The sequence below is a fragment of the Mercenaria mercenaria genome, chromosome 9 (genome assembly GCF_021730395.1).
Source record: "Mercenaria mercenaria strain notata chromosome 9, MADL_Memer_1, whole genome shotgun sequence".
NCBI classification, from domain to species: Eukaryota; Metazoa; Mollusca; class Bivalvia; order Venerida; family Veneridae; genus Mercenaria; species Mercenaria mercenaria.
Window position 1 is genome coordinate 49,395,966 of NC_069369.1, and position 106,935 is coordinate 49,502,900.

Below are 106,935 nucleotides of genomic sequence, written 5' to 3' on the forward strand. Positions count from 1 at the left end.
ATTTCATGCCTATCAAATTAAATGATTGTACAATATGTTCACATAAGGCACAGCCGCAAGACGAGGAATGGGGATTTCTATTGCAATAGGTGGCACAGGGGCAACAATACATGAAACATTTCGAGTCTTCAGGGTCCTTTCTGTATTACATTCTTCCTTCTCTGTATCTCTTTAATAACCAAAAGCTTTTCCAACTTTGTCCGGTATGCATTTTATACCAAATCTTACAAGTCATTCAGATCCACATCCAACTTTGTCCGGTATGCATTTTATAACAAATCTTAGCCATAAGTTCTTCAGATCGACATCAAACTTTGCCAAGTATGCATTTTATACTAAACCTCAGCTAAAAAAGTTCTTCAGATCCACATCATACTTTGTCTGGTATGCATTTTGTACTAAACCTCAGCTGAAAGTTCTCCACATCAAACTATGTGTAAATGAAGATACATGTATTTCAAATATTTCACCCGGGGAATGAGGAGCATTAAAGAAAAGTGGAATATAAAACTGTTATGCCCAGTTGTTAGAATGGACATTGATGCAGAGGCAGAGCTTGCAACTCCTAATCCACAGGTCAAGGGTTCAAATTCTGGCCAGAGCAGGATTTGACCACAAACTCCACAATCAACTGTTATACTCTATGCTTAGAATGGACAGTGGTGCAGAGGTTAAGTGTCAGACACCTGATTCAAAGGTTGTGGGGTCAAATCCTCCCAAGTGCAAAATTTGTCTGCAGTCTCTGTAATCCTTTATCAATGTGCCATTCTCACATACCAGAGATCTACAATGGTACCCAGGTTGAGTTCATTTCGGGATTTTGATGAACCTCTGATAAATGAGAATGTGCATGAGTATTTTATTTTCAAAAATCAACTGTTAAAACTATTGGTAGTGTCGTACTTCTGACCTAGAGGTCACTGAATTGAATCCCGGCAAGACCAGTCACCAGAATTTGACTGCAGTCCCCACATGCCTTACCAAGGCACATAGATTTGGCAGGAGTCCAGGAAGACAGTTAATACAAGTTTAAACTACGAGTACATAATGCTGTAACTAGGTGAACACATTTGACTAAGACGTTACCTTGTCCTACATTGATTCGTGTCAGCGTAACGATATAAATGTGATGATGCTATTACATAAGTATTGATAGAAAATTTCAACAAGCAGAATAATGTGCCCTTGGAATCATAAAATAAGTGCAGCTTAAAATCGCCTTTGCTCAAAAATAGCTTAAATGTCATAATCCCCAGGGTGGATGAGCAGTCATAATTCCTTTGGCAAAAATGATGTTATGGAATGGTTCTTATACTTTTCAATACACATTTGACTAAGATTTACCCTTCAGTTTAAACTTTGACTTTTCTGTTATGAAGCTCACTCCAAATGTTAAAGCTTCATGAAATCAACAAAATCTTATTTCACACATAACTCTTTCTACCTAAATTACAGAGGGTAATCTGTCATGATCTCATCCAATTTTCACATGTATTACAAAAAGGTACATTTAGTGCACTCAGGTCAAGGAAACATTTTGTTTATCAAGCTGGAGATTTAAGATATCAAGGTCTTAGATCTCCATGGTTTTTTTTTCGTTTTTTTTTATGTGTATGGTATCAAGAGCAGCAAAATTCCTTGTATCTGTACAGGTTACAGTCACAATCAGGTACACTACGAGGGTGAGCAATAAACTGGACTTTAACTTATCTGTGGTGATATCACTTTAGACAACAGCTTATCAAGATAAGACATTTTATCCCCCTATAAAAATGTGTTTTCTACATTTTCTTTTTGTTTCCCTTGTAGTTGTCCAGTTTAACCTAATTATGAGCTAGAGCACTGCCACTGATTCTGTATGCAAATTAAATGTTATACTGACCCTGAACCTGACCCTACCTTCAATCCCAGTCTTGGTTCTTCTTTAAGCTACTTATATGCCAAGTTTAACTTCGATCCATCAATCATAACTTGATCAATGTGCCATTCTCACATACCAGAGATCTACAATGGTACCCAGGTTGAGTTCATTTCGGGATTTTGATGAACCTCTGATAAATGAGAATGTGCATGAGTATTTTATTTTCAAAAATCAACTGTTAAAACTATTGGTAGTGTCGTACTTCTGACCTAGAGGTCACTGAATTGAATCCCGGCAAGACCAGTCACCAGAATTTGACTGCAGTCCCCACATGCCTTACCAAGGCACATAGATTTGGCAGGAGTGCAGGAAGACAGTTAATACAAGTTTAAACTACGAGTACATAATGCTGTAACTAGGTGAAAAGACGTTACCTTGTCCTACATTGATTCGTGTCAGTGTAACGATATAAATGTGATGATGCTATTACATTAGTATTGATAGAAAATTTCAACAAGCAGAATAATGTGCCCTTGGAATCATAAAATAAGGGCAGCTTAAAATCGCCTTTGCTCAAAAATAGCTTAAATGTCATAATCCCCAGGGTGGATGAGCAGTCATAATTCCTTTGGCAAAAATGATGTTATGGAATGGTTCCAAAACTTTTCAATACACATTTGACTAAGATTTACCCTTCAGTTTAAACTTTGACTTTTCTGTTATGAAGCTCACTCCAAATGTTAAAGCTTCATGAAATCAACAAAATCTTACTTCACACATAACTCTTTCTACCTAAATTACAGAGGGTAATCTGTCATGATCTCATCCAATTTTCACATGTATTACAAAAAAGTACATTTAGTGCACTCAGGTCAAGGAAACATTTTGTTTATCAAGCTGGAGATTTAAGATATCAAGGTCTTAGATCTCCATGTTTTTTTTTTTTTTTTTTTCGTTTTTTTTTTATGTGTATGGTATCAAGAGCAGCAAAATTCCCTATATCTGTACAGGTTACAGTCACAATCAGGTACACTATGAGGGTGAGCAATAAACTGGACTTTAACTTATCTATGGTGATATCACTTTAGACAACAGCTTATCAAGATAAGACATTTTATCCCCCTATAAAAATGTGTTTTCTACATTTTCTTTTTGTTTCCCTTGTAGTTGTCCAGTTTAACCTCACTATGAGCTAGAGCACTGCCACTGATTCTGTATGCAAATTAAATGTTATACTGACCCTGAACCTGACCCCACCTTCAATCCCAGTCTTGGTTTTTCTTTAAGCTACTGATATGCCAAGTTTAATTTCGATACATCAATCATAACTTGACTTTTCTATTTTTAGTAACAGTGACCTTGATCTTGACCTTGACTCCACTGAGCTAAAATTCAACCACAATCTTGGTCTTACTATAAGCTACCAGCAGTCCATGTTTCATTTCAATATCTCAACCCAAACTAAAGTTCTTGGACGGAAACCAAATCTGGATGCCAACCATCCACCCAACGACATCGCCAATTCAATTATCTGATTTTCAACTTTCGAAAACCTGGTTAAAAATTTATTCTGCACGGAAACCTAAATAAAATTTCACTTTGATAACTGTTTGAAGTTTAAAATAAAATTCAGCTGCAATGTTTATTTTGACGTTTGGGTCTTCATCAACAATTAATTGTAATGTTTCAAACATTCATCACTGCTTTACTTGTAAAATTATCTGAGCTGTTTTCTTGCCTTAACACTCCAACTAAAACACTCCCATCTTCAACAAATACATTAACATGCCTTTATAACCATTCTGTCAAGAAAAATGGCTATCCTATATTGATTCCTGTTAATGTAACAGTATAACTGTTATGATGCTATTATTGAACAATTAATGGACTAACACCGATAAAAAAATCTCAACAAGCAGATATGTCCTTGGAATCATCAGATTTGTTGTTTTGTTTCGGTTTAAGTTACACTAGCATAATTTTATGACACATGGCTATTTCAGCTTTAGATGGCCCAGGTGGTCGTCTACTCGGTAATCACCTTAGAAATGGGCATTCACCCAAAAGTAGAACAACTGACCTTCCATAAGCCAGCTGGATAATTCCTCACATAACTGAGTTGTACAAGGTTGCTGGCAGCTAGATATATTGCAAGTAATCCAAGTAACCAAAGGTATAAAGAAGGTCACAAATGGACACTCTTATGTAAGAGGTGCACATTTTCCACCATATATATGGGAGCAGCAAGTGATTAAAAATCAGCAACCTTAACCGACTGGTCACAGAAGCCCCTTTGACTGGTCACAGAAGCCCCTTTGGAAACATTATCGTTTTTCAAAATCCAACAGGTCAAAATCCCTTTCTATTTTCAAACTTGCAACATCAAAGTTACTCCTTTTCTCTCAACCTGTAATTTTACTGACTGATTTCACTTTGACCTTCACTAGGAGTAACTGTGAACCAAAAGAATACGTTAATTGTTAGGACTGCAAGTATGTAAATCTCTTACTGAACCTTGACCCTGCTAAATTTCTATAATGAACTGGTCCATCATTCATTTTGGGCAACACCATTTATTATTCTAAGAGATGTTCACTGAAAATTTATTAACTGAATAGCGAACAGTGCAAACCATGATCAGGCTGATCTTGGTCTGCACTGGTCGCAAATCATAATCACTTGCCGGCAGCAGGCTAAAGGTTAATGCATTCCTGTCATTCATTGGAATATGTTTATCTTCTCAGATTTTAATAATTTCCAATAGATACATGTTTTGAATTAGATTGGCTTTAGTTTAAATTTCAACTTTCTTTGACAAAACATATCCAAAATTTTGTAACAGTAATAAACCTTGATGTTTAACAAGATTATATTTAATGCACTTCTCACTCTGCACAAAATACAGATAAAAGTATGTCACCTCTACACAGATTTATGCATGCAATACAAGTGCACTGTAATGATGAAGTGCATTTAGGTCAGATAACATTTTTGCCTACCTAGCAAGAAATGAGCCGTGCCATGGGAAAACCAACATAGTGGATGCGCAGTCTGGTCAGGCTCCATGCTGTTCGCTTTTAAAGCCTATTGGAATTGGAGAAACTGTTAGCGAACAGCATGGATCCTGACCAGACTGCGCGGATACGCAGGCTGGTCTGGATCCATGCTGGTCGCATACCCACTATGTTGGTTTTCCCATGGCATGGCTCAAATTAAGTTATCCATAGGCCATAAATTTTAGATCAAACTATCAAAATGTGTCCAGATTAAAAACATAAATCAGTTTTATTTAAGAGTAGATAATTTATGTGTATGACATTAAGAGCATTCCACTGTCTCATCAGGGGAACATTTCTGCTAAGTAATACTAACTGTCCAAGAACATAAAGACAAGAGGGCCATGAACCGGAACCGGCTACCTAGCCACTGCCTTTTGGTAAGGATAAATACTTATTGATGCATGTCACTTATCTGTTTTCTGTTTTTTCCTGTCCAAATGATCAGCATTTGTATACGAAAGTTGGTGGGGTAAGGATAGATAGATAGATATATCTTTTATTCCACCATAAGATGAGAAGCATACAATTCACATCATAATAAAGAAATTATATGAACATATAATACATAGACAAAACATATCTATTGAACACAAAAGAAATGAGAAATGATAAGGTGTAAAAACAATTTACATTGAGATAAATGACAATTTATAATGTCTAATAATGAATGTTTAAGAGCTAGTCCATGATATTATTTTAAGTGTACATAAACAATAATAGTGTAAAACATACGGCATGTAAATATTTATCAATATGCAGTTGTTTAGTTTCATAATTATGCTCGACTTTCCTAAATCAGAGCTTTGCCAGTAAAGGGGCATAATAAGTCAGAAGCTATTAAAGTACAGAGCTATTGGTCATTATATAAAACTTAATTAAAAATATTCTATGTTAAAAAGGGGCATAACTCTGTCTAGATTCAGACTTAAGAGTATTGTTTCTCCTGGTGTAGACTTTGACAGTAAATAACTGTTCTAAGTTTCAAATCAGAAGCTTTAATAGATCTAGCAACACTCACATAGATATTTGATGTATCAAAAACTTTGTAAAGTCAGCTAAGAATGCTACATTTTCATAGCAGTAAAAATATTCGATTCGATATTTGATTATAGTGTACTGTATGACAATGTTATTACCTTTTTTCACGTGTTTGTTTTGTTGTGCGTCTGCGGGTTAGATTTTCTCAATCCCTGGGGACTTACTTTTTAATTTAAAAGGGCTATACATTCTATTTTAAGGTTTTTATTAGTCAGTCGATAGCCAAATGAAGACAAATATATTTCTTCGCTCTTCGCTCGCTCCTGATTTTCTCAAAAACCAAAAAAAATATTTAAATCATTTTTTCGCTCGCCGCCTCAAATTTTTCAGAAAAAAATCCGATGAACAACTTATCAATTTGGTGTGGCCTTAGCTTTATCTATTTATTTACTTTCATCATGGAAGAATTTCGCAAGTTAATTTACTATTTTGTATTTTCTTCTTTACGTGCAAGTGAACGCGTAATATTTCTTTCGCGTTATAGATGTATTCCTTTTGTCTATTTAGGATGGTTACTGGCACCTTTTGAACTTTTTATTTTTTCACTGATCATGACGAATTCTTCAGAAACACAAAACAAGTTCTGAACGAAATAGGCGTCACAAATTACACTTCAGAAGACTGTAAATGTCAAGTATATCTGCACTCTTGTGTCTGCGCGCGCCGCTTTCTTGTCGTCTGCGGGACTTGCGACACTCATTAATCGTCTGAATAAACCGGATATGACGATTGCGGTAGACGGGTCACTTTACAGATTCCGTTCTAGATTTCATAACTTAATGACCTAAAAAATACAGCAGCTCGTTAAAAAGGGATTAAAGGTAGGATTGGGACGCCATTATAAAAAGAAACAAAGATATATCTATAGATAGTCAGAATAATAGCAATCTTATAAGAAACAAGAGGGCCATGAGGGCCCTGTATCGCTCACCTGACCTACTGACCTAAAGATCATAAAGATTAACATTCTGACCAAGTTTCATTAAGATAAGGTCATAAATGTGGCCGCTAAAGTGTAAACTAGCTTTTCCTTTGATTTGACCTGGTGATCTAGTTTTTGACCCGACATGACCCAGTTTCAAACTTGACATTGAGATCATCAAGATTACCATTCTGACCAAGTTTCATGAAGATACAGACATAAATGTGGCCTCTACAGTGTTAACAAGCTTTTCCTTTGATTTGGCGCGGTGACCTAGTTTTTGACCCGACAAGACCCAGGTTTGAACTTGACCTAAAGATCACCAAGATTAACATTCTGACTAAGTTTCATGTAGATACAGTCATAAATGTGCCCTCTAGAGTGTAAACAAGCTTTTCCTTTGATTTGGCCTAGTGACCTAGTTTTTGATTCCACCTGACCGAGATTTAAACTTGACCTATAAAGCCTCAAGATTAACATTCTAACCAAGTTTCATTAAGATATTATCATAAATGTGGCCTCTACAGTGTAAACTAGCCTTTCCTTTGATTTGACCTGGTGACCTAGTTTTTGATCCTACATAATCCAGATTCAAACTTGACCTTGAGATCATCAAGATTACCATTCTGACCAAGTTTCTTGAAGATACAGTCATAAATGTGGCTTCTACAGTGTTAACCATTTTTTCCTTTAATTTGACCCGGTGACCTAGTTTTTGATCCAAGATGACCCAACATCAAACTCGTCCAAGACTTTATTGAGGGTAACATTCTGATCAAGTTTCATCAAGATTGGGCCCAAATTGTGACCTCTAGAATGTTAACAAGCTTTTCCTTTGATTTGACCTGGTGACCTAGTTTTTAACCCCAGATGACCCAATGTTGCACATGTCTAAGATTTTATTGAGGATTACCTTCTGACCAAGTTTCATTAAGATTGGTCCACAAATGGTGACCTAGTTTTTTACCCCATATGACCCGATATCAAACTCATCCAAGATTTTATTAAGGGTAACATTCTGACCAAGTTTCATTAAGATTGGGCCAAAATTGTGACCTATAGAGTGTTAACAAGCTTTTCCTTTGATTTGATCTGGTGACCTAGTTTTTGACCCCAAATGACCAAATATCAAACTCGTCCAAGATTTTATTGAGGGTAACATTCTGACTAAGTTTCATTAAGATTGGCTCAAAATTGTGACCTCTAGAGTATTAACAGTCAAATTGTTGACGACGGACAACGGACACAGGGCGACCACAAAAGCTCACCTTTGAGGTAAGCTAAAAAGTGTGTTTTATGAACCCTTAATGCAAACCCCAGCAGAACCATTTAGACCTTTAGTATAGGGTATAGTTATTATTTCAATCGTTTGTAAAAGAGAGCAATGCGTCATCGAATGCCTTACTTTTAAAGTGTATGAAAGTGTTTCTGTGTAATGGTTAAACTTTTTGATTTAGAAATATGGGACTATGTTTTCCTATACACATTCAATCCTTTTATTTCAGTTCAAGTTACAACTGTCGCATGACGGAAGTGGAAAGGGAGCCGCTTTGGTTGCTGCAGTCGCAATGAAATTAAGGGGCATCAAACAAAACCAGTGCCCCGCTTGAAACAAAACTGTGGAATGTGGTAAAGCTTCTCCGTTACACTTATAATGAAATCACATTGATTCCCCCGTGCATCGGACGTGATACAAAAACTATAAAAGAAACTATGTTTTCCGATCCGTTCTATGGAATTACAATGTACTCCAAGTGGCTTCCCTTCAAAGAACACGAAAAGCATAGCTTCCAGTAAACAGGAAGTGCTTTTTATTTAACTGCGCATGCTACAGCTTCAACAAACCTTTTAACTGGAAGAATTTCATTTTATCTCAAAGTAAGACTGAAGCTATTCCTTTTTTCAGCCATTCAAAGACAAACGCATTGCGAGGGTCACTGTTATCAGCAGGATCGTACCTGAAATGAGTGCATTGTTTTCATCAAAGGAAATTCTTCTGAGTTTTTTTAATGCTTCCAGGGAGCAACTCCTGGGTTAGCATTAATTCTTCTACATTGAGTGTACACATGCATTAAATGTACACTGTTGAACCAATATTAAACCAAACACTAGCCTTTAGTCAATATATTGTACACTCAATACGTGCGTACATCCAATAGGTGCGGCCTGTTGGTTCCTATTGTCTGCTACTATATATATATATACATCATAACTTTTAATCAATGAGGTAAATGAAGGTTGAAATTTCGTACTTGTACCGTACACGTACTTTAGGATTTTATTATATTTTACAGTAAACACATTCTTTAAAAAAAAAAAGACATTTGTTAAACCAACATTTGCATGTAAAACTGTACATTTTCGTGTAGAAAGCCATAATTATGCACTCGTCAGTTATATTGTGCATTATTGTAGCAGATACTCCCGGTTTTAAATGTATGCAAACATCTGCACACATAAAACCCCAACCTCTCTTTCCGCTCATGCATTTTCTTCAAATTTTGACTATGAAACTCTTGTTTCTAATTGCATTTTACATGCTAAAATTACATTCACTAGCATCATTATTCGTTTTGATAATTCATTTTCAGTTGATTAGTTTGCCATAAAATTGATTTAATAGAAATGTGACTGCTTTATTGCATGCATACTTTGAAAGGTTTTATTGCAGTTTTTTTTTTTGTTTTCACAAGAAAACTTTTCGATATTACAATAATTTATGAGCTTTGAAAGTATGACTTTTTTTTGTCTTACAGTATCAGTTGTTCCAGCCCATATTTACATAAGTATTCTAAGACACACAGGAGTGAAAACTAGAGTTGTGAGTTGTGAAAGATTTCCACTTTTTCATTATGTCGATAAGTTGTGTTTTTATTTTTCAGCTTCTAAGCGACTGTAATAGGGTCATTTGATTTCAGTGAGAAATAATGTGCGAGTGTGAATTTACTTTATTTACTCAGATGTTATATAAATCCTCAGCACTTTTGTAAGGAAATGTTACGAAACAAAATTTAATCTAGTATAGATTAAAACTGAATAGAATATAATAAATGATGACGAAAGTTTGTGTATACATAAAGATTTTTTTCTGTTATGCAAACTTGGTCCAAAGCTAGTCAAACGAAAGGAAATATTCAGATAATTTTTCATATGGGCAAATGTATATTCTCCACTCGCCCCGTCACAAATATAAAACAATATAAACGTGGAATTATTTTGACTAGGTCCAAAGCTTAAGTTTTTTTCGCCAAAGTATAGCTACGTTTTTTATGAACTAGAAATTTGTATAAATATAGTTCTTCAGAAATGATAGGTCCTAGCTCACATTTTTGAACAGTTTATCTGTTCGATCAGTTATATTGATACAACCGGCAATTTGGACAGATACTGCATGTTATCACGTTTTTTAAATATGCCAAGTTGAGTCAAACCTTCTAAAACTGAGATCAGAATGAAAACTTTTCACTGACCAGTATCTAATCTTTATAACCTTGCAATCAGGATATTTAGTAATTTATGTGTTCTGTGTTATAAAACATTAGTGAATCCGAGAATAACATATTTAACACCTGTTTAACTTGGCATTGGTGTGATTTGCAACTTTTTAACAGATATTCTGTAGTTTGTTCTGTCATTAATTCAGATGCTGTGACATTCAGTTCCTTCAAATTATTATTACGCTGGTATCTGTATAACCACACAAAGTTATGTAAATTGCCTGTGTGAACTACATTTTGGATAATTCTTCCTGTTGCAGTTACACAGCGCTCAATAACACATTTGAAAGCTTATCTAGTTTGTGAGTGAGTAATATTTTCATGCTGGGTTTACTGTATTGTATTTCCTTGTGCTTCTCAGTTTGAATTCATTAAGATGTCATTACATTGTATTGACTTGTGTTGAGGTTTACCATAAGGAGGTAGAAGCATTGTAAAAGCTATGGTCACGCCTAGTAAAAGCCATGATTCAGCTATGGCCACGCCTAGTAAAAGCCATGATTCAGCCATGGCCACGCCTAGTAAAAGCCATGATTCAGCTATGGCCACGCCTAGTAAATAGAAAAAGTGGAAACTTCACAGGTCGCTCAGCCATGATTCAGCTGTGGCCACGCCTAGTAAAAGCCATGATTCAGCTATGGCTACGCCTAGTAAAAGCTATGATTCAGCTATGGCCACGCCTAGTAAATTGTTTTTATGCAAAAATTACCAAAGGCATTATATATAATGTTCAGAATATGTCGAGATTTTAATGTTTATGTTCCATAGTAAAGAATTATTGTTCTGTTTGTGCAGTATATACTTGAATCTCAATGCTAAATCTATTATCAATTAAAACAAGAGCTGTCGGAGGACAGCAACGCTCGACTATTCAACAGCCTTGTCAATTGAATTAATACGAAAGTCGAAAAAAGGGCATAATTTTGTGAAAATGGGAAAAAAGGGTTATGGAACCTTCACAGTGCTTATCAGCTCATAAAGTGAACAAGTGCGTGAAGTTTCAATCCTTTCCCATAGGTGGATACTGAAATACCAGTTTACATACAAAAACTTAACCAAAAACTGCTAAGTCGAAAAAGGGGCATAATTTTGAAAAAAATGCAAAGTAGAGTTATCGGACCTAAACAGTATATGTCAGATCATGATAGTGAACAAGTGTGTGAAGTTTCAATCCATTCCCATTAGTGGGTACTGAGATACCAGCTTACATACAAAACCTTAACCAAGAATTTCTAAGTCGAAAAAGGGGCATAATTTTGTAAAAAAGCAAAATAGAGTTATGGAACCTGTGCAGTGAAGGTCAGTTTATCACAGTGAATAAGTGTGTGAAGTTTCAATCCATTCCCACAAGTGGTTACTGAGATACCAGCTTACATACAAAACCTTAACCAAGAATTTCTAAGTCGAAAAAGGGGCATAATTTTGTAAAAAAGCAAAATAGAGTTCTGGAACCTTTGCAATGTAGGTCAGTTTATCACATTGAATAAGTGTATGAAGTTTCAATCCATTCCCACAAGTGGTTACTGAGATATCAGCTTACATACAAAACCTTAACCAAATCGGGACGCCGACGCGGACGCGGACGTGGACGCGGACGCGGACACCGACACATGGGTGAGTCCAATAGCTCTACTATTCTTTGAATAGTTGAGCTAAAAACGCTTCTCAGATTACAGTTTGAAAATAACTTTATATTACGACACATACCTGTATTATTCCATACATTCTGAGGGTTAATTGCCAAAATTGTTTATGCATTTAAATAGGGGAGATGAAAATGTTAACCCTTATCATGCTGGACACGACTGATTCTGCCTTTGCGACCAGTGTAGATCATGATCAGCCTGCATATTCTTGCAGTCTGATCATGATCTGCACTGTTTGCCATTCAGTCAGTATCTTTTTTGGTAAACACCCCTTTTCACAGTTAATAGTACTGTCCAAATTGAAAGATGGACAAGTTCATTATAGAAATTTAGCAGGGTAAGGGTTAAATGATCAATCCTTATTTGTAATATTTACTGGAAAAACTTGACATAAACATGGGTGAAGATCATTTTATCATAGTTTGTTAAATACAAAATGGAAAGCTGTGTTCAAGCAAATGGGAAACTTGACATTTCAAGTATTCATAACATTTGTCAGCAATCTTATAACAGTTTCAAATGGTTTACATTTTTCACGAAATCTTCAAACAGTTATTGTTTTACATTTTAAAAGAAAACTAAAGCAGTTTCGATTCATTGCAGAAACCATTCACTTCGGGTGTAACTTCAGATATCAAATCAAATTGTTAAAAAAATAGCTAGATATTTAGTTTCAATATTTTCTTTAACCTTTAACCTGCTGGCGGCTTGTGATTCTGCCTTTGCGACATGCAGTGCAGACCAAGATCAGCCTGCACATCACGGTCTGCTATTCAGACATGAACATCCCTCTGAATAATACGTGGTACCGCCCAAATTGAACGATGGATCAGTCCATTTTAGAAATCTAGCAGGGTAAAGGTGAAGTGATAAAGTTTAAAATATCAATGATTACACAGTGTGCAGATATTTTTTGCTTTTCAGTTTTACAATCTTTGTTTTTGTTGATGCACATAACAGTGTAAATATATGATCTTGTTAAAATAGCACATGTTAAAGTGGAATAAAAAAAATGAAAATAAATGCTTTTTTTTTATTCATTTTGTGATGCTGTCTGCTTGAAGATCTCCACTTCCACTGCCAGATAAATTTGAAAGATATTTGTTTCCATGAAATGAAAATATTTTCCATTTAGTCAACAGATAATTATGCGAAATCATCACTTTTCATGCAGTACAAATTTCAGCGGATGTGTTATGAACAAATTAAACTACCTGTATTTCATACTTAACATTAGAAATACACAGATCATGTAACCAAAAGCCATTTTGACTGAAACCACTAAATTTCATGCCTATCAAATTAAATGATTGCACAATATGTTCACATAAGGCACAGCCACAAGACAAAGAATGGGGATTTCTATTGCAATAGGTGGCACAGGGGCAACAATACATGAAACATTTCGAGTCTTCAGGTACCTTTCTATATTACATTCTTCCTTCTCTGTATCTCTTTAATAACCAAAAGCTTTTCAGATCCACATCCAACTTTGTCCGGTATGCATTTTATATCAAATCTTACAAGTCATTCAGATCCACATCCAACTTTGTCCGGTATGCATTTTATAACAAATCTTAGCCATAAGTTCTTCAGATCGACATCAAACTTTGCCAAGTATGCATTTTATACTAAACCTCAGCTAAAAGTTCTTCAGATCCACATCATACTTTGTCTGGTATGCATTTTGTACTAAACCTCAGCTAAAAGTTCTCCACATGTGTAAATGAAGATGTGTAAATGAAGATACATGTATTTCAAATATTTCACCTGGGGAGTGAGGAGCATTAAAGAAAAGTTGAATATAAAACTGTTATACCCAGTTGTTAGAATGGACATTGATGCAGAAGTAGAGTGTGTGACTCCTAATCCACAGGTCAATGGTTCAAATTCCGGCCAGAGCAGGATTTGACCACAAACTCCACAATCCTCTGTTATACTCTATTCCTAGAATGGACAGTGGTGCAGAGGTAAAGTGTCAGACACCTGATTCAAAGGTTGTGCGGTCAAATCCTCCCAAGTGCAAAATTTGTCTGCAGTCTCACCAGAGATCTACCATGGTACCCAGGTTGAGTTCATTTTGGGATTTTAATGAACCTCTGATAAATGAGAATGTGCATGAGTACTTTTTTTTCCAAAATCAACTGTTATAACTATTGGTAGTGCCTTACTTCTGACCTAGAGGTCACAGAATTGAACCCGGCAAGACCAGAATTTGACTGCCGTCTCCACGTGCCTTACCAAGGCACATAGATTTGGCAGGAGTCCAGGAATGCAGTTAATACAAGTTGTGATAACTTTCTCTACAATCAATGTGAAATAGACAGATTTAAACTATGAGCGCATATGCTGCAACTAGGTGAAAAGACATTACCTTGTCCTATATTGATTTGTGTCAGTGTACCGATATAAATGTGTTGATGCTATTACATTACTATTGATAGAAAATTTCAACAAGCAGAATAATGTGCCCTCGGAATCATAAATTAAGTGCAGCTTAAAACCCCTTTCGCTCAAAAATACAATGTAGCTTAAATGTCATAATCCCCAGGGAGGATGAGAAGTCATAATTCCCTTGGCAAAAATGATGTTATGGTGAAAATCCCCTTGATGAATGGTTCTAATACTTTTCAATACACATTTGACAAAGATTTACCCTTCAGTTTTGAACTTTGACTTTTCTTTTATGAAGCTCACTCCAAATGTTAAAGCTTCATGAAATCAACAAAATCTTACTTCACACATAACTCTTCATTCCTAAATTACAGAGGGTAATCTGTCATGATCTCATCCAATTTTCACATGTATTACAAAAAAGGTACATTTAGTGCACTCAGGTCAAGGAAACATCTTGTTTATCTAGCAGGAGATTCAAGATATCAAGGTCTTAGATCTCCATATTTTGGGGGGTTTTTTTTTATTAAAGTTGATAATCTATGTGTATGATATCAAGAACAGCAAAATTCCATCTATTTGTATATGTTACAGTCAGAATCAGGTAGCACTATGAGGGTGATGATTCAGGTAACATGCTCAAAAAACAAGAGTGCCAGAATGTCACAACATACGCCCGTCACAGCAAATTTCTTTAAATCAGCACATGTATTTGCAAATGGAATTTTAATTTTGTGGTTGTTTAGTCATTATTGTAATTCTTTTGTTTTTCTAAGTTCACAAAAAAAAACTCCTTTTACCAGGTAGAGATACCTTAAAATATACCTAAAATTTGAAAGTAAAATCTATGTTGTACCGCAGAAAAGTTGTCTTGGTTATTCGCTACGGTCAGATATAAAAAAAGTTACAATATAAGTTAATCTTAAAAAAAAAAAAATAAATAAATAAATAAACAGATATGTGTTCATAGGACAAGGTGCCCCCCTCCTGCCACTGTAACATGGTTTTATGACTCAGGTTAAATAATTTTTAAGATGTTTGCAACACAAACTTTTAAGAACTGTATGTGTATTTTTCACTAAGTTAGCCATAACTCTGGCCTAGCTGAGTAAAATCCTAAAGAGAACACTTCACAGGCTATAAAACAATCAAAAACAAGGTCAAATATTCTTAAAGCTACACGTGACACAACATTAAAATGACCAATGTTTTACTAAGTCAGGGGCCATAACTCCTACACGACTGAATGAATCCTGACAAGAAACCCCAGGTGCACAACTACACATGCTGACCAACATCCCTGTAAAGTTTTGTGATGCTACGTCAAATACTTTGGAGCTAGGCGCGACATCATTCTCGGAAGGACGGACGGACAAGAGCAAATCTATATGCCCCCACCACTCATGGGGGGCACAAAAATCAAAAAAAAAAATTGTTAATCCTTACAAAAATCCTTACCAGGCAGAGATAGGTCAAAATACACCTCAAAATTGGATGTAAAATGCATGTTGTACTACAGAAAAGTGGTCTCGATTTTTCCCTACAACTAGAAATGAAAAAGTTACAATATATTAAGCTATTTATAGTAACAACAAAGGGAAGTAATTCTAAAGGGACCTGCGCATGACACTCCGTCTCATGATGGTGTACAATTGTGCCAAGTTACATCAAAATCCCTCCATGCAAGCTCCGGACAAAGTCATTCTTGTATCTGAGCTTTGACCTGTAAGTGTGACCTTGACCTTGGACCTGGTTCTTGCGCATGCCACTCCGTCTCATGGTAGTGAACATCTGTGCCAAAGTTTCATCAAAATCCCTTCATGCATGAAGAAGATATGCTGCGAACAAAGTCATTCTTGAATTTGACCTTTGACCTCTAAGTGTGACCTTGACCATAGAACCTTGCACAGGACACTCCGTCTCATGATGGTGAACAATTGCGCCAAGTTTTGTCAAAATTCCTCCATGCATGAAGAAGATATGCTCTGGACAAAGTCTGTAGCTGCTGCCTGCCCATCTGCCCACCAGGGGCGTCCTGTTTTTCAAACAGGTGTATAATTAGGGTAGGTAGGTCAGAAATTTTTTTTTTATTGTGAGACTTTTCAGAAATTATTTATGTGTCAAAAAATGAATACAAACAAGTGAATGAAGTATTGCCATGCAACACAAAGTCCCCTACTGGAAGGCAACTAATTTTCTCTACTGCAGTATAACATAATGAACTGATATCTATCAATAATGTATAAAAAATATTGTACATATATACAATATGTTATAACTTATAACATTACATGGATTAAAATTTGCATGTATAAAAACCTATAGTTGTTTTCATATAGCATTTTTTGGCAAATTATTGAAAAGGTATCATATAAGTTATTTATAGTAAAAAAAAAACAAACAAAAAAACAAAAGTGCCAGAATGTCCAAATATATGCCCATCATAGCAAATTTCTTTACACTAGCACCTGTATTTGCAAATGGAATTTAAATTCTGTGGTTGTGTAGTAATTATTGTAATTCTTTTGTTTTTCTAAATCCACAAAAAAAAACTCCTTACCAGGCAGAGATACCTTGAAATACACCTAAAACTTGAAAGTAACATCTGTGTTGTCCCACAGAAAAGTTTGTTTGTTTTGGGTTTAACGCCGTCTTTCAACAGTATTTCAGTCATGTAACGGCGGGCAGTTAACCTAACCAGTATTCCTGGATTCTGTAACAGTACAAACCTGTTCTCCGCAAGTAACTGCCAACTTCCCCACATGAATCAGAGGTGGAGGACTAATGATTTTAGACACAATGTCGTTTATCAAATAGTCATGGAGAACATACGCCCTGCCCGAGGATCGAACTCGCGACCCCGAGATCCGTAGACCAACGCTCTTACCTACTGAGCTAAGTGGGAGGGCTATCCCACAGAAAAGAGGTCTTGGTTTTTCCCTATGGTCAATTACAAAAAAAGTTACAATATAAGTTATTTATAGTAACAACAAAGGGAAGTAATTCTAAAGGGACCTGCACATGACACTTCGTCTCATGGTGTACAATTGTGACAAGTTACATGTACATCAAAATCCCTCTATGCATGAAGAAGAAATGCTCCGGACAAAGTCATTCTTGAATTTGGCATTTGACCTCTTAAGCGTGACCTTGACTTTAGACGTAGGGACCTGGTTCTTGAACATTTATGCCAAGTTACATTAAAATCCCTCTATGAATTAAGAAGGAATGTTCCAGACAAAGTCATTCTTGTATCTGACTTTTGGCCTCTATATGTGACCTTGACCTTCGATCTAGGGAACAGGTTCTTGTGCATGACACTCCGTCTCATAGTGGTGAACATTTGTGCCAAGTAATATTCAAATCCTGTTTTGCATGACAAAGTTATACACCGGACAGGAAAAATGTCCCATTGACCTTTGATCTCCAACTGTGACCTTGACCTTTAAGCTAGGGTTCTGGGTTTTGTACATGACACGTCCTCTCATCATGGAGAACATTTACCCCAAGTAATATTAAAATCCCTTGATGAATGACAGAGTTCTGGACTGGACAGGAAAAAAACCCTATTGACTTTTGACCTCCAATTGTGACCTTGACTTTTGAGCTAGGGGTCCGGGTTTTGCGCATGACACATTGCCTCATCATGGGGAACATTTGTGTCAAGTAATATTAAAATCCCTTCATGGATGGTAGAGTTATGGTCCGGATAGGAAAAAAGCCCTGTTGAACTTTACCTCCAATTGTGACCTTGACCTTTGTGCCAGGGGTCCGTGATCTCTGCAGGACACGTCGTCTCATCATGGGGAATATTTGTGCCAAGTGATATTAAAATCCCTTAATGAATGACAGAATTATGGACTGGACACAAAACAGACCCTGTTCATGCCATGTTAACATCTGACAGTCAAGTGTGACCTTGACCTTTGAGCTAGGGGTCTGAAAGTCATGCATGACACAGCGTCTTATTATGAGGTACATTTGTGCTAAATAATATTAAAATCCCTTCATGGATGGCAGAGTTATGGACCGTACAGGAAAAAAGCCCTGCTGACATTTGACCTCCAATTGTGACCTTGATCTTTAAGCTAAGGGTCCGGGGTTTGCGCATGACAGGTCATCTCATCAAGGGGAACATTTGTGCCAAGTAATAATAAAATCCCTTCATCGATGACAGTTATGGACCGGACACGAAATTGTGGACGGATGGAAGGACGGACGGAAAAGCGCATTTCTATAGTCCCCGAAACTGGTTCTCAACCAATAGATGACTAATTAGGGGGTTATGCCTTTAGAGCATCAGTAAGTTGATTTCTAACATCACTGACTATGTTTAAAGCATAAGAACTGCAGTTTTGCATCTTTTTGGTAAAAAGTTGAAAAAAATATTCTCTAAGGCCATACCAAAAATGTAGGTTAGGTCAGGATACCGGAAACAAACAATTTTTTTAAGCCTGAGCAATAAACTGGACTATAACTTATCTCTCGTAATATCACTTTAGGCAACAGCTTATCTGTATGCAAATTAAATGTTATACTGACCCTGAACCTGACCCACATGCAATCCCAGTCTCGGTTTTTCTTTAAGCTACTTATTATGCCAAGTTTAATCTCAATCCATCAATCATAACTTTATTTTTCTATTTTTAGTAACAGTGAGTTTGATCTTGACTCCACTGAGCCAAAATTCAACCCCAATCTTGGTCTTACTATAAGCTACCAGCAGTCCAAGTTTCATTTCAATATCTCAACCCAAACTACAGTTCTTGAACAGAAACCAAATCTTGACGCCACCAATCCACCCAATGACATCGCCAATTCAATAACCTGATTTTCAACTTTGAAAAACCTGGTTAAAAATCTATTCTACAAAATTTCACTTTGATAACTGTTTGAAGTTGAAAATAAAATTCAGCTGCCATGTTTATTTTGACATTTGGGTCTTCATCAACAATTAAATGTAATGTTTCAAACATTCATCACTGCTTTACTTGTAAAATTATCTGCCTTAACACTCCAAATAAAACACTCCCATCTTCAACAAATACATTAACATGCCATTATAACCTGTCAAGAAAATAGCTCTTGTTAATGTAATAGAAAAAATGTTATGACGCTATTACTGAACAATTAATGGACTAACACTGATAAAAAAAAATCTCAACAAGCAGATATGTCCTTGGAATCATCCGATTTGTTGTTTTGTTTAAGTTTCGGTTTAAGTTTTTATGTCACATGGCTACTTCAGCTTTAGATGGTGAAAAAGCCCATGTGGTAATCATCTCAGAAATGGGCATTCACCCAAAGTATAACAACAGACCTTCCAGCTGGATAATTCCTCACATAACTGAATTGTACAAGGTTGCTGGCAGCTAGATATATTGCAAGTACTTCAAGTAACCAAAGGTATATTGTAGGTCGCAAATGGACACACTTATGTAAGAGGTGCACATTTTCGACCATATATGTTAGCAGCAAGTGATTCAAAATCAGTAACCTTAACCGACTGGTCACAGAAGCCCCACTGGGAACATTATTGTTCTTCAAAATCCAAAAGGTCAAAATCCCCATATATTTTTAAACTTGCATCATCAAAGTTGTCACTAGGAGCAATTGTGTTGATCTTTGAACCAATGAATAAGTTAACTGTTCGAACTGCAAGTATGTAAATCTCTTACACCTAAATTTCACCTAAGCGGATGGGCGCTTATTGGAATAAATACGGTAGATTTCATGCATTCTCACTCTGCACAAAATTTAGATAAAAGTATGTCACCACCACACATAATGCAAGGAAAGCCGATTTATGCAGGCAATACAAGTGCATTTATACTGATTTAAGTGCATTTAGGTCAGATAACATTTTTGCCTACCTAGCAGGAGATTAAGTTATCCATAGGCCATAAATTTGTGATCATACTATCAAAATAATGAGTCCAGATCAAAATCATAAATCAGTTTTGTTTAAAAGTAGACAATTTATGTGTATGACATTAGGAACATTGCGCACAGTCTCATGGGGGAACTTTTCTGCTATTAAAGTAATACAATAACTGTCCCAAGAACTAACAAACAAAAATATATATGACCGAGTTAAATCCTAAACAGAACACCAGGTGCACAACTCTGTATGTTATATAACAATCCTCTGTTTTATGACTCTAAATCAAATACACAAACTTGCATAACTTTTATGCATGTTTTTGATTTAATCTTACTATTTTTGAACACCCAGGAACTAATGTTAAACTAGAAAATGCTTTTGTAAAAAAGCGCATGTCTCCCCCAATGCAAAGTCCTATAGGCAAGAAGTCAATAGGGGTCAGGAGCGAAAGTCAAAGAGACACTGATGGTTGGCTGCAATAGGGATCATCTACTTGGCATGTCCAGTCATCCCGCTAAATTTCAACACTCGTGGCCTAGTGGTTCTCAAGTCACTGTTCAGGCTCCTGTGACCCTGACCTTTGATCAAGTGACCTCAAAATAAATAGGGGTCATGTACTCTGCATGTCCAATCATCCTATTAAGTTTCAACATTGTAGGTCAAGTGGTTCTCAAGTTATTTCCAAAAAATGATTTTACATGAACAGGCCACTGTGACCTTGACCTTTAATAGACTGACCCCAAAATCAATAGGGGTCATCTTCTCTGCATGTTCAATCCTCCTATGAAGTTTCAACATTCTGGGTCAAGTGGTTCTCAAGTTATTGATCGAAACTGGTTATCAATGTTCAGGCCCCTGTGACCTTGACCTTTAACGGAGTGACCCCAAAAACAAAAAGGGTCATTTACTCTGCATGAACAATCATCCTATGAAGTTTCAACATTCTGGGTTGAGAGGTTCTCAAGTTATTGATTGGAAATGGTTTTCCATGTTCAGGCCCCTGTGGCCTTGACCTTTAACAGAGTGACCCTAAAATCGTTAGGGTTCATCTACTCTGCATGACCAATCATCCTACGAAGTTTCATCATTCTGGGTCAAGTGGTTCTCAAGTTACTGACTGGAAATGGTTTTCAATGTGTGGGCCCCTGTGACCTTGACCTTTCACAGAGTGACCCCAAAATCGTTAGGGTCATCTACTCTTTATGACCAATCATCCTATTAAGTTTCAACATTCTGGGTCAAGTGGTTCTCTAGTTATTGATCAGAAATGGTTTTCAATGTTCAGGCCCCTGTGACCTTGACCTTTGACAGAGTGATCCCATAATCAATAAGGGTCATCTACTCTTTATGACCAATCATCCTATCAAGTTTCAACATTCTGGGTCAGGTGGTTCTCTAGTTATTGATCGGAAATGGTTTTCCATGTTCAGGCCCCTGTGGCCTTGACCTTTGACGGAGTGACCCCAAAATCAATAGGGGTCATCTACTCTTCATGACCAATCATCCTATGAAGTTTCAACATTCTGGGTCAAGTGGTTCTCTAGTTATTGATCGGAAATGGTTTTCAATGTTCAGGCCCCTGTGACCTTGACCTTTGACGGAGTGACCCCAAAATCAATAGGGGTCATCTACTCTTCATGACCAATCATCCTATGAAGTTTCAACATTCTGGGTCAAGTGGTTCTCTAGTTATTGATCGGAATGGTTTTCAATGTTCAGGCCCCTGTGACCTTGACCTTTGACGGAGTGACCCCAAAATCAATAGGGGTCATCTACTCTTCATGACCAATCATCCTATGAAGTTTCAACATTCTGGGTCAAGTGGTTCTCTAGTTATTGATCGGAAATGGTTTTCAATGTTCAGGCCCCTGTGACCTTGACCTTTGATGGAGTGACCCCAAAAACAATAGGGGTCGTCTACTCCAGCAGCCCTACAACCCTATGAAGTTTGAAGGTTCTAGGTCAAATGGTTCTCCAGTTATTGCTCGGAAATGAAGTGTGACGTACGTACGGACGGACGGACAGAAGGATGGACAGACAGGGCAAAAACAATATGTCTCCTGGGGGAGACATAATTACTTGACTGTATTTGGTATTGCCTAAGTAGACAAAATGTCAGCTTTTCATGACAATATACTTTCCATAAGTTAGGAAACAAGTAATAAAACAACTCCTATAACATATGCATATATTTTAAAACAAAATCTTCTAGAAAACAGTAAACTTGAATATCGACTATGTTACAGGTACTGTTTTTAACTTTTAGCCAGCTGGCAGCAAATGATCATGCCTTTGCGAATCAGTGCAGACCAAGATCAGCCTGCACGTCCTTTCATGGTTTGGTCTGGTCACTATTTAGTCAGTAAATTTTCAGTAAAACCCCTTCGAATAATTAATGGTACTACCCAAATTGATAAACCAGTCCATTTTAGAAATTTAGCAGGGTAAAGGCTATCCATTTTCTTTTTCGAATATAGCTAGGTTACAGATTACATGCCATTCTATGTTGATTTATTTCTTGGCAAGCTTTAGCCGATTTACTTATTTAATAGCTCCCTTCTCCAGATACAGGTCAGGTAAAAAGTTGTCAAAGTTTTTCTTTAATAAATCAGAAAATCAAGAATGTAAAAGTTTGAGAAGTATAACAATATTTCATAAGAATATTTATTTTCCATTTTTTTTTTTTTTATTAGGTTTAACGTCCCACTGACACAATTATAGGTCATATCGCGACTTTCTAGTTTTGGTGGTGGATGAGACCCCAGGTGCCCCTCCATGCACTATTATCATCACGAGTGGGCACCTGGGAAGAACCATCTACCCACCATAAGCCAGCTGAATGGCTTTCTCTCATGATGAATTCAACCCCACACTGGTGAGGGGCTAGTGATTTGAAGTCAGCAACACTAACCACTCTGCCACGGAGGCCCCTATTTTTGTTCCCCCAAAACTGATGTCTGACTGCTATAGGGGTAGTAGTTAAGAAAATAAACTGAAAATGAGAAGCTTACAATACAACATGAACCAGCTCTGTTAGAATTTTTGACCCCTGTGACACTGACTTATAGCATACCTGATCAGATCAAGACCAACCCCTTCTGTGAAGTCTGACAATAACAGGGGCTGTAGCTAAGAAAACACAGTGAAATTGAGAAGCTTGCCACATACCGGTAACTTTAATCTTTACCCTGCTAAATTTCAAAAATGGACTGGTCTATCATTCAATTTGGGTGATACCACTTATTATTCACAGGGGTGTTCACTGAAAATTTACAGACTGAGTAGCAAACAGTGCAGACCACGATCCGTGCAGGCTGATTTTGGTCTGCACTGGTCAAAAAGGCAGAATCACTTGCCGCCAGCAGGCTAAAGGTTAATCTGAAAGCAACACCAATGGCGATGACGAGATAAGGATAACAGCCCCTCTTACTCTTTGAAAAGTCAAGCTGATAAAAGAACAAAAACAGACAAAAAATTGTTACAGATTTGTAAAATAATCACAAAATGTATCATCAAAACTGATATAAAAACTTACTAATAACAATCATGTGTGTAAATGCTTCAATAGAATTACTTATGTTTCAAAGATAAAAACATATTATTAAGTAACTAAATAAGAAATAATAGGTTAACTTCATATATAACTAGAACTGTCACAGGAGTGACTCATACCCCCACCATACGGTCTTGTCACAGAAGAATGGCAACCATAAGGAATCTTAAAAATACTTTGGAGTACTTCATCCTGGGCTTCCACATATAAGTAATACTAGTATAATACTAGTAAAGTAATACTAGTAAATATATTAAATCTCTAATATTAGAGATACACTAAAAGTGAATACAAACAAGAGATCACAGAGTGATCTTGGCGCCCACCAATGTGCCATTTTTGAGTGTTCCAAATTTCAAGACTTATTGACTAGCTCAAGGTCAAATTTCATTTCCGTACACAACACAAATCTATGCATGTGGTCCAAATTTGAAGCCTGTACCTTCAAAAATGTGAAAGTAGGTCACTAGGTCAATGTCAAGGTCAAAGTTTGTTTCGGTATACAAAACTATGCATGTGGTCCTAAATTTGAAGCCTGTAGCTACAGAAATGTGAAAGTAGGTCACTAGGTCAATCTTAAGGTCAAAGTTCCTTTCGGTACATAAAACTATGCAAGTGGTCCAAATTTGAAGGTTGAGTTTGAGAAATGTAAAAGTAGGTCACTAGGTCAAAATCCAGGTCAAATTTTACTTCGGAATACAAAACTATGCAAGTGGTCCAAATTTGAAGCCTGTACCTTCAAAAATGTGAAAGTAGGTCACTAGGTCAATGTAAAGGTCAAAGTTTGTTTCAGTACACAAAACTATGCATGTGGTCCAAATTTGAAGGCTGTACCTTAAAAATGTAAAACGTAGGTCACTAGGTCAATGTAAAGGTCAAAGGTCATTTCAGTACACAAAACTATGCAAGTGGTCCAAATTTGAAGGCTGTAGCTTGAGAAATGTAAAAGTAGGTCACTAGGTCAAAATCAAGGTCAAATTTTATTTCAGAATACAAAACTATGCAAGTGGTCCAAATTTGAGGCCTGTACCTTCAAAAATGTGAAAGTAGGTCACTAGGTCAATGTCAAGGTCAAAGTTTTTTTCGGTACACAAAACTATGCATGTAGTCCAAATCTGAAGGTTGTAGCTTGAGAAATGTGAAAGTAGGTCACTAGGTCAAAATCAATGTCAAATTTCATTTTGAAACACGAAACTATGCATATGGTCCAAATTTGAAGCCTGTACCTTCAAAAATGTGAAAGTAGGTCACTAGGTCAAAATAAAGGTCAAAGTTTTTTCCAATGCATAAAATTATGCATGTGGTCCAAATTTGAAGGCTGTAGCTACAGAAATGTGAAAGTAGGTCACTAGGTCAAAATCAAGGTCAACTCAAGTCAAGGTTCATCTTGCCACTCAAAAATATACATGTGGTCCAAGTTTGAATGTTGTAGTTACTGACAAGAACATTTTAAAAGCTTTTCCCTATATAAGTCTATATGAACCATGTGACCCCCGGGGCGGGGCCATATTTAACCCTAGGAGGATAATTTGAACAAACTTGGTAGAGAACCACTAGATGATGCTACATTACAAGTATCTAAGCCCTAGGTTTTGTGGTTTGGACAAGAAGATTTTCAAAGTTTTTCCCTATATAAGTCTATGTAAACCATATGACCCCCAGGGCGGGGCCATATCTGACCCTAGGGGTATAATTTGAACAATCTTAGTTGAAGACCACCAGATGATGTCACATACAAAATATCAAAGCCCTAGGCCCTGTGGTTTTGGACAAGAGGTTATTCAAAGTTTTTCCCTATATAAGTCTATATAAACCATGTGACCCCCAGGGCGGGGCCATATTTGACCCCAGAGAAATAATTTGAATCATCCTGGTAGAGGACCACTAGATGATGCTTCATACCAAATATCAAAGCCCTAGGCTCTGTGGTTTTGGACAAGAAGGTTTTCAAAGTTTTTCCCTATATAAATCTATATAAATTATAAAAATAAACAAAGGGCCATAACTCACTCATAAATTGTTGAACCAGTCTGATTTTCAGGGGGACACAACTAGGGTACCAATACATCATTCTGACAAAGTTTGGTCAAAATCCCCCCAGTAGTTTCTGAGGAGATGCGATAACGAGAAATTGTTATCGGACGGACGGACGGACGGAATGACGGACGGACGGACCACGGACGCAGAGTGATTTTAATAGCCCACCATCTGATGATGGTGGGCTAAAAAGTGTCTTACCGACCCATGTTACCACAGAAAAATGTTTTTACTTTTTGCATAGGACTTATAATAAAAAAGTTAGAAAAATACCTAAAATATTGAAAATCTTAACATAGGATTTCTAAAAATAGACTAATTCCTGGAATTTAAGGGGAAGAAACTCAGTACAAAGGTTAAAAAAAGGTTACTTCCCTTTGGCTCTAAGCCAATCAGAATGAGATATAGTGAAAATACATCAAAATTAACCTTAAGTTCTAGGTAAAAGGGGACACAATTCAAGAACAAGAGCTGTCGGAGGACAGCAACGCTCAACTATTTAACAGCCTTGTCGCTTGAATGAATAAGAGTCGAAAAAGGGGCATAATTCAGTAAAAAAGTAAAATAGGGTTATGGAACCTGCATAGTGCTTATCAGCTCATGACAGTGGACTGTGAGTGTATGAAGTTTCAATCCATTCCCATTAGTGGGTACTGAGATACCAGCTTACATGTAAGAATTTAACCCAAAAACTCCTAAGTTGAAAAAGGGGCATAATTTTGTAAAATGCAAAGTTGAGTTATTGACCCTTTGCACTGCATGTCATATCATGACAGTGAACTAGTGTGTGAAGTTTCAATCCTTTCCCATTAGTGGATACTGAGATACCAGCTTACATACAAAAACTTAACCAAAAATTTCTATGTTGAAAAAGGGGCATAATTTTGTAAAAAAGCAAAATAAAGTTATGGGACCTGCTTTGTGCATGTCAGATCATGACAGTGAACAAGTGTGTGAAGTTTCAATCCATTCCCATTAGTGAGTACTGAGATACCAGCTTACATACAAAACCTTAACCAAAAAATTCTAAGTCGAAAAAGGGGCATGATTTTGTAAAAAAGCAAAATAGAGTTATGGAACCTGTGCAATGTAAGTCAGTTTATCACAGTAAATAAGTGTGTGAAGTTTCAATCCATTCCCACAAGTGGTTACTGAGATACCAGCTTACATACAAAACCTTAACCAAAAATTTCTAAGTCAAAAAAGGGGCATAATTTTGTAAAAAAGCAAAACAGAGTTATGGAACCTGTGCAATGTAAGTCAGTTTATCACAGTGAATAAGTGTGTGAAGTTTCAATCCATTCCCACAAGTGGTTGCTGAGATACCAGCTTACATACAAAAACTTAACCAAATCGGGACGCGGACGCGGACGCCGACGCATGGGCGAGTCCAATAGCTCTACTATTCTATGAATAGTCGAGCTAAAAATAGTGTCAGAGTTATGCACCTTGTGTCACATGATGTGAGTGATGAGGTGGAACATCTATTTTAAGTCTGAATCAAATCCATTCAGTAGTAATTGAGATATAGTGAAATACATCAAAATTGACCTTAAATTCTAAGTAAAAAGGGGCATAATTCATGAAAAATTGGTGTCAGAGTTATGCACCTTGTGTCACATGATGTGGGTGATGAGGTGGAACATCTATTTTAAGTTTGAATCAAATCCATTTTGTAATAATTGAGATATAGTGAAAATACATCAAAATCAACCTTAAATTTAAAGTAAAAGGGGACATAATTCATAAAAAATTTATGTCAGAGTTAAGCACCTTATGTCACATCATCTGGGTGATGAGGTGGAACAACTATTTTAAGTTTGAATCAAATCCATTTAGTAATAACTGAGATATAGTGAAAATACAACAAAATTAACCTTAAATTCTAAGTAAAAGGGGACATAATTCATGAAAACTTGGTGTCAGAGTTATGCACCTTGTGTCACATGATGTGGGCACATGATGTGGGTGATGAGGTGGAACATCTTTTTTAAGTTTGAATCAAATCCATTCAGTAGTAACTGAGATAAAGTGAAAATACATCAAAATCAACCTTAAATTCTAAGTAAAAAGGGGCATAATTCATAAAAAAAAATGGTGTCAGAGTTATGCACCTTATGTCACATGATGTAGGTGATGAGGTGGAACATCTATTTTAAGTTTGAATCAAATCCATTTAGTAATAACTGAGATAGAGTGAAAATACAACAAAATTAACCTTAAATTCTAAGTAAAAGGGGACATAATTCATGAAAACTTGGGTGTCAAGAGTTATGCACCTTGTGTCACATGATGTGGGTGATAAGGTGGAACATGTATTTTAAGTTTGAATCAAATCCATTTGGTAATAACTGAGATAATAGATTTCGGGACGCGACGGGACGGGACGCGACAAAACTGACTCCTATATACCCCCCTCAAACATGTTTGGTGGGGGTATAATTATCATCATGTAGTAAAATGCACATTCACAAACAGCCGTAGGGTATTATAATATTTATGTAATCTACGACATATAACAAATGAAACAAGGGAAATAACTGAGTACAGATTTTTCTGTTTAAATGATGTAGATTTAACACCATTTTTCCACAGTATTTAAGCCTGTGATCTTCACTTTTGTAGCAGATATAACAAAGAAGCCCACATGAATTACATCTGGAGGACAATTACTTTCTATCAAATTATGTAGAACATTCATCTTGCTCCAAGACAGCACTCACAACATCTGGAGAGGAACTCTTTGTTTGGAAAATGATTAGATAAATCTCAAGCTTATCTCCTTTAAACCAATTCTATTTTGTTTCTAAACTGTTTGGCACATCATTTCCTTTCTCAACTGTTTGGCACATCATCCTTTTTCATCTGGAATCAATGTTCAATTTGTGACAGCTCAATCCATATTAAAATCTTCCTATCACCAGTTAAGATTTAGATTTTTTCCCAACAGTTCTTTTTGCAGCAAGTTTTGTCTTCTTTTTCACTGGCTCATCCACTGGATCAGGAACGTTGGCCGCAGCTGGCTCGTTTTCCTGATCACTTTCCCCTGAATTCTCCTCTATAGTTTGCTGAAATAAGAAAAGTTCTTATATAGTAGTTTGACAAAGTTTTTCCTTGACTGTCACCTGACCTGACCTTGACTGTATGTATAAAATACTTAATCATGAATAGTAACATATGTGTTTAGTAAACCTAGTGGGCCCTAAAAGGGACAAAGTCCCATAATCTCTATAATTTTGGGAGATGATCTAACAATGATGCTACAGACCAAGTTTCATGAAGAAGTTTAAGAGAAGAAGTTGATTAAAAGTCTTTCTATTTTAAACCGACCTCAAAAGGAGCCAGGGGCCCCACTTGAACAATCTTGTGAAAGGACCTTATAAAGATGTTTACAGACCCTGTGAAGATATTGTTTTAAAGGTATTACTATTTTTAGCTCTAGTGACCCTTTAAATTGAACACATCTGGAAGAGGACCTTACACTGATGCTACAGACCAAGTCCGATGATGATCCATCCAGTGGGACATGAAATGGAGGTAAAGGTATTTCTACTTTAAGCTATAGCAGCCCCCAAAAAGGGCCCCCAAATGCCCCCATTTAATTAAACCATTAAATATCAGGCCCATTCAATTAAATGAGTGGACAGTACCTCATTTCTGACAGTCGTATTATCACCAACAGTGCTCTCATCGTTCTCTCCGTCACTGTCATCTACGTCAGAACTGCTCTGGTTGTCAAGACTCTCTGCCAGTACAGCGGTATTTATCCTGAAATCTCTAGATGTGCTGTGCTTCATGTGTTCCATTAGGTTTATCTGGAATATAAATGTGGAAAGTTTACAACTATATTTGTCCAATTTACTCGCAGTAGTTTAGCAATGTAACAATAGTGAGTGAACTGACTCAATGTTTCTGAAATCCATTTCATTACACACTTGTTTTCTACAAGCAACTTAAAATTTCCCTAACTGAAACTGCAGTACAGGATGAAGGTCTCCAAATTCACTGTCTTCTGTCAAATAAAATTCAATGATATCGCTTGTTCATCAAACTTATCTTTAAGACAGGGTTTAGCCTCTCCCTGTGACATCATAGGAAAACTTTTTTTCTGACTTCCAGCACTGGAGTGCACAAAACTAGCTCCGATCTCAGAAATGACAAAAGATCTGTAATAATTATCTGACTCAAACATGTCTACCTCTGATTTATGTGAGGAAGATGTCAGAGTGAAGAAGATGCTGGTACTGGTATGAACCTAAGGATCACTAACTTAACCCTTACCATGCTGGACATGATTGGTTCTGCCTTTGCGACCAGTGTAGATCATGATCAGCCTGCACATCCATGCAGTCTGATCATGATCTGCACTGTTCGCTATTCAGTTAATATCTTTTTGGTAAGTACTCCTTTTAACAGTGAATGGTACTGTCCAAATTGGAACATGGCCAAGTCCATTACAGAAATTTAGCAGGGTAAGGGTTAACCATTATATATAAACTTCCTTAAAATTCTCAAAGTTAGAAAGACATAATAAAAAGCTTAGAATTTTGTTTTCCAAATCCTTCGAATTACCGAGAAACATTTTTTTACAAACATAATAGCTGTTTATCATAAGAGTGAAGATCATTGGCATCCACATATTTTTATTCCTTAATTAGATATCATTATCTTTGTTTTGATATATTAATACACTTATATCCGTGATTAATGACAACATACCTTAGATTTCTTGGACAGCTGTATGAGGTAACGTTCATACTGTTCTATAGCAAATATCAAGTTTGGTATGGTTCTTGTTTGTTTCATTACATTTGCCTGTAAAAATATGAAAAACTCACTAAAACCTGTCCAACAATCTCCTTTGAGCTCTGTCTATGTGTAGGACTTTCAATCTGATTATATCTAACACTGACAGTTGCAAGGTTTATCTTAGTTCTCCAAAACTTACAATGATTATCTATCTGTCAATAAAACTGCAAATTATAATATCATTTCTCAAAGGATATATGGTTTTAGGAATCAGTTATACAAACATACAAATTAGGTCAAAATTATTTTGTAAGTTGTTTTTGTTGGATTTCAAGCCAAATAGCTACATTCCAAATTCAATGAAAGAAGGAAGAATCTAGATGCCCCTCCTGGTAGTATTAGGCATGGGTATTAACCTAGGTTGAACTGCTGCATGCATTTCTTTCTATAGCTCTGGTCTGGCTGAATGAATCCCTAACAAAACCTCTCGTGCAATAATTTTGATGCTGATAGCATATTCTGTATTTGATGAAGGTAGAACACTAAATGAGATAAATACGACTCAAATTTGGAGTTCCAGCCTGGTCCCTTTAAAACTGGAAAATGAGTTATCTGGACAAGCCTCATGTATTATGTAATTTGCTACAGTGTAAAATTTCAAAAAGCCGTAACTTGTAAACCGGGCAAGTTACATTCATGTCCTGATAATATGTGTATGTTCATAGTGATATACTAAGTAAGTTTGGGACAAATCCTGAGAAAGCTGTACAAGTTATCCAGTCAAGGCACAATATTCATCTTCCTGTAAAACTTAAAACAGCTTTAACTCCTAAACCGTGCATCGTACATTTATGTGCTGACAAATGTTCAAGTTTACTTCATAGTGATACATTTCTGTAACTTTGGGCCAAAGATTTTGGTAAGGACGGAGAGAAAGACAGACGGATGAATGGGCAAGGTGGCAATTATTACTTTTTTTTTGTTTTTTTTTTTAAAAACCTTTCTTCCTTGTCATACCTTTCCAGACTGAGCTGTATTTGTCTTCTTTTTATCATCTTTCTTCTTCTTGCCTTTATCTGGTGCTGCATGTGTTATATTCTCACTCTCTGACGTCTGTTATAAACATGTAACAAATAACTTTCTGTCATAATATCTGAAAGACTACATGGTTATAAAAGTAACCATCATTCCTTGAAACATTTCAATAATACAGGTTTCCATATGACTAAAGAGAAAGTGTACAGCTGCCTTTGGTTTTGGCCTAATCAATCAGTTGCAGACACCACAGACAAGTAGAACAACCCATTATCCAGTGTGTTCAAGGACAACAGGAGAGGCATCAATACATTTACTAATGACTGTTAAGTACAGTAAGTTCCATTACTATATTGTATTATTTCCCAACTACTGCCTGTTCAATTGTTAAACGTCACACTGACACAATTAAGGCCTTTTTGACTTTTGACGTAAAGGCAGGGAGGTGTTCCTCCTGACCTTGTTTCAGGTATAGACAAGCACCAGGTTTGAACCAATTACCTCCTACAAGCTAGCTGCATAATTTCCTCAACATTCTAAATTCATATGACAAAGGACTTTGAACCCACAATGAAGCTGGGCAAGAAAACTGAAGTCTGTGTCCTTAACCATTAAGCAACAGAGGTCTAATACTGCCATAGAAGACAATAAAGGCAAACTGATATAATGTACAAGTGATTATGTTAATATTTCTTACATCAATTCTTAACCAGTAACACTAGAAGCAGATGTTAATTTAATCATTATTTAAGGAAAGCTCTATAATTTTTGCTTACTAGAACTCTGTATTGTTATTCTAAACAACAGTTTAAAAGGCATGTTGTCTGTTGGATACAAGAAATTTGTTCTTCGCCAGTCAATCAACAGTATAACGATATACCTTTAAAGATTCGTAATTAGAACCAAGCAATAAAACATCAGCCTTCAACAACTTCATAGTATGCTTACCTGTATATAGGTGATCAATCCATAACAATAGTGTGTCAGGTGAGTTCCTGATAATTTCACAAGCTTCTCAAATCTGGCACTTAAGTGACCTGACCGACTTGCATACAAGGACAAATACTGAAATACCAAACAATCAATGACATATTTAATCTTCTATCTTATGATTTTACCTGCCTAGAATTCTGTGTTAATCAGAGCTCCAGATAAGCTGCGTATTTGCGTATTTACGCAATTAAAATTGCAGAAAACCCAATTGAATTCATACAGTGTGCGTACTGAAACGCAAGTAAAATTCCTAATACCCAATTCGTAAAAAATTGCTTGCGTATCCCATTTTCCTTATAACTAGAACGGGTACGAGACTTTAACACTAGATTTGACCTACTGGTTATACGTTACCGCAGAATAGGTTGCAATTTATCGGAAAAATTACAGGACCATTCAGTCGGCTGATCTGTGTTATTTGGACGCTTTGTTAACAATTTCTTTACGCCAATAAAATGTAAAAGAGGTTGCAGAACAAAACATTGTTGCAGCACAAACAAACGAATAAGTGGGATATTTTGCTGTTCAACAATGACAGTTATTTGTTTGTGACGATGTAGTGTCACCAATAGTGGATGACATCTTTTAGAAGAATGCATATTGCGGTAATCGTTCGGGATATTGTGGATGAACTGATCTCTGACTGCATTAAAAGTGAAAAAGAAAACAACAGTATGAAACATTCATTACAATTTTAAATATGTTTTTGTATTAAACATTGAAGAGCGCCATTAAAATACTTAGTCAGTCCTGTTTGATGATATATAACATGTATACTGTAAGCAAAAAATACTCATTGTTAGTGCGAGATTGGTAAAATACCCAATTGGTTTTAGAAAATACCCAATTACTTTTGAAAAGGCTGGGTAATGATATTATTTTTACCCATTTCAAATTTCCAATACCCAATTCAGCCAAAAAGTGATGGGTAAATACCCAATTGCACCAAAAGCTTATCTGGAGCTCTGGTGTTAATAATTTGATAGAATTATAATTATAAATACAATAGGAATCATGTTTGTTCATTGGTGCTTTTATAAATATCAAATTTAGACATCAACTGCAAAATTTTGATTTCACTGCATTTAATGAGCAAGACAGAACTGAACTTAGCTAATATTACACTGTACTGTAAAATTTACTTGCTGAAGCCATGCAAGTCTTTTAATTCATATTCGACATTTTTAAGATCTGAACTGTGACTCAGACTCAAAATAAATTAACTTCTACTTGCAAAAGTTTACAAGGGAAAAACATATTTTAAGTGAAATTTAGCATGCATAAATGTGGTCATACTACCACTAAAACTTCGCAAGTTGTAACAAATAATTGTCAAGCATATATACAAATGTCTTAATTCCTGACTAAAAATGTATGCAGAATCTGGGCCTTCAATTGATTAAATAAAGACTTAATAAAACATTCAAGAATAAAACTGCTATTCTTGTCAGGGGTGTTCTAACAGGACAGTAAATGTGTGTTAACAGAGAGATTCTCACACTCTATTGCTGTTTAAACACCTTTACATATATGCGCGTTGAATGGCAAAGCATGAATGTCTTACGGCTCAAAAACGGATAATTTAAAAGACAAGAGCTGTCCATAAGACAGCCAAGCTCGACTATTCGAAATATTGTCACAGAAGCTGGAAATTATTACCCAAAATGTTAAATATCAAAAGAGTTTTAAGTTCAAAAGGGGACATATCAGAGTTATGGGACTTGATGCTATCAACTAGTTTTATAACCCCGAAGAAACATGTTAAGTTTCAATTCAATATCTGCATTAGTTTTGGGGATAGTAACTTGCATGTAAAACTTTAACCAGAATTTTCTAAGTCCAAAAGGGGGCATAATTTGCTCAAAATACATGTTAAGAGTTATGGAACTTGACCCAGTGAGGTAGGTAATTGATCTAGAAAAAGAATAAATAAGTTCCAAATCTATATGCCTTTTAGTAATAGCTGTATGTACTTGCACGCAAAACTAACCAGAATTTTCTAAGTCCAAAAGGGGGCATAATTTGGCCAAAATACATGCCAGAGTTATGGGACTTGACCCAGTGAGGTAGGTAATTGATCTAGAAAAAGAAAAAATAAGTTTCAAATCTATATGCCTTTTAGTAATAGCTGTATGTACTTGCACGCAAAACTTGAACCAGAATTTTCTAAGTCCAAAAGGGGGCATAATTTGGCCAAAATACATGCCAGAGTTATGGGACTTGACCCAGTGAGGTAGGTAATTGATCTAGAAAAAGAAAAAATAAGTTTCAAATCTATATGCCTTTTAGTAATAGCTGTATGTACTTGCACGCAAAACTTTAACCAGAATTTTCTAAGTCCAAAAGGGGGCATAATTTGGCCAAAATGAAGGTCAGAGTTATGGGACTTGGTGCTATCAACTAGTTTTTATAACCCCGAAGACACATGTGAAGTTTCAATTCAATATCTGCATTAGTTTTGGAGATAGTAACTTGCATGTAAAACTTTAACCAGAATTTTCTAAGTCCAAAAGGGGGCATAATTTGCTCAAAATACATGTTAGAGTTATGGAACTTGACCCAGTGAGGTTGGTAATTGACCTAGAAAAAGAATAAATAAGTTTCAAAGCTATATGCCTTTAAATGATAGCTGTATGTACTTGCATGCAAAAACTTAACCAAGGTGTGACGCCGACGCCGACGCCGACGCCAGGGTGAGTAGAATAGCTAGACTATTCTTCGAATAGTCGAGCTAAAAATGACGTCAATGTGATAACAGTAACACCAACATTCCCACGTATTTTATGGAAATTTAATGATGTTGAGGGACAATATATTCATTTATTAGTTTCTATACCTTTTATGCTAGAATAGCGCTCGCACATGTTCATTTCCTGTTATAACATCTTCAGAATCCCCCTGGATACGTTAGTGCCCTCGCCCTACCGGGCTCGGTCACTAACCAATCCCATGGGTTTCTGCATACGTTATACCACAAATAAACATTCATTATCCCTACAGGATCAACCAGGATAATATAGACATACAACAAGCAAATTCGATGAATTGGTATCCCCCGCCGAAAGGGTTTGTGGTGAGGAATGGCAAAAAGATATATCCGGCAAAATGTTAAGGATGTTAATAAGAAGCAAATAATTTCATTAGTCAAAATCAATTTAACAGAAAACAAATGTTTAATTAAAGAGTACATAATAAATGTATGATACTTTGATCCTGACAAAAGAATTTATTTTGAATGGGATATGCTTACTGTAATAAGCTTAGCTTTTAAAATTAAATGCAGTTAATTGAAATGTGAGCTTGAAGTTTAACTGGAATGAAATATTGTCTTTGAGTGGTTTGGCACCTGGTGTTGCTGTTTTACATGTACATTTGAACTTAAAAGATCAATGTCCTTAAGAAACACAGGTAAGATATCTTGAACATGGCTGAGGGCAAGGTTTGTGCAGTCACAACTTAACATGTTGAAGGTTTGAACATTTAAAAAAAAAAAAAAAAAAAGGGAATGGAAATATATAATCTATATATAGATATATGTAATATTTATTTTTTTAGGGGTGGGTGCAAGGAACGGAGAGGAAACAAAATTTCACATGTTGATTACAAATATTGATTAAAAATTAAAAATGAAAAAAAAAAAAAAAAAAGAAAAAAAAAGGTAAAAGGGTGGAGGGGGGCAGAGGATGCATGATCAGTGGTGGGCTAACTGGGTGGAGAATGAGTGGGGGAATGGTACAACTTGGAAGGTTTGAAAAAAATCTAAAATAAGAAATGAAAAAAAAAAATTGGGGGAGTGGGGTTGGGAGGGGGAGGGGTGTGACCAAGGCAAGAGGGTGACCAGGTGTGGGTGCGCAACTTCACATGTTTATAATAAATGTTCACAGAAAAGAATGAAAGAAATTTAATGAAATTCTGCCAAATGGTAAGTTTGTTATGTACAAATGTGGATTTTTAGACAATTAAAGGGCAATAACTCCTGAAGTTACAAGAAAAAATCCGTACAAAATTGTCTGTGCCAAAAACCAAAATTATAGGGCCCAATTCTGTTAAAGTTTCATATTCAGAAAAACAAAATTTTGATGCAAAATTGGCATACATATACCCCAATAAGTTAACACAAAAAATTCTAAGGGCCATAACTCGGTTTATTGGGAATCTGTCGAAAATTTATGGGGCCCCCTAACCTCAGTGGGAACATTATATAAGTTTTTTTTAAAAAAAAAAAAAATTTTTTTTTTTTTTTTTGGGGGGGGGGGGGGGGGGGGGGGGGGGGGGGGGGGGGGGGGGGGGGGGGGGGGGGGGGGGGGGGGGGGGGGGGGGGGGGGGGGGGGGGGGGGGGGGGGGGGGGGGGGGGGGGGGGGGGGGGGGGGGGGGGGGGGGGGGGGGGGGGGGGGGGGGGGGGGGGGGGGGGGGGGGGGGGGGGGGGGGGGGGGGGGGGGGGGGGGGGGGGGGGGGGGGGGGGGGGGGGGGGGGGGGGGGGGGGGGGGGGGGGGGGGGGGGGGGGGGGGGGGGGGGGGGGGGGGGGGGGGGGGGGGGGGGGGGGGGGGGGGGGGGGGGGGGGGGGGGGGGGGGGGGGGGGGGGGGGGGGGGGGGGGGGGGGTGGGTGTGGGGGGAGGATGGGGGGGGGGGGGGGGGGGATGGGGGGGTGAAATGGGTTGGGGGGGGGGAAGGGGGGGGGGGGGGGGGGGGGGAGTGCGGGGATAGGTGGGGAGGTGTGTGATCAAGGTAGGGGTGACCAGGTGTGGGTACACAACTTCACATGTTTACAATAAATGTTCATGGAAAAAAACGAAAGAAATTTAATGAAATTCTACCAAATGGTAAGTTTGTTATGTACAAATATGTGGATTTTTATACAATTAAAGGGCAATAAATCTTAATTTACAAATAAATCCAAATGAAATTGTGTGTACACAACCACATTATGGTGATCTAAATTCTGTTTAAATTTCATAGTTCTAGGTCAAATATATCAAAAGTTATGATGCAGAAATTGCCATATTTATAGTACCCTATATACTTAACACTAGAAACTTCTAAGGGCCATAACACTGGTGTTACTTGGGCAATCTGACTGAAACTTGACGGGCCGCAAGAACTCATTGTGGTGAACATGTATATGAAGCTTTAAATAAATATTCCCAACCATTTCCTAGATATGGCTCCGGACGGACGGACCGAAAGACGGAAGGACGGACGGACGGAAAGACGGACGGACGGACAGACAACGCCAAAACTATATCCCTCCGACTTTTGTCGGGGGATAACAACTCAAACAGGATAGTCCTTATGCTACTTACATATTTGACTAACATGGTCAATGTTCCATATATTCTTGTAAGAACCTTCAACAACTGTTCAGTACAAGGCCCTATAGGTAATGCTGATTGCACAAGCTCGTGAAAGGCAGTGACTATGACACCAAGTCTTGTGCAGATAGACTTCTCATGTCCTTCACGCTGTGTTAACTGTGGTGATTCCCCTCCTGTAACACAGTAACATAAACATTTGTTATACTTTATTCTTATAGAATCGTGGTGAGAAAACACTACTATTCTAAATGTTTCATCAAATCTTCCCCCCCTTCTGCATAATGTTAAATCATTTTCAAAGATACTAATCACATAAAATCAGATACAATGAACGTAGAGTACTAGTGACATATTAAAGAGTAAGATTTCTTCAGTCAGCCCTATGGCCTGTTACATAAAACAATCCAAAAAAGCTGTTATTTAACATACTAAAACAGTGAGTGGGTGAGGGGGTTAAGTGGGGATGATATCTCCCCCACATATGAGGAAACACAATATTGCAGGGCAGCGCAAATATTATAAAACTGAGAACCAGTCAGACAATCTTTTACATCCGATTGGTTGATTCTGAGCTCGGCCTTCAAATCACCAATGGCAATGCTGCTTTTTGAGACTGGTTCCCAAACATAAATTCAATAACCTATAGTGATACATACCTGTACTGGAGGCGAGCTCAGCTGTAGCATCAGCCCTCACACGTGTGACTACCCAGTCTGTATTGTCTAACTCGCGTTCTCCTTGATTTACCACAATCTGTAGTACAGTCGGTGCTGCAGCACGCTGTGTAACAACCGCAAAGTTTGTCCTTCCATCAAGCTCTATCTCCTTCACAATATACATTAAACTATATTGAATTTCATTATTACATTGCTCATTATTGTCAATCTTTGTTATTCTATTTTGTTATGCTGAAACTCAAGTACGAAACAAGAGCACCACCGTGCATTAAAATTAACCTGAAATTCTATGTAAAAAGGGGGCACAATTCATGAAATATTGGTGTGGGAGTCATGGCCCTTAGATCATATGATGTGAGTGATGATGTGGAATAACTATTTGAAGTTTAAATCCAATCCATTCAGTAATAACAGGGACTGTGAAAGTGCATCAAAACATGAAATTCTAAATAAAGAGTGGACATAATGCATGAAATATTGCTGCCAGAGTTATGGACCTTGTGTCATATGATGTGGAACAAATTAGAAATATCATAAGTCTGAATCAAATCCATTCTGAAATAACAAAAATATAGTGAAAGCCATCAAACTTAACCAAAATTCCAAGAGGGCCCTAAAGGTTCTAAAACTGCTCACCTCCCCTTGTTCTTACCCCAGATAACCTAGTATCTAAATATTTGGCTACGTTTCAAAGAGACAAACATTTTGACCATGTTTTACGTAAATCAGGTAGATCATTAGCTACATTTTTAATTGATTTAACGTAGTGATATAGTTTTTGACCACCACCACCCCATTTTCCAACTTGACTTCATAGAGAAAAACAGTCCCACAAAGATTTATGATGTTCAAGTAGAAAATGTGGCCTCTAGTGTGTAAACAAGGGTCTTTCTATGATTTGACCTAGTGACCTTGTTGAAGACATCAAGTATCCCACTTTTGAACTTGACCTAGATTTCATACAGACAAACATTCTAAGACTTATGATGATCGATTTTAAAAAGTGGCCTCTAAAGTAATAAAGTTTTTCTATAACTTGACCTAATGACCTAGTTTTCCCCCCAAGTGACCCAGTTACAAATTCTTCTTAAATTTTAAAGTGTAACCCACTTTAAAGTTGGACTGCAATTCATAGAGACATTCTAACAGTTTTTAAAAGATCAAACAAAAAAATGTGGTCTCTAGAGAGTTAACAAGGTTCTATGATCTGATCTAGTGACCTAGTTTTGACCATCAATCATGTAACCCAATTTAAATTTTTTCCTAGAATTTCATAGAGACAATTCTGGTAGCTTCATTAAGATGAGGTAGAAAATGTGGCCTCAAGAGTGTTAACAAGGTTTTCCCATTACTTGAGCTAGTGACATACTTTTTGAACTCTGAAAACCCGTACATGAACTAGTCAGAGCCCTGTAGAGAGTCAATAGTCAAATTGTTGAAGACGTACAACAATCTGAAAGTAATGTTCAGACAATTTCAATTCGGACACCAATCTTAAGAGTTGTATTTAATCTTACCTGATCAATGTCCCCTATTTGTGTATGTATGTCTTGAGAGAGCTCCCGCAGTAATATTGGCGATGTTTTCCATTTCTGTCCCATGGTGAGAAGGTATGTCAGCATAGATTTACACAATGACAGATCATCTGAAGATAACACAATCAAAACTTTTTATTTATATTCAGAGATTATCCATTTTCATTATCAGGAAGCAAATTCAGTGAATTTATATCCCCTGCCAAATAGGTTGTTTTGTGAATGAGGGGACTTTATTTTGAAAGATATTTAATTTCCAGATATACACAAGTTATGTACAACAGGACTGGGCCATTTTTTTGTTGGTTCCTCCCATTTTAACCGAAAAGGGGAAAAAACTCTGCCAAAAATGTACATTTTGTATTAAGTTTCATGAAGATCCTCAATGGGTTTTTTTTTTTGTGAAATTTTATGATTTTAAAAAAACAATTTTAAGACATTTTTTGCAGAACTACAACCCTAAATAAAAGATGGCATCCACCCCCCACCTCAATGATCATTTTAAGGAAACGCCACAGTCACAACTCAGCATTCATTTTTTCAGACAATTTTTTTCTCTTGAAAATTCACAAAAGCCTTAACACTGTCAAATTATCATAAACTAAGAGCATAGTTTTTTATAGTACAATGCCGCTTGTAAAATTTGAGTTCTTTGCAGAAAATTTCCCCCCAAAATTTGAAATTTTATGTGCAGTAAACCCCAAATAAAAAAATTTTACAAAAAAAAATTTTTAATTTCTAGTACAATATGTATACTGCAAACTCCTAGGGATTTTTGTCGAAATTGTTCCTGGTTATTGCATTAACAAAAAAAGACAACCCCTTTAAAATTTAATTAAAATGTTTTTGTACTGCATTACGACCACGGGGTACCCGTAAACCTATACATAATCCTATATAACACCTGTTTATTACATGTAAATTATGTGTAACAATGAAAAAAATTTGGGAAAAATTTAAATGGTGTTGGATTTTTGTTATAATTCAGTAATCAGAAAAATTTCAAAAAATAATTTCTAAACTTTTCTTCACGTCTGTTTACAATTGCTTAATTATTTTTGAAATGTTTTGAATAATTCGAGTTTGACTGCAAAAAAATTGCAAAATTTTTCATAAAAAATATCGAAAAAAGGGCTATACGGGTATGAAATGCACACCTTCACTTGCTATTTCACATAGATTTTAAAACAAAATTATGACAAATTTATTGCTTTATAGTTTACCACTTAGTCTCTTTTTTTTTTTATGAAAATTTGCAGAAAATTTTAGTAAAAATGGCTCCACTGTAGGCGATGCCTTTTTGTGTTAAAATTTCATGAATTACTTTGTTAGTGGGTTTTCATAGATTGTTAAAAATTTAAAAGGGGCAATAACGAAGGACAAGTTTCATGCACCCCCGCTCACAAATCTACATTTTGTATTTTCATGAAGACCCGCAATGGTTTACTTACAAAAAATCCCACTTCACCAAATCAAAGGTAAACCCCCTTTTTACTTTCTTCGTAATACAAAGTAGTCAAATAAAAATTTTATTTTACCATCTTTTGTTTTCAATTTTTCCCAAACATTTTTTCTCAAACACTTTTGTCCACCGGGCCATGTTTTTTTGGGGCCCGGAAAACCTGGAGCATGACTGACTCGGGTGAATATAATTCAACAACAACCCAATATCCTTCATATTCTAGGGTCCTCCCGCCAGAATATTCACACAAACCTTGCAACATATTCCATTTTTAAGTATATACCTTAACCAATGTATTTCATGCTAAAAAAAACATTATCATATATTAATTTAATTTCACAGTTTTCAGTTTTCAGGCTGTCCAGCACCTTCTGACAAAAATTTAGGGCAAATTTTAAACAAAAATTAGGGCTAAAATTAGGAATTTGTTACAATTTTCTTAGATATTTTTGGGCTAAACTTAAGAATTTTTAATAAAACTAGAGGTTTTTTGAAAAAGCGCATGTCACCACAATGCCCTAGAACAAGCTGTCGATGCCGCGCGCTCGACTATTCGAAAATTGATTGAAGAGGGGTAAAATATTAACATAGATTTTCAAACAAAAAAAAAAATAGTTAGAAAACAATGTTCCATATTTGTGGATTTCAAAAATCTTCACTAATGAACTTGAACCAATTAAAAAGTCCAAAAGGCCATAATTCAGCCAAAAATTTTGTCAGAGTTAGACTCTTGCCTACAAGGAAATCTAAATAAACAAGTGTTCAAATTTTAAAACTATTTTTCAAATTTTTGAAAAAACATGACTTGTACAAAACAAACAGTTTTCCCCAAAAAGGGGCCTTTTCCCAAAAATAGATATAGATTTTATGTACTTTTTCCCTACAAAAAAGACATTAAAATAAAAAAAGTGAAAAAATTTTTCAAAGCCTATGTCAAACCTTTACACAAATAGAAGGTACAAAAATTTAACCCAAAGATTTCTAAGTAAAAAAGGGCCCCATAATTCAGCCAAAACCTTGAGGATTATGTACTTTTTGCCTATAACTGTCATGTGATGGTAAACAAGTGTTAAAGTTTCAAAGCTTTACTCAAAGACTTTCCCAAAATCTGAACGGGTACAAAAACTTAACCAAGATTTCTGAGTAAAAAAGGCCATTTTTCACCAAAATTTTTGACAGAGTTATGTGCTTTTCCCTATAACGGGACAGGGGTATGGTAAAAAAGTTTTTGAAAGTTTCAACGCTTTATCCAAAAGACTTTGTCAAAATTGAACGGGTACGAAAAATTTAACAAGATTAAAAGTCAAAAGGGCCATATTTAACCAAAACCCTGAGGAGTTATGTACTCTTCCTAAATAGACACAGTATGATAAAAAATTGTTAAATTTTCAAAAACTTTTCAAAAAACCTCCCCAAAATATGAACGGGTAGGAACTTAACCATGTTTTCTAAGTCAAAAGGGGCCAAAATTTCAGCCCAAAATCCTTGAAAGTTAGTTCTCTTGCCAAAAACCGGCCAAGGTGATGGAAAAAGTTTAAAAGTTTCGAACTTTACTAAAAAGTTTTTGTCAAAATGGACTGGTAAAAAAACAAACCAAAGGTGTAGCCCACCCGTGGGGATAGGGTAGCTCACTTTTTTTCGAAAGTGAGCTAAAAAAGTTATTTCCCTAGATGTTTTAGACGATGGGTCCCCAATTAGAGGGCGGGGTGAGTGGATCCAATTAGTAATTCAATGGCCCAAAAACAAAAGTGCCTGGCGGGTTTGCTAGTAAACGAAAATTGGGTAAGGGGTACAGCCAAACAATTTTTGTTCAAGTTTGGTGAAAATCGGATGAGAAATGTTCGACTTAAAGCGGACAAAAGTAAACAGACGGATTTTTTCGTAATTTAAGGGCGTAAAAATTTAAAAAGCCCGGACCGATTTTGGGAGTTATCGAACTTTTCTAGGCTCATGGTCAAACACATTTTTTTTTCCAGTTTGGTGAAGATCGGATGAAAAAATTTTTTACTTAAGTGCGGACAAAGAAAAACCCATTTTCAATAATTCAAAAACCGTAACTCCAAATGCCCGGAACCCATTTTTGGGTTTTTCCCCAACTGGCCCCAGGGCTCATGGGCAAAAACATTTTGTTCAAGTTTGGGGAAGACGTGGGAAAAGTTTATTAAGAGTGCACGAGTAAAAAAGGGCCCAAATTTTTCGATAATTCAAGGCCAAACTCCAAGACCGATTTGGTTTGTTATCGAACTTGGCCCCGGCTTATGGGCAAAAACATTTTTTTCAGTTTGGTGAAAATTTGGGTAGAATGTTTTTTCTTAGAGTGCGGACAACTTTTTTGACAGACACCACACACCAACTGGAGAAATCAAAATTTTCCCCCCACCACTGGGGTGGAGACAAATAAAAACCATCAAAATTTAAACCCTGTCATCCAGCAAGACAAAACCACGAAAAACCTGGGAAACCCCAGTCAGTTGTCTAAGCGGATAAAACTGCTTTCACGAATAAGAAGACCCGAAAAAAACCTTAAAAATACTTAGCATGAATACAAACTCCCAAATTTTTTATTTAAAAACCCAAATTTAAAAGGGAAAAAAATAAAGGGATTTTTAGGAATTCCCTTAGATTTTTTTTCGGGAATTTTTTGCCAAACGAAAACAAGAGGTCATTGGGGAAACCCTTGGGTCGCTCACCCCGAGTAAAAAGAGCTACAGTTTCAAAGTCAAACTGATGATTTTAGAAATTTTTTTAAAATTTTCGATGACAAACAAGAACCCCTGGGTGGGGCCAAATTTTTCCCCGGGGGGCTGATTTGAAAAAATTTTTAGAAGTCTACTAGCAATGTCACATACAAATACTAAGATCTAGGGGCCCTTTTGGTTTATTTTTACAAATTTATAAGATTTCCCTATGTACAATCAAGCAAAACCCCCGGGGGCCCGGGCAAATTTACCCTGGAGGTCAAAATTTTAACAAATTTTTTAGAGGTCCACTGGGCAATCTACATGTCAAATATTAAACTCTAGGGGCCTTTTTTTTATTTTTAGAAAATTTTAAAGATTTTTCTACTCAATCAATAACCCCATGGGTGGTGTCAAATTTTACCTCAGGGGCATGATTTGAACAAAATTTTTTAGAAGTCTACTAGGGGAATACTACAAGCAAATATCAAGTCTAGCTTCTGGGTTTTTTTTTTAAAAAAATTTTTAAATTTTTTTTGTAAAATGAAGTGACCCCGGGGCGGGGTCAATTTTTTGGGTCCCCGGGGGTCAATTTAACAAATTTTTTTTTAGAGGCCACTAGGGGATTGCTACATGGAAATATTAAGCTCTAGGGGCCCTTTTGGTTTATTTTTAGAAAAAATTTTTAATTTTCCTTGTAAAATCAAGTACCCTGGGGGGGGTCTTTTTGACCCGGGGGTCAAAAATTTTTAACAAATTTTGTGAGATCCACTAGGCAATACTACTTTCAAATACTAAGCCTGGCCTTTTTGGTTATTTTAAAAAAAAATTTTAAAATTTTCCTAAAAATGTATGTAAAATCAAATGACTCCCGGGTGGGGGCAATTTTGACCCCGGGGCAGATTTGAACAACTTTGTTAGGGCCACTAGGCAAGCTACATTCAAATATTAAGCTCTACATTCTGGGTTTTTTGAAAAATTTTGGGGGTGGGGCAATTTTTTCCTGGGGGCATGTTTGAAAAATTTGGAAAAGGCCCTAGGCTATGCTTTACACCAAATTCTAAACTCAGGGTTCTGGTTTTTGAGAAAAAATTTTTAAAGTTTTTTTTTTTTTGGTTTCCATGGAACCAAGATCTGCTGGAATTTTTCTTTGAACAACTTTTTAGAATTCACCAAAGGAAAATTCCTGTGAAGTTTGGATAAATTGGCCACGTTTTTGAGGGGAAAGATTTTAAAATAAAAGTTTACGAGGGGCGGACGACTATGCCGGGCGGGGAATGACCAAAAAGCTCACCCTGAGCTTTTGGTCTGGGAGCTAAAAAAAAAAAAAGGGCCATGAGGCCAACCTCACCTCTTCCCCTGATCAGTTTTGAGATGCCTTTTTTTTCTATTATTTTCATATGACCTATTTTTGACCATGTACCCATTTTTTAACTTACCAGATATTTTCAGATAAAAATTTTTTTACCAATTTTCATGAAGACCTTGAAAATATGGTCCAAAAAGGTCACAAGGTTTTTCAATTATTTGACCATTGACCCAGTTTTTTTTAAAGGGCCCTACCCAGTTTAAAAAAATTACCTAGAACATCAAGGTGAACATTTTGACCATTTTCTGAAACCTTTAAAAGGGGAGGCCCTAAAGGTCACAAGGTTTTTTCTATTTTAAGACCTACTACCTAGTTTTTTATCGCATTGACCCGTTTCAAACTGACCTGTATCATCAAAAAAACATTCGACCAAATTTCAACAGACCCATGAAAAATATCCTCTAAGAGGGCAAAACGTTTTTCTTATTTTGACCACTGACCTTCTTTTGGGGCATGTGACCCACTTTCGAACTTGACCTAGAATCTCAAGAGAACATTCTGACCAAATTTTTTTGAAAACCTTCACAAATATGGCCTCTAAGAGGTCCAAGGTTTTTTTATTTTAGACCTACTGACCTAGTTTTTGACCGCCAGCCCTTTTTTAACCTGACCTAGATATCATCAAGATAACATTCAACCAACTTTCATGAAGACCATTGAAAAAATTGGCCTTTGAGAGGCAAAGGTTTTTTTTATTATTTGACCTACTGACCTAGTTTTTGATGGCACGTGACCCACTTTCAAGCTTGACCTAGATATCATCAAGATGAACATTCAGACCAACTTTCATACAGATCCCATGGAAAATGTGGCCTCTACAGAGGTCACAAGGTTTTTCTATTATTTGCCCTACTGACCTAGTTTTTGACGGCACGTGACCCACTTTCAAACTTGATTTAGATATCATCAAGGTGAACATTCTGACCAATTTTCATGAAGATTTCATGAAATATATGGCCTCTAGATTGGTCACAAGGTTTTTCTATTTTTAGACCTACTGACCTAGTTTTTGACCGCACATGACTCAGTTTTGAACATGACCGAGATATCATCAAGATGAACATTCAGACCAACTTTCATACAGATCCAATGAAAAATATGGCCTTTAGAGAGGTCACAAGGTTTTTCTATTATTTGACCTACTGACCTAGTTTTTAAACACACGGGACCCACTTTCAAACTTGAACTAGATATTATCAAGATGAACATTCTGACCAATTTTCATGAAGATCTTGTGAAATATATGGCCTCTAGAAAGGTCACAAGGTTTTTCTATTTTTAGACCTACTGACCTAGTTTTTGACCGCACGTGACCCAGTTTCGAACTTGACCGAGATATCATCAAGATGAACATTCAGACCAACTTTCATACAGATCCCATGAAAAATATGGCCTTTAGAGAGGTCACAAGGTTTTTCTATTATTTGACCTAATGACCTAGTTTTTGACCGCACGTGACCCAGTTTCGAACCTGACCGAGATATCATCAAGGTGAACGTTCTGACCAACTTTCATGCAGATCTTGTGAAATATATGGCCTCTAGAGAGGTCACAAGGTTTTTCTATTTTTAGACCTACTGACCTAGTTTTTGAAGGCACGTGACCCAGTTTCGAACTTGACCTAGATATCATCCAGGTGAACATTCTGACCAACTTTCATGAAGATCCATTGAAAAATATGGCCTCTAGAGAGGTCACAAGGTTTTTCTATTTTTAGACCTACTGACCTAGTTTTTGACGGCACGTGACCCAGTTTCGAACTTGACCTAGAATTTACCAAGATGAACATTCTGACCAACTTTCATAAAGATCCCATGAAAAATGTGACCTCTAGAGTGGTCACAAGCAAAAGTTTACGCACGCACGCACGCAGGACGGACGCTGCGCGATCACAAAAGCTCACCTTGTCACTATGTGACAGGTGAACTAAAAAAAAAAAGAGTAGGAAAAAGTAGGAATTTCAGGGACACTGGTCTGCCTTCAGTTTTCTATAAATGATTTTATTTTGTCTTCTACTCGATCATATTATTTATCCAGTGTTGTGTAGTTATCAATTTCTTAAACCCCAAAATGTAATGTGGTGTGGACTTGTCAGCAGCCTTTCCTACTTGACCATGGAGGCCCCTAGATTTATAGAAGAAAACATAGTTTGTTGTAAAATCATATTTTCTATTGCCAAACATTATCCATCAGATAAGATGTTTAACAGTGAAAATCAAATGCAATTCTGCATTTCTCCATTTAACTCACTGTAAGGTAGTGGACCTATAAATGACTATAGGCAATTTCCTTTTGATCATGTCTTCTCTGTATGAGATTTCAACATTTCTCAGCTGGTAAAGGAAAACCGTGTGTTTGTTTGAGCTATATTAACCACCCAAGAATGTCAGAGTATTTCTCAGCTGGTAAGGAAAACCGTGTGTTTGTTTGAGCTACATTAACCACCCAAAAATGTCAGAGTATTTCTCAGCTGGTAAGGAAAACCGTGTGTTTGTTTGAGCTATATTAACCACCCAAGAATGCCAGAGTATTTCTCAGCTGGTAAGGAAAATCGTGTGTTTGTTTGAGCCACATTAACCACCCAAGAATGCCAGTATTTCTCTGCTGGTAAGGAAAACCGTGTGTTTGTTTGAGCCATATTAACCACCTAAGAATGCCAGTATTTCTTGGCTGGTAAGGAAAAACGTGTGTTTGTTTGAGCCATATTAACCACCCAAGAATGCCAGAGTATTTCTCGGCTGGTAAGGAGAACCGTGTGTTTGTTTGAGCCATATTAACCACCCATGAATGCCAGTATTTCTCGGCTGGTAAGGAAAACCGTGTGTTTGTTTGAGCCATATTAACCAACCAAAAATGCCCGAGTATTTCTCAGCTGGTAAGGAAACTGCCAAGCATCATTACAGGTCCAATACCTTAAGACTTTAATTTTGTCTTCCAGCAATGTAAGACATTTGAACATACCTGTAATTTCTTTATATCTTGATAAATTTGTTCATCTATGTTCTCATTATCTTTTGTCTCTGCTGAAATATAATAGTAATACATGCACTGATGTCATATGAACAAGAGCACCACCTGCTGGTGCCATTGCTTGTCTGCAAGTGTTGGATTGTGTTAAATTCAGGTTTGAGTTATGGTTCTTGGCCTACATAGTCATCTAATGATGATAAACAAGTGTGCAAAGTTTCAAAGCTGTAGTTCTAAATTACAGTTTTTGAGAAAAGGTGGACCTAAACAAAAATTTTAACGAAGAAACTAAAATTTTCTATTAAAGAACAAAAAGGGCCATTATTCTGACAAAATGCATATCAGAGTTATGGTTGTTTCCTTACAAAAGATGAATAAGTTTGCAAAGTTTCAAAGCTGTAGCTGTTATAGTTTTTGAGAAGAGGCGGACCTAAACAAATATTTTAACAAACACCGATGCAGACGACAACACCTCGTAGATTTTTTTCAAAATGTTCTTTATATCAAACATATACATGTACATCCAAATATTTGAAGGGCAGCTGGTCTAACATACTGCAGAAACATTAATATTCATGGGGTACAAATGCACATGGTAAAATCAATCAATGAAATTAAATCCAAACAAATAAATTACATTCTCCACTTTGTCAAGAACATATCAAACATAAAATAGCCATTTTTGACAGAATGTGAAATTAAATTATTTCCCAGCACAAAACTGCCTAAAGAATGCTATCACTGAGACTAATATTTATTCCTGAACCCTTTTATTTTTTACAGAAATCACTGTTTCAGGGAAAGAAGCATGTAAGGAAACAAGAGGACCATGATGGTCCTGAATCGCTCACCTCTTCCCACATGACCCAGTTTTGAGTATGACGTCGTTTTTTCTATTATTTGACATAGTGACCTAGTTTTTGAGCTCATGTGACCCAGTTTTGAACTTGACCTAGATATTATCAAGATAAAGATTCTGACCAATTTTCATGAAGATCCATTGAAAAATATGGTCTCTAGAGAGGTCACAAGGTTTTTCTATTATTTGACCTATTGACCTAGTTTTCGAAGGTACGTGACCCTGTTTTGAACTTTACCTGGATATCATCAAGGTGAACATTCTCACTAATTTTCATGAAGATCTCATGAAAAATATGGCCTCTATAGAGGTCAAAAGATTTTTCTAATTTTAGATCTACTGACCTAGTTTTTGACCGCAGTTGACCCAGTTTCAAATCTGACCTAGATATCATCAAGATGAACATTCAAATCAAATTTCATACAGATCCCATGAAAAGTATGGCCTCTAGAGAGATCACAAGGTTTTTTTTATTATTTGACCTACTGACCTAGTTTTTTAAGGCTCTTGACCCAGTTTCAAACTTGACCTAGATATCATCAAGGTGAACATTCTGACCAATTTTCATGAAGATCTATTCAAGGGTATGGCCTTTAGAGAGGTCACAAGTTTTTTCTATTTCAAGACCTACTGACCTAGTTTCTGATCGCAGTTGACCCAGTTTCAAACTTGACCTATATATCATCAAGATAAACATTCAAACCAACTTTCATACAGATCCCATGAAAAATATGGCCTCTAGAGAGGTCACGTTTTTTCATTATTTGACCTACTGACGTACTTTTTGAAGGCACGTGACCCACTTTTGAACTTGACCTAGATATCATCAAGATGAACATTCTGACCAATTTTTATGGAGATATATTCACAAGTATGACCTCTAGAGAGGTCACAAGGTTTTTCTATTTTTAGACCTACTGACCTAGTTTTTGACCGCACATGACCCTGTTTCGAACTTGACCTAGATATCATCAAGATGAACATTCAGACCAACTTTCATACAGATCCCATGAAAAATATGGCCTTTAGAGAGGTCACAAGGTTTTTCTATTATTTGACCTACTGACCTAGTTTTTGATGGCACGTGACCCACTTTCAAACTTGATCTAGATATCATCAAGATGAACATTCTGACCAATATTTATGGAGATATATTCACAAGTATGACCTCTAGAGAGGTCACAAGGTTTTTCTATTTTTAGACCTACTGACCTAGTTTTTGACCGCACATGACCCTGTTTCGAACTTGACCTAGATATCATCAAGATGAACATTCAGACCAACTTTCATACAGATCCCATGAAAAATATGGCCTTTAGAGAGGTCACAAGGTTTTTCTATTATTTGACCTAATGACCTAGTTTTTAAACACACGGGACCCACTTTCAAACTTGACCTAGACATTATCAAGGTGAACATTCTGACCAATTTTCATGAAGATCTCATGAAATATATGGCCTCTAGAGAGGTCACAAGGTTTTTCTATTTTTAGACCTACTGACCTAGTTTTTGACCACACATGACCCAGTTTCACACTTGTCCTAAATATCATCAAGATGAACATTCAGACCAATTTTCATACAGATCCCATGAAAAATATGGTCTCTAGAGAGGTCACAAGGTTTTTCTATTTTTAGACCTACTGACCTAGTTTTTGACCACACGTGACCCAGTTTCGAACTTGACCTAGACATCATCAAGGTAAACATTCTGACCAATTTTCATGAAGATCTTGTGAAATATATGGCCTCTAGAGAGGTCACAAGGTTTTTCTATTTTTAGACCTACTGACCTAGTTTTTGAAGACACGTGACCCAGTTTCGAACTTGACCTAGAATCATCAAGATGAACATTCTGACCAACTTTCATAAAGATCCCACAAAAAATGTGACCTCTAGAGTGGTCACAAGCAAAAGTTTACGGACGCACGACGGACACCACGCAATCACAAAAGCTCACCTTGTCACTTTGTGACAGGTGAGCTAAAAAGGGTTACACAGGGCAATTTTAAATTTTATTTACCTAGACTTGATAGAAACTTGTCTAAGTCACTGATATATTGCTGCGTTACTATGGTAACCACACTACATAGACATTCCAAAGTCAAGGTCAGGATCTGTTTTTCAGTCACTCTCTGGCTGCCTTCACCTGTCTGGTTCTTTTTATAGTACTTCAACAACAATCTACAAAAAGATGATGAATAAGTTAAACAACAGCTGTCTGAAGAGGAAGCATGCTTGACTATTTCGGAGCTGGACAGTGAAATATTGCACATCTGAGGTAGCTAGAGCTATCACTGAAGTGTTTAATGACTCCAATGCGTATGACTGTACTTGAGAATAGTTTAAGTCCAAGTCTAATGTATTCATTAATAACAGAGATAGTGTGAAAGAATATTGAAACATTAACCAAGTAACATTAACTAAGCTGTTAATTTTTGCTTGAGAGAGCTTACCTAGCCAGATTTTATCAGCGTGCGAGACACTAAACCACTGACTGACTCTGCCTTTGCCACCATTGCAGATCATAATAGCCTGCACATCCATGCAGTCTGATCAAGATCTGCTGCACTGTTCTTCGTTCAGTAAGTTATTGGTATTGTTCAAATTGAAAGATGGACAAGTTCATTTTAGAAATTTAGCAGGGTAAGGGTTAACTGTTCTGCCTACAGCAGTCAGATATGGCGATTTTTTTCCAGTATTTTGGGAAGATGATCTATATACCCCTGGCTATGGGAATTTCAGTGGTGTATTGGTCAAAATTGGGAAAACATTCGAACTATTTATTAAATATCAGTAACAACAGTATAAAATAAAACTATCTGACAGATGCTCACCTCTACACAATGCTGTATATTTTAGATGATCTTTGTTATCAACTTTACTCTATATATGTCTCAAATTCAGACAAAAAAAAACTTTTAGAATTGGGAATATGATCTACTAGCAGCCAAACAGGAGCTGTTGGAGGACAGCAAAACTCGACTTTTCAACAGCCTTGTCAATGAATAAATACAGGTCGAAAAACAAGCACAGTTTTGCAAAACTGCAAAACAGTTTTTTGGAACCTGTAAAATGCATGTCCGATCATCACTGTGGACAAGTGTGTGAAGTTTCGATTAATTCCCATTACTGGGTACTGAGATACCAGCTTACAGAAACTTAACTGAAAATTGTTAACTTGAGAAATGGGCATAATTTTGTAAATATGCAAAGTAGAGTTATGGAACCTGTGCAATGCATGTCCAATCATCACTGTAAACAAGTGTGTGAAGTTTCCATACATTCCCATTAGTGGGTACTGAGATACCAGCTTACATTACAAAACCTTAACCAAATTTAGATGCGGATGCCGACGCACGCGAGAGTCCAATATTTATATCTATTCTTCCAAAAGTCGAGCAAAAAAAACAGTTCCAAAAACTAAACTCTGCAACCTCAAGTTTAGTTACAGTAGACCTCCTTCAAAATTTTGATTTCAGCATTACAAAACTGGCTATGGAAAAGAAAATCTCCAAAATACTGACTAGGACTTACCCAGCCAATTCACAGCAGTAATTAAATATCTTTGTTTTCTGTTTCCCCTCCGATCCGTCACACTGACCCTTGTCCTGGATCTGATGCAGCTTTTGCTGTGTTACGGTGAGGACATACTTGAAGAAGTCTGTATTCTCACCAAGTGTATCTACCAGATCTCTGTCATAATCTTCATTTTCACTGTAACAAATAAAAGTTTCTATAAGCAATATATAAATCAATCTCTGCCTTTTTCTTGATGGGGAAAACAAATTTTGTATCCATCAACAGTTTCATTTTTTAACTGTGGATTCAAGCCCTGCTCGTGTTGTAATGTGAGAAAGCAGGGTACCAGTTAATTTTTGAAAGAGGGTAATTAGTCCCAGTTTTGAAAGCATAGGATTATATTGGAAAATAGAAAAAAGTCTAGGATAACTGAGATGTTTAAACTATGTACTGGTCAATGGCAGAGTTTTGAATGATAAGGGACACCTGGACACACTATCAAGAAACTGTACTGAAAGTAAACACAATGGACATCATTGCCAGGACTGGCTTACCTGACCATGACTGTTTGACCCTGAATATATGTCTTGATGACCAACTTCTGTTCTATTCCTAGATTCCATATTTTATATATTGTGTATTTCATATATTGTCAACTAAAGTTCAGCTTATTAAAGCAAAACATATTTTGACAAGACTTTGTTGCTTTGTGAATTTACATTACCATAAATTCCATAAAGACAAATTCTGACCAGGTTTCATCTACATCATGTAGAAAATATAGCCTCTAGAATATCAGTATGTTTTGTTTTTTTTATAAATTGACCTAGTGACATACATTTGACCCCAGATGACCCAATCTGGAACCTCAACTAGACTTCATAAAGACAAACATCCTGGCTAGGATTCACATAGAGCACCTGTATGTAGAAACCATTTGCCTTAAGCAGCCAGTCAGCTACTTGACACTTTGTTTTAATTTTTAACTTGTCTTAGGCAGGAAGGAAGCCATACTGTTTTATGTTTTATTTGGATTTAGCATAATTTTTCAACAGTATTTCTGTTGTGTTATGGCAGGCAGTTAACCTAACCAGTGTTCCTGGATTTTGTACCATTACAAAGCTGTCCTTCACAAGTAACTGCCAACTTCTCCACATGATTCATGGGTGGAGGATAAAATGACTCCTGACATAATGTCTTGATCAAGTTGTCATAAAGAACATATATCTCGTCAAGGATCCAACTAAGGACTCTGTGATCCATATATCTGCAAAATCCCAATCCAGCTAAGTGGACAGGCAGCCAGATTATGTCATTCATATGGTGGGTGGCTGAACTTGACTGTATTACAAAATATAATGTTTTATTGACAAATTTTCAGAAGTCTACAATTCACAGACCTAGAGAAAAAATATTTTCCCTGATATTTCAAGACTGTTGGCAACCCTGTTATGAAACAGAAAATGTAGACTCTTTCTTTTCCAAAATGGACATAAACAAGAGATGTTTGTAAAACATGTATGCCCTCCCCCTGTGATGGGTTGTCCCTTTTTTTCAGTCCTATGATCATCATGACATTGACCTTTGACCTACTTAACCCCCCCCCCCACCCCCAAACCAAAACAAGAGCTGTCTCCATAGGATGACACATGCCTCCGCTGGCACTTTGAATAAATAGTTATGGCCAATGTTAGAGTTTAGGACCTTTGACCTACGGACCTGGGTCTTGCGCGCGACACGTCGTCTTACTGTGGTACACATCCATGCCCAATATTTTTAAAATCCAAGCATGAATGACAAAGATATGGACCGGACACGCCCATCAATGCACTATGTTGAAATATGACCTTTAACGTCTAAGTGTGACCTTGACCTTTGAGCTACGGACCTGGGTCTTGCGCATGACACGTCGTCTTACTGTGGTACACATTTATGCCAAGTTATTTGAAAATCCATCCATGGATGACAAAGATATGGACCGGACACGAATGCACTATCATGAAAAATGACCTTTAACGTCTAAGTGTGACCTTGACCTTTGAGCTACAGACCTGGGTCTTGCACGCGACACGTCGTCTTACTGTGGTACACATTCATGCCAAGTTATTTGAAAATCCATCCATGGATGACAAAGATATGGACCTGACACACCCAACTATCATGAAAAATGACCTTTAACGTCTAAGTGTGACCTTGACCTTTGAGCTACGGACCTGGATCTTTCGCGCGACACGTCGTCTTACTGTGGTACACATTCATGCCAAGTTATTTGAAAATCCATCCATCGATGACAAAGATATGGACCGGACACAAAAATTGCGGACAGACCGACAGACTGACAGACGGTTCAAAAACTATATGCCTCCCTTCGGGGGCATAAAAAAATAAGGGTCATCAACTAATCATGCTATCAAGTCTGAAGATCCTTGGTGGTGGTTCTCATGTTATCGTGTGAAAACAGTTTTCAAGGTCCAGGTCCCTGAGACCCACTACTTTGACCGAACAGCCAAAAAATCATTTGGGGTCATCTATTTCATCAGCCTAATCATACCATAAACTTTGAACGTTCTGGGTCGAGTGGTGCTCAAGTTATTGGGTGGAAACTGTTTTCAAGGATCAGGCTTCTGTGATCTTGACCTTTGACTTACTGACCCCAAAAACGATAGGGGCCATCTACTTTATAAACACAATCAAGTTACCAAGTTTGAAGGTTCTGGACCGAATGGTTCTCACGTTACCGAGCAGAAACTATTTTCAAGGTTCAAGACAAGGTGACCTTGACATTTGACCTACTGATCCCAAAAACAATACTGCTTGTCTACTTTATAGCCCAATCATGCTACATAATAATCAAATTTGAAGGTTCTTTGTCTCTTGGTTCAAGGTTGAGGTTCTCAAGTTATTTGGTGAAAACAGTTTTCAATGTTCAGGCCCCTCTGACCTTGACATTTAATTTCAATAACAAAAGGGGCCATCTACTTCATAAGCCCAATCAAGCTAACAAGTTTAAAGGTTCTGGGTCAATGGTTCTCAAGTTATTGGGCAGAAACTATTTTCAAGATTCAGAACCCTATGACCTTGACCTTTGGTTTACTGACAACAAAAACACTAGTGGTCATCTTTATAAGCCCAACCATTCTATTAAATTTGAAGGTCCCATGTCTAGTGGTTCTCAAGATACTGGGTGGAAGCTGTTTTCAAGGTTCCCCTGTGACCTTGACCTCTGTCCCCTAAAACAACAGGGGTCATCTACTTCACAAGCCGAATCATGCTACTAAGTTTGAAGGTCCTGGGTCAAGTGATTCTCAAGATATTGAGCTGAAACTGTTTTAAGATTCAGCCCTCATAATACCAGTGATGCTCCAAGTTAGTTGGTACTGAGTCAAGTGGTTTTCAAGTTATTAGGTGGAATCTGTTTTCAAGGTTTGGGCCTGTGACCTTTGACTCCTGTGACCTTTGACTCCAAAAACTATCTTCGGCGATATATGGCTTTTTTGTGTCGGTTCGCCGTAAAATCTAACTCACTCACCCCCAAAAACTATCTGGTTTCACTCTACAAAGCGATCAGTGCCACTAAAAGGTGCAAAGCAATATATCCCCGCTTCTTCGAAAGAGGGCATGAAAATTTGCATGTAGAAAAAATGCAAATCTTTAAACCAAGTGCCATTCAAAGCAACACATTATCAAAATACATACCTAATTACAAAATCCATGACCTGTGTGACAAACTTGAGAGACAGCAGACTGATGGGAGACTTTGCCTGCGTCTTCCCTTTCTTACCCGCAGCAGCTCCAGCTTTTTCCCGTAAAACACCACTCAATTTTTTCTGATTCTCAAACAACTGCAGCATTTGGCGAACTTTTGACTCACTGAAATAAGGCATAATGTAAATAAACTGAAGTCAATGAAACATTTCAATTTTAGCAAGAAACTAGAGATTGTTTGTTTTCACGAAAAATGTCTGTCTCCCACTACATATCATGCAGACATTGTACAATGCCACAAATCACTGGCCTTAACTCAAGTGAAAATCATTGAACTGTAACATTGCAAAGACATACACAATCAGGTTTGACACTGATCACTCCTCTTTTAAGTTTGATGGAATATAGGTGAAGTAGCATAGATATCATAGATTTGACAAATCAAGGGTCATAACTCTACTGAAAATCACTAAAAAGGAGCATGCCAATAACATCAATAACTAGGCTTGGCATTGATCACACCTGTAAAGTTTGGTGGAGAAGTTGCCAAAACATCGTCAAATTTGACAAATCAAGGGCCATAAATCCGCTGAAAAGCACCGAATTGAAACATGCTTCAGGCTGTCTAGCATACCCTGACAAAAAATTAGGGCTAATTTTAGGGCAATTTGTACAAAAAAATAGGGCTAAAATTAGGAATTTGGTACAATTTTAAGGAAATTTTAGGGCTAAATTTAGGAATTTTCAAATTAAAATATGGACTTTAAAGACCATGTAATGTGCTTACCTTTATGTGATTGACATAAAAGTAACTCACAAATAGTGCTTTATTTACAGAAAAGATGTCTACCACTGGTAAACTGCTTTGAACTGTGCTAAACTGTTTTTTTCTGAATAAGAAGAACTTTTAAACAACATTTAAAACATTTTCTCTTTTTGATCATTGCAAAAAAGTTAAAAAATTAGGAATTTTTGTGACAAAATAGGGCCTTTTTAGGAATTTCCTTTGATTTTTTTTTAAAAAATAGGAATTTTAGCCGAATTGAAAAAAAATAGGAAAAAGTAGGAATTTTAGGGACGCTAGACAGCCTGATGCTTTTATTAAGATTCAAGCGGTACATGAGAAGAAGTCAATTAAAGGTTTTTCTATTATTAGCTCTGGTGGCCCCTAAAAGGTGCCTACTGCTCCATTTGAACAAATTTGGGCGAGGACTGATAATTTTGCTGCAGACCAAGTTTGATGGAGATCCATCTAGTGATTCATGAGAAGAAGTTGTTCAAAGGTTTTTCTACTTTTAGCTCTGACAGACCCTAAAAGGGAACCATTTGAACAAACCTGATAGAGTTCCTTGACAGAGGATGCTACTGACCAAGTTTGGTGTAAATCTGACTAGCAGTTTCAGAAAAGAAGATTTTAGTTTCTGGGGAGAAGATGTTTAAGTAAAAATGTTGCTGCATGACAATGGACGACGGAAGCCAGACCATCCACCTATACCAATAGCTCACCCAACTCAACGCTTGAACTTACCTTAAAAAATACAGGACCTGTGTCTAAAGGGCATAGATGCCACGGCTATGTGATGTTAAGACATGAAAGTGTGTGTCCACTGAGAATTGGTACTTAATCAATACCCGGTAGACGCCAAGAAAAATTCTGCAAGACACACGTCACTTTGTTGAAGTGGATGAGGACAGGTCAAGAAACTAGAATTGTGTCCATTGGACACGGATGACCCTACAAACTGTGCCATCCTCTAAATAGAAAAGTTTTCAGTTCAGACCATATTAACATGAAGGATGTTTGACTAAAAGTTTGAAGCAAATTGTATACAGATAAGGTTGAGCATCTGAGCAACTTTGAATCTATTCCTTCAAAATGTGTATGAGCACACCAAATTTCTTCACTATGGCCTATTTTGTGAAATGAAGGCATACAGAGTAATTTCCAGCTTTTAATGATGAAGAATTTTTTTTGTTGGATTTAACATCTCACTGACACAATTTAGGTCATATGGCGACTTTCCAGCTTCAATGGTGGAGGAAAACCCAAGGTGCCCCTCCATGCATTATTTCATCACAGGTGGGTACCGGAGTAGAACCACCAAATGGATGGCTTCCTCACATGAGGAATTCAACTCCTGGAGTGAAGCTCGAACCCACATGGTGAGGGGCAAGTGATTCGAAGTCAGCAACCTTAACCACTCAGCCACAAAGGCCCCTTGATGGCCGAGGAAGACCCCTGGCAATATTCCATCTATGGGTGGGCATCTGGGTAAGAACAACACCAGACGAGCCACCTATACTAATAGCTAGCCCTGAACCTTTGAGCTCTCACATGTACATAAAATAAATATTGTACTATAAGAGCTGTACATTTTTTGAAAGTATAAAAGAAACACTGGATTCTTACTTTAATGTTCCAGTCATAAATGTGTACTCAATGAGAGCTTCATACGTTCCTAGAATAAGTATAGCAAAGATGTTGTTCCTAACACCCACACTGTTTGCAAGAGAGTAATCTGCCGACTTATCCTGAAATTATACAATCAATCTTATAATGTATTGGTGACAACCTGTGCGAGTTTTAAAATAACAAGAGCTGTCCGTAAGACAGCGCGCTCGACTTTCTCAGTGCTTGACTCTGAATTACAGCTTTGCCAGTAAAAAAAAATCCAAGTTAAAAAGGGACATAATTCTGTCAAAATTCAAATCAGAGTTATGGGAATTGTGTCGACTGATGTAGACTTTGATAGAAAATAACTATTTTGAGTTTCAAGTCAAAAACTTTAATAGTAACAGAGATATTTGACTTAATCAATTTTTTTTAAAAACAAGAGCTGTCTCCATAGGATGACACATGCCCCCGATGGCACTTTGAATGAATAGTTATGGCCCATGTTAGAGTTTAGGACCTTTGACCTACGGACCTGGGTCATGCGCGCGACACGTTGTCTTACTGTGCCACACATTCATGTGTATTTATTTTAAAATCCATGCATGAATGACAAAGATATGGACGGGACACGCCCATCATTGCACTATCATGAAATATGACCTTTAACGTCTAAGTGTGACCTTGACTTTTGAGCTACGTACCTGTGTCTTGCGCGCGACACGTCGTCTTACTGTGGTACACATTCATGCCCAATAATTTTAAAATCCATGCATGAATGACAAAGATATGGACTGGACATACCCATCAATGCACTATCATGAAATATGACCTTTAACGTCTAAGTGTGACCTTGACCTTTGAGCTACAACCTGGTCTTGGGCTACACCCTCATCTTACTGTGCAACACATTCAATGCAGTTACTTGAAAATCCATCATGGATGACAAAGTATGGACCAGACACGAAATTGCACAGACTGAAAAATGACGTTAAACTCTAATGCCTACCTTTGGAGCATAACATTCTTGTGTAAAACGCTATTACTGTCAAAATTCAATCAAGTTATTGAAAATGTCATCCTGGTGAAAGATTGAAGAAATAACTATTTGAGTCAAGCCAACAGACGTTAAATAACATATATTGCTATCCATTTGGGGCAAAAAATTCTAAGTTAAGAAGGGGCATAATTCTGTCAAAATTCAAATCAGAGTTATGGAAATTGTGTCTCCTGGTGTAGACTTTGATAGTAAATAATATTTTGAGTTTCAAGTCAAAAGTTTAATAGTAACAGAGATATTTGACTTTATCAAAAATTTTAACAAAAAATTCTAAGTTAAAAAGGGGCATAATTCTGTCAAAATTCAAATCAGAGTTATGGGGATTGTTTCTTCTGGTGTAAACTTTGATGGTAAATAAGTATTTTAAGTTTCAAGTCAAAAGATTTGATAGTAACAGAGATATTTGACTTAATCAAAAATTTTAACAAAAAATTCTAAGTTAAAAAGGGGCATAATTCTGTCAAAATTCAATCAGAGATATGGGGATTGTTTCTTCTGGTGTAGATTTTGATGGTAAATAAGTATTTTAAGTTTCAAGTCAATAGCTTTGACAGTAACAGAGATATTTGACTTTATCAAAAACTTTAACCAAAAATTCTAAGTTAAAAAGGGGCATAATTCTGTCAAAACTCAAACCAGAGTTATGGGGATTGTTTCTCCTGGTGAAGACTTTGATAGTAAATACCTATTTTAAGTTTCAAGTCAATAGCTTTGATAGTAACAGGGATATTTGACATTATCAAAAACTTTAACCAACGCCGATGCCGACGCCGGGGCGAGTGCAATAGCTCTACATTTTCTTCGAAAAGTCGAGCTAATAATAACCAACAATTTTCAGATAATAAAATAAATGGAAGTTAGACAGCTGTCCTAAAAGCATGTATAAAATGCTGTAAATTGGATAAAATTTGTAATGGTTTTAATTTTGCAAAACACAACATGAAAAGAACGATGGAGTAAGCCTATTGCATAATTTATGTGAATTGTATTAGTTCCATAAGGCTTTATATTTTTTTAGAATATAGAAAAATTGTGTCTTAACACTATTAAGCTGTACTTGGACTCAGTGTTGTTATATTTCCTGGTCCTTTGAGATCATGAAGTACACTCATTTTTACTGTAATAGAGTTCCACTTAAGCCGGTGCTAAAGGGCCTGAGGTGTGATGCACATTTCATAACCTCTTATGAACAGACTCGATCAAACTGAGTCTGCTATTATGTTGCTTGGTTGCGTTCTATGCTTCCAAAGGATCTTTTCACAGATTTTTTTAACAGAAACAAAGTACTACTTTCAATATTGAAACTTGTACAGTTACAGCAATAAAGGGAAATATTAAAAACAATGCATTCTGTAATATTTTCAACTAGGATGATTAATATTCAAACCTTTATCAAAAATATTAGAAAACCAGTATCAAAAAAGTGGCAGCCACATTGTAAACAAAGGCACTATGAGCCTTTAAATTACCAGTGTCAATCTTTAAATGCTTGTGTCTTGTTGCAGATATCAACTTTCTCATTTCTTGTTATCTGTGCAGATGAACAATTTTAACAATCTACTAGAACAAGTTTCAACCATGTTCCTGAGACAAAGTAAGTCAACTTAGTATCACAAAACTGTGATCTGGCAAGAAAAGCTAACAAAATCTTCAATAGGTTTTAAAAGACTGCTATCCACCCTTTTGTCTAATACTGCCTCATAGAATGCCGGATTTTATTCAATGCTAGTTTTTTTAAAATCTTTTTATATTTACCAATTCAAAATCTTCCATCTCTGATGTAATCATCCTGTTGATGAGAGATTTCATCATCTGCTCAAGTTCTGATTGCACTGCTGACTCATCATCATCATCGTCATCATCATCATCACTAGCCCCGGACTGCTGCTTCTTCTTTATCTCATCACTTTTGATCAGACACAGCTGTATGCAGCCTAACAAATGAGCCTGGAATTATATAATTATTAAATTGAAACATTTTAGTTCCTGATGTTATAAAGCTGAGTTTCAAAACCCTTCTAAGAAATCACTGGCCAATTTCAAGACTGAGCTCAAAATCAACCAATCAAATGCTGCCGTTCAAAATCAACCAATCAAATGCTGCCATTCTAAGACTGAATTCCAGACTCTGGACTCTGATTGGTTGTTTATCAACACAATCATGAATGTTCACTATTTGAGAACCAAATCTCTAAGCAGTTGTGTGACTCAACTTCTGGTCTGGCTCTAAATTCACCTTATGCTCTGACTTTTGGTGCCCAATTATCTTTACAAGAGTTCCTAGATTCTGTATGAATACTAATTTGTTCTCCAACTGCCAACTTCTCAACATGAATTAAAGACAGAGCATGCACGATTCCAGACACAATGTCGTCTATTAAATTGTCATGGAGAACACAAACCTTGCCAAAAGACTGAGCTTACAACCCCACAATATGAACCCCTATGCTCTCCCTATTCAGCTAAGTGGGTCAACTTATGTCACAGTAAGGAGTAAGCACCTTGATAGCTCAGTCAGTTGAGACATTGAAACAGAAACCATGTACAGGTTGCATTATTTTTCATCTTGACTTCTGACAAAATAATAAACCATACAATCAATAGCATCATCAATTTTTTCAACCTAAATTTCAAAGGATTCTAAATTTTTCAGTCAGTACATTTTTGGTAGGCACCCCTTTTAACAGTTAATGGTACTGTCTGAACTGAAAGATGGACAAGTCAATTATAGAAATTTAGCAGGGTAAGGGTTAACTTACAAGAGGTTCTGCCAAATACACCTGGTCTCCCTGGGCAAGTATACAGGGCTCTAACTTCAACGGTGGGTTCATTTCTTCATTCTTCTCATAGTAACATTTCAACTGTGACATCAACATTGACAGTATGGGATCCCGGAGCTGTGTATTCCTGTCCAGCACATCAACCAGTCCCTGCAGCAAAATTCAGGATCTAGTTTTTCAAAAATAATATATGTCTCTGTAAAATGACATCATATAATGTAATTTTAGTTTCAAAATATCTCATTTTACATTCTACTACTCTGTAGTAACTAGATTTTTCAAGAAATGGATATGTTTGGCTAAGTTTGGTTTATTTTTGCTCGCATTTGTCAGATCAGAAAAAATCTACCATACAACTATAGACTGCATAGCAACAGATAAGCTTTCAGAGTGAATTGGGTATTACCCCATCATTTTGATTTTAAGGCTTTTCAAGTTCTGTGTAAACCCTCGTTAGATTACCTGATAGAGCAGAAGTCTAACATCAGCCTGCTGTGATAAACATCTCCGTAAGTTGCCCAAAATCTCCAAACACAATGCTTCATTACTGGAGGCATTATGTGGAATATGTACATCTACTGAAATCTGGAAAAACAAAAAAATATTCAAAGCACAAATAAATTTCCTTCGATATACATATAAAACTACAGATTACATGTATTTCAATTGCTTTTAGTTATTTTGACCTTGTATAAAAAGGCTTTTTCAAGAACACTCAATTGGTGGTGTATGATTACATGTCACCCTGTCAAAGGAGTTAAATGCCTGTTACTGGAAAATGCCTATGGAAAGAATCCACTGATTTAAAATGCAAACATGCATATACAGAACAGTCATTTTTAAGGATTATGTAGAATTCCAAGCAAGTGGACACAACAAAGTTATGGTACATGACAACACAAAACTAACAAGAGCTCTGCCTAACAGGCATAATATGCTCATCCACATGTAGAATGGACCAGAGCAGTATAAACAGGCATTAAATAAGAGCTGTCATCAATTACTTTTGTCGTGCTATTGGTTACTGGTTGTGGGGAGCGTCTCCAGGTCACTGAGAAATTGACTTTTGACCTGAAGTACAACAGAGATCCTCAAGACAGTGATGCTCAATTTCCTGTAAAGTTTGAAAGCTGTATCTATTATACTTCCTAACTGAATGTCCAGAAACAAAAAATGCAGACCAACAGACAGACAATGCCATTCCATAATACGTCCCATTTTTACAAAACTGCCACATCATAAACATACAATACAATAATAACCTGACTAGATGAGAATGAAGGTTGACTGGACTGACTGGATCTTATACCACCTAGCACTCTAAAATGCTTCAGTATCATGAGGAAGCCGCTTGCTCCTATCTTACGTGCATCAAGTTGTCTGAAATTTCAGATGATACATCTCATGATATTTAATAAGCAATTTTCAGCTATATATTAAAGCAGTGATATTGCATGCTTTATCCTACTTTGAACTTTTTACTTTGTGAATTGGAAAAAGTATTCAAAATATCAGATTATTCAATTATTTCTTTTCAAAAACAGTGATTAATTTTACCAGCATGTCAGACCAATGTAGGCCATCTTATGCTGATTTTTTTCTTCAAATCAGTGTTCATAATATATATATATTATGAAAATTTGGCTAAAGTTTAAAACCTGACATAGAGACAATGTTGTTTTGTAAATACACGTTGATAAATTTACGTGAAAGACACAAAGTATATTTTTCAAAGGTACAGCACGAGTGAAAATAACAACTTTTGGTGTTCACGAGTGAAATTACCGTAACATTACATCAATACCAACAATTTTTCTGTTTATTTTATATCTTAAACTCTACTTTTGTTGTGTTTATTTCAAAAAAATGTCGAAATTTGCGGGAAATTTTATCAGGAAGCATCGCAAAGATGACGTCATTTTAACGACGTCATCGTCATATTGTTTCCGGCTTTCAGTATGCTCGGTAAACTTTTTGACGTTAATCCGGGTATCAGATTTGATAATTTTCACTGAGTGGCCAGTGAGTTTATCAGGATATAATTCACCGTTATATTTCGATAAACCACCGAAAAACATAAAATAAAAGCTATTAATACTTATAAATTAACAGCTGAAACATATTTTGTTGAAAAATGCAACACAAATTCAATTTTTCAATAAGGCTTTACAACTTGATAGCATGGCTTTACATTGAAAACATAGCCTTACCTTGAGGAGAACGTAGTGTTACCTTGAGAATGCAACTTTACTGGAGAACATGGCTTTACCTTGAGAAAATAGCTTTACAAAGAGAACACAGCTTTACCTCAAGAACAAGAGTTTACTCCGACCCAATGGTTTACCGCAGGAACATTACTTTATCATGAGAACATGGTTTTACCTTGAGAACATGGCTTTTCTTAAGACCAAGATCAGAGAATCTTTCAGGTTCATGCTCAGTTTCAGGAGGGGCTGTATGGCCCTCAGGAGCCCCTCAGCTGAGGTGGGACACAGGAAGGACAGATAGTCAAACATTTCCCGAACTTTGGTTGTTGAATCCAGCAGCAACTGTGGTGAAGCAAACACTATGTCTCCCAGTAATTCTGTAAAATTGAAATTTTGGTCAATACACAGATTTACTTTGGATAACTTAGAATATCAATAGCCTAAGAATTACCTATTTGAATGTCTTCATCATGTTTTACTGATTAAATTCCTAAAAATTTCATTTATTCTGTATTTCATAGCTTTATTCAACATACTTTTTTGTGATTTTTCAACATAAATTATTGGTTAAAGTTTCGTATCAATGTCACTATTATCATTTCTTTCATATCATATCAATATATGTTATAAGTCCAAGGAAGGCTTAAAAAGCTCCAATATTGGTTTAGTAGAACATATTCTTTCTCAAGTTTTGACTACATTCAATCAATTTACATATAATTAGATTACCTAGGAAATGAGAGACCGGTGATGTGGCTTTTGTTATCACTCTGTTGAATATCTGTTCTAAAATCTCACTTCTGACCATCTCATGTGCCTATAAAACAGGAAACATATAGCACCTATTACTAGGGCTTTCATTGACTGTTAATTATGTATCAATCTGTCTGATGTCAAATACCGTCAATGCATTATCATATCAACTTACTCTTATGCAAGTTTTTGCAGGCAGAAAATGAACAATTAATGTCAAAATGTATGAACTTTTTTGTTTCTGAAATGTAAGGAGCACAGTATGCATGATCATAAGGTCTAGGTTTTTAGATATTTTCTTTTCTTTTTAAGTACTCAGGGAAACTTCCTGCTCTATCTTACAAATTAATCTTTGCTAATTTTCTTTCAATTTTCTTTCTTTTTTTAAATGTAATGGTATCTCCAAACTCTGTATCAGTGTATCATCAATCTGACCATATCAATATATCAATACTGCCATATGCAATGACAGTCCTACATGCTACTAAAAATTTCGTCAACATTTAGAAACAACTAGACGTGTGTCCATAGTACATAGGTGCCCTCCACTCCTGTCAATGCATATGGTTTCATGACTTTTAAGCACTTCATGTGTATTTTCACTAAGTGAAGGACCATAACTCTGGTATAGCTGAGTGAAATCCTAAAGAGAACACCAGATGCACAACTTCACATAATATATATTAATCCTCTTATGTTTTATGACTCTTGGTCAAGTACATATTTATAAACATGGTACACAAACTTTTTTTTGACTAAGTGAAGGGCCATAACTTCAGTCTTGCAAAGTGAAATATAAAAAACTCAGGTGCACAAATTCACATGCTAGGTAATATTTCTACCTGGTTTCAAGACTCTAGGTGAAATACTTTGCAACACAAACTTTTAAGCACTTTCATGTGTAAATTTTATTGTCAAGGACCATAACTCTGGTCTGATTGTGTAAAATCCCAACCAGAACATCAGGTGGGCAACTTCACATGTTATATAACAATCCCCTAATGTTTTAAGACTCTAAGTCAAATACTCTTTGAGATACATGTAACACAAACTTGTATACTCTTCATACATATCTCTAACAAAACCCCAAATGCACAACTTCACATGCTGAATATTATTCCTGGAATATTGCATAATACTGGGTCAAATACTTTTTTGACATACATGCGACAAAGACATAGGCCCTTTTTGTGCAAATTATTGACTAAGTCAAGGGCCATAACTCTAGTCTGGCTGTGTAAGATCCCAATTATAACCCCTGGTGCAAAACTTCCTGTGCTGAACAATCCTGAGAGGTTTGATGACTCTAGGTCATATTCTTTTTGAGATATGCACAACACAAATTCTGACGTTTGGACAGACGGACAAGGGCAAGACTAAAATTTTAAGGGAAACAAAAACAAACAGATTCGCATTTTTGTTGCATTTATTTTTCATCAGCTATATTATTACACCTATAGCAAGCCAGATGAGTAGAGTCCTCACATAAAAGAATTCCACACTCAAGGTGTGCTTCTGAACCAGAGTTAAGGGGCAACTGATTTGGGGCCTCTGAAAAACAAATGAAATACCTTGAATGTTTTCAGCAGTATCTTTGCTCCAAGTTGACAAGTCTGATGTGTAGGTCCTGTCTGTATACTGGGCAGTATGTCAATGCGTCCAAATACTGCTTTTGGTCCAAACGAATCCATCAAAATAAACCCTAATTGGACTAGACCCTGTACAACATGATCCCATCCATATGTACTGTAAAAAAATATGTTTGTGTTTTCATATGGTTTTAGTGACATTCTCCTACAGTAGCATGGCTGTCAATTTAAACAGTGCTCCTAGATTTTGCATCAGTCACTGACAATTTCACCATTTATATCAGATGTGAAGAGTGAATTACTTCAGACATATTATCTACCATATCATCAAGGAGCACTTTCACCTCACCAAGAGATCAAACTTGCCACCTACTGACTGATTTTGTTGTGGTATCCCCATTAATAAATATAGTGGGCAACAACAAAACACACACACACGTCAGATCAAAGACTATCGGGAAAAACATCAACAAATTTTCTTTAGTAAATACAGCATTTACATAATTTAACTATTTTTGACTACTTTTGAATTTTCCATTTAGTTGTGCATTTCTTACAACAAAAAAATAATCTTTTGCGATAAATGCATTTGAAAAACATTTATCAAAACTGCATTTAATCTACATCAGTCAGCTCCATTCAGCAATAACAGAATGCACTGATAGGCTGACTTATCTGTACTCAGCAGATGCAATTCTATCTTTCTGAACCGAAACAGCTAGTTTTACCATATAGATATTATTGATTTCTGTGTATTAGGCAACATGTCTATACAGGAAAAGTATTTATTAAAGCTTCACTTTTGATCTATGAATAATGCCTCTAGCTTGTTTTTATAAAGTCAAGATTTAAAATATATTGATAAACATACTACACTCGAAACCCGTTATAACGCTACTCGATATACCGCGGTCCTCGGTATAACGCTGTATGGCCTTGGTGCCCAAATTTTAGAGGGTTAAAAAAAAAAAAAAAAAAAAAAAAAAAAAACATCCGTGGATGTTACTTAATTTGATCATAACCTGCGTTAAAACTACAAGTACCTGTGTACTTTAACACCTTTCCATGACAACTGTCACAAAAATCAATAATCGTCTGCTAGCTTACTTGTTTGCGTATCGCCTTTGTTAAAGTTTCAATACATGTTGACATGTGACAATTAGGCAATCAGTACCATGTCAAAATTAGATTGTTTGCATAACAAGCCTTTAACATTGGTCAGTCAACTATCAAACTGTTAAGCACCAATTAAATAGATGACATGATCACTTGAGTGAATAAAAAATCGAATTTTGTAATAAACTACAGCCGTTTTTCGTAATCATCACACTCAATTCATCGGAAATAACTAAGATTCGACACACTGAAAGCCTTACTGAGAATGTGCTCCCTTTTAATATCGAATATCAATGACGGTGATTTAAAAATTTTCTATCTTATTTATCGATTTCCTTTATGTAGATCTATTCAAAATTAATTTTTTAAGACTGTCCGCGTTTTTTCTCTTTTAGTTACATAAACCCCCAGTGCAATTGCAGTGCATATGTATTTCTCACCACCGCACACTCCTCACACAGCGTTATAAATGTTTACTTCCGGGATACACAAATCTAATTTTCTTTTATAATCACGACAAAATGAGATGACACAGCGTTATAATTCTTTTAATGTATTTTTCAGTAGCATTTAAGGTAAATAAATGTCCCGTTTATACGATTCTTATTTCTTATTAACATAACACAGCGTCCAAAATATGTTACCGGTGGGTGGGGTATTGCGTATACCGCTGATATGATCAACCCCAAATTTAATCGCGCTAGAGCCGCGGGTCTCTAACCTTTGACCCCCGAAGACAGCGTTATAACGGGGTCCCAGTGTATTTTCTTTTTATAGAATAACTGATTTTGAACATGCTGTCAATATACAAATATTGCGATGAACAAATATAGCCCAAACGTTTACCTGTTTTGCACGGTCTGTATGACATACTCCTCCACTGAAACCATATCTGACACAACTTCCTGTATCCAACACGACTGTGACTGCTTCTCATGATCTTTGTAACTTTTCAAAAATGTTGTTTTCAGAAAGTCAAAAATCTGCAAGGTAAAACAGCCTTTCTTGCATTTTTTTTCCAATTCCAGTTTGATAATGACACGCGAGGTACAATTTTTTCTATAATAATCAATGGAATTAAATCCAGTTTATCCTGTACAAATAAATCTCCAATTCATTCTCTCTCAATAAATTATCTCCCCTCAAAATAGCTCTTTTTGCCATTTCTATGACATTTTATGCCTACAAACTGAAATGACATCACAGAAAGATACTCAGTTATCGTGCTCCTGGTTGGGTAAGAAATCAGTCCACCTGGAAACTAGAGCTATCATTAAAGCTGATGAATGTACCCCTCCCCCCACATGCACTGACATAGCACATTGCAATCTGACGCACACAAGATTGCATAATTATGTGGACTGTATGTATATAGACTATGTATATAGTATAGTAACAAAAAAACAAGCAAATTCGATGAATTGGTATCCCCCGCCGAAAGGGTCAGTGGTGAGGAACGGCAAAAAAATATATCCAGCAAAAAGTTAAGAATGTTAAAATGAAGCAAATAATTTCATTAGTCAAAATCAAATTAACAGAAAATGAATGTTTTTTGGGGGGTTGGGGGTGGGGGTGAGGGTACAAAAGTTTACATGTTGATTATAAATATTGATGGAAAATTAACAAGAGCTGTCACAGGAGACAGCGCGCTCGACTATTTCGATGCTGGATAGTGAAACTGGGCACATCTGAGGAAACTAGAGCTGTCACTGGAGTGTTTAATGACTCCAATTGTGGATGAACATATTGCACAATAGCCTGAGTCTATGTCAAAAATATCAACTTAAAGTAATAAGAGAGGTAAAGATAGAATGAATCAAAACACTATATCAGTATATCCTAAGCAAAACGGGGCATAATTCATTAAATATTGGTGCCAGAGTTATGCAGCTTGTGTCATATAGTGTGGGTGATGATGTTGAACAACTATTTTAAGTTTGAATCAAATCCATTCAGTAATAACAGAGACTGAGTGAAAGTGCATCAAAACTTTAACCTAAAATTCTAAATAAAAAGGGGGAATAATTACTGAAAAATTGGTGCCAGAGTTATGCACCTTGCGTCATATGGTGTGGGTGATGATGTTGAACAACTATTTTAAGTTTAAATCAAATCCATTCAGTAGTAACAGAGACAGAGTGAAAGTGCATCAAAACTTTAACCTAAAATTCTAAGTAAAAAGGTGAAATAATTCATAAAAAATTGGTCCCAGAGTTATGCACCTTGTGTCATATGATAAGGGTTATGATGCTGAACAATTGTTTAAGTTTGAATCAGATCCATTCAGTAATAACAGCGGTAGAGTGAAAGTGCACCAAAACTTTAACCTGAAATTTTAAGTAAAAAGGGGGAATAATTCATGAAAAAATGGTGCCAGAGTTATGCACCTTGTGTCATATGATGTGGGTGATGATGTTGAACAACTATTTTAAGTTTGAATCAAATCCATTCAGTAATCACAGAGATAGAATGAAAGTGCATCAAAACTTAAACCTGAAAATCTAAGTGAAAAAGGGGGATAATTCATGAAATATTGTGCCAGAGTTATGGCCCTTATGTCAGATGATGTGGATGATGATGAGGAATAAGTATTTCAAGTTTGAATCAAATCCATCAAGTAATTACAGAGATAAGTTGAAAAAAGAGAAAGTGCACCAAAACTTTAACCAAGGTGGGGACGCGGAAAGACGCCGATGCCGGGGCGAGTAGGATAGCTCTTCTTATACTTCGTATAGTCGAGCTAAAAATGAAAATAAAAAAAAAAGGTGTGGGTACACAACTTCACATATTTATAATAAATGTTCATGGAAAAGAATGAAAGAAGTTTAATGAAATTCTTCCAATTGGTTGGTTCGTTATGTAAAAATCTGTGGATTTTTAAACAATTAAAGGGCAATAACTATATGGAAAATTGACCAATAAAAAAAGAAAATGACGGGCATCATCAAAGTATGTTGGTTCATATTTATTTCAAGTTTGATGAAATTCTACCTGCTAGTAACTGTGAAATGGCTGCGGACGGACATTTTTGTGCATTTTTCATTAAATCAAGGGTAATAACTCTAAAGGAAATTGACCAGTCCAAAAAAACAAACTTGAAGGGCATCACTGCAGTATCTTGGTTCATGTCTATTTCAAGTTTGACGAAATTCTACCTGCTAGTTACTGAGAAATGGCTGCGGATGGACATTTTTCATTAAATCAAGGGCAGTAACTCTAAGGGAAATTGACCAATCAATAAAAACACTTGACGGGCATCATCGCAGTATATTGGTTCATGTTTATTTCAAGTTTCATGAAACTCTACCAGGTAGTTACTGAGAAATGGCTGCAGACGGACGGACGGACTAACAACGCCATTTCAATAAACGCCTCCCGATTTCATCGGCGGGGGATAACAAAAGTCCCATTACTGTGCAGAATTTTGTTCTGAAAGAACCTAACATGCACCATGCACAACTAGGGTTACTACTGATCACTTGTGTTAAGTTTCATTAAATTGTGTGCATGGGTTCAGGAGATTAAGCACGCATAAAATTGCAATAGCAGACTCTATGTATATAGTAGAGTAACAAAATCAAAGTCCTGTAACTGCAAATTTCTACTCTGAGAGAACCTAACATGCGCTATGCACAACTACTGTTGTTACTGATCACTTGTGTGAAGTTTCATTAAATTGTGTTAAGGGGATGAGGAGAATTGGTTTGCACAAGATTGTCTCCATGGACAGAAGGGCGGACAATTTGAAGCCAATATACCGCCCCTAACCACTTGGTTGTTTGGGGGGTACAATACACATCTGTCTTTGCAGGGAAATGTCTGCTCTTCTGAGGTGTAACACAGGTAATACTGAACAGATGTAAGAAAACAACAAACCTGATCTTCAAATCTGTTTATTCTGGCCAGTGAGAGCGCCATGGCAAGTGAGAAAGGCGACAGAGTCTTTGTAGCACTACAGTTTTGGTATCCCTGAGGTAATAAAAAGTGAATAGAGTCATATATAGTTGAACATTTTTATCAAAACTATTTATACAAATTAAATAAACTTATAACCAGTTTTATGTCATACGACTATCTTTGAAAAAAAAAAGTATTTTTTAAGGCTCATTGTTTGAGAAAAGATCTGAATTACAGCTGTCCTGTAAAGCTCAACAGTCGTGCTAAATTATGTGACCTAGTATTTTTACTTCCTGTACTTTACCTGGGAGTCCTGTCAACTTACTTTTACATATTAAAATTGGGTAGGTTTTTAGCATTTTAAACAACAGCATAATTCTAATAACTGACAATTCTGCAAAAAAAAGAACAAACATGTTCTATGAACTATAGTCTTTTATTACTGTATACCTTAAGACATTTGAAGAATTCTCAACCTAGATTCTGCTGTTAACCTAAGTTGTGAAAAATTCTCAACCTAGATCCTGATGTTACCGCAAGATATTTCAACTTTTGTCAGAGATTCTGATGTTACCTTCAGACATTTGATAAATTCTCATGCCAGATCCTGATGTTATCTTAAGACATGACAAAGTCTGAACCTAGATCCAAATGATATCTTGAGATATTTGATAAACTTTTGTCCTAGATCCTATGTTACCTAAAGGACATTTGATAAATTCTCTTCCTAGATTCTGATATTACTTTAAGACATTTGATAAATTCCTGCCCCAAATCCTGATGTTACCTTTAGACATTTAATAACCTTTCATCCTAGACCTGATATTACCTTAAGATAATTGATAAATTCTTGTCCTTTCTCAAAATATTTCACAAATTATCTTCCCGGATCCTGCAGTCATTTTAAAACATTTGAGATTTTTGTCCAAGATCCTAATGTTACCTTAACACATTTGAGAAATTTTCTTCCCAAAACCTGATGTTACACTGACATTAGAGAAATTCTCTTCCCAGATCCTGATGATACATTCAGACATTTGACAAATTCTCATCCCTGACCCTGATGTTAAATTCAGACATAAGATGCATTCAAGACCCTGTTCCTGATGTTACCTTAAGACATTTTAGGAATTCTCTTCCCAGATCCTGATGTTTCATTCAGACATTTGATAAATTTTCTTCCCAAAACCTGATGTTACATTCAGACATGATACATTCACGACCCAGATTCAGATGTTACCTTAAGACATCTGACAAATTTTCATTCCTGATTCTGATGTTACATTTAGACATATGATACATTCTTGACCCAGATCCAGATGTTACCTTAAGACATTTGAGAAATTCTCTTCCTAGATCCTGATGTTACATTCAGACATATGATACATTCTTGACCCAGATCCAGATGTTACCTTAACACATTTGAGAAATTCTCTTCCTAGATCCTGATGTTACATTTAGACATATGATACATTCTTGACCCAGATCCAGATGTTACCTTAACACATTTGAGAAATTCTCTTCCTAGATCCTGATGTTACATTTAGACATACGATACATTCTTGACCCAGATCCAGATGTTACCTTAAGACATTTGAGAAATTCTCTTCCTAGATCCTGATGTTGTTTTACAGCAAAACTGATATGAAGTATAACAGTGCCCTCTGTGTGTCTCAGACTTTCTGTATTGTTTATACTATCATCCAATAGATCCTCACTGAAATGTTTACAACAACTGCCAATAATACCAAAATACGTACCAGCATGAAGGTATAACCCTAGTGAAAGTGAACTTTGGTTGAGTTTCTAAAAAATATGTTAAAGCCAAAAGACTTTACTTGGAAGAAGTTGTGTTGTTACATTAATATATAGCAATTTAGCAATTTATTTTTTATTTCTGTACCATTACCCAAGAACAACATCACATTGCTCATATATACATTCAACAAGAGCTGTCCGTAAGACAGCCAAGCTCGACTATTCGAAATATTGACCCAGAAGCAGGAAAATATTACCCAAAAAAGTTAAATATCAAAAGAGTTTTAAGTTCAAAAGGGGGAATAATTTGACCAAAATGCATATCAGTTATGGGACTTGCTGCTATCAACTAGTTTTATAACCCCGAAGGCACATGAGAAGTTTCAATTCAATATCTGCATTAGTTTTGGAGATAGTAACTTGCATGTAAAACTTTAACCAGAATTTTCAAAGTCCAAAAGGGGGCATAATTTGCCCAAAATACATGCCAGAGTTTTGGGACTTGATCCAGTGAGGTTAGTAATTGATCTAGAAAAAGAAAAAATAAGTTTCAAATCTATATGCCTTTTAGTAATAGCTGTATGTACTTGCACGCAAAACTTCAACCAGAATTTTCTAAGTCCAAAAGGGGGCATAATTTGGCCAAAATGAAAGTCAGAGTTATGGGACTTGATCCTATCAACTAGTTTTATAACCCCGAAGACACATGTGAAGTTTCAAATCAATATCTGCATTATTTTTGGAGATAATAACTTGCATGTAAAACTTTAACCAAAATTTTCTAAGTCTAAAAGGGGGCATAATTTGCTCAAAAAACATGTCAGAGTTATGGGACTTGACCCAGTGAGGTTGGTAATTGATCTAGAAAAAGAAAAAATAAGTTTTAAATCTATATGCCTTTTAGAAATAGTTGTATGTACTTGCACGCAAAACTTTAACCAGAATTTTCTAAGTCCAAAAGGGGGCATAATTTGGCCAAAATGAAAGTCAGAGTTATGGGACTTGCTGCTATCAACTAGTTTTATAACCCCGAAGACACATGTGAAGTTTCAAATCAATATCTGCATTAGTTTTGGAGATAGTAACTTGCATGTAAAACTTTAACCAAAATTTTCTAAGTCTAAAAGGGGGCATAATTTGCTCAAATAACATGTCAGAGTTATGGGACTTGACCCAGTGAGGTTGGTAATTGATCTAGAAAAAGAAAAAATAAGTTTTAAATCTATATGCCTTTTAGAAATAGTTGTATGTACTTGCACGCAAAACTTTAACCAGAATTTTCTAAGTCCAAAAGGGGGCATAATTTGGCCAAAATGAAAGTCAGAGTTATGGGACTTGCTGCTATCAACTAGTTTTATAACCCCGAAGACACATGTGAAGTTTCAAATCAATATCTGCATTAGTTTTGGAGATAGTAACTTGCATGTAAAACTTTAACCAAAATTTTCTAAGTCCAAAAGGGGGCATAATTTGCTCAAAATACATGTCAGAGTTATGGGACTTGACCCAGAGAGGTTGGTAATTGACCTAGAAAAAGAAGAAATAAGTTTCAAAGCTATATGCCTTTCACTGATGGCTGTATGTACTTGCATGCAAAAACTTAACCAAGGTGTGACGCCGACGCCGACGCCGACGCCGACGCCGACGCCGACGCCAGGGTGAGTAGAATAGCTAGACTATTCTTCGAATAGTCGAGCTAAAAACAATATGTTTTTGTTATAACATTTTCAAAGTAAGTAAGCTTTTGATATTCTCAACTCAGTATGATAATATGCGATATTTAACTATATAATTATCACTTTCCCTCTATAATCAATGAGGAAAATGTTGAAACATTATCAATAAAGAACCAACAAAACTTTGTCACCTACCTGAATTCCTGGTTATCTACAGGTTTCTGGTGGCTGTCTTGTTCAGTGAAAAAGTTTATAATTCCCTCTAGCACAAGTTTTTTATGTCCCTACAATAAAAGAAATAGTCATAAATGTTTATTCTCCATGACTCATAGCTATTTAATGCTTACAAAAATATGCCTTGAAAAGTTTTATTTATAACTGGGTATAAACAAGAGGACCAAGATGGTCCTGAATCGCTCACCTATCTCCACATGACCCAGTGTTCAACTGAGTATGACATCGTTATTTCTATTATTTGACATAGTGACCTAGTTTTTGAGCACATGTGACCTAGATATCATCAAGATAAAAAATTCTGACCAATTTTCATGAAGATCCATTGAAAAATATGGCCTCTAGAGAGGTCACAAGGTTTTTCTATTATTTGACCTAATGACCTAGTTTTTGAAGGCACGTGACCCACTTTTAAACTTGACCTAGATATCATCAAGGTGAACATTCTCACCAATTTTCATGAAGATCTCGTGAAAAATATGGCCTCTAGAGAGGTCACAAGGTTTTTCTATTTTTCGACCTACTGACCTAGTTTTTGACCGCACATGACCCAGTTACGAACCTGACCTAGATATCATCAAGCTGAACATTCTCACCAATTTTCATGAAGATCCATTGAGAAATATGGCCTCTAGAGAGGTCACAAGGTTTTTTCTATTTTTTAGACCTACTGACCTAGTTTTTGACCCCACGTGACCCAGTTTCGAATCTGACTTAGATATCATCAAGATGAACATTCTGACCAATATTCATGAAGATCTCATGAAAAATATGGCCTCTAGAGAGGTCACAAGGTTTTTCTATTTTTAGATCTACTGACCTAGTTTTTAACCCCACGTGACCCAGTTTCGAATTTGACCTAGATATCTTCAAGGTAAACATTCTGACCAATTTTCATGAAGATCCATTGAAAAATATCGCCTCTAGAGAGGTCACAAGGTTTTCCTATTTTTAGACCTACTGACCTAGTTTTTGACCACACATGACCCAGTTTAAAACTTGACCTAGATATCATCAAGGTGAACATTCTGACCAATTTTCATGAAGATCCATTGAGAAATATGGCTACTAGAGAGGTCACAAGGTTTTTTCTATTTTTAGATCTACTGACCTAGTTTTTGACCCCACATGACCCAGTTTCGAACTTGACCTAGATATCATCAAGGTGAACATTCTGACCAATATTCATGAAGATCTCATGAAAAATATGGCCTCTAGAGAGGTCACAAGGTTTTTCTATTTTTAGATCTACTGACCTAGTTTTTAACTCCACGTGACCCAGTTTCGAACTTGACCTAGATATCATCAAGATGAACATTCTGACCAATTTTCATGAAGATGCATTGAGAAATATGGCCTCTAGAGAGGTCACAAGGTTTTTCTATTTTTAGATCTAATGACCTAGTTTTTGACCCTATGTGACCCAGTTTCAAACTTGACCTAGATATCATCAAGATAAACATTCTGACCAATATTCATGAAGATCTCATGAAAAATATGGCCTCTAGAGAGGTCACAAGGTTTTTCTATTTTTAGACCTACTGACCTAGTTTTTGACCCCATGTGACCCAGTTTCGAACTTGACCTAGATATCATCAAGGTGAACGTTCTGACCAATTTTCATGAAGATCTTGTGAAATATATGGCCTCTAGAGAGGTCACAAGGTTTTTCTATTTTTAGACCTACTGACCTAGTTTTTGATGGCACGTGACCCAGTTTCGAACTTGACCTAGATATCATCAAGATGAACATTCTGACCAACTTTCATAAAGATCCCATGAAAAATGTGACCTCTAGAGTGGTCTCAAGCAAAAGTTTAGGGACGCACGGACGCACGACGGACGACGCGCGATCACAAAAGCTCACCTTGTCACTTTGTGACAGGTGAGCTAAAAATAGTTTCTACACAAGACGGCCCTGTATCGCTCACCTGACCTAGTTCTTACCCGTGGGAACCTAGCATCTTGTCTGGCCTAGATTTCATAGAGACAAACATTTTGACTATGTTTTATGTTTTTTAGATCATTAACCAATACACAAAACAAGAGGACCATGATGGTCCTGAATCGCTCACCTCTTCCCACATGACCCAGTTTTGAGTATGACGTCGTTTTTTCTATTATTTGACATAGTGACCTAGTTTTTGAGCTCATGAGACCCAGTTTTAAACATGACCTAGATATTATCAAGATAAAAATTCTGACCAATTTTCATGAAGATCCATTGAACAGGAGCTGTCCATAAGACAGCCAAGCTCGACTATTCAAAATATTGTCACAGAAGCAGGAAATTATTACCCAAAATGTTAAATATCAAAAGAGTTTTAAGTTCGAAACGGGACATAATTTGACCAAAATGCATATCAGAGTTATGGGACTTGATGCTATCAACTAGTTTAATAACTCCGAAGAAACATGTTAAGTTTCAATTCCATATCTGCATTAGTTTTGGAGATAGTAACTTGCATGTAAAACTTAAACCAGAATTTTCTTAGTCCAAAATGGGGCATAATTTGCTCAAAATACATGTTAAGAGTTATGGAACTTGACCCAGTGAGGTTGATAACTAACCTAGAAAAAGAATAAATAAGTTTCAAAGCTATATGCCTTTTGGTAATAGCTGTATGTACTTGCACACAAAACTTTAACCAGGATTTTTTAACTCCAAAAAGAGGCATAATTTGCCCAAAATACATGTCAGAGTTAAGGGACTTGATTCTATCAACTAGTTTTTTAACCCCTAAGACACATGTGAAGTTTCAATTTAATATCTGCATTAGTTTTGGAGATAGTAACTTGCATGTAAAACTTTAACCAGGATTTTCTAAGTCCAAAAGGGGGCATAATTTGCTCAAAATACATGTCAGAGTTATGGGACTTGACCCAGTGATGTAGGTAATTGATCTAAAAAAAGAAAAAATAAGTTTCAAACAAGAGCCATGTTAGACATGGCCAATCCCCCCGCCAGTCATATTATAATTGAAGGCTAAAGTTCCTGGCAAGTTAGTGTCTGAAAGTATTCATTTTGGGAAAAGCTTTGAAGAACCGTTTAGTTGTGGTCCACATCAGGGATTTTAAAGATGTGGAAGAAAGAATTATTCAGTGGTGAGGTGGCTTCCTGCTAAATTTGATTAATTTTCATGAACAGTATAGCTATGACGTTTTTCTATATGGCTACTGTAAAAAGAAGGAATGGAAAGCTAACAGGGAACAAGAGTGCCAGAATGTCACAATATATGCCAGTCACAGCAAATTTCTTTTTTCTAGCAGCTGTATTTGCAAAATTAATGGAATTTTAGTTTTGTGGTTGTTTAGTAATCATTGTAAGTCTTTAGCTTTTCTAAGTCCACAAAAAACTCCTTACCAGGTAGAGTTATCTTAAAATACACCTCAAATTGGAAAGTAGCATCCATGTTGTACCACAGAAAAGTGGTCTTGTTTTTTCCCTATGGTCAATTATAAAAATGTTACAACATAAGATATTTATAGTAACAACAAAGGGAAGTTAATCTTTATTAAAAAAAAAAAAAAAAATTGTAAGTCCACACAAAAGTCTTTACTAGGTAAAGATTGGTCCAAATACACCTCAAAATTGGATGTAGCATGCATGTTGTACTACAGAAAAGTGGTCTCGATTTTTCCCTACGACTAGAAATGAAAAAGTTACAATAAAAGCTATTTAAAGTAACAACAAAGGGAAGTAATTCTAAAGAAGGGAACTGCGCAGGACACTTCGTCTCATGCTGATGTATAATTGTGCCAAGTTACATCAAAATCCCTCCATGCATGAAAAAGAAATGCTTCAGACAAAGTCATTCTTGTATCTGACCTTTGGCCTCTATGTGTGACCTTGACCTTAGACCTAGCAACCTGGATCTTGCGCATGACACTGTCTCGTGGTGGTGAACATTTGTGCCAAGTTATATCAAAATCCTTCTATGCATGAAAAAGTGCTCCAGACAAGGTTTTCATTCTTGTATCCTTTGACCTCTAAGTGTGACCTTGACCTTAGAACTAGGGACCTGGATCTTGCGCATGACACTTCACCTCGTGGTGGTGAATATTTGTGCCAAGATATATCAAAATCCCTCCATGCATGAAAAAGATATGCTCCGGATAAATTTTTTAAAGAAAATATGATAAAGGGGAATAACTCTAAAAAATAGGCAAGGTAGAGTTATTGTTTTTGCATACTGCACTTCCTCGCAATGTGTTCTATCATTGTATGAAGTTTGAAGAAAATCCCTCCAGTACTTGAGTTATGCTCTGGACAAATTTTTTTAAGAAAATATGATAAAGGGGAATAGCTCTAAAAAATAGGCAAGGTAGAGTTATTGTTCTTGCACACTGCACTTCCTTCCAATGTGTTCTATCAGTGTATGAAGTTTGAAGAAAATCCCTCTAATACTTTTGGAGTTATGCTCCGGACAAACTTTTTTTAAGAAAATATGATAAAGGGGAATAACTCAAAAAATAGGCAAGGTAGAGTTATTGTTCTTGCACATTGCACTTCCCCCCAATGTGTTCTATCAATGTATGAAGTTTGAAGAAAATCCCTCCAGTACTTTTGGAGTTATGCTCCGGACAAATTTTTTTAAGAAAATATGATAAAGGGGAATAACTCAAAAAATAGGCAAGGTAGAGTTATTGTTCTTGCACACTGCACTTCCTCCCAATGTCTTCTATCAGTTATGAAGTTTGAAGAAAATCCCTCCAGTACTTTTTGAGTTATGCTCCGGACAAAGATCGTTGCGGACGAACGCACACACGGACGGAGAGCATTTCTAATATCCCCTTCGCGTTTTTTCCCTACGACTAGAAATGAAAAAGTAACAATAAAAGCTATTTAGAGTAACAACAAAGGGAAGTAATTCTAAAGAAGGGAACTGCGCAGGACACTTCGTCTCATGCTGATGTATAATTGTGCCAAGTTACATCAAAATCCCTCCATGCATGAAAAAGAAATGCTTCAGACAAAGTCATTCTTGTATCTGACCTTTGGCCTCTATGTGTGACCTTGACCTTAGACCTAGCAACCTGGATCTTGCGCATGACACTGTCTCGTGGTGGTGAACATTTGTGCCAAGTTATATCAAAATCCTTCTATGCATGAAGAAGAAGTGCTCCAGACAAGGTTTTCATTCTTGTTATCTTTGACCTCTAAGTGTGACCTGACCTATAGAACTAGGACCTGGTTCTTGCGCATGACACTTCACTCGTGGTGGTGAATATATGTGCAAGATATATCAAAAATCCCTCCATGCATGAAAAAGATATGCTTCAGATAAATTTTTTAAAGAAAATATGATAAAGGGGAATAACTCTAAAAAATAGGCAAGGTAGATTTATTGTTCTTGCATACTGCACTTCCTCGCAATGTGTTCTATCAGTGTATGAAGTTTGAAGAAAATCCCTCCAGTACTTGAGTTATGCTCTGGACAAATTTTTTTAAGAAAATATGATAAAGGGGAATCACTCTAAAAAATAGGCAAGGTAGAGTTACTGTTCTTGCACACTGCACTTCCTCCCAATGTGTTCTATCAGTGTATGAAGTTTGAAGAAAATCCCTCCAGTACTTTTGGAGTTATGCTCCGGACAAAGATCGTTGCGGACGAACGCACGCACGGACGGAGAGCATTTCTAATATCCCCTTCGCGTTTTTTCCCTACGACTAGAAATGAAAAAGTTACAATAAAAGCTATTTAAAGTAACAACAAAGGGAAGTAATTCTAAAGAAGGGAACTGCGCAGGACACTTCGTCTCATGCTGATGTATAATTGTGCCAAGTTACATCAAAATCCCTCCATGCATGAAAAAGAAATGCTTCTGACAAAGTCATTCTTGTATCTGACCTTTGGCCTCTATGTGTGACCTTGACCTTAGACCTAGCAACCTGGATCTTGCGCATGACACTGTCTCGTGGTGGTGAACATTTGTGCCAAGTTATATCAAATCCTTCTATGCATGAAGAAAAGTGCTCCAGACAAGGTTTTCATTCTTGTATCCTTTGACTCTAAGTGTGACCTTGACCTAGAACTAGGGACTGTTCTTGCGCATGACACTTCACCTCGTGTGGTGAATATTTGAAGAAATCAAAATCTTGGAAAGATATGCTCGAAAATTTTTTAAAGAAAATATGATAAAGGGGAATAACTCTAAAAATAGGCAAGGTAGATTATTGTTCTTGATATGCACTTCCTCCAATGTGTTCTATCATGTATGAAGTTTGAAGAAAATCCCTCCAGTACTTGAGTTATGCTCGGACAAATTTTTTTAAGAAAATATGATAAAGGGAATACTCAAAAAAATAGGCAAGGTAGAGTTATGTTCTTGCACACTGCACTTCCTCCCAATGTTTCTATCAGTGTATGAAGTTTGAAGAAAATCCCTCAGTACTTTTGAGTTATGCTCGACAAAGATCGTTGCGGACGAACGCACCACGGACGGAGAGCATTTCAATATCCCCTTCGCGTTTTTTCCCTACGACTAGAAATGAAAAAGTACAATAAAAGCTATTTAAGTAACAACAAAGGGAAGTAATTCTAAAGAAGGGAACTGCGCAGGACATTCGTCTCATGCTGATGTATAATTGTGCCAAGTTACATCAAAATCCCTCCATGCATGAAAAAGAAATGCTTCGACAAAGTCATTCTTGTATCTGACCTTTGCCTCTATGTGTGACCTTGACCTTAGACCTAGCAACCTGGATCTTGCGCATGACACTGTCTCGTGGTGTGAACATTGTGCAAGTTATATCAAAATCCTTCTATGCATGAAGAAGAAGTGCTCCAGACAAGGTTTTCATTCTTGTATCCTTTGACCTCTAAGTGTGACCTTGACCTTAGAACTAGGGACCTGGTTCTTGCGCATGACACTTCACCTCATGGTGGTGAACATTTGTGCCAAGATATATCAAAATCCCTCCATGCATGAAAAAGATATGCTCCGGATAAATTTTTTAAAGAAAATATGATAAAGGGGAATAACTCTAAAAAATAGGCAAGGTAGAGTTATTGTTCTTGCACACTGCACTTCCTCGCAATGTGTTCTATCAGTGTATGAAGTTTGAAGAAAATCCCTCCAGTACTTTTGGAGTTATGCTCTGGACAAATTTTTTTTAAGAAAATATGATAAAGGGGAATAACTCAAAAAATAGGCAAGGTAGAGTTATTGGTCTTGCACGCTGCACTTCCTCCCAATGTGTTCTATCAGTGTATGAAGTTTGAAGAAAATCCCTCTAATACTTTTGGAGTTATGCTCCGGACAAACTTTTTTTAAGAAAATATGATAAAGGGGAATAACTCAAAAAATAGGTAAGGTAGAGTTATTGTTCTTGCACACTGCACTTCCCCCAATGTGTCCTATCAATGTATGAAGTTTGAAGAAAATCCCTCCAATACTTTTGAAGTTATGCTCCGGACAAATTTTTTTAAGAAAATATGATAAAGGGGAATAACTCAAAAAATAGGCAAGGTAGAGTTATTGTTCTTGCACACTGCACTTCCTCCCAATGTGTTCTATCAGTGTATGAAGTTTGAAGAAAATCCCTCCAGTACTTTTGGAGTTATGCTCCGGACAAAGATCGTTGCGGACGGACGGACGCACGCACGCACGGACGGAGAGCATTTCTAATATCCCCTTCGCCTTTGGCGGGGGGATAAATCAATATGCCTTTTAGTAATAGCTGTATGTACTTGCATGTAAAACTTTAACCAGGATTTCCTAAGTCCAAAAGGGGGCATAATTTGCTCAAAATACATGTCAGAGTTATGGGACTTGACCCAGTGAGGTAGGTAATTGATCTAGAAAAAGAAAAAATAAGTTTCAAATCAAGATGCCTTTTAGTAATAGCTGTTTGTACTTGCTTGCAAAACTTTAACCAGAATTTTCTAAGTCCAAAAGGGGGCATAATTTGGCCAAAATACATGTCAGAGTTATGGGACTTGACCCAGTGAGGTAGGTAATTGATCTAGAAAAAGAAAAAATAAGTTTCAAATCTATATGCCTTTTAGTAATAGCTGTATGTACTTGCATGCAAAACTTAACCAAAATTTTCTAAGTACAAAAGGGGGCATAATGTGGCAAAAATGAAGGTCAGAGTTATGAGACTTGGTGTTATCAACTAGTTTTATAACCCCGAAGACACACGTGAAGTTTCAATTCAATATCTGCATTAGTTTTGGAGATAGTAACTTGCATGTAAAACTTTAAACAGAATTTTCTAAGTCCAAAAGGGGGCATAATTTGCTCAAAATACACGTTACAGTTATGGAACTTGACCCAGTGAGGTTTGTAATTGACCTAGAAAAAGAATAAATAAGTTTCAAAGCTATATGCCTTTAAATGATAGCTATATGTACTTGCATGCAAAAACTTAACCAAGGTGTGACGCCAGGGTGAGTAGAATAGCTGGACTATTCTTCGAATAGTCGAGCTAAAAATATGGTCTCTAGAGAGGTCACAAGGTTTTACTATTATTTGACCTATTGACCTAGTTTTCGAAGGTACGTGACCCTGTTTTGAACTCTATCTAGATATCATCAAGGTGAACATTCTCACTAATTTTCATGAAGATCTCATGAAAAATATGGCCTCTAGAGAGGTCACAACGTTTTTCTATTTTTATACCTACTGGCTTAGTTTTTGACCGCATGTGACCCAGTTTCTAAACTGACCTAGATATCATCAAGATAAACATTCAGATCAATTTTCATGAAGATCCATTCAAAAATATGGCCTCTAGAGAGGTCAAAAGATTTTAATTATCTTAGACCTACTGACCTAGTTTTTGAACGCAGTTGACCCAGTTTCGAACTTGACCTAGATATCATCAAGATGAACATTCAGACCAATTTTCATACAGATCCCATGAAAAGTATGGCCTCTAGAGATGTCACAAGGTTTTTATATTATTTGACCTACTGACCTAGTTTTTAATGGCACGTGACCCAGTTTCAAACCTGACCTAGATATCATCAAGGAGAACATTCTGACCAACTTTCATACAGATCCCATGAAAAATATGGCCTCTAGACAGGTCACAACGTTTTTTCATTATTTGACCTACTGACCTATTTTTTGAAGGCACGTGACCCACTTTCGAACTTGACCTAGATATCATCAAGATGAACACTGACCAATTTTTATGAAGATCCATTCGCAAGTATGGCCTCTAGAGAGGTCACAAAGTTTTTCTATTTTTAGACCTACTGACCTAGTTTTTGACCGTACGTGACCCACTTTCGATCTTGACCTAGACATCATCAAGATGAATATTCAGACCAACTTTCAGACAGATCCCATGAAAAATATGGCCTCTAGAGAGGTCACAAGATTTTTCTATTATTTGACCTACTGACCTAGTTTTTGACGGCACATGACCCACTTTCAAACTTGACCTAGATATCATCAAGGTGAACATTCTGACCAATTTTCATGAAAATCTCATGAAACATATGGCCTCTAGAGAGGTCACAAGGTTTTTCTATTTCAAGACCTACTGACCTAGTTTTTGACCGCAGTTGACCCAGTTTCGAACTTAACCTAGATATCATCAAGATGAACATTCAGACCAACTTTCATACAGATCCCATGAAAAATATGGCCTCTAGAGAGGTCACAAGGTTTTTCTATTATTTGACCTACAGACCTAGTTTTCGAAGGCACGTGACCCAGTTTCGAACTTAACCTAGATATCATCAAGGTGAACGTTCTGACCAATTTTCATGAAGATCTTTTAAAATATATGGCCTCTAGAGAGGTCACAAGGTTTTTCTATTTTTAGACCTACTGACCTAGTTGTTGATGGCACGTGACCCAGTTTCGAACTTGACCTAGATATCATCAAGATGAACATCCTGACCAACTTTCATAAAGATCCCACAAAAATGTGACCTCTAGAGTGGTCACAAGAAAAAGTTTACGGACACACGGACAGACGACGGACGCTGCGTGATCACAAAAGCTCACCTTGTCACTATGTGACAGGTGAGCTAAAAATGTATCAATGATTTGACCTCATGACATAGTTTTTGACCTCGGGTACCCCAAATTCTGAACTTGACCTATATTTCATACTGACAAACCAAACATTCTGAGAAAGAATTACAATGATCAAGTTAAAAAAATATACTTCCTAGTGTTATCAAAAGCTTTTTTATGATTTGACCTAATGACCTAGGTTTTCCTCAAGTAACCCAGTTACAAATTTATCCTATATTCTAAACAGACAAACATTCCTACCACATCTCATGAACAGATAGAACATGTGGCCTTTTGAGTGTAAGTAATGTCTTTCTATGATTTGACCTACTGACATCAAAAACAACAGAGGTCATCAACTTCATAAGCCCAACATGCTACAAAGTTTGAATGTTATGGGTCAAGTGGTTCTCAAGTTATTGGGCGGAAACTGTTTGCACTACCGACAAAGATAAATGGATCGGCCGACATACCAAATGAACTGACAGGTGCAAAGAAATATACCCCTGCTTCTTCGAAGGGTGTGGGGTAGGGGGAGGGCATTAAAATACAATTCATTATTAGATATTAATGTCAATTTCTTGTCAATAACTTTGAACAAGTGACAAATGTCCTGGAGGCAAATGATCACAGCTAGACAATGCAGGCTTGTATTTAGAATCTGATACAGAAAATAATGACAGCAGTTTTGAACGCAGAAACTACAACGAAATTATACCTAGTCATATAGTCAAAGCTGAATGATACCTTAGTTGCAAGCAGAAGAAGCTGGTAGACTAGCGCTGGTATATCACCCATGTCTAATTCCCGGAACATTCTTAAAACTTTCTCTATAACAAATTTCAGCTCTTCATTAGTTAGTGGAACATCTCTAAACATTGATGCAAGGTTGACAACACTACCAGGATCCCATCTGTATAAGAGAATATATCTCATACATTACATACACTGTACCTACTAATACTAAAATGTCAAACTTACCATATTTTGGTGTGTATAGGTCGCGGTAATGTATAGTCCGCATCTAATTTTTGCTCTGGAAATGGTCGGAAAATTTAACTTCTAGCGTATTAGTCGCAGTTAAATTTCGGATTTTTTCCCCAGCAATATTTAATATGTAAATCAATATGGCGGCGGCCATATTGATGCCGCGGACTGAATTATTATCAGAACCTGATTGGTGGAAATCGGACAGTGTTATTTTTGTTCCCAACCGTTTCGTACCAACAGTAGTATCGGTAACAGACTACATCAAAGAAAAGCGGCTTTTTGACACTAATTGGCAGCAGACGGTTTGCGTTTACATTCTGTTGTCATGCAAGCTTAAGTGTGAATTGTTTGCACAGCAATTATAACACCTTTCCGTGTCGTGTAATTAACCGCGTTCTTTTGATTCTGAGTAAAAAGATTAACAAAATATCTCTGTTTGGATTTTTTCTTTTATTTAAATATCAAAAGTAAAAAATTATCTTTCAAGTTTTTTAATACGCTAAGAATTAGTATAAACAATGTTTGGAATGGAGGACGGATCTGTCCGGATTTTATCCAACCCGGAGTACATGTCAATGGCGTCCAGTAACACGAAAGTAGAAACAAATGTAATTCAGACTGCAAAAACATCTTTGAATTAAAGTCATTCGTAATTTTAATAGTCTGTATGGGTTATTTACGATATATTTTATTGAAAGTAACCCCTATTCGTTGAAAAGCCGCCGATATTGATGTTTTTATCCATTTTGTTCGTTCGTAACAGATGCACGTAATTTTGTGAGAGCTATGGTCAGAAAATTGGTCCGAAAAAAAAACTGCTGGCAATGTTCTGTCGTATAGGTCGCAGGAACTTTTTCAGGCAGCAAAAAGGGTAGAAAAAGTGCGACCTATACACACCAAAATACGGTACAAAAAAAAACAACAAAGGTTAAGATCACTGCTTTTAAGAGAGATAGTCATTGTGAAAAAAAATGTTAACTAGAAAATGCTTTTGTAAAAAAGCGCATGTCTCCCCCAATGCAAAGTCCTAAAGGCAAGAAGTCAATAGCGGTCAGGAGCGAAAGTCGAAGAGACACTGACGTTTGGCTGCAATAGGGATCATCTACTTGGCATGTCCAGTCATCACGCTAAATTTCAACACTCTTGGCCTAGTGGTTCTCAAGTCACTGTTCAGGCTCCTTTGACCTTGACCTTTGATCAAGTGACCTCAAAATAAATTGGGGTCATCTACTCTGCATGTCCAATCATCCTATTAAGTTTCAACATTGTAGGTCAAGTGGTTCTCAAGTTATTTCCAAAAAATGATTTTACATGAACAGGCCACTGTGACCTTGACCTTTAATAGACTGACCCCAAAATCAATAGGGGTCATCTACTCTGCATGTTCAATCATCCTATGAAATTTCAACATTCTGGGTCAAGTGGTTCTCAAGTCATTGATCGGACCTGGTTATCAATGTTCAGGCCCCTGTGACCTTGACCTTTAATGGAGTGACCCCAAAAACAATAGGGGTCATTTACTCTTCATGAACAATCATCCTATGAAGTTTCAACATTCTGGGTCGAGAGGTTCTCAAGTTATTGATTGGAAATGGTTTTCCATGTTCAGGCCCCTGTGGCCTTGACCTTTACCAGAGTGACCCTAAAATCGTTAGGGGTCATCTACTCTGCATGACCAATCATCCTATGAAGTTTCATCATTCTGGGTCAAGTGGTTCTCAAGTTACTGACCGGAAATAGTTTTCAATGTTCGGGCCCCTGTGACCTTGACCTTTCACAGAGTGACCCCAAAATCGATAGGGGTCATCTACTCTTCATGAACAATCATCCTATGAAGATTCAACATTCTGGGTCAAGTGGTTCTCTAGTTATTGATCGGAAATGGTTTTCAATGTTCAGGTTCCTGTGACCTTGACCTTTGACGGAGTGACCCCAAAATCAATAGGGGTCATCTACTCTTCATGACCAATCATCCTATGAAGTTTCAACATTCTGGGTCAAGTGGTTCTCTAGTTATTGATCGGAAATGGTTTTCAATGTTCAGGCCCCTGTGACCTTGACCTTTGACAGAGTGACCCCCAAAATCAATAGGGGTCATCTACTCTTCATGACCAATCATCCTATGAAGTTTCAACATTCTGGGTCAAGTGGTTCTCTAGTTATTGATCGGAAATGGTTTTCAATGTTCAGGCCTCTGTGACCTTGACCTTTGACGGAGTGACCCCAAAATCAATAGGGGTCATCTACTCTTCATGACCAATCATCCTATCAAGTTCAATGTTGGCAAAAAGCCGGTCAATATGAGTATTGACCGGGCCAGTGGTCAATACTGGTTAAAACCGGTCAATACTGGTCAATACTGGTGGATTCAATATTTTGGTAACTCTTGGGTGGTCAATACTGGTTTATTCAACACTTTAACATAATGCACATTCACAGATTAGAACAAGCTGTAACAGTACTGTAAAAATAATAAAGCAATCTGAATAATATATAATTTTGTTTGTTAAAAAATATAGTGAATGAGTGGTCAATACTGGTCGATTCAGTTTTGGTCCATGGCAATGTGTCCTGGTCAGGCTCAGTTCTGGACAATATACTTAGACTAGTCAGTGGTCAATACTAGTTTATTAAATGCTTTTATCACCTAAAAGTATAGCCTTTATTTTAAATTAATTAAAAAAATATATATTACTATAAGTTACACTCATTGAAATGGACAGTACTGGTCAATTCAAATTTTGGTCCAACACAGTATCCCTGATCAACACATATAGTGGTCAATACTGGTCATTTAAATACTTTGATTGCATAACTAAAATTTTTAGATAAAGTTACCATGTTCAAGCATCTCATTAATACAATGGGATTATTGATCATGACAGCTAATTAGTAACTAGATGGACAGGCCTGCAACATATAATCTATTGTATATTGTAAGACATGGTGTCAGTTAGGCTATGTGACACTTGCTATCAAAACACAATTAAACCACTTCAATGAAAGGGTCCAGTTGTAGGCAGCAATTTTTCATTGAATTAAATACCAGTAAAAATAATTAGATTTATCACTTGTGAATCAAACACTTTTAATAACTACTACAGTTTATAAAATACTTTTTACAAATGAAGTTCAGTTAAATTAGCAGTCTAATGATCAGTATCAACCAGTGCTGACAAACTGACCACTTCTGACTAATTTGGGAATTAATTTGGTTGCTTGAACTAAATATAATGCATGCAAACACTTTCATCAAGCCCCAAATGCTCTTAACAGTCATTATTTTAATTGTTCATAAACTCTGCAAAATATCTTAACAGTCAGTATTGACTAATTGACCAGTATTGACCAATCGACCAGTATTGACCGGTATTGACCACTTCAGGGAGTATTGACCGGGGCGGTTTTAACCGGGGGCGGTTTTAACCGCCCAACACTGATCAAGTTTCAACATTCTGGGTCAAGTGGTTCTCTAGTTATTGATCGGAAATGGTTTTCAATGTTCAGGCCCCTGTGACCTTGACCTTTGACGGAGTGACCCCAAAATCAATAGGGGTCGTCTACTCCAGCAGCCCTACAACCCTATGAAGTTTGAAGGTTCTAGGTCAAATGGTTCTCCAGTTATTGCTCGGAAATGAAGTGTGACGTACGGACGGACAGGGCAAAAACAATATGTCTCCTGGGGGAGACATAATTCATAATTTATCAACATGATTTTAATCAAGTTATTATTCATTATCAGGGAATTTAAGTATCATTTCCTTCACTGATAATATACAAAAAATGTCACTACTTTAGCACCATAAATATGGCAAGAAAATTGAATATAAACCCCAGACTATAGAGTACCAGACAGCTTTATAAAGCAAATACAGTTTTTTTCCCCAGTAAATCAGTCTCCAGACAAGATAATGCCTGTTTGGTTAAACAACACTTGTCAATATGTATATCTTCAATTCTGTGTGTCCATTAAGCTAAATTGAAATCCAGTAATCAAATGTCTGCAACTACTGTGGAAGTGCCTAGTGAACATAAACTTTGATACAACAAAATCTTAATTCAGTCCAATCTATGGTAGTAGGGTTACCAAACCAACAGTCACCAAACTGATCTCTTCTCCACATTGTATATACATACAAACTTTCAATAATGCTGTCAGAAAACATAATCAAGGAATAAACATCTTCATTTTTTTGTGGAAATGTATGCTTTGCAGTTACACTTACTTGCAAGAGCAAAGACTATTGAGTACATGTCCCTTATATTCTGAACCTTTCATATGGTTCCCAGCATACACAATGTTCTCCTGGGAGGCAATGGCAGACAAGATCTTTGGCAGCAATTCTAGCGCTCTACAATGCAATGAATGGTGTCAATATTCATGATTTTATGAAAAAAGTTTTTATTTTAATACAAATTTTCCCCTTTACAGTCACGCCTGCAACCACACCCCAAAAACTAGAAACACAAGAGCCGTTTATAAAACACGTATGCCCCATATCCCCCCACATGATGGGTTGTCCCATTTCCAATCCTGTGATCATAATGACCTTGACCTACTAACCCTCAGAACATTAGGGGTCGTCTACATCAAAAGCTCAATCATGCTATCAAGTTTGAAGGTTCTGGATCAAGTGGTTCTCAAGTTATTGTGCAGAAATAGTTTTCAATGTTCAGGTCCCTGTGCTCTTCACCTTTGAACTCCAAAAAATTAGGGGTCAACTTCTTCATAGCCCATCCATGCTACCAAGTTTGAAGGTTTTGGGTCAAGTTGGTTCTCAAGTTATTGAGCAGAAACCATTTTGAAGGTTCAGGTCATTTTGACTTTGATTTACTAACCCCAAAACAATAGGGGTCATCTCATTCAGCCCAATCAAGCTACTAACTTTGAAGATACTGATTTAAGTGGTTCTCAAGTTACTGTGCAGAAATAGTTTTCAATGTTCAGGTCCCTGTGATCTTGACCTTTGACCCATTGACCCCAACAATAGGGTAATCTACTTCATAAGCCAAATCACAGACCGTAACCTTTGACTTACTAACCCCAAAAACAATAGGGGTCATCTACTTCATAAGCCTAGCCATGCTATAAAGTTTAAAGATTCTGCCTTAAGTGGTTCTCAAGTTACTATGCAGAAATAGATTTCAATTTCCAGGTCCTTGTGACCTTGACCTTTGACTTACTAACCCCCAAAACATATGCCCAATCATGCTATAAAGTTTGAAAGTTCTCAGGGCTCCAGATAATTTTTCAGGCCTATGAGTATTTACTCATCATAATTCTTGTGAATGAGTAAAATGGTAAAATATGAAATTGACAGGAAGTAGTTTTACTCTTGAAAATTTCTGTTAATGAGAAATGAGACATCAGTGTTTGTTCACTTCTTAATTTCTTTGAAAGTGACATTTTTGTGTTTTCTATGCATCGAAAGTTAATGATTTTAACAGACACCACTTTAAAATACACTGCCATACTGTAGCTATTTGTAAACAGAAATGCCTAATCAACAATGGGAATATTCCCAAGGCTGCCAGGTGCATGCTCACACATTTGTTCTGTTTCGTAAAGCATCCAGACATTTAAGTTTTTGTTTACCCTAGTAAAAAGACATTGTGTGCGTTTCTGTAATTTCATGTATGTTTCTTTTTAAGCTTAAAAATTATCAGACATGCGTATATTCATTATTTCAATGCGTAATTTACATTAATACGCATCTTATCTGGAGCCCTGGGTTCTGGGTCAAGTAGTTCTTTAGTTACTGAGCTGAAACAGTTTTCGAAGTTCAGACCCCTGTTTTTAACTTGCTGACCTCAAAAACGATTGGGGTCATCTACTTTTTAAGCTCTATCATGCTACCAAGTTTTAAGGTTCTGGGACAAGTGCTTGCAAGTTACTGAACAGTAAGGCCCCTGTGACCTTAACCTTTGACCCATTAACCCCTAAATCATCAGGGGTCATTTACTCCATAAGCCCAATCACACCATCAAGTTTGAAAGTTCTGGGTCAAGGGGTTCTCAAGTTATTTGACAGAAACCGTTTGCTCTACCGACAGACAGATGGATGGACTGACCAACTTGACAGACAGGTGCAAAGAAAATATCCCAGCTTCTTTGAAGGTGGGCATAAAAAACATTGCTAGTGTACAAATTTTGTCCATTCCCAAGGAGGACATAACTCTTCTCTGTAACGCTTTGACAGGCTATGGAAAAAATGTCAAGCAAATCTACACTTTCAGGCGATCAGAAGAATGAAGTTACATCGGAAGTTCGAAACCAATTTAAAAGCATGGAAGTAGTTTGCACTACAAACTCTCATGCACCAATAATGCAAGAGTACACATTTTGTCCAAGTTCAAGGGTGCATAACTCTAAAATTCCTGGAGCAACCCTGAAAAAAGTCTCACATCTACACTTAATGATGATGTCACTCACATCTACACTTCATGTTGATTATGTGTGTGAAGTTTCATTAGAATCCCTTTACTTTTGCAACGGTCCAACCAATCAACCAACCAACCAACACCTAAATATACCCCTAAACTTTGTTTCTGGGGCTATAAATGTCTTCAAATATTCTTACTTTCCTGACTGTGTTGAATCTGACTTGATACCATCCACGTATATACTGGCCAGTTCTGCGAGTGTCGGCCCTGGCAAAGTGTCTGCCTGTAAATGTAAAATTTGATGCTTTGTTTTTGGTGTTTTAAGACACATTAATTTAGTTTTGGTCATACAGAAGCTTTCAAACTTTTCATGGTGGGTTTAAGAGCCCAGGTACCAATCTGCATACTACTTCAGGCACTGTTCGTTACCTTGGTAGAACCACTGTCCTGCCAACTGGACAACTTCTTCGTATGATAACATTTTACCCATTGAGACACTTGAAAGGGGCCAACAATTCAGCTAACTTATAGTAACAGAATAACTAAGCTAAGGAGGTTAATAACTTTTTCTGACACAAGAATCTAGAATCACAAAAACAGGGCGGCCAACCCACGTGACTTCCACATATCGTACAAATGGAGATTTTGCCTATATTTTCCTCATTACTTGCCGGATTTTTATAAGATAATGTTTGTTGAAGGCAGCAAAATTAGTGCTTTCCTCCACATATAATGTCTGCAATCAGTTGTACTTTTCTCAAACACTTTGCCAAACTGCGAGAAATGTGTACGTTATCTACACAGTCCATGAAAAGCAGTTGGGCAAAGTGTTTGAGAAAATTGCAGAGAAACTGTGGATTATGGACTGAAATTCATCAGACATTCATCAATCCTAAAAGATCACCGTGAACACTTCCTGCTCTGGTGAGCTAAAAATCTGATCATTCCTCTCCGCCTCTGACTGATGCTGTAAGTGGTCAACTACTTGTACAGAAGATTAAGATTGTATATGTACGAAACAAAAGCAAACAGTAAAATAAACAAATCTGCTGAACTTACTTCTAGCATAAGAAGGCCTACAAGCTCTGAGGCCATTTTGTTATTCATATCATTTTTCTGCAGAGCGTCAATACACTGCTTGTACACATGGCTACGTCTTTCTACACATACTGTACTATCTGGTGGAGAACCTAAAAGAAACATTATTCTATAGATATAACTTTGCCAACCTTAAGAGCACTAATACTGGACCAGGCTCCACTGAAGTCGCTACACTTGACATGTCAAGCAAAGTTTGAATAGGTCAGGTAACTTTTTTGCAAAATCTCTAACCAGATGTCAGACATTTATACAAGTTACCATATATTTCAGAATGGGAAAAGAATAGTTTTCCTTGATAAAAAATCGTGACAAATGTTTTGACATGCCAGTTACAGTTTTTGTGTTTAACTTCCAATCAGAGCCTTTTTTATCATACTCGAACAATTGGAATTACTTCATAATGCATAAATGAAAATGAAATGTCTGTCAGACAAACATTCTTTAAGTTAGACAAAAAGAGTATTGAAGTATTAAACCTGCCCTTCAATTTCATGATTCCTGCTGGACTATTCAATGATTTTTAAGTCATTCATGAGTGACTAGAAAACTGACCAGCAAAATTTCGTAAAACTTCTTTTGACTAAATACAATCTACGTACATACTGTGAAATTTCATTGGCACAAAATTTTGTGGTTTGGATCAAAACATCTCTTTTGTGGGAATATGAATATGTGCATTTCAAATTCTAAATAAAAGATGAATAAGAACTTTACTTGTTTGGTGGAATCGATTTCATGGATTCACTCCATAAAACGTAAGGATTTCAGAAAAACCTCGCCAAGTGATCCTAAAGATTTGTCCGGAGTTTAAAAGCATTTGACCAAGCAGTTTCTAAAAATCTGCTAGCATACAAAAGTTTGCTCAAAATTCCAATGTTTAAAATAGAAGTTATTTCAGTGAAATAATATATCTTCCTTTAAGACAGAAGATTTGCTTAATATTTCAGATTGAAGAATTAAACAGTAAAGTGGAAATACCTAGCAAAATCGCCCTAACAAGGGTGAAAGTGTCATTTCTTCCCTTCAAAACTTTCCTCTCTATCATTTTACACAGCTGCAACAGAAAAATTATATCAATTCTTTCAGTCTTTTAAATTTTCACCAGACTAAGATATTCTTACAACATTTGGGGATTACAGTTAGATGTAAAACAGAAATCTAATACATCAAGATGTTCTTAGATAGATGACAAGTTCAAAACTCAAGTGCCTATCATGAACAGATATATCAGTTTGCTTGGTTGTATGGTTGCATTTTATGCTTCAGAACAATCTTCTTAATATAGATTTTATTATTTATATGAGCCGCGCCATGAGAAAACCAACATAGTGGCTTTGCGACCAGCATGGATCCAGACCAGCCTGCGCATCCGCGCAGTCTGGTCAGGATCCATGCTGTTCCCTTTCAAAGCCTATTGCAATTAGAGAAACTGTAAGCGAACAGCACTGATCCTGACCAGACTGTGCGGATGTGCAGGCTGGTCTGGATCCATGCTGGTCGCAAAGCCACTATGTTGGTTTTCTCATGGCACGGCTCATATATAAATCAAAATCCTCTAAGAAAGAAGCATCTAATATTTAAAACATATATTCTAATATTCAAAACTTAAAACTGTGTTTCATTCTAATAGGATGTTTGAACAACAATTACAATATCACAGCTAGCAAGGGATTTACATGAACTGAACCATTCTGTTCTTACCTCATAATTGCTTACTGCTTTAAGGCATTCTGTCAATTCTTCTACCTTGTTTTCTTCAGCAAAGCTTATAATTTTCTTGTCCATCTTAATGTGAGCAGGTCAAACGTTTGAAGCAGGTACAAAGAAAATAAATGCCTGGAAATGTTTGAAATAATAAAGCGTGACAATTATCATACACCAGGGGTTCCACTAGACCTGAAAACCCAAGAGTCCCAGGACCCTTGAGCCCAAATTTTGAAGGGTCCTTTTCCAAAATACAGGAGTCCTGTCCCAACACGTCCATATAATTGACTATATTTTTTTATTTAGTAATACGTAGATCTTTACCTAAGAAAGCAATAAACCCAAGATCATGTTACAGCATAATAAAAATGTCAGTTTCAGGTCACATAGTCTCATATTGTAAACTAATATTTATCAAAATTCATGTTATTTTGATTAGGTTTTTCTTCAATATTTCATTTATTTTTTAATAACAGTGCTATAACACTCTATAAAAATGTATCCAAAATGTACTATCCGGATACTGGTACACTTTCGGAATGTCATCGGAAAGTAGTTTTTACTCAGTTTACTTGATCACTAAGCTAAATCAGAGATAGTTCCTCAAATAATGATGCTACTTGTCATTAAAAACTGCATTGAAAGTCAGTTTTTTTTAAGGAATTTTGGAAATATGCATATGCCATCGGGTGTAATTAAGACTCGTGAACGGACATTCTAAACTTATTTTTGCTTTCGAAATTGACCAAAATTTGTGAAGTTTCTTGTTGAAATTACGACATGATCACTAAACAATGTTCTAATTTAAAGTTGGCATGAAAAAATCCTGCAGGACACTTTTCACATGCTCGGTAATCAGCTGCTAACGATAAATTTAACTAGAGCTATCACTAAAGGTGATGAATGTACCACCCGCATGCAATGACACAGTACATTGCAATTTGACGCACACAAGATTGCATAATTATGTGGACTGTATGTATATAGACTGTATGTATACAGTAAAGTAACAAAAAACAAAGTCCCATAACTATGCAGAATATTTATCTAAAAGAATGTAACATGCACCATGCACAACTAGGGTTGGTACTGATCACTTGTGTGAAGTTTCATTAAATTGTGTGTAAGGGTTTGGTAGATTAGGCATGCACAAGATTGCATATGCAGACTGTATGTACATAGTATGTTAGCAAGAAACAAAGTCCCATAACTCTGCAATTTTTGTCGCTGAAAGAACCTAACATGCCCCATGCACAACTACTGTTGATACTGATCACTTGTGTGAAGTTTCATTAAATTGTGTCAAGGGGATGAGGAGAGATGGTGCGCACAAGATTGTGTCTATGTATATAGTACAGTAACAAAAAAACAAAGTCCCATAACTCTGCAATTTTTTTTTCTGAAAGAACCTAACATGCCCCATGCACAACTACTGTTGTTACTGATCACTTGTGTGAAGTTTCATTAAATTGTGTCAAGGGGATCAGGAGAGATGGTGCGCACAAGATTGTGTCTATGTATATAGTATAGTAACAAAAAAACAAAGTCCCATAACTCTGCAAATTTTTTTTTCTAAAAGAACCTAACATGCCCCATGCACAACTACTGTTGGTACTGATCACTTGTGTGAAGTTTCATTAAATTGTGTCAAGGGGATGAGGAGAGATGGTGCGCACAAGATTGTGTCTATGTATATAGTATAGTAACAAAAAAACAAAGTCCCATAACTCTGCAAATTTTTTTTTCTAAAAGAACCTAACATGCCCCATGCACAACTACTGTTGGTACTGATCACTTGTGTGAAGTTTCATTAAATTCTGTCAAGGGGATAAGGAGAGATGGAGCGCACAAGATTGCGTCTACGGACAGACGGACAGACAGACAGACAGACAGACAACCTGAAACCAGTATACCCCCCCTTACAACTTTGTTGTCGGGGGGTACAAAAATTGGCGCCTTTCTTGACAGTACACAGGATCAATACGCTTTATCAATTAATTTCAACACTTCATTGATTCTTGTTACCTATGTGCACCAGCCGTGACATAACTGGCTGATAAAAAAATCAGCGAGGCATGTCTACAGGAGAAAGGCCAGGATTTAGCAGAAGATCAAAGGCAGGAGGGCATGACCGCGAGTGCTTATTTTGAATACACGTGTTTATCGTGGAAATAGTTTTACTGAAGGAAATGAATGATAAGAGAAAGGATTATCAAAGGAAAATGCCCCCGGGTCCCGAAGGACGCACAGGCAAGTATCCTGCCGGGTCCTTTGAGCGTCTTTTGAAAATCTCCCGGGTCCGGACCCGGGATCCCGGGTCAAATGGAACCCCTGTACACGCCATAATTTTTCAGGACCTTTCCAGGATTCTGAGTTAAAATTTCCGGGATTTTTACCCTTTGTCCGGGACATACACCGTGACATTAGTATTCGTCTGTTTCATGCATAAATATCATAAAATTACATGCAGTTTCCGGAGATAAACATTGTTCCCTCGCTTAGGAATACTTTGCTGCAAATGCCGTCTAGCTTTCTAAGGGAGGTAAATAGGGTAATTCACGTCTATAGTTCGGCATGCGAATATTGGTTGCGTTCCCGAGGTGAACTGAATTAGGAGATTTGCTACATAAGAAGAATTAACCTGGTCATCGTGATTTAGAATCCAGCTAATTTGGTATCATTTTTATGCTTAAACGTTTATCTAATCATTAATAAAATGGAATCCTCAAAGGAATAAAATAAATCTTGTAGATAAAATCGATATAAAATATTTCGGGTTGGGTCAATTTTCATGGATCGGTCGGCAAAGGCATTCATTAGACAAAAGTTTAATTTAGAATATGTGTGACAATCAATCTACATTTTGAAAGATTACAACCTTTTAAAATAATTATCGTTTAATTCACCATTATCAGCCATTTCTTCCAATCAAGGTTACATGTAGCTTCACCGCCTACGTGCTAAAAACAACGAGATTTTCGGCTATTGTTCCTAATATTAAATTATCATAAAACTGTTATTGATTGCATAATTTTGTCAATTCATAATCAGGGTCATCAAAATAGCTGACTGTAAATTAATCTGGGTCATCAAAAGATCGCAGGGCGCGTTCAATATGAGTGTTGATCGGAGCTGGCTTTATCAACATGTGTCCCGCTCGAGGGCATGAAACTGATTATCGGATAATTAGGAATAAACAATGTGACACCGGGGACTGTTTATTGTGTTTTATTAAAGTAAAATTCAACAATTTATAGACCAAAAAACTAGTTTTTTGGGGGGTTATTTTTGTTTTCTGTGTTTTTAATTTTTCGGGACATTTCAACACTGTCCGGGACACCGGGACGAGTATGTGATTTCCGGGACAATCCCGGACAATCCGGGATGTATGACATGTATGCAATTATTGTAAAAAGTATTTTGTCTTAAGCATTTTATCAGATTGCAATCTGAATTACAATCAGCTCATCTTTTTACATATATATGGTAAATTTTATGCACATTCACTGTCTCTACTCATATTACATATTTTGTGACCATACCTGACTTACAAGTTTTCAATGTTACCATGTACAGGGCTTTTCGTCCTTATATAAGTTTTTTTATAACAGAGGCTGATATTCGGCCACTTCGAAATCCAAAAATATTGTATTTTTTCCCCAACTGTAGCAGAGACACTTCCCAAAATGCAAGGTAAGATTTCACAAAATCACACCAACAGATGGTTTAGATTTTGTTTACATTTTAGTATTTCCAGAGGAAGCATTTGTCTGGTATAGATTTTCTGTTGCACTATAGCCTAACAGCTACAGTACCGCGTGTTACACCAGGGCACTCGTTTGGCCATTTTGAGGCCGAATATGGGCCCCATTCCCCTCATAGTCATAAAATAATATGTTTTTTCCCCTTTCTCAGACGAAAATTCCCCTGATAATAGGTTGTTTGACACAACTACATCTGTTTGTTTGTTTGTTTTGGGTTTAACGCCGTTTTTCAACAGTATTTCAGTCATGTAACGGCGGGCAGTTAACCTAACCAGTGTTCCTGGATTCTGTACCAGTACAAACCTGTTCTCCGCAAGTAACTGCCAACTTCCCCACATGAATCAGAGGTGGAGGACTAATGATATCAGACACAATGTCGTTTATCAAATAGTCACGGAGAACATACGCCCCGCCCGTGACACAACTACATATGAACACTCTTTCAAGTTATATTATAGTGCCTCTATGGAAGGTTACTGCTGCAATATAGTTGGTTTAAACATATTTTATTTATTTATAAGTCATTACATGAATAATATACAACAACTGAGATAAGGGAATTGGACAGAAAGCTAATTAGTTGCAATATACACTGGGACCCCGTTATAACGCTATCATCGGGGTCCAAGGTTCGAGACCCGCGGATCTAGCGGGGTTAAATTTATAACGCGGGTTGATCGTATCAGCGGTAAATGCAATACCCCACCCACCGGTAATGTATTTTGGACGCTGTTTTATGTTAATAAATAAGAATCGTATAAACGGGACATTTATTTACCTTAAATGCTACTGAAAAATACATTAAAAGAATTATAACGCTGTGTCATCTTCTCATTTTGTCGTGATTCTAAAAGAAAGTTAGAATTGTTTATCCCGGAAGTAAACATGTTTAACGCTGTGTGAGGACTGCGCGGTCATGAGAATTACATACGCAATGCAATTGCACTTGGGGTTTATGTAACTAAAAGAGAATAAACCACGGACAGTCTTAAAAAATTTAATTTTGAATACATGAAGAAAATCGATAAATAAGATAGAAAATTGTTAAATCGCCGTCGTATATATACGATATTAACAAGGGAGAACATTCTCAATATGGCTTTCAAAGCGTCGAATCTTCGCAAATTCCGATGAACTGAGAATGGTGAACGGCTGCATTTTATTACAAAACTGGGCATGTTGTTCGATTTTTTATTCACTCAAGTGTTCATGTCATCCGCTTAATTGGTGCAAACTTAATCGGTTTGATAGTTGACTGACCAATTTTACACGCTTGTTATGCAAACAATCTGTTTTTGACACGGTACTGATTGCCTAATTGTCACATGTCTTCATGTATTCAAACTTTTAACAAAGCCGATACGCAAACAAGTAAGCCAGCAAACAATTATTGATTTTTGACACAGTTGTCATGGCAAAGGTGTTAAAGTACAATGTACAGATACATGTAGTTTTAACGCTGGTTATGATCAAAAACATCCGCGGACTCGGAATTTTCTGTGGGAAAAAAAAATTTTTTTTTTTTTTTTTTTTTTTTTTTAACCCAAGAAAATTCCGGAGCCAAGAACCTACCGCGTTATAACGAATACCGCGGTATATCGAGTAGCGTTATAACGGGTTTCGAGTGTAGTTACATTAGTTAGAAATGATTGAAAACAGTATCAATAAGTGTGAAAAGTAGTAACATATATATATGGCCAAATAACGAAAAATTCCCCTTCTTGAGGGTATGGGTACCTCTCCCTAAATTTGTCTAGTGCCCTGTACACATAACCAGTCTAATCCGTTATGTTCCGTGACCTGGATTTTAGTCTCCGTTTCTGGGAAGATAAATTTGTCTTTTGGTGTTTACTTCCGATTGATTATTTTTTCCAAACTGTCACATAATGAACAAGAGGACCATGATGGTCCTGAATCGCTCACCTATCCCCACATGACCCAGTGTTGAACTGAGTATGACGTCGTTATTTCTATTATTTGACACAGTGACCTAGTTTTTGAGCACATGTGACCCAGATATTATCAAGATAAAAAATTCTGACCAATTTTCATGAAGATCCATTGAAAAATATGGTCTCTAGAGAGGTCACAAGGTTTTTCTATTATTTGACCTAATGACCTAGTTTTTGAAGGCACGTGACCCACTTTTAAACATGACCTAGATATCATCAAGGTGAACATTCTCACCAATTTTCATGAAGATCTCTTGAAAAATATGGCCTCCAGAGAGGTCACAAGGTTTTTCTATTTTTCGACCTACTGACCTAGTTTTTGAGGGCACGTGACCCAGTTTCGAACTTGACCTAGATATCATCAAGGTGAACATTCTGACCAATTTTCATGAAGATCTTTTGAAATTTATGGCCTCTAGAGAGGTCACAAGGTTTTTCTATTTTTAGACCTACTGACCTAGTTTTTGACGGCACGTGACCCAGTTATGAACCTGACCTAGATATCATCAAGCTGAACATTCTAACCCATTTTCATGAAGATCCATTGAGAAATATGGCCTCTAGAGAGGTCACAAGGTTTTTCTATTTTTAGACCTAATGACCTAGTTTTTGACCCCACATGACCCAGTTTCAAACTTGACCTAGATATCATCAAGGTGAACATTCTGACCAATATTCATGAAGATTTCATGAAAAATATGGCCTCTAGAGAGATCACAAGGTTTTTCTATTTTTAGATCTACTGACCTAGTTTTTGAGGGCACGTGACCCAGTTTCGAACTTGATCTAGATGTCATCAAGGTAAACATTCTGACCAATTTTCATGAAGATCCATTGAAAAATATGGCCTCTAGAGAGGTCACAAGGTTTTTCTATTTTTAGACCTAATGACCTAGTTTTTGACCCCACATGACCCAGTTTCGAACTTGACCTAGATATCATCAAGGTGAACATTCTGACCAATATTCATGAAGATCTCATGAAAAATATGGCCTCTAGAGAGGTCACAAGGTTTTTCTATTTTTAGATCTACTGACCTAGTTTTTGAGGGCACGTGACCCAGTTTCAAACTTGACCTAGATATCATCAAGATGAACATTCTGACCAATTTTCATGAAGATCCATTGAAAAATATGGCCTCTAGAGAGGTCACAAGGTTTTTCTATTTTTAGACCTACTGACCTAGTTTTTGACCGCACGTGACCCAGTTACAAACTTGACCTAGATATCATCAAGGTGAACATTCTGACCAATTTTCATGAAGATCCATTGAGAAATATGGCCTCTAGAGAGGTCACAAGGTTCTTCTATTTTTAGACCTAATGACCTAGTTTTTGACCCCACATGACCCAGTTTCGAACTTGACCTAGATATCATCAAGGTGAACATTCTGACCAATATTCATGAAGATCTCATGAAAAATATGGCCTCTAGAGAGGTCACAAGGTTTTTCTATTTTTAGATCTACTGACCTAGTTTTTAACCCCACGTGACCCAGTTTCGAACTTGACCTAGATATCATCAAGGTAAACATTCTGACCAATTTTCATGAAGATCCATTGAAAAATTTGGCCTCTTGAGAGGTCACAAGGTTTTTCTATTTTTAGACCTACTGACCTAGTTTTTGACCGCACGTGACCCAGTTTCGAACTTGACCTAGATATCATCAAGGTGAACATTCTGACCAACATTCATGAAGATCCATTGAGAAATATGGCCTCTAGAGAGGTCACAAGGTTTTTCTATTTTTAGACCTAATGACCTAGTTTTTGACCCCACATGACCCAGTTTCGAACTTGACCTAGATATCATCAAGGTGAACATTCTGACCAATATTCATGAAGATCTCATGTAAAATATGGCCTCTAGAGAGGTCACAAGGTTTTTCTATTTTTAGATCTACTGACCTAGTTTTCAACCCCACGTGACCCATTTTCGAACTTGACTTAGATATCATCAAGGTGAACATTCTGACCAATATTCATGAAGATCTCATGAAAAATATGGCCTCTAGAGAGGTCACAAGGTTTTTCTATTTTTAGACCTACTGACCTAGTTTTTGAGGGCACGTGACCCAGTTTCGAACTTGACCTAGATATCATCAAGGTGAACATTCTGACCAATTTTCATGAAGATCTTTTGAAATTTATGGCCTCTAGAGAGGTCACAAGGTTTTTCTATTTTTAGACCTACTGACCTAGTTTTTGACGGCACGTGACCCAGTTTCGAACTTGACCTAGATATCATCAAGATGAACATTCTGACCAACTTTCATAAAGATCCTACGAAAAATGTGACCTCTAGAGTGGTCACAAGCAAAAGTTTACGGACGGACGGACGGACGGACGGACGACGGACGACGGACGCTGCGTGATCACAAAAGCTCACCTTGTCACTATGTGACAGGTGAGCTAAAAATACTAGTTACTACAGTAAATCTATCAAATGCATCAAAAGAAAATCAGAGGTCACTGTCAAATGCATGACAGTATCAAAAGAAAATCAGAGGTCACTGTCTGACTGTGGGGTAAAAAAAACCTGTAAAATCGAGGGTACCGGTATCGTACAGTTACCTGAATCAGTGGGGCACCAGAATCGGTGTATTTTGTTTAAGCATGCTCCTTGTTTGAACAGGGAGTCCTATGACATAATAAGTTTTGCACTGGTTGTGTAAACTTATTAACTACATCACAGCTGTCAAACTTTGCAAAATGTGATTTTAAATAAAAAGTAATGATGATTTAAAATACCCATGTGTAAATTTTCATGAATTTCTTATTACTTTTTACCACTGTTACAAGATCTCCTCCACTTCCCCCACTTTTTAACCATTTGAAACAATATTTTGCATGATGTAGCTTCAAGATCTGCCGGAATTATAAATATATGGTAAAATAATATGCATTACCCAGAATTAGCATACAGGGTATTCCCAAAATTTCATCTTATATATTTTTGTTGTAGAAAGTACTGTTTTACCTCCATTTGTTTCACATGTGAATGTAAATAAATCTTGATTTTCTGCCAGAAATGGAAAGATTGCAGTTAGATAGTTGCATCTCATTTGTATTCACTCAATTTGGAGAATGTAACCATAAAGGATGTCACCATCATCCACCTCTTATACTGCTGCTTGCAAATGGAGGTTAGACTGCATTGTGGTTTTCGCTGCTAGTGCTATATATGGTTAACCTTACTTGTTACAAATATAACAAATCCCAGTAAATATATTCATTTTCATGAAAAGAACGTACTGGTACTGATGATAAACCCGAACAGAAAATGAGGTTTTTTACCTGTAACTTTTTTATTTCTGCAATTTGTAATCAATGGTCGGTATCAAAATAAAGCTTAACATTTCCTGAAAACTTTACATAATTCAAATTTACATTTAGTTAGCAAACTCACATGAAGTGAGGCCCTGAAAGGGGTTTGTAAAATGGGGACTGTAAGCAGGCTGACTGATGATAAATTCGAACACTTTGTCATTTACAAAATTTTCTTCGTAGTATTATATCGAAACTTTCCCCAAAAAGCTGCAACAGTCATTATTGATCAAGTAATGAAGAGTGACCCAATGTCAGGCCTTCATGTGGCGACAGTGAGCATGCGCAAAAAAACACCCTCTTCCCCAGTAATTTTGGATAAATATTTTTTATACAGATAAATGTAAGTCATTTATTTATACAGAATATTTAACAATTTTGTTTTTATTTACACCAGTTGGTGTTTTAAATGGAAACTATTAGATGGTGTGTTCAATTTTATAAATAACCGATTGCAATCAAATATTTCCAAGGTGGTCGACTTTATCATTTGTCCGGGTTTATCATCTGTACCAGTATTGCTTTTATAATAACTGTAATGTTTTGGACATACTTCTCCATTTTAATATCACTTAACCATATGGACTACGAGTACACTGATTCAGGTGACGGCATTTAGACATACCGCTTACAGGGGTCATGTTATTAAAATGGCTCTGATTTTAAATTGAAAGCTAGTTTTAAAGAATGTGGATCTCTTTAAGATGCACAAGTAAATAATGTATCAAAATAAGTTCATTTTGATATATTTAACCAAAGTTTAGACAAATGCATACGAGATGAATCCTTATCCCCACCAATACTGGTAACTCCAGGCTAATAATAATTATAACCAGGAAAAATAACTCAGTATTTGCGCATAGGGGAATAAAAAAAACTGATATAAAGTCAATTTTTTTGGAGGAAAACTGCATGATTTAAGAGAAACTTTCTGATGGGAAGGGGCCCGTCTACGGCATAATAAGGGTGTGGATGGTTTCCAGACAAAGCGTGATACAAATTATTTTTGACAATCCATGCATATACAGTGTTCAGTCTTTTAATTCACCTGTTGTCACTTTATGTTTGTAAAATATACAGGAGATGGACGACCGAATGTTTTTTTTTTTCCGTGGAATTTTGTTTGTAAACATTAAAAATGGCGCGAAATTCTTGAAGGACACAATCTAATGTAAATACCAAAAAGAAACACAAACACCAACAAGATCGGCGAGGCCCAGGATAGTATAAGGTTATATACCAATAAAAGAAATTGTTCTTTGTTTCATATAAAATTCAGCTACTTCAGAACAATTTTGTTACAGTTTCTAGATTTTCACTCCGTCGTAGACCTGTTTTCCACAAGATATCCATACATTTGCTTCAAGAAAACGAAAAGAAAAAGGGGTGTTGAATAGTATGCAGTGAAATGCAAGTCAACTGAAGTCAGGTACCCTCATATTGCCGCATTTCAGAAAGCGATCCGCAGAATAAACACCCTACTTTCCTTTTCTTCTTCTTCTTCTTCCTTTCTAGTACA

General features: G+C 36.6%; 1 protein-coding gene across 1 annotated transcript; it reads right to left on the minus strand.

Moving 5' to 3' along the window:
* Nucleotides 1-28,334: 28,334 nt before the first annotated feature.
* On the minus strand, nt 28,335-106,570 carry LOC123547080 (Fanconi anemia group I protein-like). Its single transcript, XM_053550551.1, has 32 exons — nt 106,465-106,570; nt 96,372-96,506; nt 95,649-95,724; nt 94,629-94,759; nt 93,767-93,852; nt 91,413-91,538; nt 86,944-87,109; nt 76,177-76,265; nt 74,132-74,264; nt 72,527-72,619; nt 69,497-69,633; nt 67,517-67,691; nt 65,922-66,009; nt 65,368-65,569; nt 64,248-64,365; nt 63,448-63,570; nt 62,965-63,135; nt 61,961-62,152; nt 59,164-59,285; nt 56,745-56,918; nt 53,064-53,243; nt 51,550-51,710; nt 48,663-48,724; nt 42,528-42,534; nt 40,175-40,323; nt 38,637-38,805; nt 37,969-38,153; nt 32,624-32,740; nt 31,658-31,753; nt 30,611-30,706; nt 29,542-29,706; nt 28,335-28,959 (listed from the first exon to the last, which is right to left on the minus strand). The coding sequence occupies exons 2-32, from the start codon at nt 96,453-96,455 to the stop codon at nt 28,816-28,818; spliced, it is 4,017 nt and encodes a 1,338-aa protein (XP_053406526.1). The 5' UTR covers nt 96,456-96,506; nt 106,465-106,570; the 3' UTR covers nt 28,335-28,815.
* Nucleotides 106,571-106,935: the final 365 nt, after the last annotated feature.

Coding starts and splice junctions, on each gene's coding strand:
- LOC123547080 (XM_053550551.1), bottom strand. CDS start 96,455: ATGGACAAGAAAATTATAAGCTTTGCTGAAGAAAACAAGGTAGAAGAA. Junction 69,634..72,526: donor TAAACAGATTTGAAGATCAG/GTTTGTTGTTTT, acceptor TTTACCTTGCAG/ATTTTTGACTTTCTGAAAAC. Junction 48,725..51,549: donor CAAGTTTCTATCAAGTCTAG/GTAAATAAAATT, acceptor ATTATATTTCAG/CAGAGACAAAAGATAATGAG.